This window comes from Nycticebus coucang, chromosome 21 (assembly GCF_027406575.1).
Source record: "Nycticebus coucang isolate mNycCou1 chromosome 21, mNycCou1.pri, whole genome shotgun sequence".
Classification (NCBI taxonomy): Eukaryota; Metazoa; Chordata; class Mammalia; order Primates; family Lorisidae; genus Nycticebus; species Nycticebus coucang.
This window is the reverse complement of record NC_069800.1, coordinates 22,038,411-22,182,589: the sequence shown is the minus strand read 5'-3', so window position 1 is coordinate 22,182,589 and position 144,179 is coordinate 22,038,411. Positions and strand designations below refer to the sequence as shown.

At 40.3% G+C, this 144,179-nt stretch overlaps 1 protein-coding gene, 1 long non-coding RNA gene and 1 pseudogene across 4 annotated transcripts; 2 read left to right on the top strand and 1 right to left on the bottom strand.

Moving 5' to 3' along the window:
• Positions 1–24,654: 24,654 nt before the first annotated feature.
• Positions 24,655–29,693, top strand: LOC128573842 (uncharacterized). The gene is made up of 3 exons (XR_008376560.1): positions 24,655–25,043; positions 27,434–27,583; positions 28,915–29,693. It is a non-coding gene; the product is annotated as an uncharacterized LOC128573842 (long non-coding RNA).
• Positions 29,694–32,094: 2,401 nt separating this feature from the next.
• SEL1L2 (SEL1L2 adaptor subunit of ERAD E3 ligase) lies at positions 32,095–113,875 on the bottom strand. 3 transcript variants are annotated; one of them, XM_053574295.1, is made up of 17 exons: positions 113,811–113,875; positions 109,286–109,448; positions 86,180–86,233; positions 85,703–85,762; positions 85,531–85,612; positions 83,837–83,991; positions 83,139–83,195; positions 73,981–74,049; positions 72,739–72,816; positions 67,319–67,381; positions 66,490–66,577; positions 56,971–57,119; positions 55,635–55,800; positions 55,439–55,513; positions 50,301–50,473; positions 33,097–33,225; positions 32,095–32,500 (listed from the first exon to the last, which is right to left on the bottom strand). In XM_053574295.1, the coding sequence occupies exons 1-17, from the start codon at positions 113,858–113,860 to the stop codon at positions 32,381–32,383; spliced, it is 1,731 nt and encodes a 576-aa protein (XP_053430270.1). In that variant the 5' UTR covers positions 113,861–113,875; the 3' UTR covers positions 32,095–32,380. The 3 variants fall into 3 exon arrangements, with proteins under 3 accessions (XP_053430270.1, XP_053430271.1, XP_053430269.1); XM_053574296.1 differs by lacking the exons at positions 50,301–50,473; positions 55,635–55,800; XM_053574294.1 differs by lacking the exons at positions 50,301–50,473; positions 55,635–55,800; positions 83,139–83,195 and having other exon boundaries at positions 32,095–32,503; positions 113,811–113,860.
• A 22,024-nt stretch (positions 113,876–135,899) lies between these two features.
• On the top strand, positions 135,900–136,272 carry LOC128573474 (tubulin alpha chain-like; annotated as a pseudogene).
• The last annotated feature ends 7,907 nt before the right edge of the window (positions 136,273–144,179 follow it).

The window sequence follows — 144,179 nt, the reverse complement described above, 5'->3', positions numbered from 1 at the left end:
TATGGAAAACAGCCATTTTTTAAACTTTTCTTTAAAACAACCATTATTGTCATAAACTCAAATTGTACTGTATCACTTGTTCGCAGACTGACCAGCCCCAAGAATGATGTGGTAAGTTTGGTGTCTCTTTTGCAACACTTTTCTTATTTGCTGTCAGTTGTCAGTTTTGACAGCTTGGCCCAAATGAATGTCCTCGAGTCAGTTCCTGTTTCTTCTGATCTGCTTTAAGGTTAGAATTCAGACTGGAGGGTTTCTAGAACTAGTGTATAAGGTAGGAATGAGGAACAAAGTTTTGGGAGAAAGACTTTGCTCCGAAGTCAAATACATGCACTTTATTGGTTCGTTTAACCAATCTTCATTGAATTTCATGTGCGAAGCTCCAACTCTTTTAATTGTCAGGCTGACAAGGCTTCGGTGTGTGGACACTGTATGACGCACATTGGCGGCTAGGAGACTGGATTGTCTCCTCATTCTCAGCAGTATTCCATCCAGGTTGTCGGCCTGAAGAATTATAGAAGTGGCAGTAAATATGAAAATTTACATTTTATATAACTGTTTGCTTTATAGAAAGAAGTTCCTGCATGATTTGTTGACAGGTATTATAAAAAGTTACGTTAAGTGTATAATGCATGAAGTATGTTAATCATTTGGAGAGCACAGCTAGTCAGAAAAATTTCCTGAGGGTTCTGAAGTTTTATGTTATTAAACCTATTTAGTACCATTTTTATCCACTAGGTGGAAACAGTTGCAGTATGGCCTATAGTAAATATGTGTAACTTTGTACTGATTCTATATCCCTTAAGAAGGAATGGAATGAAAGTATTTTACCATGGATCGGATTCCATCCAGGAAAGAAATGAACAGATATTTGAAAAAAAGAAAGATACTTGGCACAGTGATGATTATTTTCTTCCTTCATAAGTTACCATTAGCTTCTCTTGCTTAAGAAATATTTTGTTTTAATTTTTTTTTTTTTGTAGAGACAGAGTATCACTTTATCACCCTCAGTAGAGTGCTGTGGCATCACAGCTCACAGCAACCTCCAACTCCTGGGCTTAGGCGATTCTCTTGCCTCAGCCTCCCGAGTAGCTGGGACTACAGGAGACCGCCACAATGCCTGGCTATTTTTTTTGTTGCAGTTTGGCCAGGGCTGGGTTTGAACCCACCACCCTCAGTATATGGGGCCAGCACCCTACCCACTGAGCCACAGGCGCTGCCCTTAAGAAATATTTTGAACTTTCTTTTTTTTTGGAGGGGGCAGTTATTAATAGTGTGGAGTTAATCTTCAGAAAACTTAAAAATGGATCTACCTTTCCAGATATTGGTATATTTTAAATTCTCTGTCTGGTTATTTGACAAATAATTTATCTTACTGGTTTAAAAAAACATTAAGAATAATTAGCAGGTGCAGTGAACACTTTTAGGTTGTTAACAACCTAAGGAAATAATGTTTTGCCATCTGCAGTGGTTTTAAAATCTATCCACAAATTTTTTGGTATGTTTTTCTTAAGAGCACTTCATTTTCCTGCCTTTAAGTATGGGCTGAATTTAATGATTTCCTTTTCAACAAATTGAATGTGGAAGTGATGATGTGTCACTTCGGAGACTAGATAATAAAAGGCATTGCCTCCTTGTCCCATGGATCACTCACTCTGGGGAAAGCCAGCAGCTGCACAGTGAGGCCATTCAGCTCTGGGGAGAAGGCCTAGAAGTGAGGAACAGAAGGCCCTGGCTAAAGGCCAGAAGAGGAACCATCTTGGAAACAGATCCTCCAGGCCCAAACTTCCAGACCATTGCAGTCCTGGCCAAGATATCACCAAAAGCTCATGAGAGACCCTGAGCATGACCCCTGTAGCTAAGATAACTCTCAAATTTCTTACCTACGGAAACCGAGATAATGTTTGTTGTGTAAGCAATTGTGTTTCAAAGGAGTTTGTTACATCTCCATAGAAGTCTAATACACTGTCTTTGGTAGGTGTATTTGGGTACCAGGGTATTCTGAGTTTTTACTTTTAAGTACAAAAATAGCTTGCTTATTTAAAATTAGGTAAAGTTAATATAAGCTATCATAGTCGACTGTTCTCAGAGAACACCAGGCCTGAGATATTATCCATGGTATCTTGAAATAGAACTAACCTCCCAAAGTAAGCTTAGTAGGCCTCAAATTTGATTTCCTAGGAATATTAGGATCAATATTGTTTGGGAAGCTTCACTGGTGTTAATTCTAGAATGAAACCAGAGAATAAGGGAAGACTCTGACCTTGAGAATTCAATGAGCTACACAGCTGCATAGATTCTCTCAGCCTCACCATGAGGATGGACTGTTGACGTGCATACCCATTACTAGGCTCTCAGATGAGCACAATGCTGTGGAAATAGGACTTTTAAAAAGCCTGACTTGATCCTGTCTTGATAGTCATTGTAAAACCAAGCAAAGGTAAGCTCCCTGTACTTTCAAAGTGGCCAGTGTAAACCAGCCAGTCTCTAGGCCCCTCAGACAGGAATCTCATACTTGTGTCTAAGATGCCCATTGCTGGTTCTGTCAGAGAATCATCAGGAGCAGCTACCAGGTCTAAGTGTTAGGAGTCTTTGTGCTTAGGTTGTATGTGAGATATTGGGGAGAGGAGAGTTCCAAAGGAGGACTTGCCAGGCTTTGGCACAAAAGGCTATGGAAACAGAGGAAAAGGTCTGGGAGCCAAGTAGTCTTGGGTAGTCCTGGCTCCATTCCTGATACTGGAGCAAACTCCATCTTTCTGATCTCAGGATCTTTGTAAAATTACAGGTTTGGTCCTTGATGAGTCTCAGAAGAGGCTACAGGTCTATCTTCCAAGTTGCTGAGAGGCTTTTTGAAAGGAACCATTTCCACCCTCCTCCAATCAGAGAACTGTGGCCACAGGGAACCCCTGTCACAGAGGTGGAAAATGGGAGTCATTGGACAGTATGACCTTAGAGGAGCTTTGAGCCAGACCCCAGGACCTGTGTCCCAAGACAACGTGGACAGGATTGTCCTCCTATCTTTACAATTTCTCACACTTCCTTTTACCCTTAGGGACTTTTTTGTCCCTTCAAAGTTAACTTTGCTTTCATCTGAGGATAAGGTTTAGGAAAGATGCCCAGCGTGATTTGCCTCAGGTTCCTTAATCTGAAGAGTGGGGTCAGAAGGCATTTTTAAGTTTCTGGGCCACAAAGGAGAGCTCCAGACCCTTATGCATTCAGCATGGACGGCCACCTGCATTTTCCGTGAGACATGAAATTTTCTCATTGTTACCAAGCATTTAGCATTTTGGAAGTGTATCTGAATTTTGCAGAAAGTTCCCAGTTACTTGTCCAGGAGACAAAGTCCTGGCCACAATCACACCGGGACAGAAAATGCTTGGGCTTTGGGTGGCAGCACTCTAGAGGACCAAGCAAAGGACTAGACAAGGAAGTACTGTGATTTCTAACCAAATCAGGCTGTCTCTAATTTCTTGAGAAGCCGGCTGGACACTCATCATTCTCAGTAAAAACAGCTTCATTTAACCTGTACAAAGGCATCATGTATTGGTGAAGCCCTCTTTTTAAAGTTCTGTGTAGGGAGGGAGACAAGATGGCAGACTGAAGCCAGCTTTCAACAGAGGCTCCCGTCCAGAAGGAGAGTTAAGGGACAGGAATTTAGTAAGTATCCTGGTGGACTTGAGCCTCACCAAGAGAGAAGGTTGAAGAACGCACATCAACACCGCTGAGGCAAGCTGTGATCACAAGGACGCAAACAAAAGGTACAAAATCCACCACCAAGCGGACGGGAGTCCCCCTCCCCCATGAGACCGGCTCAAGAGCCCCACAATTGAACAAGCGGGCAGAAATTAAAGGCCCTCCCACTACACTCCAGGGAGAGACCTTCTAAAAACTGGACCTACCTCCCCTACTGGGGTGCCGTGGCGTTCTCCTGCCGGGCATAAAACTGAATAAAACTTTGGGAATCCTTTGCCGGCAACCCTGAATCCCCGGCGCTCCCCTCCCACCCACTGAGGTCTGGAGGCCTGTCCCCCAGGAGTTCGGATCCTTGGGTGATTTCTCAAGGGGAGTGGACAGTCCCTGAGTTGCGACTGGTCAGCATTGACTCTGAGGCGCGCAAGTGAGGAGAGGGCACCGGGCTGAAGGGGAGTCACGCCTTGGCGGCACTTCCCTGCGGTGCAGTGCAGCAACCCTCCCCGGGCAACATTACGGGGCACAAGACTGAATAAGACTCTAGCTTCCCCGCTGAGAGCTGAGAGCCCCTACTCTCACTCGGGGTCTGAGGGCCTATCCCCCAAGAGTTTGGATCCTTGGGTGATTTCTCAAGGGGAGTGCACAGTGCCTGAGCTGCGTCAGGTCAGCACTGACTCTGGGACACGTGAGCGAGGAGAGGGCACTCTGCTGAGGGGAAATCAAGCCTTGGCGGCACTTCCCTGTGGTGCAGTGCAGGAGCCCTCCCTGGGCCGTAGTGTTGCATAAAACTGAATGAAACTCTAGCTTCCCCCCCACCCCACTCCCAATCAGGGTCTGGGGGCCCACCCCCCAAGAGTTCTGATTCTTGGGGGATCTCTTGAGGGGTGCGGACCCAGCACAAACTGCGGCCGCTCAGTGCTGACTCTGGGGTGCGGGACAGAGGAGAAAAGGGTCGCCTGAGTGCCCACACCAGAGCAGCAGTTCCCTGGAGGTAGATCAACAGCCGTTTTTTCTTTAACGGCAGAACGCTCACTTCTGAATATTCTGAGGCCACCGGTGAGCGGGGGATTTCCTGACACGGCTCACAAACCCAGGAAGCTTCCAGGGCGGGGCCGACCCAGAGAGGTGTTCGGACGCAAATCTCCAGCAGCAAAGATGTTTGAACTCAAAACAGCCCATCTTCTGTAGGCGATTTCGACAGGAACAGAGACAGAACCCCGCAAAGATGTCTGTTCTGTTCTGTTCTGTTAGCAGCATCCATCAGGGACGGGGCTAAGCCTGAGTGAACACCTCCTTCCCATCACCTGCATCAAACACTCAAAGATGTCAGGCCCCATCTCCTCCCGCTAGATAGCGGCAGTCTGCGGGGGCCTGGCAGACTTCCTTGTGATTCAGGCAGGTATAAACCCCTGGAGTGTCTGTTCACTGCAGGCAACTGGGTTAGCCATCTGCAGAGATACCAGTGACTAGGTCCAACGGAGGGGCAAAGTGGGGAAGGAGACGTCAACCTTTCTAGACTGCTCTGTTTGCTGGGTGGCTCCTCCTGACTCCACGCTGCACTGGGGTGAGCCGTGTCAGAGGAGTCACCAGGCCCCTGTGATCCAGTTCCCAGAGACCTCTTGAACTCTCCCACCTGAGACAAGTGCTGCGATTGAGACAGTTGATTTGGACCTTTTGAACTGGGCTAATAGACTGAGGACTTTTCAGGCGGTGCCCTGGGTGTGCGATTGCAGGAAGGTTTGATTCTCCTTTTCCAACTGGGGCCAGAGGTGGGCAGGCGGGGTGACTTAATTGCTGATTTTTCCACACAGCTGAGACTTCAAGCTAAAGTAGAAGTTCCAATAGGATCGAACAGAAACCAGCTGAAAGCAAGACAGAACCACTTTGCTCCACCACACCAGACAGGGCCCCAGTTTCTCAGGCCACGACACTGTACGGGCCCTCGATAAAACCCCAGGGGAAAAACCAAAGGGAGTAAAATAACCATGGGGCGGAATCAGCGGAAAAACTCTGGTAACATGAATAACCAGAATAGATCAACCCCCCCAAGAAAAGATACGGCAGATGTGATTGAAGATCCCATTCATAAACAACTGGCTGAGATGTCAGAAATCGAATTCAGAATTTGGATTGCAGACAAGATTAATAAAATGGAATTAGGAATCCGAGGAGAAATTCAAAAATTGTCTCAAGAATTTAACGAATTTAAAGACAAAACCACCAAAGACTTAGACACACCGAAGCAAGAACTTACAGCCCTCAAAGATATGAAAAATACAGTAGACTCCCTCAGTAACAGAATGGAGCAAGCAGAAGAAAGGATTTCTGACATTGAAGATTAAGTTTTCGAACGCTCCCAATCTCTCAAAGAGGAAGAGAAATGGAGAGCAAAAACGGATCACTCACTCAGAGAACTCTCAGATAATTAGAAAAAAAGCAACATAAGGATTATAGGAATTTCTCAGAATGATGAAGTCGCCTCCGAGGGCACAGAGGCCCTTCTGCATGAAATTATGAAAGAAAATTTTCCAGACATGCCTAGAGAATCTGAAATTCAGATAGCAGACAGCTTCAGAACCCCAGCACGATTCAACCCCAATAAGTCATCCCCCAGACATATCATAATTAGCTTCACTAAAGTTAACATGAAAGAGAAGATTCTCAAAGCAGCCCGGCGAAAGAAAACTATAACGTACAAAGGTAAGAATATTAGAATAACTGCAGATCTCTCTGCTCAAACTTTTCAAGCCAGAAGAGGCTGGTCATCAACTTTTAATCTCCTAAAGCAAAAAAACTTTAAACCCAGGATCTTATATCCAGCTAAACTGAGTTTCATCTATGATGGAGAAATTAAATACTTCAATGACATTCATATGTTGAAAAAATTTGCCATAAGTAAACCAGCTCTTCAGGATGTTCTCAGACCTATCCTCCACAATGACCAACCCAATCCTATACCACAAAAGTAAACTCACTCAGAAACTTCGGATCAAACTCCAACTTCCACACTGGCGAAAGGATTAAAAATGTCCACTGGACCTTTGAAAAACTCGATACCCAAAATTCCACCAGACTTATCAATACTCTCCATCAATGTGAATGGCTTAAACTGTCCTCTAAAGAGGAATAGGTTAGCTGACTGGATACAAAAACTCAAGCCAGATATTTGTTGCATACAAGAGTCACATCTCAACTTAAAAGATAAATACAGACTCAGGGTGAAAGGATGGTCATCCATATTTCAGGCAAATGGTAATCAGAAAAAAGCAGGTGTTGCAATTTTATTTGCAGATACAGTAGGCTTTAAACCATCAAAAATAAGGAAGGACAAGAATGGTCACTTCATATTTGTTAAGGGTAATACTCAATATGATGAGATCTCAATTATTAATATCTATGCACCCAACCAGAATGCACCTCAATTTATAAGAGAAACTCTAACAGACATGAGTAACTTGATTTCCTCCAGCTCCATAATCGTCAGAGATTTCAACACTCCCTTGGCAGTGTTGGATCGATCCTCCAGAAAGAAGCTGAGCAAAGAAATCTTAGATTTAAACCTAACCATCCAATATTTAGATTTGGCAGACATCTACAGAACATTTCATCCCAACAAAACTGAATACACATACTTCTCATCAGCCCACGGAACTTACTCCAAAATTGACCACATTTTAGGTCACAAGTCTAACCTCAGTAAATTTAAAGGAATAGAAATTATTCCATGCATCTTCTCGGACCATCATGGAATAAAACTTGAATTGAGTAACAACAGGAATCTGCATACCCATACAAAAACATGGAAGTTAAATAACCTTATGCTGAATGATAGCTGGGTCAGAGATGAGATTAAGAAAGAAATCGCCAATTTTTTGGAACAAAATGACAATGAAGACACAAACTATCAGAACCTCTGGGACACTGCAAAGGCAGTTCTAAGAGGGAAATTTATAGCACTGCAAGCCTTCCTCAAGAGAACAGAAAGAGAGGAAGTTAACAACTTAATGGGACATCTCATGCAACTGGAAAAGGAAGAACATTCCAACCCCAAACCCAGTAGAAGAAAAGAAATAACCAAAATTAGAGCAGAATTAAATGAAATTGAAAACAAAAGAATAATACAACAGATCAATAAATCAAAAAGCTGTTTTTTTGAAAAGCTCAATAAAATAGATAAACCTCTGGCCAACCTAATCAGGAAAAAAAGAGTAAAATCTCTAATATCATCAATCAGAAACAACAAAGACGAAATAACCACAGACTCATCAGAAATCCAAAAAATCCTTAATGAATATTACAAGAAACTTTATTCTCAGAAATACGAAAATCTGAAGGAAATAGACCGATACTTGGAAACACGCTACCTTCCAAGACATAACCAGAATCAAGTGGAAATGTTGAACAGACCCATATCAAGTTCAGAAATAGCATCAACTATACAAAACCTCCCTAAAAAGAAAAGCCCGGGACCTGATGGTTTCACGTCAGAATTCTACCAAACCTTTAAAGAGGAATTAGTACCTATATTACTCAACCTGTTCCAAAATGTAGAAAAAGAAGGAAGACTACCCAACGCGTTCTATGAAGCAAACATCACCCTGATCCCCAAACCAGGAAAAGACCCAACAAGAAAAGAAAATTATAGACCAATATCACTAATGAATATAGATGCAAAAATATTCAACAAGATCCTAACAAACAGAATCCAGCAACACATCAAACAAATTATACATCATGACCAAGTTGGTTTTATCCCAGGGTCTCAAGGCTGGTTCAATATATGTAAATCTATAAATGTAATTCAGCACATAAACAAATTAAAAAACAAAGAACATATGATTCTCTCAATTGATGCAGAAAAAGCTTTTGATAATATCCAGCATCCCTTCATGATCAGAACACTCAAGAAAATTGGTCTAGAAGGGACTTTTCTTAAACTGATAGAGGCTATCTACAGCAAACCCACAGCCAACATCATATTGAATGGAGTTAAATTGGAATCATTTCCACTCAGATCAGGAGCCAGACAAGGCTGCCCATTGTTTCCATTGTTTTTCAACATTGTAATGGAAGTTTTAGCCACCGCAATTAGGGAAGAAAAGGCGATCAAGGGTATCCTTATAGGGTCAGAAGAAATCAAACTCTCGCTCTTCGCAGATGATATGATTGTGTATCTGGAAAACACTAGGGACTCTACTACAAAACTCCTAGAAGTGATCAAGGAATACAGCAGCATCTCAGGTTACAAAATCAACATTCATAAATCGGTAGCCTTTATATACACCAACAACAGTCAAATTGAAAAAGCAGTTAAGGACTCTACCCATTCACAGTAGTGCCAAAGAAGATGAAATATTTGGGAATTTACCTAACAAAAGACGTGAATGATCTCTATAAAGAGAACTATGAAACTCTAAGAAAAGAAATAGCTGAAAATGTTAACAAATGGAAAAACATACCATGCTCATGGCTGGGAAGAATCAACATTATCAAAATGTCCATACTACCCAAAGCAATATATAATTTCAACGCACTCCCTATTAAAGCTCCACTGTCATATTTTAAAGGTCTTGAAGAAACATTACTTCGTTTTATATGGAATCAGAAAAAAGCTCGAATAGCCAAGACATTACTCAGAAATAAAAACAAAACAGGAGGAATCACACTACCAGACCTCAGACTTTACTACAAATCGATAGTGATCAAAACAGCATGGTATTGGCACAAAAACAGAGAAGTAGATATCTGGAATAGAATAGAGAACCAAGAGATGAATCCAGCTACTTACCGCTATTTGATTTTTGACAAGCCAATTAAAAACATTCAATGGGGAAAAGATTCTCTATTTAACAAATGGTGCTGGGTGAACTGGCTGGCAACCTGCAGAAGACTGAAATTGGACCCACACCTTTCACCATTAACTAAGATAGACTCTCATTGGATTAAAGATTTAAACTTAAAACATGAAACTATAAAAATACTAGAGGAGAATGCAGGGAAAACCCTTGAAGAAATTGGTCTGGGTGAGTATTTCATGAGGAGAACCCCCCGGGCAATTGAAGCAGCTTCAAAAATACACTACTGGGACTTGATCAAACTAAAAAGCTGGGGCGGCGCCTGTGGCTCAGTGAGTAGGGCGCCGGCCCCATATACCGAGGGTGGCGGGTTCAAACCCGGCCCCGGCTAAACTGCAATCAAAAAATAGCCGGGCATTGTGGTGGGTGCCTGTAGTCCCAGCTACTCGGGAGGCTGAGGCAGGAGAATCACTTAAGCCCAGGAGTTGGAGGTTGCTGTGAGCTGTGTGAGGCCACGGCACTCTACCGAGGGCAATAAAGTGAAACTCTGTCTCTACAAAAAAAAAAAAAAAAAAAAAAAAAAAAAAAAAAAAAACTAAAAAGCTTCTGCACAGCTAAGAACACAGTAAGCAGAGCAAGCAGACAGCCCTCAGAATGGGAGAAGATATTTGCAGGGTATATCTCTGACAAAGGTTTAATAACCAGAATCCACAGAGAACTCAAACGCATCCGCAAGAAAAAAACAAGGGATCCCATCGCAGGCTGGGCAAGGGATTTGAAGAGAAACTTCTCTGAAGAAGACAGGCGCAAGGCCTTCAGACATATGAAAAAATGCTCATCATCTTTAATCATCAGTGAAATGTAAATCAAAACTACTTTGAGATATCATCTAACTCCAATGAGACTAGCCTATATCACAAAATCTCAAGACCAGAGATGTTGGTGTGGATGCGGAGAAAAGGGAACACTTTTGCAGTGCTGGTGGGAATGCAAATTAATACATTCCTTTTGGAAAGATATATGGAGAACACTCAGAGATCTAAAAATAGATCTGCCATTCAATCCTGTAATTCCTCTGCTGGGCATATACCCAGAAGACCAAAAATCACAACATAACAAAGATATTTGTACCAGTATGTTTATTGCAGCCCAATTTATAATAGCTAAGTCATGGAAAAAGCCCAAGTGCCCATCAATCCCCGAATGGATTAATAAATTGTGGTATATGTATACCATGGAATACTATGCAGCCTTAAAGAAAGATGGAGACTTTACCTCTTTCATGTTTACATGGATGGAGCTGGAACATATTCTTCTTAGTAAAGTATCCCAAGAATGGAAGAAAAAGTACCCAATGTACACAGCCCTACTATGAAACTAATTTGGGACTCTCGCATGAAAGCTATAACCCAGCTACAACTTAACAATAGGGGGAAGTGGGAAAGGGGGGTTGGGTAGAGGGAGGGGGATCGGTGGGATCACATCTGTGGTGCATCTTACAGGGGTATTTGCGAAACTTGGTAAATGTAGAATGTAAATGTTTTGGCACAGTAACTGAGATAACGCCAGAAAGGCTATGTTAACCACTGTGATAAAAATGTGTCAAATGGTTTATGAAGCGAGTGTATGATACCCCATGATCATATCAATGTATACAGTTATGATTTAATAAAAATAAATAAATAAATAAATAAAAATAAAGTTCTGTGTATTACACTCTTTGACAGGCAGTGTGCTAAGCCTTTGATTAGGTGTTCTCAGTTCTCATTTTATCCTCCCATTCCCTGTGAAATAGATGTTGGTCCTATTGTCTCTGCTTTTCAGATGCAGTAATAGGAAACAGGCTTAGAGACGTTCTGACCCCTACAATCACATAAGTGACAGCCAGTTTTAACTTTAGTCTTGCTTGTGACAAGAGTGTGCAATTAACCATTTTATTATGTTGCCACTATCTTTTTAAGAGGCAGCATCTCTCTGTCCACACTGGTCTCAAACAATCCTCCTACCTCTATCTCCCAAAATCTTAAAGCACTGAGATTAGGAGTATGTGCTACCACACCCAAATCTTAACCTTCTAAGAGCTACAAGTCTTTCTTCCTCTACATTCCCTCCTGCCTTACTCTTGAGCACCCCAACCAGCATACTGGAACCAGTGAGGTGGTTCCATCCACTATTTGCAGCACATACTTATCCCTGCCCTCGAATCTTTGTTGCTGCTGAACTGTCCTCCAAACTCTTCTGGATCCCTTCTATTCTAAACTCAGTCATCCTTCAAATTTGCCTCAACTTCATTTGGCCTTCTTTTCCCAGGCCATCTTGAACTTTTGTTAGTTCTCTGTTGCATTTTATATATTGTTTCCTGTTCATGAATTCTGCCTGTTCAGATCAATGTTAGTGCCTTGAGTGTTGGCTGTGCCATCACCAGGGTTCCAACAGCCATAGGGAAAGCTCAAATATGACCCATGTGAGCACTGTACACAACAGCAGACCAAAAAGCATCAGGTATGGTCAGCTGCAAATTCCAGGGCTCAGCTATTTAATTGGGATTCAAGGAGAAGAGTTGGACACAGATACTGGGGCAGAAATAAAATTGCTAGTATGAGAGATGGGAAAGGGCCTGGCTTTAGAGAATGAGAGTAGAACCATGATGTGAGGTCAAAGCAGGTCTGTGGCAGAGCTGGGTGTGCATTGCACTGTGAGACAGAGTGGGTCCCAGTGAGGGCTACATGTTTAGCTATTATCAGCATGAATTATGAAACCAGGCCCTTCCACTGAATCCCCCTTCCACCACGAACTATAATAGCTTACCTTTGGAAAGTTACTCTACTGCTATGAAATGAAAGCCATTCTTAGAAGCATTAGTACAATGCTTAGCAGACAATAAGCATCACACTTATTATTTCTTAGGTTTAGAAAGTCAAGCTCATTAGATGCCTTACATGTCTGGCACAATAACTCTTACAGAAGGTTAATAGGTGTTTCAGAAGAAGGTGGGAGTAGAGCAGACAGGGAGAGTTTCCAGAGGTAAATATGGTTGAAAAAGCTGAGTTAAAACTAAATGGATATATCTTTCCTGAAAGACTTCTCAGAACCTTTGATACAACTGTAAATCTCCCAAAGAAGGCTACATTGTATGGCATCTTCCGGGCTTACTGGTACAATAACTCTTTTGTCAGGGAGCATCTTTCAAGACCTTGAAACTGTTTTGGGAAAAGAGTACCCTAGCACAATGTTAAAGAGTATAGAGACTTGCTAAATCACTTGAATAGTTGTGAAAAAAATCTACATTCAGTTATCAGAATCTACTCACCTGCCGAATTGTTTAAGAACTTTCTCAAGGCAGTCAGTGCAGTGGGTAAGCCCTGGTTCTGTGGCCTTGGAAGTTACTTGCCATCAGTCTCATCTTCTAAAAAAAGAGGAGTGATAGGTAATATGGCATTCTCCCAGGAGTGGTTGTGAAGATCGAATGAGTTAATATATTTGGTTAGAACAATGGCTTCCACATGATAAGCATGACGTGTTAGGTATTATTATTCTAGAGAGAATGAATATTAGGGAAGCTTTCAAGAATAAATTATTGACTACTGTTGTAATGCTAGCTTACCATTTGTCCTACATTAAATTGTCTTTGCTCACACTAAACAATTGGTTTGATTTGTTAATAAATAGGTACAGCTTTTAGTCACTGTTCCTTTTTAAAAAGGAATAAATCGGGCGGCGCCTGTGGCTCAGTCAGTAAGGCGCCGGCCCCATATGCCGAGGGTGGTGGGTTCAAACCCAGCCCCGGCCAAACTGCAACCAAAAAATAGCCGGGCGTTGTGGCGGGCGCCTGTAGTCCCAGCTGCTCGGGAGGCTGAGGCAAGAGAATCGCTTAAGCCCAGGAGTTGGAGGTTGCTGTGAGCTGTGTGAGGCCACGGCACTCTACCGAGGGCCATAAAGTGAGACTCTGTCTCTACAAAAAAAAAAATAAAAAGGAATAAATCACATGACCTCAGATAGCTATTTTGCTTAGATGGCAAAATCCAAATGAACATTTTTTCTTTTAGAGTATCTTTACTTAGAATTATTTTCTGATTAATGAAATACAAGTTAGGATAACTCATTGCACACAAGCACACGCCTCAGAAAATAGAAAGTAAATGTTTCCATCTCAAAACGTCCAAATGCTGGATGAAATTAATTGGGTAACAAAAAAAAAAAAAAAACACTAAGAATTCAAACAAATCTCATAGCTTGCAAAATGATTCTGTTCTTGCCACACATGAGAAGATTTAAAAACATGTTTCTGTCATAGACCTTAACTTCTCAACTGAGAGGCTAGATTGAATTATAAAACTTTTGAGCTCTAAGACATTAGAGCAATCTTGTTTTGCAAATGATAAAGATTGAGACAGAGCAGAACTGATTTGCCTGAGCTCACAACCTGGTAGTGGGGAGAGAAGGCTGGAATGTAGGTAGGTGTTCCAGAGTCTTGCCCCCAAACCTATGGCAGGTTTGACATCATTCATGTAGTCCCAACAGAGCTCCAGGCCCACCTGGTACCTGCCCTCATCAGGAGGCAGAGGCAAGAAAGCTGTGACCATTATTGAGGTCCACAGGAGAACCCTCCATTCCAAAGGCCTCCAAGGTTGAGCCCTTCACAAAATCCAGAGTCACACCTCACACTGAGTTTGTTTAGAGCAAATTTCTGTGTTGCAGGTTACAGTAGACCTCAACTTGGTTGCAGGTTAAGAACGGAAAACAAAAGACTGCTGCCTGGCCCATACTCCAGAAAGTCTGGTTAAATGTGGTGCTCGGAGTATTAAGAACTGTGGATTCTGCTCCAGAGATACAGCTGAGGAGAGAAAGCAATGAAATGAAAGCCATTTCTAGAAGCATTAGTACAATGAAGTCACAGACACCATTTTGCCCTTCTTTTGTAGTCAGGAATTTTGAAGGACTGCTGTTGTGTTGGTTATGAAAACACACCTGTGTCATTGTGCACTGGGTGATGGGCTCATTTAGAGGGAGTATGTGTCAACCTAACTGGGAATGAAACAAGGTGGGTGTGGAGAAGTTTGTCATTTGGTATTTATTGAATACCTGCTATATACAAGGCACTGGACACCTTGAGAAGGATCTTAAGGCTCCACATCAAATTGCCACCCTCACAGAGCTCATAGCCTGGTTGGCTATGGACCCTGGAGAAGCTGACATTGTGAGCAAAAGTACTTTGATTGAGGCACCTACGTGGAAGGCACTGTGCAAAATATTATAGTGCATGAAAATCCTCAGATAATAAGCCGGGGTCTCTGCCTTCATTCCAGCGGTGTAAGGTACCACAGGAACTCAACTATAGTTTCAGACAGAACATGAAAAATGCCATAAAAGAAGGCTGACCAAGTGCCCAGGGAGTTCAGCTGAGAGACGTGGAGTGCAGTCTGTGTGGTGAAGGGGTGGTATCAGGGAAGACTTCATGTATTTTTTCTTCCGTTCCATCCATCCCACACCATGGCCAGGTGCTGGAGAATAATGAAGAAGGAACCCCAGCCATTAAGGGGCCTGCAGTCAAGGGCTGCAGAACGATAAGCAGTAAGGATTTCTTCAATTGTAGCTGCCTTCGATTATGTGCTGTATCCTGACTTTGGTGATGTTAGAAACAGATATATTTTAGAATTAGTGAAATAACGTGGCAATGGATAACTTAGCACAGGAGGCCCTGTTCTAAGTGCTTACATACATCAGTTTTTGTCTAATAAAGAGCAACTACATGCAGTGACATGAGGCTCACACTGAGTGGGCTCCTGGAAAACGTGTGGTTGTTAGGGTGGAAAGCTCAGTAGGTGCTCTGCACAGGTCAAGAAAAGATTTTCTCTAAACCAAGATTAAGATATAAAAGCATAAACTTTATTTTGTCTTCTTATAAGGAAAGAGGGAATGAGAGAGTAAAAGAGTGGGGAGAGAGAGAAAAAAGAGAAAAAGGAGATGGGGTGGCATCCCAAAGGAAAAAAAAAATGCCCACGGGGAGACCAAGTGGTAGCTAAATTTAGGGGGGCAGAGGAAAAAAAAAGATAATGATAGCCAAATTCACAGGGTATGGGGAATCTGTTCCATCTGCTCCTTCTGTTTTCTTAGAGGCTGGATGATAAGAGGTCTTACTGCTGGAGACAGACTTTTCACAGGTGTTTCTGCTGTGAGTCCCAAAACACACACCCTGTTGTTCATCAGGGATAACTCAGGAACCCTTGAGAGTGTAAAACAGACTCTAAAAGGGAAGGAGTCTGTGAATGTAAAGAGAAAGATTGACATTTCCTTTTTTTCTGTTGGGCTCCTTTTAGACGTGAAAACAGAGCTCTACAGGCCTGGCTAACAAGAGAGGGCAGAGATCAGAGAGAAAGCTTGATTTTTAGCCTTTACTGAGAAAACTATGAGTTAATAATTTTTCTGGTATTTCACTCTCAAGACTGACAGTCCTTTCAGTGGTGAATAAACGAAATGAATGAATATTTTTTGTCCTCCTCCCTTAGACCATCTGAGATCAGACAGCTCCTTGTGTAAGATTGTAAATCCTTACATATGGTAATTTCAAAATTTTAGTGTTGTCAAGGAAACCACTAAGCGATAGATATAGATAGCTCAGTAATGGTCCCATTTCTTTTTTCTAACAAGTCCAAAGAAGCAAGATTTAAAGGTGAGGTGTGTATATGTGGTAGGGGAGAGAGAAGATTCAAAGAACCAAAAATAAATTATTACCCTTTTAAGTTATTACCCAGAGTTCTAATTTCACTTGGAAGGGGATTGGCACTGCAAATTCTGAGTGTCTCAGGAAAAAAGGATCTATTAATTGTATGTAGAGTTTGGCAATAGGGTCTGCAGATAATTGTAATTCTTGTAGGGGGGACCTAGAAATCTATTTTAAAAAAAAACAACTCCCTGGATGATTCTTATGTGCACTAACTTTTGAGAATCACTAGTTTAGACCTGGTCTCTGCCACACACCCCAGTGAAGAGACCTAAATGGGGTTCGAGGGCCAAAAACCTACCCACATTCCTTTCTTGGTCTTCCTCCCTTCCCTCCTCACTATGCCTCCTACCTAGGATCAGCCTTCACATAAACCACCTGCACCCAAGTTCTTGTCTTGTCTTGTTTTGGAGAAACCCAAACAAATACAGAGAGAGTGAGCTTTATCCTAAAGGCAATCACAGTTACTGAAGAGTTTTAATTGAGGGAGGGACAAGTAATTTCTCTTTTAAAAAGATGAATCTGCATACAGTGTGAAGAATGGAATAGAAGAGATGGAACATTTAGAGTAGCAAAAGCCCAGGCGAGAGGTGGAGGCCCCATGGGCAGGGGTGAGGCAATGGGTGAGGATTGCAATGATGAATGATTAATAGGTCTTTGTGATTGATTGATGGATTGATTAATTGGCTTGGAGGTTGGGGAGGGGGTGGGGAGGGCTGGATGAAACTCCCCAGGGAGAACATATAGAGGGAAAAGAAACTAATACACAATAAGGACCTTACTTCCTATTTGAGCTGGGCCTTGAGAGATGGCTGAGACTTTTTAGAAAACATTCTCCCCCTCATCATTATGAAAGTTAGAAAACTTTGGGTAATAATTTTTAATACCCTATAATCCTATCAGTTGTCATTAAAAATCTCAGTATATATCTCTCCATAATTTTACTAACAGCTACCTAGACAATAAAAATCAAATCATATTGTATATTGTTTGGCATCCTGCCTTCATATAATATTATATTGTGGGCATTTTTCTTTACTTTTATTTACATTTTTTATTGAGGTAAAATATACAGATATAATTTATCATCTTTATCATTTTTAAGTATACAGATTAGTGGTAATAAATGCGTTTATATATATAAATACATATATATGTGTATATATAGATTCCTTTCCTTTCCTTTGTCCTCTCCTCCCTGGCCTCTGATTACCACTTATCTTGTTTCCATTTTCATAAGACCTACTTTCTTTTAGCTCCTGCACATTGGTGAGAAATGCTATTTTTGTCTTTCTGTGCTCAGCTTATTTCACCTAACATAATGCTTTCCCATTCTATACATGTTATTGCAAATCGCAGGATTTCATTCTTTCTTATGGCTATATATATTCAATTTGGTATAGGTACCACAATTTCTTGTATCCACTCATAGGTTTATGGGCCCGTAGATTTATTCCTTATTTTGGTTATTGAGAATATGTTCTGTGATGGTTATAATTTAGTTTCCTCCTTTCTTACTCAAATTAAATGACATTTCGATTAATGGCATCCTGTAATGGACTAAAATCAGAAACAGGCCAGTATAGGAAGAAGATTGAAACAGAACTAGAAGGTTGTCACTGCTCTTTTGAGAAATGTCTGGAACCTTATGTTGATAACTCTCCCTAGAAATAGCAGACAAAGGCTAATTATTATTATTTTTTTGAGACCGAGTCTCACTTTATTGCCCTTAGTAGAGTGCTGTAGCATCACAGCTCACAGCAATCTCAAACCCTTGGTCTTAAGCGATTCTCTTGCCTCAGCCTCCCAAGTAGCTGGGACTACAGGTACCAGCCATATGCCTGGCTATTTTTTGTTGCAGTTGTCATTGTTTTAGCTGGCTCAGGCCGGATTCAAACCCGCCAGCCTCGGTGTATGTGGCTGGCTCCATAACCACTGTGCTACAGGAGCCGAGCCCTGAGCCCCAAGGCTAATTATTATAGGCCCAAGTGCAGACTAAGTTTTCCTTTTGCTTTTTTTCATTTCTTGAGAACTCTAGCTTTCTTACAAGTACTAAAATCCTCAGCACTCTGTTTTTTCTTTTGGTCCTGATATATAGCATACCAGGAAGATGGCTTAGCCCCAGGCTGCTCATTCCTGATCTATGCCTAGAGCTCATATTTGTCCAACCATGCCAAAAAAAGGCTTGCCCATTCTAGATTGTAAAAGCAAACTAAAAGTCCCTGGGTTTCTTCTGATACTTTTATAGGTTCATTTATTACATCTGAATCTTTGGGATTTATTTTAATGTAACTTGTGAGGTAGGGATTTGAACTTAACGTTTTTCAGCAGGGTAGCTTATACACATACAACCACACAACTTGCAATGACTTACCATTTCTCCTTTGATTCGAAATGCCACTTTATGTATTTGGGTCATTTCTGGATGCTCTGTTCTCTTACATCTCATTCAAATAGCTTAATTTTTATAGCTTTTTATTTTATTTGGTAGGTTAGTTATTTCTCTCTCATTACTCTCCCTTTCCAGAATTCGTCTTGTTGTTTATCTATGTATATTTTCCCTTATGAACTTTAGAAGGAAACGTCCTCATTTAAAAAGCACTCTGTTGGTATTTTTATTAAAATATACTATATTTAAAAATTAATATAGCTCCAGAAATTAATATCTCTATATTTAGCCTCTTCCTATTTAAACACAAATATGTATTTCTATTTATTAAAATTTCATAGATGATTATTTAAATTACTACCTCAGTTCATGTGATATTGTTATGTAATAAGAAATTTTATTTGTTCTTTGTCCCTGTTTCCTGGCACAGAACTCCCCAAACCCTTGTTATTTTCCTAAGTGATAGAAGTGCTAGGGTATTTTTCATTCTAATATTAGGTCTTTGACCCCAGTTCTGGTTCCTGACATGGGGTTCCTAAATCATTTAGAATTTCCTGGTGATAGGAGTGCCTTTTGTTCTAATCAGGCAACTCTTGATGGGCTCCTTGACAGCTTCAGGGCTGGTCACCAGAAAGACAGAGCCATGATTAGGAGCTTAGAACTCTTGGCCAAGTATGATGGCTCGCATCTGTAATCCTGGCACTCTGGGAGGCTGAGGTGGGTGAATTGCTTGACCTCAGGGGTTCAAGACCAGCCTGAGCAAGAGCAAGACCCCGTTTCTAAAAATAGCCAGGTATTGTGGTGGGCACCTGTAGTACCAGCTTAGAAGGCTAAGGCAAGAGGATCACTTATGCCCAAGAGTGTGAGGTGGTTGTGAGCTATGACACCACATCACTCTACCAAGGGCAACAAAATGAAACCCTTGTTTCAAAAAAAAAAGTTTGGAACTCTTAGCCCCACACCCTCTTCCAGGAAGGGTAGAGGGGGGCTGGATATTGAGTTAATAATCCATCATGCCTATGTGACAAAGGCTCCATAAAAACACTTACAAGATGGGGTACAGAGATCTTCTGGGTTGAACACATCCACATGCTGGGAGGGTGGTGGACCCCAACTCCACAGGGACAGAGAGTGCTGCACTGAGAACCTTCTCAGACCTCACCCTATGGACCTTTCTATCTGGCTGGTCATTTGTATTTTTTGTAATATCCTTTAATAAACCAGTGGATGTAAAAAAATGTTTCCCTGAGTGTTGTGAGCCATGATAGCAAATTATCAAATATCAGGTTTCTGGTAACCCCCCCGTTTGTAGTCAGGACAGATACCTGGGAATCACCACTACTTGTGATTGCCATCTGAAATGGTAGACAGTCTTGTGAGACTGAGCCCTTTAACTTGTGTGATCTAAAGCTAATTCCAGGTAGAGTGTTAGAATTAAATTGAAATATAGGACACTCAGCTGGTGTCTGGAGAGTTGGAGAATTATTAGTTGCTGTGGGAAAACCTCCCACACATTTGATGTCAGAAGAATTCTATGAGAGTAGAGGAAAAGAGTTTGTTTTCCTTATTTCATATTTAAAAAAAATAATTTTAGTCCTTTCTTTGGCATGGATTAGTATAAAATGTCGGAAAAATCTTAGGAGAGAACTAAAATCATTATCTATTTGTTCATTCATTAATTAATTCACTCATTTAAAAAGTATTTGAAGCTAGGTGGGCATTGTGGCGGGCACCTGTAGTCCCAGCTGCTCCGGAGGCTGAGGCAAGAGAATCACCTAAGCCCAGGAGTTGGAGGTTTCTGTGAGTCCCGTGACATCATGGCACTCTACTGAGGGCAATAAAGTGAGACTCTGTCTCTAAAAAAAAAAAAAAAAAAGTATTTGAACCTTGGCATGATGGCTCATGCTTGTAATCCCAGCACTTTGGGAGGCCAAGGTGAGAGGACACTTGAGGCCAGAAGTCTGAGACCTGCCTGGGCAACTTAGCCAGACCCTGTCTCTACAAAAAAGTTAGCTGGGTGTGATGGTGTTGCCTGTGGTCTCAGCTACTGGGGAGACTGAGGTGGGAAGATTGAGCCCAGGGGTTTGAGAATACAATGAGGTGTGCTGGGTCACTGCACTCCAGCCTGGGTGACAGAGCGAAACCCTATCTCTAAAAATTAAAATTAAAATGTTTTAAAAAGTATTTGAGACAAATTATGTGGAGGTACAGTGCTAGGTACTGAAGACACAATGATGAATGTGTGCTATAGTTGGTCTATACACACATACTGATTTTATTCCCAAGACGGTTGTTATCTCTGTGTCCTCTGGTATTATATGATCGTTCTTTAGACTTTTCTTGGTTTGGGTTTCCCCAAAGCTGTAATTGCACCAGACTAATCTGGCTCAACTTTTATGTAACAAGGTCATGAATTGTTTTTTAGTTATCATAGACCCCTACGTTGAAGGTCACATAACCTGAGCATGGCCACATGAGCCAAGTGTACAACCAAATGACACACCTAAGCTGAGGAGTCTTAATTAAGAAGTGGATACTGCATGGGAGGATCCAGGATCCAATCAGATTGAGGCCTGGTGTCACCCCAGAGCAGGATCCAGTCAGATCCTGCCTCCTGGCATCACCTCATTACAAGATCCAATCAGATCACATCTCATTACCCTATGTTTGCCCCAAACAGCCCCAGCTCCAAGCTTTCTTTTCTTTTTTTTTCTTAAATGCTGATACCATAGTATTAGCTTCTATGTGCATTGGAAATGAGCCATTGATTGCTTAATAACAAAACCACACTCTGAGACAAGGAGTTGAGTGTAGTTTTTTACTTCTCAAGGATTTGAGTAGGTTTTTCAGTCTACATGGAGTGGAGTGGGAAGGTGAGGGAGTGGAAAGTGGAAGGAAGAAAGCCAATGGCAATGTGTTGGTGAGCAGTGGACAGCTGGGCCTCAGTCCTATGGGCACCTTCCTAGAAACTCTATAGTATATATGCTGTGAATAGTCCACCAAGGGGCGAGGAAACTGAAGAATTTCTGTCCCTCACTGGTGAAGGGTTGCTCATGGGAACATTAACTCCTTGTGTTACTGGACAAAGAGGGTCTGGCCACCTATCACTATCAGCCAGTATGCAGAGACAGGGACAGGTCCGCCAAACTTTGTCAGAAGGCCAGGATCCTGAAGATCAGTGAGAGTAGCCTCTCCAAGACTGTTCTATTCTTTCATTTCCAAAATCACAGTTTTATACATAAAAATTCAAAGTAAAAATCAAGTTAATCTTTATCTTAAACAATGATAATCAGCATAACCATGACCCAAAACAACAATGAAGACTTCACATTCCGTTCTGAGCTGTTAGTAAATCACATAGCAAAATTAGTGGTGCCTTTCAGGGTTGTCTATGTTGGTCAGATTTTCTCTATCATGCTTTGAATTATAATTAAGCTTTTCCAAAAGGAAATTTTATTTTGTCAACTTCGATATTTTTAATGAGAAAGTTGAAAAATAAGGGATATCACAGTGACGTCTATATTCAACAATAAGGTAATAATATAATTGGGGGGAATGGAATGGAAAAAAGAACATCTGCTTTGGGGTTGGTCCTGAGGCTGAATCCTAAGCCTCTCCATTAACTGGTGGTGTGACTGGAGGTAAGTTGCTCCTTTGCTCTCTGAGCCAGAATGTTCTTTTCTGGAAGATGTGTAAGTGTGGTCTTCATCAGGTCACTCTCGTTCTGCTTTCCCCATATACCTAGGGTGGCGGGTTCAAGCCCAGCCCCTGCCAAACTGCAACAAAAAAATAGCCGGGCGTTGTGGCGGGCACCTGTAGTTCCAGCTGCTCAGGAGGCTGAGGCAAGAGAATCATGTAAGCCCAAGAGCTGGAGTTTGCTGTGAGCCATGTGACGCCACAGCACTCTACCAAGGGCAGTAAAGTGAGACTCTGTCTCTACAAAAAAACAAAAGGAGCCAAATGGGCCCAATTCTATAAATGGAGGAGCTGAAGTCCTGACCTGGGACTTGCAAATGTGTGGGGGGTTCAGGGTTTTGTATGAGAGCAGTGTTTTTCAACCCCTTTTAAATCTCACAGCACACTTGAACCTATAAATTCAGTGGCACACTTAAATTATGTTGATCAAAAAAAGAATATACTTACTGTGCTTTGAACTTCTTTTGAAAGTAATTTAATTAATGATCTTTAAAAATTTTCATGGCACACCAGTTGAAAATTACTGTGTTAGAGGCTGAAGTAGGAGGGCCGAGGCAAAAGGTTCCTGGAGTTTTCTGATTGCTGTTGTATTTCCTGGGGGTGGGGGTGGGAGGGGGAGTCTGAGCTCTTCTCCAACTTCAGCCGAAAGGGGGCTATTAGAGAGCCACTTTGAGATCTTCTTCTGTGGTCCCTGGAGTTTGGGGCACATAGTGGACTGGGATGTAATACATGCCTCATGGGGAGGGTCTGAGGCCACCCGCCTTAGGACAGAGTGAGAATGGGAGGGGGAAAGGGAGGGGAGGGAGGGGGGAGGTGGGTAGAGGGAAGGGGATTGGTGGGATTACACCAGCGGTGCATCTTACAAGGGTATATGTGAAACTTGGTAAACAGTCTGTAAAGCTAGTGAATGATGCCCCATGATCATATCAATGTACACAGCTATGATTTAATAAAAAAAAAAAAGACAGAATGGGAGTGAGAGAGAGCAAGAGAAACTGGCCGCCCTTTCACCACCAGCAGGGGCACAAACATGTGTTTCTCAGGGACCAGATGAAGGGCTTAAGGTAAGGAGCCAGCCCAGTGCTATCTAGAATGAAGAGTGCATCCTGGCTTCCTATTGCTGAGATACAAAATTACCACAAAATTGGTGGCTTAAAACAGCAGGCGTTTAGTCCCTCATAGTTCTGGAGGCCTGAAGTGTGAAGTCAGGTGTTGGCAGGACTGCGCTCCCCACCCAGAGCACTAGAGGAGAATCCATCCCTTGCTTCTTCCACCTTCTGGTGGCCATGTTCCTCCTCTGTGGTCACACACCCTCCTCATCATCTATGTCAAACCTCCCTCTGCCTCTCTTACAAGGACACTTGTGATTGCACTTAAGGCCTGCCTAAATAATCCAGGGTAATCTGCCCATCTCTAGATCCTTAATCACTTCTGCAGGGTCCTTTTTTGATATATAATATTCACAGGTTCCATGTGGATATCTTTTGGAGGCTGTTATCCAACCAATCACAGGGAGAGTCTCCCAGCCAAGAGAGTCTGTTTGATGGACCAATGGGTGACCAGGGCCTTGGGGCTTTGTCATAAGGCAGATGATTTTCCTGCCCACTGATTTCAGCCTATGGCAGCAGAGGAACCATCTTCGTGGTGGAGGGCTAGTAGGGGGGTGGGTGGTGGTGGTGGTTAGACTTTTAATAACAAGCCTGACACTGGGGAAGGTGAGGTCTTTTCCCTGCCTCAGAAACTCCCCCATAGCCTCTGAGGACCAGCCCAGAAGGGGTGGAAGGGATAGCTACTGCATCCTAGGAGTCACGGAGAGGGAATCCAGCTTCTGTCTTTTGGGCAAACAATTCTGGGAGTTATTCTATAAACTTTCCAGATTCTGGTAGAATAGAACCCTCATTGCCTACAGAAGTGATCTCATTGACATATCCCTTTTTATGACTTTTTATCCCTCTCTCTCCCTCAATTCTGAGTCCTGAGATCACCTCCCAAATGAACTACCTAAACCCTGCCAGGGGTCCTCAAACTGCGGCCCACAGGCCACATGAGGCGATGTGATTTTATTTGTTCCTGTTTTATTTTTTTTTACTTCAAAATAAGTTATGTGCAGTGTGCCTAAGAATTTGTTCATAGTTTTTTTTTTTTTAAACTATAGTCCAGCCCTACAACGGTCTGAGGGACAGTGAATTGGCCCCCTGTTTAAAAAGTTTGAGGACACCTGTCTGCTTTGAGAGCTTCCATAACAAAGAAAGATCCCAGCTGGGAATCCCCAAGAAAGCCATAAAAGTTCTCCGTGGGAGTTGACATGGTGAACTTCCATGCTCAGTGGGCACCTTTGTTGAGTTACTTTGTGCCAGGTTAGTAAAATCTTTCCTATTCCTTAAAACTACAGAGGATCCAGAGGCAGGCAGGGTGGGGAGAGGGGAAGAAATAGAGCAGAAGCCGTACTTCCACCCCAGGCTCCTCACTCAGGGTTCCTGGCTACAGCCTACTGACTGGGACTGTGTTCAGTTCCACCAACACTCTGCTCACATTTGCCAACCCATTTCCTCTGCTAGCATCTGCATTTCTTCTAGGGGCAGAAATTGCTCATCATCCAGCATCACAATATTATGATTCTGCTTTTAGATATCTTCTGCTGAGGAAGTAATCAGATCATTGCCCAGCATGCCTATAATACTGGAAGAAGGATCTCACCTCCTGGAATGCCTGGGAGGATGAAGTGTACTAACTCTAGGAAAATGCCTGGCCGGTGGTGGGTGCCCAGCAATGGGGTTTCCTCTCTTCCGCACCACACATTCCAAGTTTCCCGAGGGCGTTTTTATTTCCCACACTCTTGGTAGAGTGCACGGGACACTGTTAGTGTGCAGTGCATTGTTTATTGAAGAAAAGAATGGGTGAGAGGATCTAACCTGTTTCCCCGAAAATAAGACAGTGTCTTATATTAAGGTGTGCTCCCAAAGATGCGCTAGGTCTTATTTTCAGGGGACGTCTTATATTTTCTGTGAGTGGGTCTTATTTTCGGAGGATGTCTTATTTTCAGGGAAACAGGGTAGGAAGCAGCTCCCCAGAAGCTGTAGAGCCCTGCCCCATATCCCCTCTGGCCTTCATGTTGGGGGCAGGCAAGCTGCTAACTGCAATCACCTGCATCTGTTTGATCACGGTTTTTCTCTGCAATCCACACCTGCCTACATGGGGGGCGGGGGAGCGTGGAAGTGCAGAAAATTAATGTTCCACTTAAAGCATCCCTCAATCAGGTCAGGCTCAGTGGGTCATGCACTCTGGAGGCCAAGACAGGTGGATTGCTTGAACTCAGGAGACCAGCCTGAGAAATTTTCTATTTCTACTAAAAATAGAAAAACTAGGTAGGCGTGGTGGCAGGCACCTGTAGTCTCAGCCACTCAGGAGGCAGAGGCGAGAGGATCGCTTGTGCCCAAGAGTTTGAGGTTGCTGTGAGCTCTGATGATGCCACAGCACTCCACCCAGGGTGACAGAGTAAGGCTCTCTCTCAAGGAAAAAAAAAGCACCCCTCAATCAGTGACTGCTGGTAGTTGTGAATAAATATCCTACTTCTTTGTCCCTTGGGTGGGATAACTTTGAGGTCCATGCTCTATTTATGTGGGCTATCAGAGTTCTCTGGTGACCAATTTGGTCACTTTCTGGATGACTACCTGGCACTCACTTCCTTCCATACCTGTATTTCCTGGGATCCCTACCAAAAAGAAAACTATTTATATCCAAATCCTAGTCTCATGCTCAGCTTCTGGGAGAAACTAAATTAAGGTTGAATTTGAACTGTATTATAAGACCTGCTTAAGGGAGGCCCTTTTCTTCCCATAGCATCGATCTCTCTTCCTGCTTCATTTCAGATTTTTGTGTAATGTGTTGAAGGAGGAAAAATACTGAGGGTACCAAAAAATGTATATGCATTTTAAGAAAGGACAAACTGTATTAAATTTGTAATGCTTAAGTCATGTTTGACTTCTGCAATTGCAAGAGGTGCTCATGAGGACCTTTTGTTATTGGTATGTATTTGTTATTGGTATTTTGTATTCACCTTTTGTTATTGGTATGTATTATTACAATTTTAATACAGGCTTTTTCCTTTCTTAAAATGTGTATCCATTTTGGGGGCACTCTCTGTATATAATCTTTTCTCAACTCTCATGAATTCATAGTTGAGCCACTTTCCTGAAACACAAGACAGATTAGCAAGAGAAAAACCAGCAAGTTTAATAAGGCATGCCATGTTTATCATGGGGGAGGAAAGTAACTCTCACAAAGCACTGGCTGGAGACTTGACGCTTGAGCCTTGCTTAAATAGTATTTTAACAAACAGCAATAAATTTTAGAGCAGTGACAAGACAACTGAAAAGAGCACTTCCAGTCTCTCAAAGGTGTGAAAAATGTGGGAAGAAACTATGAAGTAAGGTCTGCTTGCATATTTTTTTTATTTATTTTATTTTTATTTTTATTAATCTTAAATCATAGCTGTGTACATTAATGCAATCATGGGGCACCATACACTGGTTTTATAGACCGTTTGACACATTTTCATCACACTGGTTAACATAGCCTTCCTGGCATTTTCTTTGTTATTGTGTTAAGACAATTATATTCTACATTTACTAAGTTTTACATATACCTTGTAAGATGCACCGCAGGTGTAATCCTGCCAATCACCCTCCCTCTGACCATCCTCTCTGTCCTCTGCTAGTGCCGTCTCTAGGTTGATAAGTGGCTGTCTCCAGGAAGGAGGATTTATGTTCTGCCTTTAGGCAGACAGAGGAAAGGCAGAAAGTGCCCCTATGATTCAGCTGCTTTTAGTTCAACAATCCCCAATATTTCAGGGAGAAATATTTTGGTTTCCTTCTGTGTAAATTACTTCGCCTACCTCAAATTCATTCTAGGCCTATCCTCTTGCCATTTCACAGCTCCCTCTATGCTGACTGGGACAGATATCTATTTAGTGGGCCAGTTTACTGGGGGCCAGACTCCACAGTGGCCTCACAGCCATTGTAAGAGCACTTACAATCTTACTGTCTTCATAACATGAAGGCAAACTCAGAGTCATCATCCTGGTCTGATTTATCTGCTATTGTGAAGACAGCAGCTGAATAGTGTTGCCTTTCTCTTTGGTTTTAGGAGTAAATCTTTTTGGAGATTCTTAGTGCATTTGCTGTGGGTCAATGTGTTTTTGTGGCTAAATTATATGTGAGGAAAGTACAATATGGTTGGAGACCCTGGAAGAACTTCAAGAAATTTTCAGGTTGCTGAAAATTGAACAAAATCAAGGTAATATTCATGGCTAGATAATTTGTAAAGGTTTATGGGAAAATGGGAGTTCTGAGTTTCCTAATCATATATTTAAAAATGGGATAAAACCTAATGCAGACTGAAATTTAAAAAATTAAAAGCCTTTAATTTTCTAGAGCATGAGTCTCTAATCAGTAAATTTTTACAGTCTTACCTGAATAGTGGGGTGGTTTGGAAGGTTTTCCCCACACTTCAATACTGAACCTGGCAACTTTGCTATTAAAACTTAAATCTGGGAGCCAGGCATGGTGGCTTGCACCTGCAGTCCTAGCTAAAAACAGAAATAGGAAGGAGGAAAGGTCAGATGCTCTTTTTGCATGATAAGGTTCAGAAGATACGCTAGTATAAGATTGACCATCATAGTATAAGAGTAGTTTGATTTACTTCTTTTATATCTTCTAATCTGGAGGCTAGTCCACAGCGAGGGCTGCTTTGCTCACATTCCAATCCCAAGAAATGCAGTTTCCTCTCATCTGTTAGCAGAACTGTAGGGTAGAGCATGGCTGACAACCGCCCATCCCAGCAGGAGAACCTTAGCCAGGGGATGAGGCAGGGGTTGAGACTTTTGGGGACTACTGGTTTGGTAAGGGAAAATGAATGAAGACAGGAGGGAGGGGAGATGGTGTGGGGTATGTGTCCCACCCACTGAATGTCAGGTGTGTGTCCTGAGACACACAAATGAAACCTGAACCTGGGGTGCTTCTGGGCGAGTGTCCGAATCATCCCAAGACCCTGTATGTCTGGGCTCATGTCACTGGAACCAAAGCAGAGAAAGAACAGAGCATCATTCAGCTGTGTCTAGGGAGGAGTGAGTGTGGGGATATGTGTGTGTCTGGCTGGGGAAGACAGAAGGACATCTTTTCCTTTCTCTGGTTACCCTCCCATACCTGGATTTCTTCAGTCTGAAAGGTGGGCCAGGAGAGCCAGGCATGAATCTGACTAGTATCTTCAATTCTTGTCTTTCAAGATAAGCAGATCAGTGCCTGGGCTGCAATTTTCTTCTGCCAATTTTTGTACTGGAATTTATGTATCACTTGATAGCTTTTTAAGCAGTATATTGGCAGTAGCTTAAATATGGCTACAAATTCTTTGTTGCTCCTCCTGTTGAGAGGAAGAGTCTAATTCTGGACTAACAGAATGTGGGTGAAGCGATGTCCTAGAACTTCAGAGGCTTGGTCTTAGGAAATCTGTGGCTTCTGCCTGGGTCTCTTTCAACACTCTCTGTGGGAGTCCTAAGCTACTATGTAAAAGTCCAACTACTTTGCCTGCCATGTTAAGAGTCACATGTGACATGTGAGTGTTCTGGCCAGCAGTCACAGTGGACACCAGCCTTCCAGCCAACAAGGTGCCAGGGATGTGGGTAAAGCTGTCTTGGACTCCAGAACAGCCCATCCACCAAGTTGCCTCTGGGGATGCCACGTGGAATAAAAGAATAAACTGCCACAACATCATGAGAAAAAATGAAATGATTGTTATTTTAAGCCACTCACTTTTGGAGTAGTTTGTTAAGAAGCAACCAATAACTGAAATATTAGCACGGAGGAAAAACATATTTGGCCATCTGAGCAGGTGCTGGGTGCTGCTCCTTTCTCTCCGCTCAGCTCACCACACTGTCTTCTCTGTGGCTTTCTGGGGCTCCCAGACAGGGGAATGCAGCACCAGCACCTCCACCAAGCAAAACTTTGGGAAAAGCCTGGAATGCCCAAAGTCCTCAGAGAATGACTCTGGACTTCTGCTCTAGAAAAAAAAAAATTGATTACCTAACTTGACTTAAAAAAAAAAAGTATTGACTTGAATAGCTACTCCAATTGAAAGAAGAATCAGGTGAGGAAATAAAAGTATGAAGGAGAGTTACAAAAGAGAATTGGATTTTTTTTTAAAAGCTGCCTTGTAGTCCACAGGTTATCAGTTTTTATTTAAAAGCACCAGAAGCAGGAAAATGAACAAGGGCTCTCCATGCACCCAAGGGGAGTGGGTGAGATTTTGCCACGGGTCTGTGCCTTATAGTCAGAGGTTCTTTCTCCCTGGTGGTGGACTTGCTATAGTGATGGCTCCAGGAAGAGGCCCAGAAATGGACATTGTAATGATTTTAACTCCCTAAACCATTCTTGTTTACACAGGCCCCTCCATTTCTCATATTTACCTGGATAAATTAACTGAAATTGGGAAAGTTATGAACTCAGGCTGCCCTCCCACCTCTGTTTTAGGCAGTGTTCTACTCTACACAGCAAGTCACAAAACCGAGCTCTCTCTCTTTTCTGCCCACAGCGATTTTCACAAGCTTTACCTAGAAGGAGCTCATCTTTCATTCAGACTTTGAGCCAGGACTCACCAATGCTGCCTTCCATGCTCCCCTCTTTGCAATACCCTCATCAATATGGTGCTCAAATTCCAGACACCTGTGAGGTATAATTGCATGGCTGGTCTGTTCATTAAGCCCTCATCTGAGATTTGGATGCCTTCCCCTTCCGGTATGTTTGTACAAAGTATGCTGGATCCTCTGGAAATGGAACTCCCTAATAAGGCAGGGACCATATCCAGAGGAATCTAAACACTTGGACCATAGACAGGTCTGGATTAGTTCATGCAAATTAATGAGTGTGGCTAGTATGTAGATGTGCGGTGTTTATAAAGCACTTTTGATGTTAGGTTTATTTAAGCCTCACAATTGTTTAGCAAGTTAGGAGATAATCACATTTTATGGAGGAAGACCTGAGGTTTGGAAAAATTATGCCCAACGTCATAGAGCTACTTAGGGACAGAGTTGGGCTTCAAATCTAAGTTGTTTGATTCCAAACTCTGTGCACACTCACCATTTCATTCTACTTTCTAATTGTGATTGATATTAGAAATTAACTTCTTATCCCTAAGTTGGATTTTTAAGCAGGCAAGCAGGATATTTTTCTACCTATGCATTTTAGCTGGAGAACAAACTGCAGAGCATTGAAGTCACACAGATTGATATCAACTCTGCTCTCATCCCATTCCAACTGATTTGCCATGTGTTTTTATTTATTTTTTAATTTTAATTTTAATTTTTGAGACAGAGTCTCACTGGATCACCCTGGGTAGAATGTGCAGCATCAACATAGCTCATAGCAACCTCTAACTTTTGGGTTCAAGTGATCCTCTTGCCTCAGCCTCCCAAGTAGCTGAGACTACAGGCGCCTGCCACAACAGTCGGACTAGTTTTTCTATTTTTAGTAGAGAAGGGGTCTTGCTTTTGCTCAGGCTGTTCTCCAACTCCTGAGTTCAGGCGATCCACCTGCCTCAGCCTCCAAGAGTGCTAGGATTATAGGAATGAACCACTGTGCCTGGTCTGCCATGCATTTTTAAAGGATATTAAAAGGTACCATTTATGGAGCTGCATCTAAAAGCCAGGCCCTGAGCTACTCCCTTTGCATACGTTTTCCCACTTAATCTTCATATCAGCTTTCTAAGATAGGTATTATTATTTTCATTTTGCTGATCAGGGAAACTGAGGCTTGAAAGGAAAAACAGAGAGTTATGGAGCTGGGATTTAAGCTTGGTCCTGGACTTAAGTCAAAAGCTTCTTGACTCTCTCCTCGCCCACTTTGCCCCAGTACTGGGCCTCTGATTTGCCTGTCAGGGAAGCCAGAAAATCTGGACCTTACAGCCTGTGTCCTGGGAGCTGGTATTGTCTCCTTTTTATGGGGTGCCCTGAATGGGGGATTCCCCAGTGTCTTAGTCCATTTTATACTGCTATAAAGGAACGCCTGAGGCAGGCTAATTCATAAAGAGGTTTATTTGGCTCACAGTTCTGCAGGCTGTACAAGAAGCATGGTGCCACCATCTGCTTCTGGTGAACTCTTCTGGAAGCTTCCGCTTGTGGGGAAAGGTGAAGGGAAGCCAGCATATCACATGGTGAGAAGAAGGAAGGGACAGAGAGAGAAGGGGGGAGAAAGGTGCCAGGCTCGTTCTAACAATCTCACAGGGACTAATAGAGCAAGAACTCAGTAATTAGTGCAAGGATAGCACCAAGCTAATTCATGAGGGATCTGCCCCCACCAAACACCTTCCACCAGACCCCACCTCCAACACTGGTGATCGTATTGAAGGGGACAAATATCCAAACTATATCACCCAGGAAGAATAGGGTTCTGATGAGAATAGAAGAAGAGGGCTATGAGGCTGTACTGGCCCAAGATGTCTTTGCTCACTGCACTACTAAGGAAGCTTTGTTAGAAGGCCCCTCAGTGAAGACCCAGGTCAGCCCCATCTGCCCCTTCCAGGCTCAGCATACCACGGGGAGCTGTTGTTTCCTAGAGCTAGAGTCAGTCATGGGGTCGTTCCTACAAGGTCCCTTTGTATAAGGTCTATCTGTAAATGTTTGTCTTTATCATTTTCTGAGGGATCTGAATTCTTGCATTCCTCAAACTTCACATTCTGTCCTCAGTATGTCTGTAGGAGCTAAGAAACCCAGCTTGTCCTCTTGAAAGAGGAAGATTCGTTATTACAACATGAAAACGGGTGGATTTTATTCCTAAGACAGGACTAGATCACCAAAATGGCAAGTTTGCAACAGAGTCTTAGGTGACCAGTCTTTAGCATCCTCCAAATGGCCCCCTCTACTAAGCAAGAAATCTGAAGTTGTTTCTCCAGGACAGGCCCCAAGTTTTATCCATTTTCCATCACAGGCCTGAGAGGGAAATCCATAGCAGACTCTTGATTTGAATGAGGGAATTCTTTATTTCTCTTGGAGGATAACTTGGAGTGAACTGGTTCCCAAGAGCACATTTTCCTATGATTCAGATCCTACCCGCGGTGATTTCTGAGCAGGAAAATCAGCACAGCAACGATTAGGCCAATCAGACATAAACCCCAGTATGGTCCAAGGATGTTGTCCAATTTCATCCATTTCCATCTCATTGTAAACTGCTGGAAAGAGACATTCTCTTAAGAAAAATATCTAAGCCTCTCACACCACTGAGAACCATCATTTTCTCCCAAACTTACCACCAGTAACCTTCCCCCATCCATTCCCTTTGCTTCTGTCTCAAAAGATACAATCTTTGCTTGCTTACAGCTTTCACAGGAGACTTAACTAACACCTTGAGAATAACCTCAAAGATTTTAAAAAACATAATTTCTACTTTTTTCAAATTTAAGCTTTTTGTGCTACTGTTTGGCACCTGCCATTGGCCTATCAGTCTCAGATATTGATGGCAAGAACTATGTTGTGAACAAGTATATATAGCACATGTCACTTTGCTTAAGGTGTTGAACATCATAGGTGCTGAAAAGAATATCTGCCGAATGAATTCATTGGTTGTACTATGAAATACCAACACACACTCAACGTAACAAGCAGACTCGCTCTGCATGGTAAGTGTAAGACTTTGAATTCTACTTCTTAAAGGAAAGCCAGTCCACAAAGCACTCCTCTTGTAGATCTTGTCACTTTGTCCCTAAGAGTCACAGTTGCTCATTGGAGTTTTCAGTGATCCAGGATCTATTTGAGACAGACTTACATTAAAAAGCAGGATATCTTGGAGCAAATGCATAGTTTCCAGTTTCATGAGGGCAAAGAACACAGGTATGTGAGCATCTGGACTTGTTTGAGCAGCCATGTCATATAATCTCCTGGCCAAGTGAATGTCCTGGAAATAGAAGAATAGCCCATACTCATTAGGTGCAGAATCTTTAGGAACAAGTAAGTGAAGAGAAACCATTGTTCAAAATAACATAGTTTGTATTTTGTACAAATCCCCCTAAAGGTGTTCATGCCCTCTTATCCGTGGGACCTGTGATTATGTAATATGGCAAAGGGGACATTAAAAATATAACTAAGGTTGCTGACCTTAAGAAAAGGAGTTTACCCTGGATTATCCAGGTGCCCCAATATAATCATATGAACAGAGTTATCTCAGGGCTGAAGGCAGAAGAAAGCAAAAGGTGGCAGGAGAAGTCAGAGAGATTCCCAGCATGAGAAGGACTCAAATTGCTATTGTTGAAAGGGGATCACATGGAAAGAATGAAAAGGAATTTTAACAGCCAGCAAGGAAATGGGGACCTGGTTCTACGACCTCAAGAGACTGAACTCAGCCAACAACCTGAATGAGCTGGTGTGGATTATTCCCTGGAGCCTCTGGTAAAGAACATAGCCTTGATTTCAGCCTTTTGTGACCTATGCAGAGAATGTAGTCAAGCCACCTGGGCTCTTGACCTACAGAAACTGTGAGATCATAAATTTGTGTTGAATGAACCACTAAATTTCTGGTAATTTGTCACGGCAGCCATAGAAAACTAACAGTCTCCAAAAATTTTTTTGGGATACCCTTGGACCAGCTCCTAGTTGTGATTTCAAAAAAAGTGGCAGAGAATACTAGATGCTAATAGGACAGTTCCCTAAAGTAAATTTTAAAAAGTAATAGTCATTTAAAATTTCTAATTATCATCATAATACTTATCAAATCTAAAGTTATAGAATTTGCTTTGTAAAAGCCTGTTAGCTCCCAAACTCCAGCACCCCCCACCTATAGATTACAAGAAATGGCTTCAGAATGAGAAAGCACGGAGAGGCCCCAAGTTCCCAAAACCCCCCTAGTTCCCAGTGAACAAACAGTAGTGAAAACTTACTCAGTAGAAACTTACTCAAGCTGTGTTTCTCAAGCTGTAACCCTGTCCCTGAGCTAACCACAATATTCTGCTTCTGTACTAGCTTGCTTGCCACAGGGCACAAAAAAGGTATAAAAGTCAACCTGCCTTCCACTTTGGGGCTGCCTGTCTTTGAGAGCAGTGGTCCCCTGCGCAGATGTAATAAAAATCACCATCTGGCGGCGCCTGTGGCTCAGTGAGTAGGGCGCCGGCCCCATATGCCGAGGGTGGCGGGTTCAAACCCAGCCCCGGCCAAAATGCAACAAAAAAATAGCCGGGCATTGTGGCGGGCGCCTGTAGTCCCAGTTACTTGGGAGGCTGAGGCAGGAGAATCGCCTAAGCCCAGGAGTTGGAGGTTGCTGTGAGCCGTGTGACGCCACGGCACTCTACCGAGGGCAATAAAGTGAAACTCTGTCTCTACAAAAAAAAAAAAAAAATCACCATCTGATTTTACCAAAGTGGGATCAGAGTCTATCTTTACAGGCTGTGATGGATACATTTGGAGGCCCCCACCGAGATCCTTGCCCTTGGACCCCCCACCTGGCAATGGCTCCAAGGAAAGGCCTCAGAGAGACAGTCCTCCACCCTGGGGCCCTTGGATGCGTGGATTCAGGGCACAGGTCCCAAATTTTCCATTATGATGACTCAACCACGGTGCCCTGGGTAAGTCTGTCTGAATCTCTAGAGAATTTGGGGGAACTTGACTAGCTGGAAGCACCTGAGAGTCGGTTCCTGAGACAGAGGAGAGACGTCTCCCTTTCTCCTCAGGCTGTCGTTGTTCTGTGTCATTTTTTTTGTTCGTCTTTGTTTGTCTGCGTCTGCTTTATAATTTGTTTGCATTGGGACAGGGACCATCCACCCTGCTAACTCCTTTAGAGTGTCTCCTTAATAATTTTTCTGATTTCAGCTGCCGTGCCCAGGGCTATGGCGAGAAAGTGAAACCGGGCACTCTGCGCACCCTCTGTGAATTGGAGTGGCCCTCTTTTGGTTCTGGCTGCCCCTCCCTGCATCAGCTCTTTTAACCTTTCTCTTCTTTCCAATATTCGGACCATCGTTTATGGACCTGGCCACCTGGACCAGATCCCCTACATCGATGTTTGGATTGACATTGCCTCCGAAGGGCCAGCTTACACCTGAAAGTGCGGCAATCATTTAACACCTTCTTGTGTCCTTTTGCCTCCCCACCAGGTCCGTCAAAACTGTGCCGCCCCAAGACCCAGACCCCAAAAGCGGAAGGACAGGGACCTGGGGCTCCTGTATTGCCCCCTCCCCCCAAAGACCCCATCCTGGATCTTCCCCTCCAGCCCCATTCTTTGTACCCACCTCTGTACGACCCCCACCCAGAGGCATGGGCACCTTAGGCTCCCCCAGTGCCTTGGACCCAGGGAGCTGTGGGGGAGCCCCCACATGGTCCTTCACAGACCCAGGGAGGAACCACATACCAGCCCCCCATCCCAGATTCCACTTCTACCCTAAGTCCCCCAGGAGCAGAACCTCTCCTCCAGAGGCTCCCATTTTACCCTTGCACCAATTAGACCCCACCCTGGCCTCAGGAGGACAGCCATTCATGATACATGTTCCCTTTTCTACCAGTGATTTGTACAATTGGAAACCCCCAAACTCCCTTTTTTGGAAAAACTACAAGGACTAATCTCTCTTCTTGAAACTATCTTTTTTACCCACCAACCCACTTGGGATGACTGTCAGAAACTCCTCCAGGTTCTGTTCACCTCTAAGCGTATCCTGAGGGCAGCCTGAAAAGTTGTTAAAGGACCAGACAGGCAGTCCACCACCAATGCGGCTCTCCTCAAGGCTCATTTCCCAAGTGACTAACCCCCATGGGACCCTAACTCTGATGAAGGTAGGAGAGCTCTACTCGAGTACTGCCAGATTCTAATGAAAGGCCTCTGGGCCGCTGGTAGGAAGCCAACCAATTTATCTAAGGTTAGTGAAATCATTCAGGGACCCACAGAAAGCCCTGCGGCTTTCTTAGAATGGCCTATAAAACTTAGACTCCCATTGATCCGGAAGCCCCTGAAAACCGGGGGGCTATTAATGTAGCCTATATTGCAAAGTTGGCCCCTGATATCAGGAGAAAGTTGCAGAAACTCGAGGGTTTTGAAGGGAAAAATCTCAGTGAGTTGGTGGAGGTAGCTCTACGGGTCTTTAACAACTGGGGGCCGTGGATGTGGCCACCACTAAACAGACGGCCAAAGTCATTATAGCTGCCCTCCAGGAGCATTCCCGAGCCCAAGGAGCTCCACAAGGCAAGGGGTCTAGACCCCCCCCAAAGCCAAATCAATGCGCCTATGGTAAAGAAATGGGACACTGGGAAAATGAATGCCGCCGGGGGGTAGCTAAGGCACAGATACCAGCTAAAATCCTCATGAGGGAAGATGTACATTTAGGGAAATGGGGCTCCTTCCCTTTAGGCCCCCGGGAGCCCGTGATAACCTTACAAGTCAGGGGCCACCCTGTGGACTTCCTAATAGACACAGGCGCAACATTTTCAGTCTTAAAGAAATCCCAAGGACCCATCAGGAAGCAAAGGGTGACCATTGTAGGCACCACAGGGGAACCCCAGGCAGTCCCCTGGACCACAGACCACATAACTGACCTCGGTAGGGGCACTATCACCCACTCCTTTTTGGTCATGCCAGATTGCCCATACCCCTTGTTGGGGCAAGACCTGCTGCAAAAACTCTGTGCCACTGTCTCCTTTGGACCAGCTGGAGCCATCCTGATGGTGCCAGATAGCTCTGCCCATACCCTATTTTCCGCCCCTCTTGGGGAGGAATATCTGTTCTTTGATGGACTCGACAGGATTTCAACTCAGGAAGAGCACCTCTGCACTTAGAGGTCACTATTCCCACAGGTATGGGCTGAGGACAATCCCCCAGGACTGGTAAGCCACCATCCACCAGTGGTGGTGCAGGTCTCTAGCGAGCCACCCCGGTCTGAGTCCACCAATACCCCCTATCCCAGGAAGTCAGAAGGGGCATTGCAGTGCACATCACCAGACTCCGAGAAGCGGGCACTAGTCCCTTGCAAATCGGCCTGGAACACTCCCCTCTTCCCCATTAAAAAGCCTGGTACAAATGACTGCCAACCTGTTCAGGATCTAAGGGAGGTGAACGCTGGAAGGGACACAATCCATCCCACCGTCCTGGACCCCTACACCTTGCTCAGCCTAATCCCCCCTTCTAGAACTTGGTATTCAGTTCTCGACTTGAAAGATGCTTTCTTCACAATTCTACTCTCTCCTGCTAGTCAACCTATTTTTTGCTTTTGAGTAAGTGGACCTGGAGAGCAGGCAAACTGTACAGCTGACTTGGACCCACCTGCCCCAGGGCTTCAAAAACTCCCCCACCTTATTTGATGAAGCCCTGAGTAAAGACCTCTTCCTGTTTCAGGATGCTCATCAGCGTGTCTCCCTTTTGCATGTTGATGATCTGTTAGCTGCTGAGACGGAGCCAGAGGGTGAGCACGCCACTATCACTCTCCTCTGAGAGCTGGAGAGACTGCGATACTGCGTCTCCACCAAAAAAGGCACAGCTGTGTACCACGATGGCAACTTACCTGGGGTACGAACTACAAGGAGGCCAACGTGCCCTTTCCAAGAGCAGGATCGAAGCCATCCTCCGTATTCCTCCACCAGCTACCAAGACCCCTATAAGCCAGCACAGGGGGAGGTTACAAGCCCCTCAAATGGGGATAGGCTGAAAAGGATGCCTTCAATCAGCTGAAACATGCCCTCGCTTCCGCACCTGCCCTAGCCCTGCCCGACATCACCAAGCCCTTCCAACTCTTCATAGCCGAGACCAAGGGTGTGGCAAAGGGAGTCCTTACCCAGACCCTAGGCCCCTGGAAGAGACCTGTCATCTACCTCTATAAGCGTCTAGATCCAGTCACCTCTGGATGGCCGGGTTGTATGTGGGCTGTTGCTGCTACAGCTGTACTAGTCATAGAAACAAAGAAACTAACCCTGCGATAGGACCTGCAGGTCATCGGGGCCCACACCGTGGAAACTCTCCTCCGAAGTCCCCCTGATGGATAGATCTCCAACTCCCGTGTCACTCAGTACCAGGTATTGCTTCTTGACCCACGTGGAGTAACATTCCTCAAGACAGCCATATTAAACCCAGTCACCCTCCTGCTGGACTTCGACCCAGCATGGCCCATTCATGATTGCTTGAACACACTGGATACCCTTTCCTGCCTGCAACCGGACTTAAAAGACAACCCCTCCAGACTGCCGACCTTGACCTGTTCATGGACGGCAGCAGCTACATCCATGAAGGTAAATGTGTAGCCGGGGCAGCAATTACCTCTCTCACAGAGGTCCTTTGGGAACAGGGACATGGGACTTCAGCTCAAAGGGTAGAGCTTATCGTCCTCACACAAGCCTTGCGATTAGCTGAGGCCAACATATACACAGACAGCCGGTGTGCATTTTGCCACTGCCCATGTCCATGGAGCCCTGTATAAAGAAAGAGGACTCCTAACTTATAGTGGAAAAAACATCAAAAGCAAAAAAGAGATCCTGGCCCTACTGGAAGCTATCTGGCTGCCAAAACAACTCGCCATCATCCATTGCTACAGACACCAAAGAATGGACTCGCCTGTCGCAAGGGGAAATATGCTGGCTGATCAAATGGCCAAGGCAGCTGCCCTAAAACCAGTAGGGCTGCCCACATTCTTCCAGTCTTACCGGACTGCCTACTGCCACCATCACCTGTCTACTCGGAAACAGAGAAGAAAGTAAATGCCTGGATTGCCTAACAGGTCCCCAAGACTGGTTTATCTACCCAGATGGACACCCCTTCCTCCCAGAGACAATAGGATGACAACTCATTAACCAACTACACCAGGGAACCACCTTGGAGCCACAAACTCAGCCAACTCATCTCCAAATACCTGTATGTCCCTGTCTCTGCAAATGGACTAAGGACGCAGCTTCCAGATGTCTCCCATGCAACAAGGTAAATGCAACCCAGGTGCCTCACCACATGGGGTCGCACCTCCGGGGCACCAATCCAGGGGAGCACTGGGAACTCGACTTCTCTGAAATCAAGCCAGGGCAATATGGATATAAATACCTCTTAGTCTTAATTGATACCTTTTCAGGACAGAAGTGTTCCCTTATAAAAAACAAACAAACAAACAAATGAAAAACAGCCTTAACAGTGGCAAAACACCTTTTCACTGAAATTATTCTCCAATTTGGATTGCCTCTCACCCTGGGGACTGACAACAGCCCGGCCTTCATTGCCCAGGTTTCTAAAAACCTGACGGCCACATTAAACATTACTTGGAAGTTACATTGTGCTTATAGGCCCCAAAGTTTAGGACAGGTAGAAAGAATGAATAGAACATTAAAGGAAACCTTAACCAAATTACATATAGCAACTGGCAGTAACTGGGTAGACCTCCTCCATTTTGCCCTTTTACGGGCTGGATGCACCCCCTACTACCACCCCCTACCCTTTGAAATGATCCATGGAACACTGCCCCCTATAATCCCAAAACTAACTGATGAGCTGTTAGCGCCCATTCATAACTATAAACTTTTGAGCTCATTACAGGCCCTGCAAGAACTACGCATGGACCTCTGAGATGCAATTTAGCCAACCACGTCTGAGCCCACTAGTACCCCACTGCTAGAGCAACTTCACAACCTTCAACCTGGAGATTGGGGTTGGGTAAAGAAACATAACCCAGAAACTTTAGCCCCCTGATGGGAGGGTCCTTACTTAACTACCCCAGCAGCCATAAGGTTGGAGAGAAGAAGCCGTGGCTCCACTACACCCACAACAAGAAAGCCGCCAAGAACCATATCTCCCCAACATAGCACCTGGAGCCCACCGAGAACCCTCTAAAACTTTAACTGTGCAGATCTCCCTCCTTATCTTTATCAGCCTGCTCCACGTCAGCCAAGGAACCAACAGGAGGGGATACTACTACAACCAACACCAATCACCCCCCATGACTGGATCCTCTCCTGTACCAAAGATGGGCGCCAAGGTCACCTGCACTTCAGCAACAGACACCCAGCCAGCCTTCTGCTTTGACCTCTGCACCCTGTTTGGTGACAGCTGGAGAAGAACACCATCAAGGTGCAGACAACCTTGGGACTGTATAGGTCTGCGGTCAGCAAAAAGACTACAAAATACTGATTTCTATCTACATCCTGAAACTGTGTTAGGCTTTTCTTCAGACGGACAATCTTGTGGGGAGGCAGGGGACTACTATTATAGGAACTGGGGCTGTGAAACTTTAGCGTCGTGAGGAATAACCAAAGATGCACAGATAGGATTCCATAGAAATGGTCCCAGTGCTTGTACCAAAGTAGAAACTGCTATTTATAAAAGACTGGTGGAAAGAAGAATGAAGGATGGGCTTAACATGGGGGCTCAGGCTATATGTCAGTGGACAAGACCCTGGTCTTTTGTTTACCATCCAGAACCCCCCCACCTCCCACCTCCTATCAAACCAATAGGCCCAAATCCTATCCTTAATCCAGAGCCCCTGCCCCTCCCCCGGGCTCCCCCACCAGCACCAATCCCAACCATCCCAGACCAAACACCATCTCCTGTCCCTGCCACCCCGCTTCTTCATCCCCTATCTTTGCTCTTTTAGATGCCAGGTTTAAATTTGCAAATACCACAAATACCAATCTAACAAATGATTGCTGGTTCTGCTTAAACCCAGCCCCACCATACTATGTAGGAGTAGCAACCCTTGGGTCTTCCCCAACCGAGATATTAAACGCCTCATCCAATACCTTACAGCAAAACAGCAGCATATATGCATGGGGCTCCACACCCATCTTAACCTTAGGAGATCTACAAGGACAAGGACTACGTATTACATCCCCAGGAAACTCCTTAGAAAACTTCCCTTACCAAGATAACTGCTTAGAGGTCATCCAACTCTCCAACTCCACCCGCCCCTCGGCCCCTTATTATTTAGTAGCCCCCAGAGGAACTTGGTTCACAAGCTCCATTGGTTTAACTCTTTGTATTAATTCCCTAACCTTATATAAAACCCCCCAAGTCTGTGTCCTGACCCATATCATTCCTCAAGTCTACATATACTCCAGAGAAGGGGGACAAGAACATCTCTTCAACTTACAAAGACAAACTAGAGCCCCCATTTTAGTACACCTACTTGTAGGTATAGGATTAGCAGGCATCATGGCCATGAGCGCCATGGCCCTGGCAACTGGGCCCCTTAGCCCAAGTTTCAAAGCACTCACAACTCAAATTGATTCCGATCTCCAAAATCTAGAAACTTCCATCGCCCACTTAGAGAAATCTTTTAACTCACTAGCAGAAGTAGTTCTTCAGAACAAAAGGGGTTTAGATTTACTATTTCTAAAACAAGGGGGACTTTGTATGGCCCTAGGGGAAACATGTTGTTTTTATACCAACCACTCTGGAGTCATAAAAGACAGCTTAGCCCTAGTCAGAAAGAGTCTACATGAGTGGGAGGAGCTATAAAAGAAAACAATAATTAGTATGAAACATTAACTGGTCCCCATGACTAACCACCCTCTTATCAGCCGTAGCCGGACCACTCCTGCTTTTAATTGGAGTTACATGTGGCCCCATCATTTTCAACCACCTCATAGCATTCATACAACAAAGACTCCAAACCATAAAACTAATGGTAATGCATACCCACTATCAGCCCCTTCCTAGCAATTCAGATGAATCAAGGGTTTGATTCCCCAAAAAGACAAGTGGGGAATGTAAAAGCCTGTTAGCTCCCAAAACCCCAGCTCCCTCCCACGCCCAACCCCAGTAGATTCCGAGAAACGGCTTCAGAACAAGAAAGCATGAAGAGTCCCCAAGTTCCCGGAAACCCCCCTAGTTCCTGTGAACAAACAATAGTGAAAACTTACTCAAGCTGTGTTTCTCAAGCTATAGTTCCCGGTGAACAAACAATAGTAGAAACTTACTCAAGCTGTGTTTCTCAAGCTGTAACCCTGTCCTGAGCTAACTGCAATATTCTGCTTCTGTACTACCTTGCTTGACACGCGGCACAAAAAAGGTATAAAAGTCAACCTGCCTTCCACTTCAGAGGCCACCTGCTTTTGAGAGCAGTGGTCCCCTGCGCAGGTGTAATAAAAATCACCATCTGATTTTACTAAAGTGCTGTCCAAGTCTATCTTCACAGGCTGTGACAGATACAACAGCTTATGTATTTTTTCTGTCTCCAGGTCCTTGAAAACACAGACTTGGACTGTCAGGCTTAATAAAGTGCCTTTATTATTTTTTCGTTGTGTGTCCAAACAGCAATGAAAAAGCTAAGTATTCCAAGGTGTACTTTAATAGGGATTGCATTAAATCTGTAGATTGCTTTGGGTAGTATGGACATTTTAACAATGTTGATTCTTTGGAGCTGGAACATATTCTTCTTAGTAAAGTATCTCAAGAATGGCAAAAAAAGTATCCAATGTACTCAATACTACTATGAGATTAATATATAACCACTTACACACTCATATGAATGGCAAAACATAACTATAGTCCAGAAAGTAGAAGGGAAGAGGAGAGAGGGGAGGGGAGGGGAGATATTGGAGGAGGCAGGTATTTGGGGGGGACCTCACCTAATGTTCATGAGGCAATGGTACCTTTCAAAACTATTAAGAAATGAATATAATTGTGGTGGATGTGTTACTTAGTTCAATGTAAGCATTTCACATTGTATATCGAAGCAGTACCCTGAACCCCATAAATGCATCAATGTACAAAATTATGATTTAATAAAAAATAATAAAAAAAAATTTTAAAAGCTAAGTAGTGTTTTTTTTTTTTTTTTAACTGACACAAGAGTCTCACTCTGTCACCCTGGGTAGAGCTCTGTGGCATCTTACCTTACAGCAACCTCAAACTCCTGGGCTCAAGCAATTCTCCTGCCTCAGCCTCCCTCAGCCTCAGCTGGGACTACAAGTGCCCACACAACAACCATCTAGTTTTTCTATTTTTAGTAGAAAAACTTGTTCAGGCTGGTCTCGAACTCCTAAGCTCAGGCAATCCACCCACTGTGGCCTCCAGAGTACTAGGATTACAGGTGTGAGCCACCATGCCCAGCCAGTAGTATTTCTTTTAAAGGTTAATATGTCCTGACCTGATTCAAGAATTGTCTTTTGCTTGAGTGTCCATAGACTATTTTCAAAAGAAAGGGAAGAAGAGATTTTTCACAAACTATGATTATCCAAATGTCTCTTTGTCTCTCTTCCACCATCAGCCAGTCTATGATAGTTGTGAATCTTCAAGGTCTTTTCAAAACCTGTTTTTGGTTGGTGCCTTCTCTCAACTGTATTCTGCTTATCATAAACTTTTCCAAAGCTTTGTGGCCTGACAAATTGAATTGTTGGTAAAAGAGTAATGCTTCACCTTAAAATACTTAAAATTCAGGAGATGGTGTGGAACGAGTCTTCCTGGCGACAGAGAAAATAGATGTTGTAAAAACTATTTGTGTCTCTAATTCCAACCAATTCAATGGGTGTTCATTGGAAGGCACCCTGTGGATTGTAACAGCTGTGTCAGCCACACATGTGAAAGGCATATTGGCTTGAACAGGAGATTCAGGGAAAGACAGCCTGTCAGGATATCAGGCATCCACTCTTATTTGAGGCGGGCAATAGTTATCAGTTTATTTTTTGAAGTATAAGCATTACCATCCAGTCAGTTAATAATAAAAATGGGAAGAGCTCACCCCCTTGCCCAGAAGACCTCAAAATTAGCGGTGGGTGGAGTGGGATGTTGAAAGTCTTTCTTTATAATTCCTAGAGAAAGAAATTACTGAATGTGTCTGGCTACTTGGGCAACTCATATATAAAAAAGTAGTAGATTAAAAAAAAATTCCTCAGGCAGCACCTGTGGCTCAGTGAGTAGGGCGCCAGCCCCATATACCGAGGGTGGTGGGTTCAAACCTGGCCCTGGCCAAACTGCAACAAAATAATAGCCGGGTGTTGTGGTGGGCACCTGTAGTCCCAGCTACTCGGGAGGCTGAAGCAAAAGAATCGCCTGAGCCCAAGAGCTGGAGATAGCTGTGAGCTGTGATGCCACAGCACTCTACCGAGGGCAACAAAATGAGACTCTGTCTCTAAAAAAAAAAAAAAGATTCCTCATTCTTTGACTCTAATTAGTAAAAAAAATCCAAATTGTGCAAACAAAGAAATCCTCCTGATAGTATTTTGCTGATGGCCACGATTCATTAAAGGAGAAGTCCATTGCATACCTAATCCACTTAGATTTAACTTTTCTATGGTTCATTTGAGTTTATTTTGCTTTAAATTCAGTGACTTAGGAGGTTATGTAAACTGATCTGCAATCTCTTGTTAAATACTACGCTTCTAACTAAAATGTCAGGTGAGTACTGCCTAGTATTCAGAAGTTCAAAATAGCTCCTTTTAATTCAAAGATAAAAATTCTCCTGCAATAAAATATCTGGTTTGTGACAATTGCTCAATTTTGCTCTGCAGGAGTTTTCCAGCCCTACATCTTTGGGTATCATCAAGAATTTCTTTTTTTTTTTTTTGGTCAGGGCTAGGTTTGAACCTGCCACCTCCGGCATATGGGACCGGCACCCTACTCCTTGAGCCACAGGCGCCACCCAAAATAGCTTCTTTTTTTTGTTGTTGTTGTTGTTGCAGTTTGGCCGGGGCTGGGTTTGAACCCACCACCCTCGGTATATGGGGCTGGTGCCCTGCCCACTGAGCCATAGGCGCAGCCCCTCATCAAGAATTTCTTATCCTGAGACAAAGCATGTGAGTTGGAATGTCGTTTTTAAATAATTTGTTCTTGTGTTCTTATTATAAATATATATTAATTAGAGGACACTGGGAATAGAGGACTTAACAAATAAAAAAAGCCACCCACAATCTCACTGAACAGGGATGATTTTGATGATACTTTATACATATTTTCCAGCATTTTAATAAATATTCATATATAGGTACTTTTAATTTAGAGATTGTTTTACTCTGAATAGTATTTTGTCTTTTGCTTTCTTAACCTAACAACATATTTCAAACAATATGTCATGTCCTAAGGTGTTCCTCCAGTCTCTAATATTTTGTAATTGTTGCACAGTATATCATAATAACAGCTAGTACTATTAAACACTAAGTGCATGCCAGTGACTACTGTCATTTAATCCCACAATAATTCTATATCGTGAGGTGATTTTATTAATTCCATTTTGAAAAGGAAGATATTGAAGCACCGAGAGTCACTTACACATAAATTTATATGAATTTGTAAGTGATAGAACTGGGATTCAAATTTAGATAGTGTGCTTCTGGGTCGGTCACTTAACCAGTAGGCCATAAAATACACAGTGGAACAGTACACCCCACACAATAATGTACATTACATGACTTCTGTTTTGGAGCATTTTGGTTGTTTGTAGAGTTTTTTTTCGTAACAAAGCTATACAAACACATAATATCATTTTATATATTTCTGCTTATTTCACTAGGTGACAGATGTTTATGTTATGAAAGGTTATGACCATTTTTAAGAAGTATGTGTTGTGTCCTGCTCTATTTATAAAAAGGCCATTTTAAATATATGACTTTAACTTATCCATTCCAGAAAATAATTCTATTCCGGTGTTTAAAACTTCAGGTATAACCCTCCCTGGGTGGCCAGACCAGACAAACAGGAAAAGAAACGTCATTGTACCATAATTACTTTTATTTTTGACAGGTCTATTTATAATTTATTCAGTGAATGTGGTTATGTTTTCTATGTAGGATCCAAAAATATGTGTTATCTAGTAGGTCTAAATATATACCCTTGAAACTGTTCTCCAAAGATAATTTCCCCCCACTGTTTGTCTTACTTTAGAGTAGCTTTCTTTTTCAACCAATTGAAATGGCTGTTGTATATTTCTCATACTCCGTGCTACAAAAGCATTTTTGAACAGAATCTCAAAGCCCCAAGTCTCCCACCTGAACTAATTGTTCCTTCTTTGCCATGTTCATAGTACTTTGTCTTCAATTCTTTTTAGCTGTGTGTGTGTGCATGTATGTGCATGCCGTTTGGGGTTTTAACTATAGTCTCTTTAGTGGTGGACCATGAGCTCTTTGGAGGCTGTCTTGTTCTTGTCTTGTGAGAACCAAGCACAGTGCTTCAGGACACAGAAGAGGTGCCCTGAATGAAATGTTCAAGTGAATAAATGAAAAGCAGAACACAGTACCATGGTATTATTGTCAAGAGGTAGTAGGTATCTTTTAAATCTGGATGTTTTTTGAAGGATGCAGAGAGGAAAAGCCACTGGAGCTTTCCTTTGAAAAGTGGACTGGTCTTCAATGGGCAAAAATATAGGGGAAGGGCATTCCAGCAAAAAAGGTCAGGAGGGTTCAGTTAGAGGTCTTTAAGGGAAAGGAATAGGTAGCCTAGGCTATGCTGAGGGGAAAATTGGTATACCAAACCATTATTATCAAGGTAGCTTAGGTCAAGGAGAGTTTTGAATGCAAGGTAGAAGTCTGCATTTCAGTAGGCAATAAAAAGTAAGATTCTTGATATTTGTGTGTTTGCTTGTTTGCACTTTTTTGTTGTTGGTTTCACTTGGAGAGGAGGGTAGGATAGAAGGGGGTAATGACGAGAGTTGTACTTTATAAAGAATAACCTGGTAGTGACTTGTTAAATGGATTATGTATTAATTAAGATAAGGCTGACATCTATAACCCCTAAATTTCAATGGCTTAATACAATAATTTATTTCTCCCTCATTCAACATTCCAATGTGTGTGTCTGTGTGTGTTTCTGGTTGGTGGTGAGTTTTCTTCATGTGGTAACTGAGGGACCTAAACTCCTTCCATCCTGTGGTTTTGCAGTCTCCTTGGGCCTCTGCATGCTCAGTCAATGGAAGGGAAAGAAACTAGTGAGCAGCCCCACCTTCTCCTCAGCTGCCTTAGCCCAGGGATGAAGCCCTTTACTTTCACTGCCATGCCATTGACAAGAACTATCACAGGCTGCGAAGGGAGCTGGGAAACGTAATCTCTGTTAGGCAGGCACCCCTCTCCCACACCCCCCAGCTACAAGTACTCACTGTGAACTAGAGATTACAAATCTTTGGTGGACAGAGCCACTTCTGCCACAGATGTAAAGGAGAACACCAGAATAGAAGATGCCTTTATAAGCTGAGGTGAGCCAAAATTCAGACCTGAACCAGGTAGGACAGAAGGACTGGCCAGGAGGGGATGGGCAACAAGCTATGTTCAAGGTTAAATTTCTAAAGTATTTACAAATCAAGTATAATTAAAAAAAGAGTTTCATAACAACTTATGGGCTGAGTGTTTATACAGTATTTTAAACCAGTTGGGGTCCTCTCCCAATGCTTCCTGCGGTTTTACCTGGAGTTCCTGATGTGGTCAATCTTGGCACTGGTTTAATTCAAAGAGCTCATTGGCTAAGACGCTTCCCAAAGAAACTATTAGGATAATTCACTGACATCACCCTAGTCCCAACTTCCTTTCTTAAAACAGATGATAAAAACAATGACCCATATTTTTACACTGATCTACCAAGATTTGATTTGGACCTCACTTTTTTTGGTAAAGTTTTTGGTGGGGCCAGGTTTGAACCTACCACCTCCGGTATATGGGGCCCAGCGCCCTACTCCTTGAGCCACAGGCATCGCCCTGGACTTCATGTTCTTTCCCAGAGGGTCTTAAATGCAGGGTTTATACAACATGATTCTCCCCTGCCTTCTTTGATTCTCAGAGAAACCCTGATAATGATAGTATATTCCTCTGTCTCACTTGTTTCCATGAGGATTAACTATTAAAAAGGATTGCGAATTGCCTTGCTAAAGCAGTGCTTAATTACTTGATAACCTCAGCACCAGCAAGGCCTATCCTCCTAACCGCTTTGCTTTCATTGGAACAAGCTTTAAGCTTTTAATTATCAGGATATTCATTTTAAGAAATAGAAAAAGTGATATCTCCTTAATTTGTTAATTTGATTGTGAGATGGCAAGATTAGTAAACTTTGCTGGGTACTAGGTTATTATTTTTCTAATTGCTAACCAAAAGAAACTAATAAAAACAAAGAGCCAGCATCCCTCATTAGCTCAATCTAAAATTCTCATATGCACACATCTGAGATTAATGACAACCTGCTTTTTTAAATGGAGAGCATTTTTGTAGGAAAAAATATACTTGGGCTTGAGAGAGACTGATTAAATCAACTACCCATGATATATGATAGGAACTCTAGCAGAAAAGAACAGAAAAGTAAGCAGAGAGAAACTTCAAAGTCTTTCTTTGAACATATCAAGGGGGTTTTGACAATTACTATTTCACATTATAAATAAAGTGTTTGGGAGAGAGATTAGTGGTGATTCCAAAAAGGAAATCCAAACCCTCCGACATTGTCAGCCAGCTGGTCACAGGCAGGCTGTGTGTCCGGAGAGGACACTCCTTCCCGCCCTCAGGGGCTCCAGGCAAAATGGCCACTCTGTGGTGAGGAGACACTGTCAGGGGACCAAGTCCTTCTGGAATGACATGGAGTAGGGGAGCTAACTTAAATTTAACACAGGAGTGGGGGCATTTTTATCCTCTCCATAGATAATGCTCCCCTCATGTTATGTTTTGCAGGTGGAATAATGAACAAAAGCTTTAATCTTATTGAAGCCTTACTTAGCAGTGGCTCAAATTCCCTTCAGGTCTAAATAATATTCATTCCACACACTGTTTGACTTCAAAGCCCTTTCACAAAAGTGTATTCATTTTATTCTCAAAGCCTGGGGCAGGGCAGGTATCTTTAGTTCAGTTTTACTGAAGTCAGTGATGGGTGGGGTGCTGGAGGTGGCCAAATAACATCCCAGAATCATCCAATTTAGTTCCATTCTTCCTCAGATTTTACGAACAGCAGGAAGCTTGCACTTGCTAGGAATGTGGAAAATGGGGCTGGATGTGGATTTGACATTCTTTCCCCTGCTTAGGCTGCCTGGCCTAATGAAAAATGATCAGCTGAAAGGCAGGTTGCCGTGGAGGCTGGGACGGCAGGGATCTGCTGAGCAAGGAGCCCTCAGCTGCAGTGTGCACCATTAGCAGCAGTTCTCAGACAGGAAGTTCTCTACCAGTAATTCTCAATGACTTGTACAACTGGAAGAAAGAGAGACCATACAAGCTGATAATTCCCACATTATTTGGCTCTAGAAATGCAGCCAGGAATATAAACACTGAAGAGAAACACATGCTTGAGTACTAAGAACGATTCCTTGGTGGGCCTGCACTTCACCCCAAAACAGTGGGTCAGACAGGCCTGGATTCAAATTCTGACTCCACTACTGATGAGCTCTGCAAGCTTGGCCAGAAGACTTACCCTGTCTGCACTGCAGTTCCCCGTCTCATTGAGTGGTTGTGTGATTTCAATGACAGAGCATATGTAACACCCTTAGCCTGGCTGCTGTTGTTAATATCATTATTGATATTTACTACACCTTTATCACTCTGTCAGACCCTGATGCCACCTTCTGCCTTAATTACATTCACTAAGAGATTTACTCAATACCACTTTGTAGTGTTAGCTGTCTGTCCAAATGAATATGCCTCCTTCCTCAAATCCATTGTAGTCTCTGAAGAATGGAGATGCATGTTCTTGAGCCCAGCCCCATGTCATGTCCATAGTGAGTGCTTCATAAAACATTCTGGATTAATGCCACCCTGGTGTCCAGCTGCGGTCTCTCTCCACTTTCTCCTTCTTACTGAGAGCTTGAGAGCCAATGGAAATTTTGATGGAAAAAAGCCTAAGGGTAGAGGGGAAGGGAAGGAGGGCCCCTAAGGAAAAGCAGAAACTTATGAAGCAAATTGGCCTAGACTAGATCTCTTCTACTCATTAGTTATGTCCTTGGCATAAATGGAGAAAATATACTAATCTTACAGGTAGGCAGTATGTTGTATGTGTTGGCACATGAGAGTGCCTCAACAAATGTTCAGTCTTTTCTTTCCTTCCTCTACATTTGATGGCATCAATGGAATTCAAACATTTAAAAATTTTCTCTTCCCACACAGCTGTCCTTACTAGGTTTGAATTATCACCAACGCAATTACCTTTGCAATGCCCAAGCCATGCTCATACATGTAGGCCAGATTGAACATGGCTTGTGCGCTGTGGTATTTGTCAGCCGCAATGCTGTAATGTGTGGCTGCTGTTTGATAGTCTTTCTTAGTCCCATAGCCGTAGTAGTGGTAATCTCCAATTTTCACTCTAGCAAATGCATTGCCTAATAGAAATATTAGAAAAAGAAGAGTCAAAACTCAAATGATTCAAATGTAGCTCCCAGGAAGTCAACCTAATGATCTTGTTTCATCCTTTAAAAAACACCCAAGGGGTGTGTGTGTATATACACATATATATAATGTAAGGTGTGTATATATGTATACACATATATATACACAAATGGGATGTGTGTGTATATGTGTAGATATATATACATATATGTATATGAATATCTGAATATAAAAAAAGAAAAAAAAAGCCATTCAGAGTCTCAGAGTAAGGATTAAATATACTTTATGAAATACAAAATATAACACTCAATGTTAGTTGTGTTCATTAGAGAATAACACCCGGGGTATAGTACAAGTGTTCTTAACAAAAATTTACACATTTTAACCTTTAAATTCACTTTTTTGAAAGTAGGTCAACTCTTGCGAAACTAGACTCCATCCCCCCTGTTCTGAGACTTCTTTCTCTCCTGAAGCCCTACTCTCCCCACTTTTGCCCTCTTTCCCAGATGAATCCCATCAGCCATTCAAACATACTCTGGTATCATCTGTGAACAAAAATAAACCCTCTCTTTATCCTGCAGTGTCTCCTTGTAGCTCATGCCCCATTTCTCTGTTCTTCTTTACACTCGATCTTTTCAGAAGTGTGTTCCCCACTCACTGTCTCCAAAGCTTCACCTCCTGTGGACTCTTTGACTCACTCCAACTTGGCTTCTGCCCCTCTTCCATAGAACTGCTACTTTGAAGGTGGTGAGTGACCTCCATGCAACCAAACTCACTGGCCACATCTCTGTCCTCATCAGCCTCTGAGCAGCATTGGAATCCTGAGACACATCTGCCCAAGCATGTTCTTCTCTTGGCATCGATGGCACTGTGTTCCCTTGATTTCCCTCCTAACTCACAGCCTCTTTTTTCTAAACTCTTGCTTGACCCCTCATCTACCCACATTTGAAATGTTGGAATGTCAAGGGCTTGTTCCTAACACCTTTTTCCTCTTTCTTATTTCCCTTCTTTCTTTTCTCTTTCCTCCTCTCCTTGCTTCTCTCCACCCCTCTGCTCTATCTCAACTCTTTCTCTAGGCAACCTCATCTAGTTCCACGGTTATCTTTACATTAACTATTTCTGAATTTACATCTTCAGTCCTATCTCTCCCTGAGGCCCAAACTCTCATCATTGCCTTCTTGTTTTCTCTATTTGAATTTCAAACTTAAAATGCCCAGTAGAGATTTCCCAACACTCTACACCCTTTCCTCCACAGAAAATAATCAGTTTCTTCCCTATCTCCATTACTAGTGCCACCACTGCCCAGGCCATAAATCTAGGGGAGTTATTCCTAGTTCTTTTTCCCTCATCTCCATTTTCAAATTCATTAGTAAGCCCATTTGTTTCTACCTCTTAGCCAAGAATACTACAATAGCCTTCAAACTGTTCTTTTATCTTCACTTTTCAATCCATTCTCCACATAAGCGTCATGGTGGTCTTTTTAAAATGTGAAATCAAATCATGTTATTCTCCTGTGTAAAATCCTCCAATGACTTCACTTTGCATTTGGAGCAATACCTAGTTGATATTAATACCCAGTAATATCCTCACCTGACCTACAAGTCCTGCCTAACCTGCCTTCTGCCTTCTTGACTAGCCCCATCACATGTCACTTTCTCCCTCTACTCTGGATACCTGGCCTCTTAATATTTCTTCAACATATCAAGCTCATATCTGCCTTAGGATCCCCATACAAGATCCATGCATTAGGATTCCTCAACTCCCTTTGCCTGGTGGGTTCTGAATTCCTCCAGCTCTTCATGTGGCTGGTCTCTCATCATTCAGGTCTGAACATCAATGCCCCTTCCCTTCTTGAGGCCTTCTCTTGAGTCTGAAGCATCTCCTCAACCCTCACCCTAGTAGTTAATTATCTCATCTCCATGTTTTATTTCCTTACAATATATCACTATTTTCATATTTGCTTACAAGTTTAGCCCCACACTAGTTTATTTCCTCTCTTCCCCACAAGGGCAGGGACTCCATGAGGACAAGTATTATACATTGAAGCTCTTAATCACTGATGTAGTCCCAGAGCCTAGAAGGGTACTTGATAAATATTTATGACATGAATGGGTAGACATGATAGAAAACTTTTTAGAAGATATTTTCCGGCTGGGTGCCCATAACTCAGTGGTTAGGGCACCGGCCATATGCTCTGGGGCTGGTGGGTTTGAACCTGGCCCAGTCCTGCTAAACAAACAAACAGACAAACAAAAAATACCAGGGCATATGGTGGGTGCCTATAGTCCCAGCTACTAGGGAGGCTGAGGCAAGAGAATAGCTTGAGCCCAAGAGTTTGAGGTTTCTGTGAGCTATGATGCCATAGCACTCTACCAAGGGTGAGAAGGTGAGACTCTGTCTCAATAAAAAAAGAAAAAAGCTTTCCCCAAATATTAAGTAATTTAGATTATTACTTTCTGTCAAACATGAATATATCAAGTAGAAAAAGTCATGTGCCTTTTTATTTATTTATTTATTTTGAGACAGAGTCTCATTATGTCACCCTCGGTAGAGTGCTGTGGCATCACAGCTCATAGCAACCTCAAACTCTTGGGCTTAGGCAATACTCTTACCTCAGCCTCCCAAGTAGCTGGGACTACAGGCGCCTGCCACAATGCCCCGCTATTTTTTGGTTGCAGTTGTCATTGTTGTTTAGCAGGCTCTGGCTGGGTTTGAACCTGCCTTGGTGCATGTGGCCGGTGCCCTAACCACTGAGCCACGGGCACCAACCACCATCATGTAACTTTTTAAACTATGAGTCTTCTAAAGGCTTGTTAAGGATGAACCATAACAGTGTCCTTGGGCTCCATGTTTCCATTTGTTAGAAGAATGTTGATTGAAAAGAAGAAGGGACACTCATCTAGGACACCCTTTGCAGCTGTGGCCAGCCCTTCTAGCACTTGGAAAAAAAGGAAGTACCCCGTGTGGTATGATCTGAGTGCATCGTTAAGTGATGTAGAACTCCTTCTAAAAATGTCTTCCCTTTTGGCCTAGTGCAGTGCCTAAAATCCTTTGGCGTGTATTCCTTTGAGTACTGAAGTTCTTTTAGTGTTCTAGAATTTTCTATTAAAATACAGACACCTCTATGAGATATAATACCATGAGCCATCTTTAGCTCTGAGTGGAATTAACATTATACAATTCTTAAGCTGACAATGACATTAGTTACCAGGGTTTGCTTCCCTGATGCTTCAAAATGTATAGGAAACTGGAAGCGAAGCCTCATAAGAATGGTACTCAGAAGTGAACCCCAAAGAAAAACTTATTTTATCTCTAATTTTGCCCAAAACTTCCTTCCCTGGACTCCTGAGGTTCCTTCTGGGCCATAAGCCAGAGGGATAGGAAAAGTCTGTGCATTTTCAAGCTTTACAATCTTGGGCAGGATCCCTGAAGTCTCTGGGAGGGGAAGGTAGTGAACAACCTGGCTCTCAGCAGGATGCAGCTCCACTCTAATGAGGGAACAGACTGGGACATGTGGCCATCCTGATGGGCTTCAGTGGGGATTGCTTGACAGTGGAGAGTTTTCCGTGTCAATCCTTTTCACAGTCACAGGGTGGTGACTGAGTCCTGATGGTTCACCACCCTGCTCACATCCAGTGATTGCTAAAAGAAGCGTGGCCAGAGACTAATTGGAAAATTTCATTATTAGATTTCCTAACTCCAAGTGAGCCACTCAGCAGCTGTGTCTGCAGGGACACTTACTCCTGACCTCTCTTGTGACACATAATTATTTTTAGCTGCTTGATTTTTTTTTTATATACTTGAGAATTCAGTTTAATATTCATGTACCCTTTTTTCCAATGTCTCCTTTCCTTGGTGCAACTTCCACACTATTTCCAGGCTTGGAATAAACTTGTATTTGTTGCAATTAAGCTGATTTGCTATGGCTGAGAGATTGCGGGTGTTGTTCCCCTCTCTAAATATGGTCTTTATTGCTTTGTTGCATTTTAGAAAACATGGACTTCTAAAGGGAATTTCTCACTAAAACCTCACTGGCGGCTTGCTGCTGTGTTACCAGCACTGCTGGATCTGTGCAGGCACCACTGTGACTCTTTCCTTTGCCTCATGTTACTGTCAGCTCAGAATCATTTTTTATCCTGTTCGCTTCCTGTGAAAGGGATGGTTTGGCTTTAGCATAGATGATTTTCAGAAACATAATTGGAAGCAAAATTGCTCTCTTGTTGCAAGAGAGTTCCTCACACATCCAAATGCCCATTGTGACAGCTTTGCAGTATCACTTTGCTTTTAATAATATCATTTTAGCAGAAAAAATAGGAAGAGACATAGTAATGCAAATGCCACCTGCCAATGCTTTTCCCACCACTGATATCTCATATTCTTTATCCATGAGACCCTGAGAAGCAGGACATGAGAACTCCAGGAAAGTGGTGAGGATCTTGTCATTTCTTTCTGGGTTTTGTCTTGATTCTTACTTGCTAGTGGTTATTGTAAAGATCTGAAGTTTGTGGTAGTCACTAATGTCATATCTTAAAAGAGAAATCAAAGGAGTCTGAGTCACGTAAGTAATTTTGCCTATAAACTCATTGAGACGTAAGTCACATCTCTGATTAGTTCAGTCAATAACTCAGCAAATGAGTGACTAAAGTCAGACTAAGAAAACCGGCTTCTTGAGTAAAATCATCATGTTTCCAAGAACTGTTCTGGTGCCATGGGACAGAGCCATAAGAAAATTCCTATGGTTTGCTGAACCAGGGGCCTTGATAATAATGAAGAAAAGCAGTTCCTAGACATGACCTCTTACTGGATACTGACCCTAACATCAGTATAGTTTGAAATGCCACCTACTTGATATTCTGTACCTCTCTGCCTATGTGCCCCAGAACATAGCTAAAGCAAATCAGATGAATAAGAGCAGACAAGGACCAGGAATGTGCTTATTTTTAATCTAAGTTCTATACCTTGAATGGCAGCTCGATTCCACAGGAGAAGTGCCAGTGGGTACATCTTCTCTTTCTCAAGAATTTTGGCCTTTTCTAAACAAAAAACAAACAAAAAGGGAGGCATTCCATTAGGAAGGGTTAAAATGACTCTATAGTAAAGTCATATATGCATATGTATGATTGGGGAATTGCAGAGAATTTTAACTTATCTTACTAGATTCCAAAATGAATGCTGAATTGCTTTGAGCTACTTCATACCCCATTTCTGCAAGCAGTGCATACTGAACAAGAGAAGAATCTAGATCACCATCTTTATAGGCAAAGTAAGCTGTCAGGAATTTCTCAGCCCAGTGGCCTAGTTCACAGACACCTTTATAAAGCTGTATATGGAAGAGAATCAAGCAGACTAGTTAGCCAATATACTTCATCTCAAGCAAATGATGACTGAAAAATTAATCTTCAGCTCCTAGCAAGGATTTTAGGTCTAAAGAATGGCTTTTACAAATGATTTAAGGTAATAGGTTAATACCTGTTATAGTCACAAAGATTACATGTATATTATATATTTTGTCTTGAGCAAAACTTCCTTGGGCTTCTCTTAAATTCATATCATAAACTTTTGTGACTTGGAGACTATTTGGCAGAACAAGAATGTATTGACTTATGGATTTTTGTTGTTGTTGTTGTTGTTTGTTTAGTTGGTGGTTGTTGCTTTTTAAAGGAACTATACCCTTGGGCACTGTTGTTTAATAAGGTAAGTTATGAGGCCACAACTGATGTGGAAAGGAGAGAATGAAGGAAAGACAGTGCCCAAGGGTATAGGTGACATAACTGTGAGGGAAGTGTGCAGAGCTCTAGAAGGACAAATGTCAACTTAGCTGAATAGCCTTTATGTAACCAAAAGAGGTTAGCCATACATAATTCATTAGGAAGTTGGCAGAGGAGCAAATCTAAAGATAGATTATTAGCTGGAAGCTTTTGAAATGAGTTTCAGAGGGACTGGGTTGCAACACAGAGGTATTTATACTGGTGCAGCGGAAGTGTTTAATAAATCAATGAAGGCATTAAGGTCCTAAAAGCATTCTTTTGAAAAGTACATCTCTGGCTCAGGCTGAAAGAATCCACTTTCTCAATAGTCATCCCAGTCATCAAAAACTTAAGGACTCTGCTTTCTGGGAAGAAGTGGGCCATGTTTTCTAGTCTAAATCAAGCCTTTCATTCCCCAAGTAGCAATTCCCAGTCCCACTAGAGGTGCCAAATTACACTGGTGATTTGATTGAAGGCTGAAACAGAGCTCCTTAACTGGATTCATAGGTGAGCTCTGAACTTGATGAAAAGCCAAAGGTGAGACAGAGGAGGGATGATTTCTTTCTCTCTTTCCCAACCTGAGCTACATCACTGCTTTTCCTCTCTGACAAATGTCAGTGTTCACATTGTCAACTGAGAGAAAGATGTAATAGCTATAAAATCAAATGCACCAACAATTTAAAGACAGTGTCACCTCTTCTGTGTGATAAACGAAAAGTATTTTAAAAAGAGTCCATATTTACCTCCACAGCAGTTCGGCATGATCTTAAAACTCCTGTTCCTGTCGCGTACATCTCGGCCAGATAATAAATGGCAAGGGGTTGCCCGCTCTGAGATGCCAGGTAAAAATATTTGAAGGCAAGTTTATAATCCCTCCATATGCCAGAGCCAGCTGAAAATTAAAATTGTTTTGAGCCACCCCTTGTATATTTTATTTTTTACATTATAATCTATGGATATAATGGCCCACTATTTTAAATAGGATGGGAAAAGCCAACCAAACGTCAAGTTGCTATATATTTGGGGAGTGTTCAGCTTGTTTAGAAGAAAGAATATAAGGATTTATATTCTTGATCAATTCAGAAAAAAACACTTTAGTCTCATGAAAATATCTCCTTTTAATGAAAAGGAGATTAAGTGAGCATCTGAGAACCAGAAGCTCCACTATGATGCACCTCCCATCTTTGTCATCCTTAGACACCAGGAGAGAAGTCTAGTTTTCTTCCAGTTACAACTATGGAGTACGGTGCCAGCAAATCCCAGCTCCAGGACGCCCAGCTCTCATTCATCTCACACTTGCAGCAAAGAGAGGCTCTTGGCACTAGGGGGGATGGGGGCGGTGGGGGGGACCAGCGGACTCCCAAGAGCTGGGATTCTTGTCTTGGCTCTTTTACTTTTGTGAATTGGGCACATCTAGGCTCTTCATTTGCAAAAGGAGAGGGCTTTGCCTAAATGGCCCATAAATCCCCTTCTAGCTCCAACATTCCATGTAGCTATTGATTGAAAGTGAAAGCTATGGGAGCGGATCACCAAGTTTGAATTCAGGCTCCATTATGTGATCTTGGGCAAGATGTCTGACCTTGTTATGGCTCTGTTTGCTTATCTATAAACTGTGGGACACCCTTTGACAGGTTGAGAGGGCCAAATTATACATTAGCCATGACTGTAATGCTTATTCTAGAAGCTTGAGGAATCTGATAGATTCCCAAGTCTAAGGTTAGAATGAACTTGAAGAACAAGGCCATCTTAGGTAAACCTCAACTCCCAAGAGAGTGCAAAACAGGCCCTCCTGCTGGGTTATTATGGAAAATGCCAGGTGACCTCTTGACCAGATTTGACCCCTGATGTGATTTGCTGCAACCCCGGTTATACCTCTGGCATGAAGGATTGATGGGGATGCTCAGGTGTGTTCAGATTTTCTGGCATTTGTCTTGGATGCCCCCTCTTTCAGTCCCCACAGAGATTATTACAAACCTTCTTTGCTTTCTGAGACATCCTGCCCCAGCCACCGTGCCTTTGCTCTCAGAAGGCAACTTAGTACCTATTAGATCATGGAGAAAAACTTCACATTGTCTGTACTTTTTTGCCTCTCTATCCGCTCATATTTACATTTTTACCATCTTTTCTTCCCTCCCTCCAATCTTTAAGGGTGAGAAATCAAGCCTATGAAGCCTATGAAGCCTTCACCTATGGTGGGTCCAATTAGATCAGTGGTTCTCAACCTTCCTAATGCCTCAATGTATTTTCTTTTTTTTTTTTTTATTGTTGGGGATTCATTGAGGGTACAATAAGCCAGGTTACACTGATTGCAATTGTTAGGTAAAGTCCCTCTTGCAATCATGTCTTGTCCCCATAAAGTGTGACACACACCAAGGTCCCACCCCCTCCCTCCGTCCCTCTTTCTGCTTTTCCTCCCCCCCCCCATAACCTTAATTTTCATTAATTGTCCTCATATCAAAATTGAGTACATAGGATTCATGCTTCTCCATTCTTGTGATGCTTTACTAAGAACAATGTCTTCCACTTCCATCCAGGTTAATACAAAGGATGTGAAGTCTACATTGTTTTTAATGGCTGAATAGTATTCCATGGTGTACATATACTACATCTTGTTAATCCATTCCTGGGTTGGTGGGGCATTTAGGCTGTTTCCACATTTTGGTGATTGCAAATTGAGCTGCAATAAAAAGTCTAGTACAAGTGTCCTTATGATAAAACGATTTTTTTCCTCTGGGTAGATGCCCAGTAATGGGATTGCAGGATCAAATGGGAGGTCTAGCTTGAGTGCTTTGAGGTTTCTCCATACTTCCTTGCAGAAAGGTTGTACTAGTTTGCAGTCCCACCAGCAGTATAAAAGTGTTCTCTTCTCTCCACATCCATGCCAGCATCAGCAGTTTTGAGATTTTGAGATGTGGGCCATTCTCACTGGGGTTAGATGATACCTCAGGGTTGTTTTGATTTGCATTTCTCTAATGTAAAGAGATGATGAATATTTTTTCATGTGTTTGTTAGCCATTCGTCTGTCATCTTTAGAGAAGGTTCTATTCATATCTCTTGCCCATTGATATATGGGATTGTTGGCTTTTTTCATGTGGATTAATTTGAGTTCTCTATAGATCTTAGTTATCAAGCTTTTGTCTGATTGAAAATATGCAAATATCCTTTTCCATTGTGTAGGTTGTCTCTTTGCTTTGGTTATTGTCTCCTTGGCTGTACAGAAGCTTTTCAGTTTAATGAAGTCCCATTTGTTTATTTTTGTTGTTGTTGCAATTGCCATGGCAGTCTTCTTCATGAAGTCTTTCCCCAGGCCAATATCTTCCAGTGTTTTTCCTATGCTTTCTTTGAGGATTTTTATTGTTTCATGCCTTAAATTTAAGTCCTTTATCCATCTTGAATCAATTTTTGTGAGTGGGGAAAGGTGTGGGTCCAGTTTCAGTCTTTTACAGGTAGACATCCAGTTCTCCCAACACCATTTATTGAATAGGGAGTCTTTCCCCCAAGGTAAGTTCTTGTTTGGTTTATCGAAGATTAGGTGGTTGTAAGATGTTAGTTTCATTTCTTGGTTTTCAATTCGATTCCAAGTGTCTATGTCTCTGTTTTTGTGCCAGTACCATGCTGTCTTGACCACTATGGCTTTGTAGTACAGACTAAAATCTGGTATGCTGATGCCCCCAGCTTTATTTTTATTACTAAGAAATGCCTTACCTATACGTTTTTTTCCCCGGTTCCATACAAAACGCAGAATCATTTTTTCCAAATCTTGAAAGTACGATGTTGGTATTTTCATAGGAATGGCATTGAATAGGTAGATTGCTTTGGGAAGGATAGACATTTTAACAATGTTGATTCTTCCAATCCATGAGCATAGTATGTTCTTCCATTTGTTAATATCCTCTGCTATTTCCTTTCTGAGGATTTCATAATTTTCTTCATAGAGGTCCTTCACCTCCTTCATTAGGTATATTCCCAGGTATTTCATGTTCTTTGAAACTATGGTGAAGGGAGTTGTGTCCTTAATTAGCTTCTCATCTTGACTGTTATTAGCGTATACAAAGGCTACTGACTTGTGGACATTGATTTTATATCCTGAAACATTACTGTATTTTTTGATGACTCCTAGGAGTCTTGTGGTTGAGTCTTTGGGGTTCTCTAAGTATAAGATCATGTCATCAGCAAAGAGGGAGAGTTTGACCTCCTCTGCTCCTGTTTGGATTCCCTTTATTTCCTTCTCTTGCCTAATTGTATTGGCTAGAACTTCCAGCACTATGTTGAATAGTAAAGGTGACAGAGGACAACCTTGTCTGGTTCCAGTTCTAAGAGGAAAAGCTTTCAGTTTTACTCCAGTCAGTAAAATATTAGCTATGGGTTTCTCATAGACAGCTTCAATCAGTTTTAGAAATGTGCCACCTATGGCTATAGTCTTCAGTGTTCTAATTAGAAAAGGATGCTGGATTTTATCAAATGCTTTTTCTGCATCTATTGAGAGGATCATGTGATCTTTATTTTTGCCTCTGTTAATATGGTGGATAACGTTTATGGACTTGCGTATGTTAAACCAGCCTTTCATCCCTGGGATGAAGCCTACTTGATCATGATGAATGACTTTTTTGATGATAAGCTGTAATCTACTGGCTAGGATTTTGTTGAGAATTTTTGCATCTATATTCTTGAGTGAGATTGGTCTGAAATTCTCCTTTTTGTTTGCGTCTTTTCCTGGTTTTGGTATCAGGGTGATGTTTGCTTCATAAAATGTGTTGGGGAGGATTCCTCCTTCCTCAATTTTTTGGAATAATTTCTGCAGTACAGGAATAAGTTCTTCCTTGAAGGTTTGATAGAATTCTGGTGTGAAGCCATCTGGACCAGGGCATTTTTTGGTTGGAAGATTTTTTATTGTTTCTTTGATCTCAGTGCTTGAAATTGGTCTTGAAAAAGCTCTATTTCTTCCTGGGTAAGTCTAGGGAGAGGGTGTGATTCCAAATATTGATCCATTTTCTTCACATTGTCAAATTTCTGGGCATAGAGTTTCTGGTAGTATTCAGAGATGATCTCTTGTATCTCTGTGGGGTCAGTTGTTATTTCCCCTTTATCATTTCTGATTGAGGTTACTAGAGATTTTACTTTTCTATTTCTCATTAGTCTGGCCAATGGTTTATCTATTTTACTTATTTTTTCGAAAAACCAACTCCTTGTTTCATTAATTTTCTGAATGATTCTTTTGTTTTCAATTTCATTGATCTCTGATTTGATTTTGGAGATTTCTTTTCTTCTACTGACATTGGGCTTAGATTGTTCTTCTTTTTCCAGTTCCATAAGATGGCTTGTGAGATTGTTGATGCGCTCTCTTTCTGTTTTTCGAATGTAAGCATCTAAAGCAATGAATTTTCCTCTCAAAACTGCTTTTGAAGTTTCCCACAGGTTTTGGTAGTTTGTGTCTTCATTGTTCCTATGCTCAAGGAAGTTAATCATTTCCTGTTTTATTTCTGCCTGCACCCATCTGTTATTCAACAGCAGATTGTTTAATTTCCATGTCTTTGTTTGGGGTCGAACGTTTTTGTTGAGTTCCACCCTTAGTGCCTTATGGTCTGAGAAGATACAAGGTAAAATTTCAATTCTTTTGATTCTGTTGATATTTGTTTTGTGTCCCAGGATATGATCAATTCTGGAGAGCATTCCATGGGGTGATGAGAAAAATGTGTATTCTTTATCTCTGGGATGGAGTGTTCTATATGCGTCTATCAAGCACAGTTGTTCTAGGGTCTCATTTAAATCTCTTATATCTTTGTTTAATTTCTGTTTAGAGGATCTGTCCAGCTCTGTAAGGGGAGTCTTAAAATCCCCTGTTATTATGGTATTATCGGTTATCATATTGCTCAGACTGAGTAAGGTTTCTTTCAAGAATCTAGGAGCATTTAAATTGGGTACATAAATATTTAGAATTGAAACGTCTTCTTATTGTATTTTTCCCTTGACCAATATAAAGTGACCATCTTTGTCTTTTTTGACTTTAGTTGCTTTAAATCCACATGTATCTGAAAATAAGATTGCAACTCCTCTTTTCTTCTGAATTCCATTTGCCTGAAAAATTGTCTTCCAACCCTTGACTGGGAGCTTTAATTTGTCTTTTGAAGTCAGGTGTGTTTCTTGGAGATAGCAAATGGATGGCTTGTGTTTTTTAATCCAGTCAGCCAATCTATGTCTCTTCAGTGGGGAATTCAAGCCATTAACATTTATTGAGATAATTGATAAGCGTGGTAGTGTTCTATTCATCTTATTTTGTGAGAGTCTATTGCTTAGTGTTATCTTTTGTATCAGTGTGGAGGTTAGGTTCTGTCCTTTAATTTCTGAGTTTTTATTTTGCTGCTGATCCATTGTGATGGTCAGTGTGTAGAAAAGGTTGAAGTATTTCCTGTAGAGCTGGTCTTGTTGTGGCAAATTTCTTCAATGTTTGTATATCCGTAAATGATTTGATTTCTCCATCAATTTTAAAGCTTAGCTTAGCAGGGTATAGAATTCTGGGCTGGAGATTGTTCTGTTTAAGTAGATAAAAGGTAAATGACCATTGTCTCCTTGCTTGGAAAGTTTGATTAGAGAAGTCTGCAGTCACTGATGGATTTGCCCCTATAGGTCAACTGGTGCTTACTCCTGGCAGCTTGCAGAATTTTTTCTTTTGTCTTGAGTTTGGACAGGTTCATCACAATGCATCTTGGAGAAGCTCGGTTAGAGTTGAGGAGACCTGGGGTCCAATATCCCTCTGAAAGCAGTGTGTCAGAATATTTGGTGATATTTGGGAAATTTTCAATTATAATATTCTCTAGTATGGCTTCCATTCCTCTGGGGCATTTTCTTCCCCTTCTGGGATTCCTATAACTCGTATGTTGGAACGCTTCATAAAGTCCCATAATTCTGACAGTGAACATTCTGCTTTCTCTCTCTTCTTTTCTGCTTCCTTTACTATCTGAATTATCTCAAGAACTTTGTCTTCTACCTCTGAAATTCTTTCTTCTGCATGCTGTGACCTGTTGCTGATACTTTCCATTACATCTTTAAGTTCCCTAATTGACTGCTTCAGTTCCTTCAGCTCTGCTATATTCTTTCTATATTCTTCATATCATTTATCTCTTATTTGGTTCTGTTTTTGGATTTCCTTTTGGTTATTTTCCACTGTATTAGCAGTTTCCTTCATTGTTTCCATCATTTCCTTCATTGTTTTCATCATGTGTATTTTAAATTCCCTTTCTGTCATTCCTAACATTTCTTTATATGTGTAATCCTCTGCAGTAGCTACCTCATGGTCCCTTGGAGGGGTTGTTCTTGACTGGTTCTTCATCTTGCCTGGAGTTTTCTGCTAATTCTTCTTCATGAGTGATTTCTTTTATCTGTTTCCTTGCCCTAATTTTTCTTTTACTTCCTCTTGCTCTTTAAGTTCCTGTGCCTGTAGACTAAGTTTTCGATGAGTCCTTTTGGTACAGGACCAGAAGGATGAGAAGGTTGAAAAGCAAGAAGGGATGAAAGAAAGAAGGAGAGAATGAAAAGAAAATAGAGAAATGAGAGGGGGTGGGTAAAAGGAATATTGACAAAAAGAAGAGAGGCACAGAAAGAGGGAGACAGAGCAATATAGGTGTACAGTAGGGTACTTTGACACAACCTTTAAAAAAAACCACTTTCTGGGGATGTCCAGTTGGGTGGGTCCCTTGAGGTCAGCACCTCTTTGCTAACCTGATCAGACACAGTACCCCACCTCCACCAAGTAGAGAGGAAAGACAAAAATGCTATAAATCAAACCAAAACAAGCAAACAGAAAACTTTACGGGATAAAATTGGGTGAAAAACTAAATTATAGTGGTAGAAACAGTAGGAAAAATGAAGTTCTAGTTATTAAAAAAGGCAGCAATGGGAAATTATAATTAAACTAGAAAAATTGAGAAAGAAAAAAGATCTGTACGGAAGAGGTGGAAATTAAAAAACAAAACAACATCAAAATAAACAAAACAAAAACAAAAAAACAGAAAAAACAAAACACAACCAAAAACAAAGCAGTATGTATATGTTGTTGAATATTGTCTGGGCAACACGTGGTCTTCTGGGGTATGAGATGTTAATCACAGTTCTGATACAACTGGAGGCTGCTGATTTCTCAAACCCAAGCAGGTAGACACCCTACATCTCTCTTCAGCCCACTTAAAAGGCACTTTGAACTTGTAAACTTGCTGAGCACAAGCTTTCCCAGGAAAGTGCTTATGGCTGGAATCACTGCTGAAGTGGCTATCCACTTACCCAGTGTGCCAAAATCCGTCTCACTCTGCCCCTGAGGGTTAGGGCTGCAAGGCAGCTCAGACCCCACCCTTAGGCTACTCGGTCACTCGGTTTCCAGCTCCCACCCAATTCTAGCTCTGCGACCCTGAGGGCGGAGCTTGCCGGGGCAGATCGCTCACAATGGCTCCCTGTGGCCCACAGCCAAACACTATTAGCTCTATCTGGCTCAGCGACTCAGACTGGGGCCCTGGAAAACTGCCAAAGTTCTCCGCATTCCCGCTCAGGCTCTCCCCAAGGCAGTTCAACTGAGTGTCAAGTCCAAAGACACCAAAACAGTTCACAGGTAAGGCCTTTCTGGTTTGCAGTCTCGCTGCTACTGAACTTACAGTTGCGGGCGGGTTTAGACGGATTGAACACACGTGACCACTTGCCGTTTTTCCACTGTTTTAGTCCTCTTCTTGTGGTCCAGAAGTCTCTCGCTGACTCTCTGTATCCTCACAGGGGTGATGATAGGCAGATCCCACCAGCCAGAGATGCCTGGAGTCCTGTCTCCCCGGACTCACGGTGCCCAGATGCAAGGAAGCCATCGGCTGCCATCTTGCTCTCCTCCCCAGCCGCAATGTATTTTCATTGTTAAAAAGGGGCCGCAACCCACAGGTTGAAAACTGCTGAATTAGATCATAATACTACCAAAGTTTTCCAGAATTTTCTTTCATCAATTATAACTGTGCTCACATCTCTTGCCATCTTAAAAACATCTTGGTTCTTGGTCTCTCTCATACTGCAATTCCATCTCTTTCCTTCCCTTGAAGAGCACACTGCTTACTTATCTACTTCTTCACCTTCCATTCACACCTTAACCCATTGTCATCTGGCTTCCAATCCAACAGTCCAGTGAGCTCTCCAACATTCTCCATATTTCCAAGTGTCCTGGGTACTCAGTTATTTCTTACTTTTTTTTTCTTTTTTTTTTTTTTTGAGACAGAGTCTCACTCTGTGCCCTGGGTAGAGTGTCCTGGTGTCATAGCTCACAGCAACCTCAAACTCCTGGGTTTGAGTGATCCTCTTGCCTTAGCCTCAAGAATAGCTGGAACTATAGGCACCCACAACTACACCTGGTTAGTTTTTCTGTTTTCAGTAGAGACACGGTCTTACTCTTGCTTGGGCTGGTCTTGAACTCTTGAGCTCCACCTGCCTTAGCCTTCCAAAGTATTAGGATGAGCCATGGTGCCTGGCCTTTCTTACCTTTTTCTAACCAGGCTTTTCATTCATTTCACAGGGGTGCTCATTCATTTACTCTTTTTTTTTTTTTTTTCAACATTCATTTACTCTTTCTCAAACATTCTACTGCCTTGGCTCCCTTAAGATCTTTTTCTTTTCCACGTTCCTCTGAACACAGCTTTTCATTCTTCTTAGCAACTAGTATTCCTCTGCCTATTCTTCAGTATAGCATGGAGGACCACCAGATTTCTGATCATAGCCCGCTACTCCTTCCTCTCAGACACCCTCACCTCCCTAAGCAACCTCATCTATGCTGAACTGACTCCTGTATGTTGATGCCTCTCAAATCTGTCTCTCCAAGCTTGACTTTTCTTGTGAGTTTCATGCTTGATTCCAGGTATGTGCACTGAACATCACCAGCACCTCAAACTTAACCATGTCAAAGGTGAGCTTCCTGACTTAACACTTCCCTGTCCCCTTCTCTATTTGGTGTCCGTTTTAGTCTTTTTTAAAGGGGTAGGAAACCTGTGGCTTTCTGGTTCCTTGAGTGAGCCCTTTTTGACTGAACCCTAATTTTACAGAATAAATCATTTTACTAAAGGGATTTGTTCCATGAAGTTTGGATTCAGTCAAGGGGCCATACTTTGGAGCTCTGCAGGGTTCTTAAGACCACAGGTTCCCACCCATTCTAACCAAGCACACCAATCTTTTGATTTTTGTTACAAAATGAGCAGACTTAACAAGGTACATATTATTCTAAATAAAGCAGCCATATTCATAGCACTTACAGTAGTACATGAAACCTAACTGGAACTGTGCATTGGGCCACCCTTTGTCTGCAGCCTTCTGAAAGTATTTAAGTGCTTCAGCATAATTCTGCAAGATAATTACACTCTATTATTTAAATGTATACGTACATGTATAACTTTCTGGTAACAATTGACTTGTACTTTTTATAAAGAGTACAGACAGTGCCCTTTGTGATTTAAGCTAATTAAAATAGTATTAGAAGTGTTACATATTTTATTTCATTATTATACAAGATTCTATTAGGAAATAATTATCTCATTTTCACCATAGTGATGTCTTTTTCTACACTGACAGTAGGTTTTGTTAGATATTGGGGGAAGGTCACTCAAAAGACAGAGGTTAAATGAAGAAGATAAATTTCTCTGTCAATAGAATCCTCAGAGGATCCTCAGAGATATAATTAGGAACACTATTCTTTTCATGAGCTTGCTCTGTGTCTTTTGAACAAAGGTGCCACTGGGTTATGTTGGTCACTATAAAAGTTTTGAAACAGACTATGTTCATGGTTCACTATTTCACTTTTAAGAAACAGTGTCCTTTCTGATTCTCAAGTTTCAACTTGCTTGGCTTATTGGTGTTGCTGGGAAGGCTTCATTTGTTTCCATCTATGCAGATTTTGTTTCTTGATTTTTGTGTATATCAAAACTTACATAATGACCCAAGTATTGTATTCTCTATTATCTGATATAATAGTTTGGCAAACCAGGTAATTAGAGACTAATTCCTTTAAATTAATGAATAATCATGAATTTTGCCCTATAAATTGCTAGAAACATGTGAAAAAGATAATAAAATTATGTAACTTACCACAGGAACTCCTTTTCCATAAAAATAAAGAAGACCAAGCCCATGAAGACCAATTGCATTGCCCTAGAAGAGTTTTAAGAACTCAAGTAAAGTCCCAGAGGAATTCATGATAAGGAAAACTACTGCAAAATCATTCAAAATATTTGAAATGCTCTCAGTAAGAGATTAATCAAGGCAGGTTAACCAAGAAGTGGGCAGGTTAGTTTGACCATCTCTCTAGTCTTTTCTTTCATACCTTCATTATCCCCTCTGACTAGAAAAGAGAAGAGGGAAATGGAGTTAAATCTTTCCTCTATTCTTTCTTTCAACACATATTAATATTGAGGACTTGCTTTGTGGGTAATTCCATAATTGAGACAGGGAAAAGGTAGAAGGTGAGAGGGGAAAAGATGAATAAACCATGATCCCTGCCTTAAGAGAGTTCATAGGCTTGTGGTCTATAAGCCATATCAATGGATTGGGTTATCCTCTTAAAGTTATGTCAAGTGTGCCAAATCCTGAAGTGGAAATAAATTGAGAGTGTTGTGGACACCTAGAAGAGGAATACTTTGCTGTCTGGTTGAGGCTAGGAACTGAAAGTGATTGAGTTGTCAGAGTTGGTGATATTTGAGCCCGGGTTTAAAGGATATGTAGGAGTGTTCCAGAAGCAAAATGTCTATCCAGATAATTGTTACCTACTTTGGTTAAAGGAGATTGACATAAATGGCCAAATAACATTTTAGAGACTCTATGGATTTCAATCCAGACAATAAAGTATTGCTGGTTTATGTTTCTTTAGTCAAATTTGACTGCTTATAACATAATTAATGTTTTCTTTTACTTGATGCTAAATTACTACTTTTCTGATAAATATTCTGAATACTCCAAAGAAGGGGAAATTTAGCACAGTTAGTGTTCAGCACATGTTAAAATATGTTGGTATTTAGCACATCAAACCTGGATGAAGAGCGAATTTTTTTTTGTAGAGACAGAGTCTCACTTTATGGCCCTCCGTAGAGTGCCATGGCATCACACAGGTCACAGCAACCTCCAACTCCTGAGCTTAAGCAATTCTCTTGCCTCAGCCTCCCGAGTAGCTGTGACTACAGGCGCCCACCACAACACCCGGCTATTTTTTGGTTGCAGTTCAGCCGGGGCCGGGTTTGAACCTGCCACCCTCGGTATATGGGGCCGGCGCCTTACCGACTGAGCCACAGGCACCACCCTGTAGAGTGAATTTTGAAGGTGCCTCCCCCAACTAGAAAATTCCTTTTTCTTTGCATCTCCCATCATGCATTCCACCCCCTAGTGACTGAGTAAGGAGCCAGGGTTGACCACGTGGCCTGTATTCAGCAGATCTGTTGGTTTGTTTTACAAGTGTATAGTATTTCTTCAGAAATTAAGTTTTGATAGAAACTGCTCTCAGGTTTTTCTTACCACCTGAATTTAGTTGTTGGGGGTGCAGCCAGGGAGCCCCTCAGTGACACAGGAATAGTTCATAGAGAAGGCATATCTCAAAAGCTGTTTCCAGATTCAAAATTCTGAGCCTATGCCTCTCAAAGGCCCTGCTATTGTTAGAGTTTTTAATGACAGCCCATCTGTACTTAAAACTGGTGACATAACTCTGCCATCTTCTACCGTCTTTTCTCCTGACCACATTTACTTGGGGTTCTAGGACTCCTGAGAGTAGTGGGGTTGATGTGATGAATATGGCAAATTCTGGTGAGTCCGTCTTCTTTTAATGAGCCTTGTTTAGGTGGTGAAGAAAATGGAAGGGAAGAGAAGGGAAGTGAGAGGAGGGAAGGAAGAAGGGAAAGAGGAAGGAGAAAAGCTGGAAAAGTGGGAGAAATTACTTTCCTCCTCTAAAAGAGTTCCACCAAATGTTTACGGACCAGAGTGCCTGTTTAGGATTTTGAGGTCAGGAGAGGCTGACTCAGACACTTCTAGGAGCTACACAGGTGATAATAAGAAGTATAGTAAACCAGGTGATGGAGAGAGCAGCGGAAATAGAGGCAAATGGAGAGACCCTGCCCTGTGTGAAGGCTGCGGCAGTGCATGGGCAACTCTGTTCCAGCTGCCTCGTGCCCCACGGCATGGCAGCTCTGTACTGTCAACTTGTGACATTTTCCAAGCAAAACTGGATGTTAGATTTTGATGTGAAGTTTACCAGTACTTAAAACTTTTCGTGGGCACTCCAAAACCTGCGTGTAGCCAATACCCTAGAGTATTGGCAGTCCCCAGGTTCTGAAGGTTTGTTGTTAAACTGAATTTGCATGTAAGTTGGAACAGGTACATTTACCTATGAACCCTGTTCATAGGTGCAAGTTGTGTATAAGTCAGATTTTTGTAACTTGGAGCCTTCTTGTATACAACTTCCACTGTGGGGCTTAATGCTTTTGCTTAGATTAACTGATGTGAACCCAAGGAGCATATGGTCATTTATTTGACAGGTATTTCATGAACCTGGGCTATAGGTTAGGACACTTGCCCTCCCCTAGTTGAAGACACATGGACTTCAGACAGTACAGAAGAAGCTACAAGGTAGAAAGGTCTAAAATCCCAGCAGTGGAAGTGAGTGCAGGGTAAGGTCAGAAGAGGGAAGCGATTATGTTAATATAAACAAAAGGGAGTGGGGTGGTTTTGTGAAGGGAGAGAGGCTTAGGCTCTTCTCTGGGGGATGAGTGGGACTTAGAATGGAGGGCTGGGGAGACATAGGACAGAAGATGGGGAAGGGCCTGATGTCCTCAGAGGTGTCAGGGAACCAGAGGACTGTGGCCCAGTATGAGCTCAGTGTCATAAAGAATAACTGTCCTTATTCTTAAGTAAATAAGACAAAGAGATTATAAAGGCTCTGTGTCCTAGTATTGGTATAACTTAAAAACAAATTTATAAAAAGTAGTTTTTAAAAACAAGTAGTAAGAATGTGAGTGAGAAATCTGACAAATTGTTCAGGCCATGTCTACCTAATGCTAATTAGCATAATTAGCTTAATACAATTTCTGATTTCCTTTTTTTTTTCCTTTCTCTTTTTTTTTTAAGACAGAGTCTCACTTTAGTATCCTGAGTAGAGTGCCGTGGTGTCAGAGTTCATAGCAACCTCAAGCTCTTAGGCTCAAGTGATCCTGTGCCTCAGTTTTTCTATTTTTAGTAGAGATGGGTCTCACTATTGCTCAGGCTGGTCTCAGAGCTCAAGCTATCCACATGCTTCAGCATCCCAGGATGCTGGGACTATAGGCCACCATGCCCGGCCTTCAGATTTCCATTGTAAGGGAAGGATACCTCAGGTTTAGAAGACAAGGGGCCCAGGTCACTGCTGGTTCCATAGCCCCAGACAGCTTTGGAGCTGTGTTGATTTATATACTCAACTTCCTGACATTATTCCTTTGGGCTGACAAATCAGTTATTTGCCAGATTATAAGAGATCTCCCTTGTTACCTCTTTTTCTGGGGTGGGGGGTGGTGGTGTCTGCTTTTCTTGTCATCCTAACCTAATGGTACTCCAGATAACTGCCTTGCAGAGCAATAATTTCACACAAATTACAAGGAAGGGGAGCTGAATGTTAGCCTTCTCAGTAATTTACACCATAATAGCAGAAGCTCTGAGGTGCTAGTCATTTATAAATAGGCTCCTAAAGCAGCATGTGGGCTTTTAAAAACTGAGATCAGTGGAAAATACTCCCTGACTTGAGCCCACCCTCACTGCCAGTGTTGCAGTGTGTGACTGTCAGACAACAGCAGGCTTCCTGCTGTGCGGGCAGAGGGCAGAGAAGGTTTATCAAGGCTGTTTGCCAATACGGGGCCCTTGGGTATTGGGATGTGGATGTTCTTCATGCATTAAAGGAATTCAAGGAATCTACCCAGTCTTGTTGGACAGATATCAGCCTCACTGAGCCTAGGAACAAAGGCAAGACTTCCACAGGAGGAAGCAGGCTTTTTGTGTGTTTGTTTTTTATTACTCTGTGGTATTCTAGGAGCCATCAAACAGTATTTTTTGGAAATTACAAAAAAAAAAAAAAAATGACTGGTATTTTAAATTAATCCTGTGGCCTAAATTATATTTATTTGGAATATTTTCTTTCTTTTCTTTTTCTTTTTCTTTTTTTTACCTTTCATTAAGTCATATACACATAGATCATGAATACATTTACGCATTTGTGGGGTACAAAGTTGATTTTTTTATACAATTTGGAGTACTTACATCAAACTAAGATGTTGGCGTGGATGTGGAGAAAAGGGAACACTTCTGCACTGCTGGTGGGAATGCAAGTAATACGTTCTTTTTGGAAAGAAGTTTGGAGAACACTCAGGGATCTAAAAGTAGACCTGCCATTTGGTCCTGCAATTCCTCTACTAGGAGGAATCCAGAAGACCAAAAATCACTTTGTTTGTTTGTTTTTTGGGACAGAGTCTCACTCCTTGCCATGCTGTGGCTTCGTAACTCACAGCAACCTCAAACTCTTGGGCTCAAGTGATCCTCTTGCCTCAAACTGCTGAGTAGCTGGAGTTATGTGCACCACAATGCCCGACTAGTTTTTTTGGTTTTTTTTCTTTTCCTGTTTTTAGTAGGGTCTCACTTTTGCTCAGGATGATCTTGAACTCCTGAGCTCAAGCGATCCACCCACGTTGGCCTCCCAGAGTGTTGGGATTATAGGTGTGAGCCACTGTGTCTGCCCTCCATTCTGTATTGAATGTGCTTTAAAGTTCACTCTACATAACTGTCTCCAGACAGCAAAAGATAATAGTGCACGTACTATGTGCCAGACACTTGTTTAAGTACCTGACAATATGAGGCACAAATGTATTTACTCCTTTAATCTTAACAACCACAATATCAGGCAAGTAGGTATTCCTACTTCATAGATGGGGAAACTAAGGCTCAGAGAGTTTAAGTAAATTGCCCAAGGTCACACAGATAATAGGTTATAGGGATGGCGTTTAAGCCAGGGATTCTGCCTCCAGAACCACATTCTCAGTCACTTTGCCCTGGCCACCTTCCTGACAACCTCCTGCCTGGATCAGGGGTGGGGTTGGGGAGGGGATCTGGCCTTTGGGTTAGATCTGACCGGAGAAAAGTGGACATTTCTTGGATGTCTTTGTCTTGAACTTCCTAGAGTTATTGATTGAGTTTTTCCTTCCTCTGACCTTACTATTCCTAAGCTAAATAGCCTAATGCACAGGGGCAGGGAAAGACGAGCTCCGTTTGGCCTCCTGCCCGCCCCTGCGAGGGTACCCACATCACTGCCATTTTCATTTACCACGAAGACAAGTCATATTTCTGCCCACCCCCACCTCACATTTTATTTTCAATGATACTGTACTTGTCCAGGATACAAAACTCCTCACAGCCTCCTTGTTTGGGCTTGGAAGTTTGAAGACAACTCTCTAGCCCAGTCTACATGCCGATTGTTTTTATGTGTTTATGGTGATAGGTTGAGGACCTACCTTGTTGGCTGCCATGGAAAAGTATTTGAAGGCAGTCGCGTTATTTTGTGGTGCGGCGGCATTCCCCTCTAAATACATCTAGGGGGTGAAAATGAAAGAGGTTGTAATAAAACAAAAGAATTTGAGTGTGACAGAAATGTTTTAAAATGAAATAGAGTTAGTGGTCGTACAACATTGTGCGCGTAGTATATGCCACTGAACTGTACATGTTAAAATGGTTAGTTTTAAGTTATTTGAATTTTACCTGGATTCCTTTAAAAGAAAAGGAAAAACCAAGAATACCATCCACTACAAACATTCTGGAACGACCTTGCTGAGGGCAAAGAAACCAACCCTACTTGTGTTTTCTCATGTCTCTTTTGTCTAAATTTACTGCATGTAGCACTTCGGGAAGCAGAACACTCGTCCCCATGGTTACTAATGCAGATGGGCTGCAAGGAGCCTAGGGCAGCACTCAGGGGAGCCAGTGGTCTTTGAAGGAGAGAGAAGAACATGCTGCTCTGGGGGAACCCCACAAGGCTGCCTAGCAGCCTTGGGAAACCCTGGCAGAGGTGGCATAGGAGGGACCCTGGCCAGCCTGGAGCTGATTCTCCTTCAAAGCCCCTGACTGAGCCCATCAGAGTGGTCTCTGATGCCCACCCAGCCTGGCTTTGCTGTTACGTGTCAGGGAGGGGGTCCTCATAGGCTCATAGCTACGCTTAGGAAGATCTCTGAGTCAGGAGTACTGTTTTTCTTTTTGAGACCGAGTCTTACTCTGTTGTTGCAATTGGAGTGTAGTGGCCTCCTCTTAGCTTACTGCAACCTCAACTGCTGGGCTCAAGCAACTCCCTTGCTTCAGTTTCTCTCGTAGTTGGGACTACAGGCATGTGCCACCATGCCCAGATCACTTTTAATTTTTTTTGGTAAAGATAGAGTCTTGTTCTTGCTCAGGCTGGTCTCAAACTTCTGCCCTTAAGCCTCTTACCTCAGCCTTTTGGAGTGCTGGGATTACAGGTGTGAGCCACAGCACCTGGCCCCAGGTATACTTTTGAGGCTGCTTGTATGGGGCTACTGTTGTATGGGGCTTCTTCTCAAACCATCACCTTGAGAATCCTACCCTTAGGTTGTAGCCGAATGACCCCCTCAGCTGCTTCCATGAAAGAGGCCTGTAGTCCTGTTACCCTACTCCAGGTTTACTTAGCTGGTCCCACCCATTTATCAAGTTTTTAAGATAGAAAATATTGATGGAGGTGAAGCATGTACCTTTCCTATAAATGCCATGGCGTTTGCACTCCCAGCCTTTGCTGCCTTTAAGAAGTAGTATAATGCTTTCTGGAGAGAAAAGAAAACAGTATTATTGCCAGTCACTAATAAATCATACAAAGCGGCTTTTTGAACTAAACTTTATTTCATTCAATATGCTTCAAAAAATATCTACAAAGTGCCCATTTTGTTGAAGGCACTATTCCAAATGCTATTTTAAATATAAACCTGAAAAGTGGAAGAATGTCTTTCTCTCTCTCTATATATATATATGTGCATGTGTGCGTGTATATATACACGCGCATATATATATACACACGTGCATATATATATGTATGTGACATATATAATTTTAGAACGTGAGGACTTAGTTTTCATGCTTGGAAAGACATGATGGGCATGTGGCCTTGTGGGGAGAGATAAATACCAGCTAGAGAGCTAAATAATCCACTATTTTGAAAAAGTAGGCCTCCCTATTGACATTGTGTGCTTATTTTAAAAGACAGTTTGTTTTACAATTGGCAGAATTGCATACACTGCATCCCAGTGTTTACAGGCAGAGCAAGAGCAGACGCACCTGGCTGCCTGCCGAGGCCATGTCTTCATGCAGAGGGGAGCTTCAAGACTATCCCTTCTGAATCAAATCTAAGGAGGCTGGCAAAGCCTCTTCTTATCTTGTCTAGGTCATAACAGTAAGGGAAGCACTCCGTCTAAACACATAAATGTTGACCTTGTCCCTTGCTGTCACATTCCCTAGGCCGCATCCTGACCGTGTGAAAAGTCTCCTGAGAAACCATATGGAGTAATCAAAGAAACCAGCCCTGGGAATGAGACAGGAGGCCCTCCTTCAAAGTGTTTTGTTAGGATCCAACACTGATGCTCTTTAAAAAGCTTTGACTAGGTTGATGTTCAAGGATCTGCTCCTTTCCAAAGAGAAGAGAATGTTTAGGGAAGACATGTGGGTAGTTATATGGAAATTTGCTCTAGGAATATTGCCAACCTATTTGAGAACCATACCCTTGGGGCAGTGCCTGTGGCTCAACGGAGTAAGGCGCCAGCCCCATATGCCAAAGGTGGTGGGTTCAAACCCAGCCCTGGCCAAAAAAAAAAAAGAAAGAGAACCATACCCTTGCTGCTGAAGTGGATTTGTCTTGTGGACATTATATTAGTACAAATGCCACCACTTCTGGCCCTTATCGCATTAGGCATTCACTCATCCATCCATCTTCCAATCTTCATTTATCCTTTCAAAAACTTAATTGAAAGCTTTTCTCTTTCTCTGTCTCTTTCTCTCTATATATATTATTTATATATATTTATATATATGAGAGAATATGTTGGATATTACAAGTGATTCATAAATGAACAAACACAGTCCCTACATTTGCTCCCTAACAATGTTGCTGAGAAGGAATATATGTAAAGAGCAATAACATAGTGGGTGACAGGTGGGATAAAAGAAATAACAAAAAGAATTACAACGAAACAGAATAAAAGACATTATACCCAGTTCTCTAAAAAGGGTCTTGCAAACTTTTTCTTACCTAATCTTCACAACAGCACTATGAGGAAGGAATTATTACTATCTGACCCTAGTTAGTGGCCCTCAGAGTCAAGCAGCCAAGACTGGAATCCTTCTATAAGCAGCCTGAATCCAGTTCCCATGTGCTTGGCACTCTGCCTCTCTGGCGTAAAGAGGACGGTGAAAATGATAGAGGTCTCGTGAAAGATGGAGATGAGTCAGAGGCTGGGAGAATAATATGTGGAAGAGAATGGAGATGGGAACATCCAAGGTGTGTTCAGAAAATAAGAATTTAGGTCAGGTGCAGTGGCTCACGCCTGTAATCCTAGCACTCTGGGAGGCCAAGGTGGGTGAACTGCTTGAGCTCAGGAGTTTGAGACCAACTTGAATAAGAGCGAGACCCTGTCTCTAAAAATAGCCAGGCTTTGTAGTGGGCACTTGTAGTCCCAGTTACCTGGGAGGCTGAGGCAAGAGGATCAGTTGAGCCCAAGAGTTTGAGGTTGCTGTGAGCTACGATGCCACAGTACTCTATTGAGGGTGACAAAATAAGACTCTGTCTCAGGAAAAAAAAAAAAAAGAGAAAGAAAAGAAAATAGTAATTATATTAGCCAGGCATGGTGGCATGTGCCTGTAGTCCCAATTACTCAGGAGGCTGAGGCAGGAGGATGCTTGAGTCCAGGAATTTGACATTACTGTGAGCTAGGTTGAGGCCATGGCACTCTCGCCCAGGTGACAGAGTGAGACTCTGTCTCAGAAACGAGAAAATAGTAATTACTTCAGTATGGCTGAAATCAAATATCCAAAAGCTAAGACTTGCAAAACTAAGATGGGGTTATTATTATAAACAGTTTTGAATACCAGGCTGAGAACTTTTATTTTATTTGGTAGAAATAGAAGCCAGTGAAATGTGTGAGCATTAGGGAATCCTGAAGATAAAATAATCTAAAGTGTTAGTTGGATAAGAGAAAGTTATAGCAATATGTGATATACCAAATTAGAAAACATTAATACCAAAAATAATAGTCAGAATAGTATTTTTCTACTGAGAAAAAATATATCTCCACTGAGGCAAGGCCCAAATACGTCCCTAGGTAACCATGTAATTTATGCAAATCCTATCGTCTCCAGCTTTGGTTTCCTCACTCAGATTCTCCTTCTCTGTGCTCCCCGGGCACCCTGTCCTGTCTCTGTTGTGGTAGTCATTCCTTGATTTCGTTATCTGCATATTTTGTCTCTTCCAATGTTGAATGCTCTGAACTTAGCATAGTGTCTGCCACGTGGTCGGCACCCAGGGAACATTTCAGGTGTGTCTGAATGTTGGTAAACCTCTACACCAGGTAGGCTGGACTTTAACCCTTATGGATCCTTCTGGCTCTAGCATTATGATTTTAAGAAATCATTCTCAAATTCCAGTTTAATAATTTGGCTCTTAAATATCTTAAAATAGACAGTTCTGGAAAAAAAAATTTCATTGTGTTCAAAACTAGATTGAACTTTTAAAAGAAAATAATCTATTCTTCAGGAGTAAATAAAACTCCTGGAGTTTCCTCCCCTTCAATATAATGACCCCATACTAACCCCAAAGAATTAAGACTCTCTCTCACACACCCCTTCCCTGCATAGCTTACTTGGCCTTGCAATTGTCTTTCTTTTTAAATTTACCTTCCCTGAATACTATTGCTTCAATTGTATAAACAGTTATTAAGCACCATGCTATCTACTCTCATCAATATATATGAGCTAACCTGAGTTCTTGCTCTGAAATAGTTAAGATCAAGTATCTGTCCATCCATCCTTCTATCTTTCTTATAGTAAGCACCTCTCATCATATTTCACTGATTCTAAAATGTACGTCTCTCCCTACCCCATTTTAATTAATTAGGATACTTCTTACTATCAATGGCATATTATCATTTATATTCGCAGTTCTTTTCTTTCTCAGTAGAACATAAACTAATGTTGTAATCTTACAATTGATGGTGCCTTAGGATGAAGTATAGTATGTCGTAGGCATTATGTTAAGTGAAATTTGATTATTTAAGACCTTCTCTACTTTTTTTTTAATGAGCATGATTCTTCATTGGCTCTAAGAAAATTTTTAGTTTAATTAGTTTGTCCCATTTCCCCTAAAACGAAATGCCAAGAAAACGTATTGTTCTAAGAACAATTATGAACATGAACATTTCTATTATCCCAGGCTCTGTAGGTCATCCTGAACAGAGATGATCTTAGTTCTTTTCTCTCTATGGGTGGCAGGACAGACAAAGCAGTTGCCCTTACAATTTTTTTTTTTTCCCTTACAAATTTGATATTATTCCTCTGCCAGGTCTAATTTAATTTTGCAGTTTAATATGTACTCCCAAACCTCCCTTTCCTAATCCAATTCATTCTGAGCCCTTCCTGAGACATGCAAATGGCATTAAAATCTTTGTGCATAAAAATTAAGATAATGTAATCAAGAATTGCATATAAGGGCGGTGCCTGTGGCTCAGTGGGTAGGGCACTGGCCCCATATACCAAGGGTGGTGGGTTTGAGCCCAGCCCCGGCCAAACTGCAACAACAACAACAACAAAAATAGCTGGGCATTGTGGCGGGTGCCTGTAGTCCCAGCTACTCAGGAAGCTGAAGCAAGAGAATCGCCTAAGCCCAGAAGCTGGAGGTTGCCGTGAGCTGTGCGATGCCACGGCACTCTACTGAGGGCAATAAAGTGAGAGTCTGTCTCTACAAACTCCCTTTCTCCACCCCCCCCAAACAAACAAAAAGAATTGCACGTACAATATTTTTCAATAATTAAGAATTTGGTGAGGAGCAGGGTGAAGAAGTTATCTGTGAGGGCAACTCACGAGAGAGATTAGTTCAACCAAACAATGAGGAAGGGGTGAAAAAGCAAGCTACTTATTTCCAGGTATTCTGAAATGAAATTTGCTAAGCAATAAACTTCACATTTAAAGAGAGGCTCATACTAATAATTTTCTTTGGCTAACTGAAACATGAGTATATTGGCTTAGGTGGTAGTTTTCAGGGTGGGGAGCAACGTAGAATGTTTAGGATGCTAGCAGTCATTCATTCAAAAAGTATTTGATGAGTAATTCACACGTACCAGGCACTATTTTGATTATAGAATACATAGTAATAAGCAATTGTCTTTCTATTATGTGGAGACAGACAGTAAACAAGTACAGATCAATATGATTTAGGGAGTTACATGGGATATGAGAAAGATGAACACAGTGTGATAGGATAAGTGATGTAAGAGTACAGTTGATCAAGAAGATCATCTCTGAATAGAACTGCCATATGATCCAGCCATCCCACTACTGAGAATATATCCAAGGGAAATGAAATCTCTGTGTGGAAGAGATAGATGCACTCCCATGTTTATTGCAGCTCTTATTCACAACAGCCAAGATGTGAATAACTTCAGGATCCATCAGCAGACAAATGGATAAATAAAATGCTATGTATATACACAAGGGAATATTATTCAGTCATAAAAAGAATAAAATCCTGTCATTTGTGACAACATGGATAAATCTAGAAGACATTATGTTAAGTGAAATAAGCCAGACACATAAAAACAAATATTGCATGATCTCACTCATATGTGGAATCTAATAAAGTTGATCTCATAGAAGCAGACAGTAGGATAGTGGTTACCAGCGGCTGGGGAGAGGAGGTGGGAGGACATGGAGAGGTTAGTCAAAGGGTACAAAGTTACAGTTAGACAAGAAGAACCAGTTCTGGTGTTCTGGTGTTCAGTAGGGTGACTGTAGTTGACAATAATGTATATTTCAAAATAGTTAGAGGATACGATTTTGAATGTTCTCAGCACAAAGAAAGGATAAATGTTCAAGGTGATGGATTTGCTGATTACCCTGCTATGTTCATTACACAATGTCTACATGTACTGGAACGTGACATTGTACCCCACACATAGGTACAATTACTATCTGTCAATTAAAAGTAAAATAAAACTTACAAAAAAGAAATCTTCACTTGAGTAGGTGGGACCTGAAAGGATAAGAAGCCGGACACAAAAAGAGCTGCAGTAACAGCCTTTCAGGAAACCAACTTTTTTTCTTTCTCTGCCTTCTCCTCTCTGTATCTCCCCTGCCATTCTAAGTTGATTGTGCTACAAATAAGAATCAACTATTGAATCTATTAGTACATTCCAAGTCAATTCTTGAAACTAAATGGTAAGTGGCAAGAATGACCACAATACTTTATAGCTCTTCCCATCGTGAGGAGAAGCCCCGTAATCTTGCTCGGCTTGTGACTTGCTTTGGCCAAAAGAACATGGCAGAAGTGATTTTTCAGTTCTGAATCAGACCTGAAGAGACTTCTGCTCTTGTGTTCTTAGAACCTTTGACTGCCTTGTGGAAGGCTTGGACCAGTTGGCTAGAGAGTGAGACCACATGGAGAGAGGGCCCAGTCATTTCAGCTGTCACAAATGAAACCATCATAAACCAGCCAGCTGACTGCAGGAGCATGAGCACACCCAGCTAAGATTAGCTGAGCCTGGCCCAGACCAGAATTGCTCAGGTGACCCTGCCCAAAATTGCTGACCTGCCATAATCATGAATCAAATAATTGGTTCTTGTGTTAAGCTACCTAGGTTTGGGAGTGCTTTGTTATGCAGACTGAGCTAACTGACACATAAGCCAATCAATCTTAAATTTTGAAACTTTGAAATTTTGATTGGAGCCCTCCATATAAGTTCAAATTCATTAGACTGAGGGAAGCTGAAAGGACCAACCTGGGTTTGCCTTAGAGAGTACCTAAACCACTGGAATCGTTCTGGGATTAAATTTGCCTTCTTTGGATATCTGAATGGGAAGCAGGAGGCCTAACCCACTATCAGAAAGTTACAGCTGAAGGAACTTGAGAGATCATATCATTCTTTCTTCTTGCTTTATAAATGTGGAAACAGATTTTAGAAGCTGTCTCATTTATCTATTTGGCTTGGGTCAAAAGAAAAGTTTAATGAAAAGAGCACAGATTTTGAATTCTGAAGGCCCAAGTTCAAATTCTACTTCTTAAACAACCCCAGATGTGGGTCTTAAAGCAATTTACTTTCTTTCACCAGACAAAGCTTTGCCCCTGTAAGACAGGTATAATGAAACCTCTGCAAATGGCCCACCGAAGAGGTTGACTGGCCTCCTGGGTGATACTCAACTGGCTGGCTGTTGCACTACAGCTCTGGAATCCTTCAGTACCAGCCCTGGGTTTGCATTTACCTTCACCTGGAGGCAGTTGCACTTCCCATCTGGTGATCACAGTGGCTAGAGCTGACTGGACATACTTGACTGTGTAGGATTTTTCTGTACCGTGCAAAGATTGATATGCCTTTCCTACAAAACTGAGGTTTGGGTTCTGCCACACTCAATCACATTTCATGTTCATGGAAAATGAGGAACTCTTTCTAGCTAATGCATCCTTCAGTTAACATGAGAAACTCACTGTAGGCTGAAATCCGACACTGGAGTAATATTGTGAATCTAAAACTTCCCATTAAAGAATATAACATGTTGGTTATGATTAGGATTAAAAAGTCTAAAGATCTTCAATGGAGCTGTCTTGGGATGCATACGCTTATTTAAATTGCTACCTATTTATCATATTTTATGAAATTAACTTTGACATTTACCTGATATTTACTGTATCTCATATAAAATATGAATTACAGTACAAAAGACACATTCATAAAATAACAATATAAAGTGAAATGGAAAGTAATAACATCACTTTTTAATGCAACAGCCATATAAAGTAATTGTTTTTATCACTCAGGCAGATTGTGTTGAAAAAGTGTGTATGCTCCACTGACACAACGAGCATGTGGCGCCTGTGAATGACAAGAGTTGCAAGATCATCCTTTAAAAAGAATCTCAGGAACAACACAAAGTCCCAAAACTGCAGACGCTGGCACAGATGTGGAGAGAGGGGAGTGTGGGACTGAAAACTAATAGAACGTTTTTGGAAAGAAGTATGGAGAGTCTTCAAAGAACTGAAACTAGACCTCCCATTTGACCCCACAATCCTACTAATACGTGTCTACCCAGAATGAAAAAAAAATCTTTTTATAATAAGGACATTTGCACTAGACTATCACAGCTCAATTTATGAATGCTGAGATGTGGAAACAACCTAATGCCCAACAACCCAGGAATGGATTATCAAGCTGTGGTATATGTATACCATGGAATACTATTCAGCCATTAAAAAGATGGAGACTTGTGGGCGGCGCCTGTGGCTCGGTGAGTGAGGCGCCAGCCCCATATGCCGAGGGTGGCGGGTTCAAACCCAGCCCCGGCCAAACTGCAACAACAACAACAACAACAACAACAACAACAACAACAAAAAATAGCCGGGCATTGTGGCGGGCACCTGTAGTCCCAGCTGCTTGGGAGGCTGAGGCAAGAGAATCGCATAAGCCCAAGAGTTAGAGGTTGCTGTGAGCTGCATGATGCCACGGCACTCTACTGAGGGCAGTACAGTGAGACTCTGTCTCTACAAAAAAAAAAAAAAGATGGAGACTTTACATCTTTTGTATTAACCTGGATAGAGTTGGAACACATTCTCCTTAGTAAAGTATCACAAGAATGGAGAAGCAAGAACCCAATGTACTCAATTCCAATATGAAGCCAGTAGATGGTAAAATACATGCCCACAGAAGAGGAAAATTCAAATCAATTCAAGGTGGGGAACAAGGGAATGAGGGGAAGAGGGTAAGGAGGAAGGTGGAGGGGGATGGGGATGGGTGTGCTCCCACTTAATGGGCACAATGTTAGGGTGTATGGCCCATCTCTTGAGGGTGGGACACAATTATAAGAGGAGCTTTACTTAAGAAATGCAAACAATGTAACCTAATTTGTTGTACCCTCAATTAACCTGAAACAATTAAAAAAAAAAAAGAATCTCAGTTACTTCCCAGGTTTGTGGTGATCTAGGGCCTTGGAACCACTATTAGAATCTAGGCAAGAACTCATCCTGTGACCCTTGCTTCTTACTGAGGAGTTTCCCATATAGGTCAAATTCATTCGTTTTTTTTTCTCTGCTATAAATTTGAATAAGTTAATTAACCTTCTAACTTCACAGGGATAAGGTAAGGTTAAGAAAAATAATTAAAAAGAGCTTTGCAAATTTATAAATATATTTAATATATTTTAAATAATATTAAATGCAGTCTGTCCTCTGATTTAGGGGATAAAGTTGGTCGTTAGATTTCTTACTAGGAAACTCAAAGGTGGACTTTCTGCATCTTGCCTTTGGGAAAGAAGAATGTTCAAGGCTACCAGGTGGGGATATTCTCCTTGCCTAATCCCAGCCCAACAGTGTGCATGGGCAGGGAGAGGCTAGGTTTTGTTGGAACATGGATGCTTCCCTGACCCCACTCTTCTGAAAAGTTCCTACCTCTTTGTAACTAGGTTACAAAGGTTACCTGAAGGCAGATAGGAAAATGCTCCCTTTGGTGAACTTTGCTCCTCCTAAGAAGCTGGGAAGATTTGATCAAGGAAGCAGCAGTGGGGTCTCCCTGGCCACTCTCCTAACCTTCTCTCTTTCCTCCTTCAATGCCCCTCCAACTTTCCTCCTGTCCTCCACACCTCATATGACGGAACTCTCAGATTGACTTACGTAATAATCTTGATCTAGACCTTTTCTCCCAATTAGATGTAACTGTCCAAGAGATACCTAGGAGCAATGATTTTGAAATTGATTTTAGCAGCAGTATTACTTTAAAGAAAAGAAAACATTTACTTGATGATTTTACTGTAGTATGTAGATTCAGTTTGATGCGGTTGGCATGTATTGAAAGAATCAGGGAAACGTTCCAGACTCTATTTTTTATTGGGTAATTGGTTGCTGCTGGGCATATGGCTTCCTCGATCCATTAAGCTGGCCTGCTGGTGTACAGCAACAACTGTCACATAAACCTAGGGGCCTTAATTCTTGGCTATCAAAACTCATGCAAATGCTGTTCCAGTCCTCAAAACAGAACACTTCCAATCTTTGTAAGAGTTCATTCATATTAAAACTGACATCAGATGGTGCTTTTTTTCTATACTTAAAATTTAGGTTTTTTAGGAAATGAATTTTTCAGCAAGAAATGCAAAAAAAAAAATTCCTATTACTATGGCAACAAGCTCTACACTAGGTCTGGAACTACACTACACTGGAACTGTCAGCAGCAGGGGACAGAACAGGATTAGGGCTGTGTCTCTCTTCCTTCTCCCATTTAGTGTGGGGCCATGTTAATCCCTCTAAAACTCAGAGAGAAGGAAGATCTTGTTATTTTCATATTCTAAAAATTCAGTCTATTATGTATACATTACTTGTATCTGAACATCTCCTCTTTCTGCCAAAAATTTATAATACTGGTATATGTCCCAATCCAAAATCTCATTGTTAGCACTCAGATTTTCAGGTCTCTCAGTTAGTCTCACTTTTTCCACTGGAATACCTTCACTTTTTTCCAATTTGTCAGCAACTGTGAATAAAAACAAGCCAGAGAATAGCTACAAAACACAGGCTTCAAGAGATAGCAGTCAACTTAGAGAAAATATGGTTAGGCTTATTTTCTTAAATTGTGCAAAAATCTGGTACACAAACACAGAGGGAAGATCCATGGGAAATAGAAATTTATTTGCTGATTTTTGTTTACTGGGTTCTGAAAAAAACAAGAAAGTTACTCTTTGCAACCCATATAAATACTGCATCAACATATATCAGACTCTACTGAAGATCTTGTCTAAGGAGGCTCAAGGAAAGAGGAGATATTTGAGAACCCTCCTCTATTATTAACTTTTTCTGAGACTAAAACTACCATATAAAACTAATAATTACTATTGGCTTGGCACCTGTAGCTCAGTGGTTTTGGCTCCAGCCACATACACACTAGGTCTGGCAAGTTCAAACCCAGCCTGGGCCTGTTAAACAACAATGACAACTCCAAGAAAAAATAGCTGGGCATTGTTGTGGACACCTGTAGTCCTAGCTACTTGGGAAGCTGAGGTAACAGAATCGCATAAGTCCAAGAGTTAGAGGTTGCTATGAGCTGTGACACCACAGCACTCTACCCAGGGCGACATGTGAGACTCTGTCTCAAAAAAAAAATAGAAAAAGTAATAACTACTGTTTAATTATTTCATGTGGATAGTCTGAAAATAAACATAAAGATAAATATTCTTGAACACACCTAACAAAGTTTACAGTTTGAAATATGCACATAGTAATTCCAGTTTTATTAAGCATATGAAATGATCTTGTTATATATAGCATCTTTAACTTAAAAGTAGTTTGTTCTTGTTTTTTTTTTTTTTCTTAGATTCTGATAGTGTCAAAGATGTGTGTTTAGGTATTATTCTGAATACAAAAATTAATCAATTGACTTTACCTTATTCACCTTTTCAAAGACTTAATTTAAAACTCTATTATGTTCTTTGATTTGCAATTGGTTAAAAACAAAAACAAAAAGAAAACGAACTCTATTATATAGTCATATTCAGTGATGTTCCAAGACGAAATGTTACATATAACTTTGAAAATGATTCTAGGAACATATATTAGTTTCATACTCTATTTTTGTAGCAAAGGATAAGGTAATAGAATAATGACAGCTTGAATTGTCCTCAAATACAGTGATAGATATTCCCAATGTATGTGCCTCATTTTCATTTCTTTACCAAGTCATCCCATATTCTAAATGTTAGATTTAGGAAAATTGCTTAATATTTATTGGTGCTACATTCAAATTCTCAGTTAAGGAATTAACATTACAAGAACAAGTAAAACATAATTGTTTGAGGATATATATTAGCAAGAATAAAAGATAAGTACAGTCATTTAAAATTATTTGAAAATTAGCTATTAAGTAGAAATTGTACATTGCTTTAAAAGAATATTATAAAATAACAGATGTTAAAAACATAGACGTTTAGTATTTGCATATATGTATGTCAACTAGTATTTATCTTTTTAATTGCTTGGCAATTTGTTTATGTTAAAATAAATTATGAGGTTTACTCACTATAATCTGCCACTTTCTTGTAATGATTTAAGGCAACTTCACAATTCTGTAGAACATTGATTCCTGACAAATATCTGTACCCCTAAAACACAGGCATATATATTTTTAATATTCAGACAATGCCATATTTGTAGTATACCAATTTGGTTCCAAGAATATTTAATTTACAAACCAAAATCATCTGGGACATCATGCTTCCTCCAGCACTGCCAAAGGTGTAATATATCAATGCCTAAAGTAAAAAATATTGGTCATCTAAATTTGAAATTCAGACCATCAGTTACTATTTTATTCTCAGCCTAGTAATGACCCTTGAGCTACTCCAAAATAAATTTCAAATTTCACTCTCTTCGTCTATGAAGATGGCTGCCATTTATTGAGGGGTTTATCAAGCTGTGGAGTCTGTGATAAGGCCATTGGCTATTTCATTATATCCCTATGAAGCAGATGTTATTACTTTCAATAAAGAACCTGAAATATGAGACTTTAAGAGACTTACGGTAGAAGAATGCTAAATTGCTCTATTGAAGTTGTGCTTTCAACTACCACACCAGACTGGACTTCCTTTCTTTGAAGAGTCAATTCTCTATTTAATATCATTTTAAAGAAATCAGTTTTGTTCCAGAAAAAAAAAATAGAGCAACTTTACCTTGGCTTGATCATATTCCATTCCTATTCCATAAGAAGACAAAAATCCTAATGCCTAAAGCACAAAAAAAAAAAAAAAAAGAAACTCAAATCAATTTATTTCACAATTATTCTTTTTTTCCATAATTATTCTTATCTATATAGATAAGTGGTATTTTAAATGTCCAACAATAATTTGTATTATTAATTTATTTCTTATATCATGATAAAGTGTCTTTTTTGCATTTTTGAAAAGGCCTCAAGAATTTGGGAAAGATCACAATAATAGAAAGTTTATATAATATATGAGAATATGGGCTAATTTTTACTGTACTTTAGTATAAATTATAATAATAAAACCAATGAATTTTCTGTGCTTTCCTTTTTGAAAAGGAAAATCTTTCCTTTGATTTTAAAGTTTAAATTTGGATATTTTCCTTCATATTTTTAAAATAAAATATGGATATAAAATATTCAAACAATAAAGAATATATTGAATAAAAAATGAAAGTTTGCTCACAGAGCAAGTGGTAGAATAGGAAGTCTCAGACAGGGACAGAGACTTAACAACATTTCCCACAGGAACGCTGACTTAACAACATATTGTCCAGAAAGCCTTCATAAGAACTCCAGAACAGGTTAAGAATTCATATTATTGCAGGCAAGCTCAAAGTCAAGAACAGTCCATTGAAACAGGTAAGAGAAACCATTTCATTTCATGCACGATCACTCCCACTCCAAGCCAGCACAGATTAGTGCTATTAGGAGAAAAAGCCCAACTAATAGCTTCTACTTTGGGAAATAAAGAGAAGATGGAACACATGTCCAGTGTTTTGGCTTTTCAGGGGACTGCCCATGTGTTGGTTTTTGTCTCACTTAATTCAGAATGCTGATGAAACAAGCATACTTTTGATCTCTGAGGGCTCAAAGGACAAAAGAGAGCTCAGTGTTTTATTGCTGTGCCAGAGAACCTGTATCACAGACTGACAGCAGAGGGAACAGAGATTATAAACTCTTGAAAAATAAATCTGCATGTCTCATTAATTGGGAAATTATAGGCACAAACACAGAGAAGACATATCCCCAACAAAGATCTGGGAGACACCCAGAATTTCTCACTGTGCTGATTGGTGAAGTTCTTCTCTTGTGTAAAGCTAGTCTATAAAGACTTGGAGAGGTGGCTGTTTTTTTTCAAATGCAGAAATCACAGCAAATTAATTGATTAAAATAAAAATAACGAGGCACACTAAGAAAGAGGAAAACATGGCCCAACTAAAGGATCAAAATAAATCTCACAAAACCAACCTTAAAGAAGTGGCAATCTATAAATGACCTAATAGAGAATTCAGAATAATCTTGAAGAAGCTGAGTACACCACAAAAGAACACAGAAAACAAAATTAAATCAGGAAAATAATGCACAAACAAAATGAGAATATCAACAAAGAGCAGCTATTAAAAACACGGACATTTTGGAGCTAAAGAATATAATATCCAAGTTAAAAAAATTCACTAGAGGGGTCAACACTAGTCTTGATAAAACAGAAGAAAGGATCAGAAAATTCAAATGCAGATGATCTGAAATTTTTGAGTTAGAGGAACAAAATGAAAAAGGAATGAAGAAAAGTAAAGAAAGCCTGACGGACTTATGGGACACCACCAAGCAGACCAACATAGACATGAGAATCTTAAGAAGAAGAAGAGAGAGAAAGACAAAGAGAGGTTATTTAGAGAAACAATGACTTAAAATTAACAAATCTGAGACAGGAAATAGGCATCTAAGTTCAAAAGACCAATGAATCACAACTAAGATGAATGCAATGAGGTCTAAACTGAGACATGTTATAATCAAACAGTCAGAAGCTGATGACGAAGAAAGAACATTGAAAACAGCAAGAGAAAAGCCACTGGTCACATACAAGGATGCTCCCATGCATTATTCCAGGCTCTTCTAGTCCGTAACGTTCAAATATTGTGGATTAGAAGAGCAGGGAATAACACATTTTAAATCCTGAAAGAAAAAAGTTATCAACCAAGAATATTATATCCGGCAAAAATCTTCTTCAAAAATGAGAAAAAAATAAAAGATTTCCCCACAAAAACAGAAGCTGAGGAAATTTATCACCATTAGACTCGCCTTAAAAGAACTGATATACATACATAGATATATGTTTTTCAGAGTAAATAACTGGAAATGAAATTTCTGAGTTAAAATACATATGAATTGAAAATTTTGATAGGTACTGCCAAATTTCCCATCCAAAAAGTTATTCAAATTATGTTCCTACCACCCCAAAACAACTAATAGGATAGAGTTGAAATTTAGCTTCTCCTACATATGCTAACAGAAACATTCAAAAATCAATTGTGTTTCTATATATTAAAAACAAAAAATCCAAAAGAAAATTAAGGGAAAAAATCTATTTAAAATAGCATCAAAAGTAATAAAATACTTAGGAATAAACCTAACTAAGGAGGTAAAGGACTTTTACATAGGTACATAATTTTTTTTGTTTTTTGTTTTTTTTGAGACAGAGTCTCACTATGCCACCCTCGGTAGAGTACGGTGGCATCACAGCTCACAGCAACCTCAAACTCTTGGGTTTAAACATTTCTCTTGCCTCAGCCTCCCAAGTAGCTGGGACTACAGGTGCCTGCCACAATGCCTGGCTATTTTTTGTTGTTGTTGCAGTTGTCATTGTTGTTTTAGTTGGCCTGGGCAGGGTTTGAACCTGCCAGCCTGGGTGTATGTGGCCAGCACCCTAGCTACTGAGCTAATGGGCATGACAGTACATAATTTCTTATCTCTGCTTTGCAATGTTAGCCACTGATGACAATTGCTTATGTCTGTTGATTCATTAGGAGTGACAAATTGATGATGTTCTAATTCTGTGATTCCTTCTTCATTTATTAGCTGAAATAATTCTATAGAGAAAAATTTCCTTAATTAGTCAAGAAAAATACAGGACTCTTTCCCTTTATCAGTTTTCAAAATAATAGGAGTTGGCTCTCTCATATCTCCCAAGGTGATTAATGAGCATTGTTTCTAAGTATCATGAAAAATGGATTTAAATACTGTATATTTTAGGTGTTCCAGTCCACTGTGATAATTATTCATTCTGGTGCACGATTGTTCCATCTTTGGCTAGTAGGAGCCTATGGAGGTGCCTGCTCAGCCCTGTGGTCACAACCCTAGTATTTTCTGAAAGCATCCTTCCTATCTAGGTGTAATAATATGTTTTAAGATCATCATGTACATTTTATGTCCCACACCTGGAATTTGACATTTTCCAGAGATGCTGCTTCCTTTTTAGTGGAAAGGACTACTGTTTTTCACTTGAAACATAATAATTTTGAGGGGAGAGAGTTAATATCTAAATTTAACTTTTAAAATATTTTTGTCAAACTAATGAATGCACATGTTCTAAAAATTAAAATTTGAGCTGACTGTGGTGGCTTATTGTTGTAATACTAGTATCCTGGGAGGCTGATGTGGGTGGATCGTTTGAGCTCAGGAGTTTGAGACCAGCCTGAGCAAGAGTGAGACTCTGACTCTAAAAAATAGAAAAAATTAGCTGGGTGTTATGGTGGGCATCTGTAGTTCTAGCTCATAGGGAAGCTGAGGCAGGAGGATCACTTGAACCCAGGAATCTGAGGTTGCTGTGAGCTAGGCTGGTGCCATAGCACTGTAGCCCAGATGACAGAGTAAGACTTTGTTTCAAAAAACCAAATCTCAAAGCTGCAGATGCTAGTGTAGATGTGGAGAGAAGGGAACACTTTTACACTGCTGGTGGGACTGCAAACTAGTACATCCTTTTTGAAAGAAAGTATGGAGAATCTTTAAAGAACTCAAACTAGCCCTCCCATTTGATCTTGCAATCTCATTACGGGGCATCTACCCAGAAGAAAAAAAATCATTTTATCATAAGGACATTTGCACTAGACAGTTTATCGCAGCTCAATTTACAGTTGTCAAACTGTGGAAACAACCTAAATGCCCACCAATCCAGGAATGGATTAATAAGCTGTGGTATATGTATACCATGGAATACTATTTAGCCACTAAAAAAAGATGAAGACTTTACATCATTTGTATTAACCTGGATGGAGGTGGAACACATTCTTCTTAGTAAAGCATCACAAGAATGAAGAAGCAAGAATCCAGTGTACTCAATTCTGAAATAAGGACAATTGATGACCTGGTGGGAGAATGGCGGAGTGGAGAGAGGGAAGGAGGGAGGGGGTGGGGGGTTATGGTGTGTGACACACCTCTTGGACACAATTATAAGAGGGACTTTACCTAACTAATGCAATCAGTATAAGCTGGTTCTCTGTATCCTCAATTAATCCCAACAGTAATCAATCAATCAATAAATAAATAAAACCAAAACAAAAAGAAAACACAAAAATTAAAATTTGAATGGTTTATAATAGCTTAGAATTAAGCATCATTGCTCTGCTTGTCTCTGGGCCACTTCTTCATAGACAACAACTTTTAATTATCTTAGTGTTTTCTTCTGATAATCACTATCATTATGACTCTAGATAAGTTGCCACTACTTGCCGTTACTTAATTTATACATTTCACACATTATCTATGGATTTGCCATGATAGATCATGATTTCTATCTTCTACAGCACTTTATCACCTTTCCTCCTCACTCTTACTTTAATAGAGTTATAACACTATTTTTTGTCAGGACATAATTGTAAACGTGTGTTTTAGTGTTTCTAACATTTTCAAGATTATACTCATTTGGAGCCTTATCATTTTTGCCACCACTCTTAGAATTTCATTCCATAATCTTGTGTCTGTATTTGGTCATGGGCCTTTCTTTCTATCCTTCATATGAACAACAATCTGGTCTTAGCTATTCAACTCACCAGCTGATGGAGTATTTGAAGAGCACAGGGTCACATGCACTGTGGAGCACTGCCAGAGACCTGCTCTCCCCTTGACAGTTGTCCATTACTATTCTCCATCTACCACTATCAAGCTCACATTTTTGTTTTTTCATCTAGTTCATAAGAACAACACGTGAGACTCTGTGAAATGTCTCCCCAAAACTGAAATACATCAAGGGGCTGACAATTCAATCAAAATAGAAAACAAATAATTTCTTAAACTTTTCACTATAATTTCAAGTATAAAGAACTGGGTTCCTATTTAAATAAGGAAATTTACTACAGAGTTCATTTCCCCAAAGCATAATAGCTCTAACATGTAGTTTATAATTTGTGTCATTTACTTAATGTATATCCTAAAAATTACAAAAAATCCTTTATGATTCTGCCAATTCCTCTAGTCTCAAAGGTTCCCTTTTTAGGAAAGTTGATCATAAAGGCTATTACTACAAATGGAAGGTATCAGAAGTCTTGGTACTCTTCTAGCCCTTGTTATATATATTTTAAATGGCTACATTAGCTCTTTTTAAAGGTATCCATAACTAAATCAGAACAATACAGTAGAACTACCACAATAGACCACCTCCCTACATTGACTACCTTCTTAAGTTGACCTAATTTTCATAGACTGTACATGCACACACGTACATATCGCTACCGTAGGCGTAGTTCCTTGTGTTGACCACTTCCCTATGTCAACCAGTTTGTTACAGTCCTTTGCATAGTCAACTTACAGAAGTTCTATTGAATTTGATTTTTATTTTTCTTACAATTCTTGGCAAGTTTTGATTCTGCTCAATTTAGAATCTGATTTAGTTATGGAGAAACTTTGACAGTAAAAAAAATATGCTGACCTTTATATGAGAAAATAAAGATACTTTCTATTCAGTTGGTGCTGTATTTTAAGATGCTTTCAGCAACAGTATATCATTTTGTGCAGAGCCTATCATACTTTTTGTCCTGATCCTCCTGGAGAAATCTTTGAGCTCATGAAGTTGTGAGGTGTGTTGTGTGGGAGTTAATTTTTATTCTATGACTGGGGAGAGGAGTGTTCCTCTCTATAAAACTCACTCTAAAAAAGTAAAGCCTAAAACCATAATTTTACTAGCCTAAAATAACCAATACAAGGTTAGGTTAGTGAAAAAAATAACAATGGGTAATTTCAAATTACTTTTCTGGGGGGTTCAACTTTCTAAGTTCCTTTCCTCCCTTCCTCCTTCCCTCCCTCTCTTCCTTTCTTTTCCCTCTTTCTTTCCTTCCTCTTTCTTTCTCTACCCCCCTCTTCCTTTCTTCCCTTCTTTCTAAAAAATACAACTTAAAGCATCCCAGGACATTAGAAATCAAAAGATGTTGTGGGCTGTCGCTTAGTAAATATTCTGATTATAGTCAGTACTGTCCTATTCCTTTACACTTGGGAATTGTCACCTAAAAACTTTACAATGATCAGGTGTTTTTTTGGTATTTGTTCTTTTTATGAGATATGGGTGAGAAGAAATGGAATGAATTATAGAATGATTAAATCTTAATCCAGAGAAGAGGAGTGTTGTGGGTTGACAGAAGCTACATGATAGTGATGACATCAATGATAATTCCAGTGGTTTTCAAAGGTCAATCTCTGCAAATTGGATTGCTTATTCTGAATTCAACTATTGTACCATGGTTTTTAAGGATGTGTTATAGCAGCTGGAGTTTGAATGAAAAGAGTTAAGTGTAAAGGATATTTGTTATACTTCAAAGCAAATTATTTAAGTTCCATAAAAAGATTTAAAAATTAAATATCTTTTACTTTTTTTTTAATTTTGGGGGATTCATTGAGGGTACAAAGAACTGGGTTACACTGATTGCATTTGTTAGGTAAAGTCCCTCTTATAATAGTGACCCATCCCCAAGAGGTGTGTCACACCTCATGATCCTTTTGCTTTTTATATAAGAAACTGTTATTAAAGGAGAAAAATGATTAAGCGATTTTCTTTTAATTATTGTATGAGGCTTGAAAGCACCCATGATCATTACTTTTAGCTCAAATTGCATACCAACCAAAAGTGTGACTCAACCCTAATGAACAACTCAAATACTGTCTGTATTCTTAATACAAAAAGGAAATTAACACCAAGAAGAAATCCTCTACACAGGTAATTCCAGAATTGTCAAATTGGTCATTGGGTTGACACTAAAACTTATTTTTTTCAGTAATAGCTCAGAATGAATAACTATAGTCCCTGTATGAAGCACTTCTATCATTCAAATCTGCACTTGATCTTAGCCAAAAGGCCGAGAAGTGATATCATTCAAACCTGAAATAAATGAAGAAAATGTGGAATGTTTATTGTTAAGATAGAATTATTCTAGAATCATGAAGCACAGTAAAATAGGCAGTCACTCATGTCTTTCTCATTTATATTCCAGTTATAGTTATTTTTACATGATAGAATGAATTTTCTTATAATCCACAGTAAGAATATTTTAAACTATGTACCTAAGGAAGTATATGCATCTAGGTTGAATATTTTTTTTCTGATATCAAAAGTAATACATACCCGTAAATAGAAGGATTACTGAAAAAAGCCCCCAGAAAAGTATTTTTAAAAAGAAAATATTAATAGACACAGATGGTCTCACCACTTAGAGATCAACACCATTAAATTAAGTTTTTAGAGTAATACAAAGCAAATGATCCATTTCTTGATTCTTAAAGCAAATGAAGTTTAATCCTACCTTGTTGTCTGGCTAATGAATAGACAAATTTTCTATTGAGAATAGCTCATAAACATTAATAGAAGAGTGAGTCTTTATAATTCTAAATTTCTGCCTCCTAAGCTAAAGTCAGAAAAATAAAAAATACGTAACATTATCTACCTCCAGCCCGGTAAAGTTCAAAATCTTACAGTCTATCTTCTAGGGTATAATTGTTTGAAATTTCCTCAACTTCCAACATTTTCATGGAGATAATTCCATTACATAATAGTTCTCATTATTCAGAAGGCACAGATTCTTTGAAAATCAGTTCAATGGACTTGGGTCATAACCCCTAATTGCTTTTGTTGCCCTTATTGGGATTTTCTTTAGTTTATTTGGATTTTTGGCTAGGTAAGCCATTCGAGGTGCATGAAAAGAAATAATGATGCCTCCTTTCCTCCATCCAGCTTCCAAAGGGACTTCCACAGCCAAAAATTGCATTTCATTACTCTCCATGCCTCTTTATAATATGGACTCTTATCTTTTTTTGTTTTTCTTTGTTAATTCAGGTCTCCACTCCTCTGGCACTCCAGGCTCCTCCCATCCTCTATTATTTCAGTATCTCTGATTGTTTTTCTTTTACCCCTCAGATATAGTAGGTATCTTCATTTTCTTTCTCTCTCTTTCTCTATTTTTCTCTTTCTTTTTCATTATCATCATTCTGAGTCCACATTTCCAGCATATCTAGCTGGAAATTTCCATTGTTACTCTGTCCTCACAATTTCCAGCAATATTTCCAGGTTCAGGCAGGGTTCCCATGCTGGGCAGGCACAGCATGAGAAGTGGTCACCTGGCCAGTCCTATTTAGAAAGATGTGATCCTTATGGCCTATGGCCAGCTGGGTCCCAGCAACCAGCCATTAAACTAGGCATTGTTTGTAGCATAAAATCACTTTAACTAGTTGTCCTTTGTACAAGGAAATAAATCAATGGCAAGAGGACTTGCATTTGGAAACAAAATTTCCTCTAGTGATAACAGAGCTCATAGTCAAAATGTAGAATTGAATCCAGCAAAGCATTTAAATTTAATCTGGCTGCAGTGCTGGAGGAGGGTCCTTGAGGCTCCCTGTTTATCTAGAAGTCAACTCTATGGTTACTAGTTCATTGGGGGCTCAGGAGGAATGGGGTCTGAGTCAGGAATAAGAGTGCTCAAGATGTCAGGGAAGCAAAAGTGGCACTTGGGCAGAGACTTTCTGCCAGCCAATATTATAGCGTTTTGGTATTTCAATACCGAAATGGTATGGCTGAATTTTTTATACCAGGTCAATGTCAACCTTTTGGTCTGATATATAAAACCAAGACTGACTGACCCTAAAGACAAAGTGGTTAGAATATAATGGAATAGGGGGAGAGCAAGATGGCAGCTGAGCAATAGCTTCCTTGCATCTGGGCACAGTGAGTCTGGGGAGATAAGACTTCAGGCATCTCTGGCAGGTGGGATCTGCCTATAATCATCCCTTTGAGGATACAGGGAGTCAGCGAGAGACTTCTGGACCCCAAGAGGAGGACAAAAACAGTGGAAAACTGGCAAGTAATTGCGTGTGTTCGATCCATCTAATCCCGCTGACAGCTGTACATGCAGTAGCAGCAAGACTAAAAACCGGAAAGGCCTTACCTGTGAATTGTTTTGGTGTTTTTGGACTTGACACTCAGTTGAACTGCCTTGGGGAGAGCTTGAGCGAGAGTGTGGAGAACTTTAGGCATTGTCTGGGACCCCTGACTGAGCTGCTGAGCCTGACGGACGGAGCTAATAGTGTTTGGCTGTGGGCTGCAGGGAGCCATTGTGAGAGAACTGCCCCAATGAGGTCCGCCATGGGGTTGCAGAACAAAGATTGGGCAGGTAACCTAGTGACTGAGCAGTCTAAAGGCAGGGTCTGAGCCGCCTTATACCCCTAACCCTCAGGGGCAGAGTGCGACTGGTCTAGGCACACTGGGTAAGTGGATAGCCACTTCACCAGTGATTCCAGCGACAAGCACTTTCCTGAGAAAGTTTCTGCTTAGCAAGTTTAGAAGCTTAAAGTGCCTTTTAAGAGGGCTGAAGAGAGACTTAAGGTGTCTACCCTGTGGGGTTTGAGAAATCAGCGGAGGCCTCCAGTCGTATCAGCATTGTAATTAACATCTCATATCCCAGAAGACCACCTGTTGCCCAGATAATATTCAACAAGATATATATACTACTTTGTTTTTGGTTGATTTTTTGTTTTGTTTTATTTGTTTATTTATTTTTTTACCTTATTAATAATTTTTATTGATTACATATGAAATGATACTTCGAATATATTTGGTAAAACAGTTTGCATTATTAAAGTTAATTTTTCCTGTCTCTTTTTATTTTTTACTATTTTTATTATTTATTTATTTATTTATTTTATTGTTAAATCATAGCTGTGTACATTAGTGCAATCAAGAGGTACAATGCGCTGGTTTCATATACAATCTGAAATATTCTCATCAGACTGTTCAACGTAGAATTTATGGCATTTTCTTAGTTACTGTATGTAGGCATTTGTATTCTGCATTTAGTAAGTTTCACCAGTACCCATTCTAAGATACACCGTAGATAAAGCCCCACCTATTACCCTCCCTCCACCAAAACCTCCCCCCTCCCTTCCCCTTCCTTGGCCCTTTCCACATAGACTTGTGCAATAGTTGGGTTATAGCTTTCATGTGAAAGCTATAATTTAGCTTCATAGTAGAGCTGAGTACATTGGATACTTTTTCTTCCACTCCTGAGATACTTTGCTAAGAAGAATATGTTCCAGCTCCATCCATGTAAACATGAAAGAGGTAAAGTCTCCATCTTTCTTTAAGGCTGCATAATATTCCATGGTATACATGTACCACAATTTGCTAGTCCATTCGTGGGTCAATGGACACTTGGGCTTCTTCCATGACTTAGCAATTATGAATTGGGCTGCAATAAACATTCTGGTACAGATGTCTTTGTTATCTTGTGACTTTTGGTCTTCTGGGTATAAACCTAGTAAAGGAATTATAGGATCGAATGACAGGTCTATTTGTAGGTCTCTAAGTATTCTCCAACATCCTTCCAGAAGGAACGTATCAGTGTGCATTCCCACAAGCAGTGTAGAAGTGTACTTTTCTCCACATCCAAGGCCAACATCTCTGGTTTTGGGATTTTGTTATGTGGGCTATTCTTACTGGGGTTAGGTGATATCTCAAAGTAGTCCTGATTTGCATTTCTCTGATGATTAAGGATGATGAGCTTTTTTCCATGTGTTTGTAGATTGTGCATCTGTCTTCTTTAGAGAAGTTTCTCTTCAAGTCCCTTTCCCACCCTGAGATGGGATCACGTGTTCTTTTCTTGCTAATACGTTTGAGTTCTCTGTGGATTCTGATTATTAAACTTTTATCGGAGGTAAAATCTGCAAATATTTTCTCCCATTCTGAGGGCTGTCTGCTTGCTTTACTTACTACGTTCTTGGCTGTGCAGAAGCTTTTTAGTTTGATCAGGTCCCAGTAGTGTATTTTTGATACTGCTTCAATTGCCTGGGGAGTCCTCCTCATAAAATATTCACCCAGGCCTATTCTTTCAAGAGTTTTCCCTGCACTTCCTTCAAGCATTTTTATAGTTTCATGTCTTAAGTTTAAATCATTTATCCAGTGAGAGTCTATCTTAGTTAATGGTGAAAGGTGTGGGTCCAGTTTCAATCTTCTACAGGGTGCCAGCCAGTCTAACCAGCACCATTTGTTAAATAGGGAATCTTTTCCCCCACTGAATGTTTTTAATTGGCTTGTCAAAGATCAAATAACAGTAAGTAGCTGGATTCATCTCTTGGTTCTCTATTCTGTTCCAAACATCTACTTCTCTGCTTTTGTGCCAGTACCATGCTGTTTTGATCACTATCGATTTATAGTACAGTCTCAGGTCAGGTAGTGTGATTCCTCCTGCTTTGTTTTTATTGCTGAGTAATGTCTTGGCTATTTGAGGTTTTTTCTGATTCCATATAAAACGAAGTATTGTTTTTTCAAGATCTTTAAAATATGACAATGGAGCTTTAATAGGAAATGCATTAAAATTATATATTTAATAGGAAATGCATTAAAATTATATATTGCTGGGGCGGTGCCTGTGGCTCAGTGAGTAGGGCGCCAGCCCCATATGGCGAGGGTGGCGGGTTCAAACCCAGCCCCGGCCAAACTGCAACCAAAAAATAGCCGGGCGTTGTGGCGGGCGCCTGTAGTCCCAGCTGCTCGGGAGGCTAAGGCAAGAGAATCGCGTAAGCCCAAGAGTTAAGAGGTTGCTGTGAGCCGTGTGACGCCACAGCACTCTACCCGAGGGCGGTACAGTGAGACTCTGTCTCTACAAAAAAATAAAAAAAATTATATATTGCTTTGGGTAGTATGGACATTTTAACAATGTTGATTCTTCCCAGCCATGAGCATGATATGTTTTTCCATCTGTTAACATCTTCAGCTATTTCTTTTCTTAAGGTTTCATAGTTCTCTTTGTAGCGATCTTTCACATCCTTTGTCAGGTATACTCCCAAATATTTCATCTTCTTTGGCACTACTGTGAAAGGAATAGAGTCCTTGACTGTTTTTTCAGCTTGGTTATTGTTGGTATATCTAAGAGCTACAGATTTATGGGTTTTGATTTTGTAGACCGAGACATTGCTGTATTTCTTGATCACTTCTAAAAGTTTTGTAGTAGAATCCCTAGTGTTTTCCAGATATAAGATCATATCATCTGCTAAGAGCGAAAGTTTGATCTCTTCTGACCATATGTGGATACCCTTGATCGCCTTTTCTTCCCTAATTGCAATGGCTAAAACTTCTATTACAATGTTGAAGAGCAATGGTGACAATGGGCAACCTTGCCTGGTTCCTGATCTAAGTGGAAATAATTTCAATTTAACTCCATTCAATATGATATTGGCTCTGGGTTTGCTGTAGATGGCCTCTTTTAGTTTAAGAAATGTCCCTTCTGGGCGGCGCCTGTGGCTCAGTCGGTGGGGTGCCAGCCCCATATACCAAGGGTGGCGGGTTCAAACCCGGCCCCGGCCAAACTGCAACCAAAAAATAGCCGGGCGTTGTGGCGGGCGCCTGTAGTCCCAGCTACTTGGGAGGCTGAGGCAAGAGAATCGCTTAAGCCCAGGAGTTGGAGGTTGCTGTGAGCTGTGTGAGGCCACGGCACTGTACCAAGGGCCATAAAGTGAGACTCTGTCTCTACAAAAAAAAAAAAAGAAATGTCCCTTCTATACCAATTTTCTTAAGTGTTCTGATCATGAAGGGATGCTGGATATTATCAAAAGCTTTTTCTGCATCAATTGAAAGAATCATATCATCCTTATTTTTTATTTTGTTTATGTGTTGAATTTCATTTATAGATTTACGTATATTGAACAAGCCTTGAGACCCTGGGATAAATCCCACTTGGTCATGGTGTACAATTTTTTTGATGTGTTGTTGGATTCTGTTTGTTAGGATCTTATTGAGTATTTTAGCACCAATACTCATTAGTGATACTGAATATCACTATAATTTATAATTTTCTTTTCTTGTTAGGTCTTTCCCTGGTTTGGGGACCAAGGTGATGTTTCCTTCATAGAATGTGTTGGGTAATATTCCTTCTTGTTCTATATTTTGGAAGAGGTTTAGTAGTATAGGTAGTAGTTCTTCTTTAAAGGTTTGGTAGAATTCTGACGTAAAGCCATCTGGTCCAGGGCTTTTCTTTTTAGGGAGATTTTGTATAGTTGATGCTATTTCAGAACTTGATATAGGCCTATTCAACATTTCCACTTCATTCTGGCTAAGTCTTGGTAGGTGGCGTGCTTCCAGGTATTGGTCGATTTCTTTCAGATTTTCATATTTCTGCGAGTAGAGTTTCTTGTAGTATTCGTTAAGGATTTTTTGAATTTCTGAAGGGTCTTTTGTTATTTCATCTTTACCATTTCTGATACATGAAATTAGAGATTTTACTCTTTTTTTCCTGGTTAGGTTGGCCAAAGGTTTATCTATTTTATTGATCCTTTCAAAAAACCAACTTTTGGATTTATTGATCTGTTGTATAATTCTTTTGTTTTCAATTTCATTTAGTTCTGCTCTGATTTTGGTTATTTCTTTTCTTCCTCTGGGTTTGGGGTTGGAGCGTTCTTCCTTCTCCAGTTGCTTGAGATGTCCCATTAAGTTATTAACTTCCTCTCTTTCCGTTTTCATGACGAAGGCTTGCTGTGCTTCCCTCTTAGGACTGCCTTTGCAGTATCCCAGAGGTTCTGGTAATTCATGTCTTGATAGTTGTTTGTTCCAAAAATTTGGTGATTTCCTTCTTAATCTTGTCTATAACCCATCTATCCTTGAACATAAGGTTGTTTAGCTTTCATGTTCTTGTATGGGTATGCAGGTTCCTATTGTTATTGAGTTCAACTTTTATTCCATGATGGTCTGAGAAGATGCAAGGAATAATTTCTATTTGTTTAAATTTTCTGATGTTAGATTTGTGGCCTAGGATGTGGTCGATTTTGGAGTATGTTCCATGGGCTGATGAGAAGAATGTCTATTCAGTTTTGTTGGGATGAATTGTTCTGTAGATGTCTATTAAGTCCAGATGTTGAATGGTTGAATTTAAATCTAAAATTTCTTTGCTTAGCTTCTTTTATGAGGATCTATCCAGCACTGCTAAAGGGGTGTTAAAATCTCCAACTACTATGGAAGTGGAGGAAATTGAGTTGCTCATGTCTGTTAGAGTTTCTCTTATATATTGAGGTGCATTGTGGTTGGGTGCATAAATATTAATAATAGAAATCTCATCATATTGAGAATTACCTTTAACAAATATGAAGTGTCCATTCTTATCCTTAATTATTTTGGTTGGTTTAAAGCCTACTGCGTCTGCAAACAAGATTCCAACGCCTGCTTTTTTCTGTTTTCCATTTGCCTGGAATATAGATGACCATCCCTTCACCTTGAGTCTATATTTGTCTTTTAATGTAAGATGCGATTCTTGTATGCAGAAGATATCTGGCTTGAGTTTTTGTATCCAGTCAGCCAACCTGTGCCTCTTTAGAGTGCAATTTAAAACATTCACATTAATTGAGAATATTGATAAGCTTTTTGACAGTCCGGTGGACCTTTTCAATCCTTTTGGGACTGTGGAAGTTGGAATTTGATCAAAATTTTCTGGGTGGGTTTACTTTTGTAGTGGAGGATTATGCTGGTCTTTATGGAGGATAGGTCTGAGAATATCCTGGAGAGCTGGTTTAGTTATGGCAAATTTCTTCAACATGTGAATGTCATTGAAGTATTTAATTTCTCCGTCATAAATGAAACTCAGTTTAGCTGGGTATAGGATCCTGGGTTGGAAGTTATTTTGTTTTAGGAGATTAAAAGTCGATGACCATCCTCTTCTAGCTTGAAAGGTTTCAGCAGAGAGATCTGCAGTTATCCTGATATTCTTCCCCTTGTAGGTAATGTTTTTCTTTTGTCTGGTGGTTTTCAGAATTTCCTCCTTCATATTAACTTTAGTGAAATTGATTATGATGTGTCTGGGGGATGTCTTATTCAGGTTGAGTCGTGCTGGAGTTCTGAAACTGTCTGCTATCTGAATTTCAGAATCTCTTGGCATGTCTGGAAAGTTCTCCTTCACAATCTCATGGAGAGGAGGCTCTGTGCCTTGTGAAGCCATTTTGTCGCTTTTGGGGATCCCTATAAGATGAATATTGGTTTTCTTTGAATTATCCCAGAGCTCTCTGAGAGAGTGATCTGCTTTTGCCCTCCATTTCTCATCCTTTTTGAGAGTTTTGGAGTGTTCAAAAACTTTGTCTTCAATGTCAGAAATCCTTTCTTCTGCTTGCTCCATTCTGTTGCTGAGGGATTCTATTGTGTTTCTCATATCTTTGAGGGATGCAACTTCTTGTCTCAATGTGTCAAAATTTTGGTAATTTGGTCTTTGAATTTGTTGAATTCTTGAGATATCTTTTGGTTATTGCTTGGAGTTCTAATTCAATCTTATTTTCTATCCAGATTCTGAATTCGATTTCTGACATCTCAGCTATTTGTTTGTGCATGGGATCTTGTGCTGTGTCTGCCCCATTGATCCTTGGGGGAGTTGATCTGCTCTGATTATTCATATTGCCAGAGATTTTCTGTTGATTTTGCCTCATGATTGTTTTTCACTGTTGCCTCTGGCTGTTCTCAGAGTTGGGGAGGTGTCTCTCCAAGATTAGATCCCTGAGGGATCACTCTGTTGTTGCTTGATCTTTGTAGGGAGTGACCCTGTGTTGTTCCTCTGGGGCTACTCCAGCTAGGGAGTTCTGGTTGTGGAAGCAGCTCTGGCATGTGACACACCTGGATCCAGCAACAGGGCGGGAGGTGGTGCGCATAGTTCTGGGAGTGCCGGCTCCCAGTGACTTTTGCACCAAGAGCCCAAGGCTCCAGCATTCTCTGGCCAGGAGAAGGGCTCTGTGTAGAGGCAGGGAGGGCTCCAAAGGGCACGCGGCTATCAGTATCCCTGGCCAGATGAGCAGGCCAGTGTGGAGGCTGGGAGGACACAGGAGGGAGGATGCAGGGTTGCACAGCTCCCGCAGTTCCTGGTCAGGGCATGCGGAGGCCCAGTTGGTGCGGGGTCGGCACAGATCTTATGGATCTGTGGGCTTATGGGCAGTGCCAAGCCCAGAAATTTGAGGTTGCTATGAGCTGTGACACCACGGCATTCTACCCAGGGCAACAGTTCGAGCCTCCAGTGTGCCAAAACCGTCTCACTCTGCCCCTAAGGGTTAAGGCTGTAAGGCAGCTCAGTCCCTGCATTTAGTATGCTCAGTTGCTAGGTTACTAGGTCCCACCCAATTTTTGCTCTGGGACCCTGAGGGCGGAGCTTGCTAGGGCAGTTCTCTCACAGAATGGCTCCCTGCAGCCCAGCTCAGTGGGATCTGGGGCACCAGACATTGTCCAAAGTTCTCTGCACTCCTGCTCAAGCTCTCCCCAAGGCAGTTCAACTGAGGGCCAAGTCCAAAAACACCAAAACAGTTCATAGGTAAGGCCTTTCCGGTTTGCAGTCTCACTGCTGCTTGTACTTACAGTTGCCGGCGTGAATAGGTTGATCGAACACAACAACCACTTGCCAGTTTCCCACTTTTTTCCCCTCCTCTTGGGGTCCAGAAGTCCCTTGCTGACTCCCTGTATCCTCAAAGGTATGATTATAGGCAGATCCCACCAGGTAGAGATGTCTGGAGTCTTAGCTCCCCAGACTCACCATGTCCAGTTGCCACTGTTTTTTGTTTATTTTGATGTTGTTGTTGTTGTTTGGTTTTTTAATTTCAATCTTTTCTGTACAGATTTTTTTCTTTTCTTTCTCCAGTTTTCTAGTATAAATGCAATTTCCCATTGCTGCCTTTTTCAATAACTAGAACTTTATTTTTGCTAGTGTTTCTACCCCTATTATTTGGGTTTTTACCCAATTTTATCCCATAAAGTTTTCTGTTTGCTTGTTTTGGTTTGATTTATAGCATTTTTGTCTTTCCTCTCTACTTGGTGGAGGTGGGGTACTGTGTCTGATCAGGTTAACAAAGAGTTGCTGACCTCAGGAGAACCATCCAACTGGCCACCCCCAGAGGTTGAGGTTTTTTAAGGTTGTGTCAAAGTACCCTACTATACACCTATATTGCTCTGTCTCCCTCTTTCTGTGCCTTCTTCTTTTTGTCAATATTCCTTTTACCCACCCCCTCTCCTTTCTCTATTTTCTTTTCGTTCTCTCCTTCTTTCTTTCATCCCTTCTTGCTTTTCAACCTTCTCATCCTTCTGGTCCTGTACCAAAAGGACTCATCGAAAACTTAGTCTACAGGCACAGGAACTTAAAGAGCAAGAGGAAGTGAAAGAAAAATTAGGGTAAGGAAACAGATAAAAGAAATCACTCATGAAGAAGAATTAGCAGAAAACTCCAGGCAAGATGAAGAACCAGTCCAGAACAACCCCTCCAAGGGACCACGAGGTAGCTACTGCAGAGGATTACACCTATAAAGAAATGTTAGGAATGACAGAAAGGGAATTTAAAATACACATGATGAAAACAATGAAGGAAATGATGGAAACAATGAAGGAAACTGCTAATACACTGGAAAATAACCAAAAGGAAATCCAAAAACAGAACCAAATAAGAGATAAATGAGATGAAGAATATAGAAAGGATATAGCAGAGCTGAAGGAACCGAAGCAGTCAATTAGGGAACTTAAAGATGTAATGGAAAGTATCAGCAACACGTCACAGCATGCAGAAGAAAGAATTTCAGAGGTAGAAGACAAAGTTCTTGAGATAATTCAGATAGTAAAGGAAGCAGAAAAGAAGAGAGAGAAAGCAGAATGTTCACTGTCAGAATTATGGGACTTTACGAAGCGTTCCAACATACGAGTTATAGGAATCCCAGAAGGGGAAGAAGAATGCCCCAGAGGAATGGAAGCCATACTAGAGAATATTATAATTGAAAATTTCCCAAATATCACCAAATATTCTGACACACTGCTTTCAGAGGGATATCGGACCCCAGGTCGCGTCAACTCTAACCGAGCTTCTCCAAGACGCATTGTGATGAACCTGTCCAAACTCAAGACAAAAGAAAAAATTCTGCAAGCTGCCAGGAGTAAGTGCCAGTTGACCTATAGGGGCAAATCCATCAGTGACTGCAGACTTCTCTAATCAAACTTTCCAAGCAAGGAGACAATGGTCATTTACCTTTTATCTACTTAAACAGAACAATTTCCAGCCCAGAATTCTATACCCTGCTAAGCTAAGCTTTAAAATTGATGGAGAAATCAAATCATTTACGGATATACAAACATTGAAGAAATTTGCCACAACAAGACCAGCTCTACAGGAAATACTTCAACCTTTTCTACACACTGACCATCACAATGGATCAGCAGCAAAATAAAAACTCAGAAATTAAAGGACAGAACCTAACCTCCACACTGATACAAAAGATAACACTAAGCAATAGACTCTCACAAAATAAGATGAATAGAACACTACCATGCTTATGAATTATCTCAATAAATGTTAATGGCTTGAATTCCCCACTGAAGAGACATAGATTGGCTGACTGGATTAAAAAACACAAGCCATCCATTTGCTGTCTCCAAGAAACACACTTGGCTTCAAAAGACAAATTAAAGCTCCGAGTCAAGGGTTGGAAGACAATTTTTCAGGCAAATGGAATTCAGAAGAAAAGAGGAGTTGCAATCTTATTTTCAGATACATGTGGATTTAAAGCAACTAAAGTCAAAAAAGACAAAGATGGTCACTTTATATTGGTCAAGGGAAAAATACAATAAGAAGACGTTTCAATTCTAAATATTTATGTACCCAATTTAAATGCTCCTAGATTCTTGAAAGAAACCTTACTCAGTCTGAGCAATATGATAACCGATAATACCATAATAACAGGGGATTTTAACACTCCCCTTACAGAGCTGGACAGATCCTCTAAACAGAAATTAAACAAAGATATAAGAGATTTAAATGAGACCCTAGAACAACTGTGCTTGATAGACGCATATAGAACACTCCATCCCAGAGATAAAGAATACACATTCTTCTCATCACCCCATGGAACACTCTCCAGAATTGATCAGATCCTGGGACACAAAACAAATATCAACAGAATCAAAAGAATTGAAATTTTACCTTGTATCTTCTCAGACCATAAGGCACTAAGGGTGGAACTCAACTCTAACAAAAATGTTCGACCCTAAACAAATAAATGGAAATTAAACAATCTGCTGTTGAATAACAGATGGGTGCAGGCAGAAATAAAACAGGAAATGATTAACTTCCTGGAGCATAGCAACAATGAAGACACAAGCTACCAAAACCTGTGGGATACTGCAAAAGCAGTTTTGAGAGGAAAATTCATTGCTTTAGATGCCTACATTCGAAAAACAGAAAGAGAGCGCATCAACAATCTCACAAGCCATCTTATGGAATTGGAAAAAGAAGAACAATCTAAGCCTAATGTCAGTAGAAGAAAAGAAATCTCCAAAATCAAATCAGAGATCAATGAAATTGAAAACAAAAGAATCATTCAGAAAATTAATGAAACAAGGAGTTGGTTTTTTTAAAAAATAAATAAAATAGATAAAGCATTGGCCAGACCAATGAGAAATAGAAAAGTAAAATCTCTAGGATCCTCAATCAGCAATGATAAAGGGGAAATAACAACTGATCCCACAGAGATATAAGAGATCATCTCTGAATACTACCAGAAACTCTATGCCCAGAAATTTGACAATGTGAAGGAAATGGATCAATATTTGGAATCACACCCTCTCCCTAGACTGAGCCAGGCAGAAATAGAGCTCCTGAACAGACCAATTTCAAGCACTGAGATCAAAGAAACAATAAAAAATCTTCCAACCAAAAAATGCCCTGGTCCAGATGGCTTCACTCCAGAATTCTATCAAACCTTCAAGGAAGAGCTTATTCCTGTACTGCAGAAATTAATCCAAAAAATCGAGGATGAAGGAATCTTCCGCAGCACATTCTATGAAGCAAACATAACCCTGATACCAAAACCAGGAAAAGACACAACCAAAAAGGAGAATTTCAAACCAATCTCACTCATGAATATAGATGCAAAGATTCTCAAGAAAATCCTAGCCAATAGATTACAGCTTATCATCAAAAAAGTCATACCTCATGATCAAGTAGGTTTCATCCCAGGGATGCAAGTGTCGTTTAACATACGCAAGTCCATTGACGTTATCTACCATTTTAACAGAGGCAAAAATAAAGATCATATGATCCTCTCAATAGATGCAGAAAAAGCATTTGATAAAATCCAGCATCCTTTTCTAATTAGAACACTGAAGAGTATAGGCATAGGTGGCACATTTCTAAAACTGATTGAAGCTATCTATGACAAACCCACAGCTAATATTTTACTGAATGGAGTAAAAGTGAAAGCTTTTTCTCTTAGAACTGGAACCAGACAAGGTTGTCCTCTATCACTATTCAACATAGTGGTGGAAGTTGTAGCCAATACAATTAGGCAACAGAAGGAAATAAAGGGAATCCAAATGGCAGCAGAGGAGGTCAAACTCTTCCTCTTTGCTGATGACATGATCTTATACTTCGAGAATCTCAAAGACTCAACCACAAGACTCCAAGAAGTCATCAAAAAATACAATAATGTTTCAGGATATAAAATCAATGTCCACAAGTCAAGAGCCTTTGTATACACCAATAAGTGTCAAGATGAGAAGCTAATTAAGGACACAACTCCCTTCACCATAGTTTCAAAGAAAATGAAATACCTAGGAATATACCTAACAAAGGAGGTGAAGGACCTCTATAAAGAAAATTATGAAATTTTTAGAGGATATTAACAAATGGAAGAACATACCATGCTCATGAGTGGGAAGAATCAACATTGTTAAAATGTCTATCCTTCCCAAAGCAATCTACCTATTCAATGCCATTCCTATTAAAATACCAACATCATACTTTCAAGATTTGGAGAAAATGATTGTGCATTTTGTATCGAACCAGAAAAAACCCCGTATAGCTAAGGCAGTTCTTAGTAATAAAAATAATGCTGGGGGCATCACCATACCGGATTTTAGTCTGTACTACAAAGCCATAGTGGTCAAGACAGCATGGTACTGGCTGAGAAATAGAGACATAGACACTTGGAATCGAATAGAAAACCGGGAAATGAAGCTAACATCTTACAACCACCTAATCTTTGATAAACCAAAGAAGAACATACCTTGGGGGAAAGACTCCCTATTTGATAAATGGTGTTGGGAGAACTGGATATCCACATGTAAAACACTAAAACTGGACCTACAGCTTTCCCCACTCACAAAAATTGATTCAAGATGGATAAAGGACTTAAATTTAAGGCATGAAACAATTAAAATCCTCAAAGACAGCATAGGAAAAACACTGGAAGATATTGGCCTGGAGTAAGACTTCACAAAGAAGACTGCCATGGCAATTGCAACAACAACAAAAATAAACAAATGGGACTTCATTAAACTGAAAAGCCTCTGTACAGCTAAGAAGACAACCACCAAAGCAAATAGACAACCTACACAATGGGAAAGGATATTTCATATTTTCAATCAGACAAAAGCTTGATAACTAGGATCTATAAAGAACTCAAATTAATCCACATGAAAAAAGCCAACAATCCCATATATCAATGGGCAAGAGACATGAATAGAACCTTCTCTAAAGAAGACAGATGAATGGCTAACATATGAAAAAATGTTCATCATCCCTATCTATTAGAGAAATGCAAATCAAAACTACCCTGAAATACCATCTAACCCCATTGAGAATGGCCCACATCACAAAATCTCAAAACTGCAAATGCTGGCGTGGATGTGGAGAGAAGGGAACACTTTTACACTGCTGGTGGGACTGCAAACTAGTACAACGTTTCTGGAAGGAAGTATGGAGAAACCTCAAAGCACTCAAGCCAGACCTCCCATTTGATCCTGCAATCCCATTACTGGGCATCTACCCAGAAGGAAAAAAATCCTTTTGTCATAAGGACACTTGTACTAGACTGTTTATTGCAGCTCAATTTACAATCGCCAAAATGTGAAAACAGCCTAAATGCCCACCAACCCAGGAATGGATTAACAAGCTGTGGTATATGTATACCATGGAATACTATTCAGCTATTAAAAAAAATGGAGACTTTACATCCTTCGTATTAACCTGGATGGAAGTGGAAGACATTATTCTTAGTAAAGCATCACAAGAATGGAGAAGCATGAATCCTATGTATTCAATTTTGATATGAGGACAATTAATGACAATTAAGGTCATGGTGGGGGTTAGCAAAAGCAGAGTGAGGGAAGGAGGAGAGTGGTGGGGCCTTGGTGTGTGCCACACCTTCTGGGGGCAAGACATGATCACAAGAGGGACTTTACATAACAAATGCAATCAGTGTAACCTGGCTTATTGTACCCTCAATGAATCCCCAACAATAAAAAAAAAGAAAGAATATAATGGAATATATTTATTAAATAAAAAAGGAATTACATTTAGCTTATAAAATATTTGGAATGTAAATATCAGGCAAACATATCACCCAAAGATAATAGATTTATTCCACATTTTTTCATACATATGGATACATTTTATATAAAATGTAACTATGTTTAGGGTTCAGGGGTCCTAAATTGTCTCCACATGCACATGGACATGGAAGATAGGAAGGTGGATTAGACAGAAGTTCTGTTCTCTTTCTAAACGGTAACCCATAGGGCTAGAACAGTTTGCTCCTGTTGCAATGACCCCACTATTTCTGTGTGTTAAGGCACCCCACCCCACCCCCAGGCCTGGGTTCATGTGGTAGAGTGTAGAACTGTGTGTTAAGGCAACCCACCCCCGCCCCCAGGCCTGGGTTCACGCGATAGAGTGTAGAATTGGAATACTATTATTCACCTCTTTTCACATGGTATGTGTCTATGGTTATTTTGAGATGTAGCTATTTAAGGTTTCATTTTTATTTTTAAACTCACATTTTGGGCTTTATATGATCCTTCTTTAGCCAAGGACTTGTATAATTGGATAGCTGCTGTTATGTTTTGCATGCCAAAATTTCCAAATAGCAAAGCGTCTGCCATTTTCTCCATAGCTTTCAAGTTTCCCATGTCAGCTGCTTTGGCAAAGAATACGTAGGCTCTGTTTCAAGAATATGAAGCCAAAAGTTTGATTTTCAAAACTGTAATTTTCTGTTCTCTCTTTTTAGTATTCTTACTACCACTTCTCTCTTAACAAGTAAGATCCAGTTGTTGTTGCTAGTCATAATACAGTTTAGCTGAAATCTGTTGAATTTTTTTTTTTTTTTGTTTTGGGACAGCGTCTTACTCTGTGGGCCTGGGTAGAGTGTCATGACATTAGAGCTCACAGCAACCTCAAACCCTTGGGCTTGAGCAATCTTCTTGCCTCAGCCTCCTGAGTAGCTGGGACTACAGGTGTGTGCCACCATGCCTAGCCTATATTTTTATACCAATAGATTTTTGATACAATTTTTAGATTTTTATATACATTTTATATTTTTTATGCATTTTTTTAGATTTATACTTTTTTTTAGATTTATACATTTGTATACCAATAGATTTTTTCAAATATATCTGAAAAATAATGAAGCTATTCAAAAGGAGAAATATATAGGATACACCACGCTTCAAAGCTTATACAGCAAGTGAAGTAAAAAATGGAGGCATTTGTGCTAAAATAGTAAGTGCTTCCTTGGCCACCACCATTATTTATGAATATTTGTTATATAAAATGAATTTGAAAAACATAAGAATAAATCCAAATTAGAATGTCACATCTAGGAAGTTGCTATGAGGAGAATGATGATCCTACCATATCCCAAAATAATTGCTAAAACAGAACATATTCTTCAACACAGAAAAGCCAGACTCTTCAGAAAAATGACAACCAAACCAAAACTAAATGGTTCTAGAGTCTGACTGCTTGGTTCAAACTCTGGCTCCAGCACTTACTAGCCATAAAACTTCAGCCAAGTTACATAACTTCTCTGTATGTCTCTCATCTATGAAATGGGGATAATAATAGCACCGACTTCATAGGGTTGCTGTGAAGATTAAATGTGCTAATCCATGTGAACTGCTTGGCCAAGTGTCTGGTACAGAGTAAGCATTCAGTAAATTTAGCTATTTTTGTTGGGACTGTTGCATTGATGCTGAAGCTTTACAGTATGGTAATTGTTCTCCTATAATCAGGGGGTAAATGGTGTGAAAGTTTAGGATTAAAATTACAGGTGCCCCAGGATTACCTTAAACTGCACTTTCTGAGTCTCAGTCAGAACTTGGACCTGATCTGAATAACAAGTAGTGATGGAGAGTCTTGCAAGGTCAAATCAGGTGTCAGAGACAGAGTCCTTTGGGGATTTATTTTTACTTTTATAACTTTTTGGAAGTAGCAAGACCAGAAGGCATTAACCTCTATCCCTGACCTTCACTCAAATACGGGGGGGTGGGGTGGGGGACACACAAAATCTACCATTGCTTCTAACTCAGGCGACTCAACTATATGTACAGCCTTTCCATAGTGATGCTAAAATAAGCTATTATTAGGAAAGACTGGAGAGGAATAGTGTGAGCAAGAAGGGCCTCAGACAGAGAAATATACAGGGAGGCCTTAGAGTCCTGAACTTCAAAATAGAGGGTGAGCATACCAATGGAACAAAAAGAAATGGAAAACTGGAAGCCCAGAGGTCAAGAAAGAAATTAGCCACGGTCAAAACAAGCTGACATTCTGGAGGCTAGATAGCAAATGTAGCAGAAGCTCTCAAAGGTCAATAGAGGCAAATATCTGGTATCCAGGCACAGGCATTGGGATACAGACTCCCTTGAGCCCCTCTATCACATGGCTTGCTGCTGCAGCTACATAGCCTGCTGGGATGAGCAGGGCACCAGCATGGACCAGGACACAGAAAATGAGATGGGCTGCAGGGGCATTCCATAGTATATCTTGTGTACCCAGCAGCATTATATACTATGTATCCAGCCTCTGGTCCTTGTGGGCAGCAACAGGCCAGAAAACAAATCTTCCTAAGTGTCTTGATTCCAAGGTGCAGGTAGGCATGTAGGTTCCCTGTCAGGAAAATCCAAGATGATACAAGGAATACTAGAAGCAGAATCCAGGGCTGGAGAATGGTGTTTGAAGGTTAGGTAAAATTAAGATCTGGGCTACAATCTTCAATAGAAAAAAAGGTGGGAGAAGATGGGCAGCAGGGACAGATTCCAAAAGACAATTCAGTTAGGTATTTGGATCATGTCTACAGGACCTGGCATTGGGTGCTAAGGAGGGTCCTGGGGAAGGCGGGTGGTGTGGCTTATCTGCAAAACTTCTCTGCTAATGGGGAGTGATTCTTAATGAAGAACCAAGCCTGGCTGTCACTGAAGCTTCCTAAAAGAAAAGTTTGTTCTCTCTGACATGTGCTTGTATAACATCTGTACTTTTAACAGTACTGACTTATAACAGCAATGATTTTTCCCACATATGCATAAGAAATAAATAAAAGAATGATTGGTCTTGGACGTGGCTGTGTACGACCCCAAATAACTAGTGTCATTTCTATCCTCTGCTCTGGCCACCCTCTGGAAGTGGCACTTCTGTCGCTCTTGGGAAGGGACCTGGGTAGGTCAGTCTGCTCAAGAACAGCCTGGGATTGAATTGACAACCACATAGGTATAACCGTTCCCATGCTGCTGTTAGAACTAGGTTTTTACCCTATTCTTTAGACCAAAGAGGAAACTTCTCTCTCTTCAAGTTTAAGTGGATAGTTACTTGGACCTTCTAAGAGTGATTTTGTCCCTTCAGGCTGAATTCAGAGTTTCCCTGGACTTGATAGAATGCATCTAGCAAGCTTCTTCTTATCTCCTTGGGCTCTCTTGCTATAGGCAGAGCCCATCTGAAATCTAAAGCCTGCCCCTCAGAACTCCATTGTTCTATCGTCTAGATTGGGTTGAGAATTCTCTTTTCTTACTTGCCCACTGAGTGGGCATCTCAGTGAGATGACTTCCCTATTAGGCTGGATTATATTTGGGGGGTTCAATTTTACCCCATCGTCATCTTGACAGTCCACAGGGACATTTAGTGTGACTAGGTTTTGCTGGGGATGGTTTTCTTTGCTCCTACAAAGAGCTTCTAATTTAACTTCCCCTAGAGAGAAGAACAACTCCAACTCCCTCATTTCCTTCTTTGTGTCTCTTGGGAAGAATTACAGAATCTTTTTGACTCTTCATTTTCTCCTCTATATTTTGAGGATACAGACGGTCCCTGAGTTACAAACATCCAGCTTATGCACAACTTGCACTTACAAATGGAGGCCATTACAGGTAATTGATAAATGTACCCATTCTAATTTACATACAAATGCAACTTAAGAACAAACCTACAGAGCCTATCTCGTCCATAACCCAGGGACTGCCTGTAATAATCTATGTCTCATATCATTATTGTGAACAATGAATAATAGATGTGAAAATAGAAAAATAACTAGCACAAAGTAGGTGCTTGATCACAGCCAACTGCTTCTTATCTTCTAAATTTTTATACTCTTCTCAGAGGTCAGGTTTGAAGACGCTGCTGCTGCTTTGTCTGGGACTGCCTGGCCAGGGCTGGTGTGCCTAGCCTACCTGAAAACAAAGGATGTATCTTTGGGAGTTTAGGGCCCATTCTCCTATAATTGATTCAAAAAAACCTTTGCTTTCTTCAGCCCCTTATTTTCCACTTAACCAATTCTGAAGCTAGAGATAAAAATAGCAAACACTGGTCTCCTGGTTACCAGATCTCAGGCACTGTTCTTTTTTTTAAAGGCAAGAGTGAAACAAAGTTTACTGAGGAAGAAAAAAGCTTGCAGAGTAAGAAAGCTCACAAAGCAGGATACATTCACTATAGACAGTGGATGGGCCTCCACTGCCAGGGCAAGTAAGCAAAGAGGAAGTATTCTAAGAACTTGACTGTATTATCCAGGCCACAAAGAGGATTAGTCACTTACTCAAGACAACACAGACATAAATGATAGAGCTACGGATTTGATTCCAAGGTTTCAGCTAGAGCCTTGAGGGGCAACCTCAAGTCGTGTCCCTCCACTGGGGGAGCACAGACAGAAGGTATTTCTGCTTTTCGGTCAGACAAGGTAGTTGAGTGAAGAGAGAACAGGCACAGAGTAAAACCATGTGGCCCAGCCTGATTGCTTCCCAGTTTTATATCTGTGGTCAACTGACATTAACATATTTGAATTTCTGTTCCCTATGTCCTAAAGGTGTGTGTGTGTGGGGGGGAACTCCTTTAAGAGTGTTGTCACATTTGCAATTCTCGTCTGTTCAGGGTGATGATTTATGGGATTCTTTAAATATGATTTGATCCTTTTAAAAACAAAAGCTTATGGACAAAAAGAAGCTAATTTGTTATCCCAATTAGCCTTTAATGATAAAGTAGATCGTGGGTTGCTTTTTTCTCTTAACCTGGGCTTTAATTTAGCCAAGGTAATGGGTAAAGACTTACTCCGCCTTTTGTTGTTGGCTTTTAGACTGCTGGAGAATCTTGGTGCCCATCTTAAAAAGCTGCTCTCCTTCATCTGTGAAATTTTTCTTTGCTTGCATTTTTATTATATATGGATAAACAAGAAAAATAAAAACAATTTTACTTCTATGTTACATATTTTAAAAATAATGGGCTGACATAACATGCTGGTTTGTGTTTGGTTCTACTTTTTTTTTTTTTTAAGCTTTTCATTTCAGGGAGTTCCCTTGGTGTTGTTCCTTAGCTCAAGAATAGGTTAGAAAGGAGGAGGTGCATGTAAAGGTACCCTTCCTGTCTTCTGTGAAAGGATTTGGTGGTGGGGGGGCGAGAGGAGAGATAGCTCTAATGGTAGCAGAAAGACAGATGTTTCCAGACTAGGACAGGGATGCAAGATTTTGCCAGCAGAAGGTCTGAGGCACCAGGCTCTCTGCCTGGCTGGCAATGATTTCCTTGTGTGAGCACTGAGCCTAAGCATAAGAACCGTAAGATTGCAGGAGAATGTGAGGACATGGGCAATAGGCATCTCTAATCGTCTTAATAATTTTTCTCTGCTTGATGCTTCCCCCTCTCCCTAGAACCTTTCTAAAACTCTGGAGAAGGCACAGGGAGAGAGAATACCAACACTGCTTTTGTAGTATGAGAACTCAGAATCATTTTTCAGGATTTAAGATAAATAAAAAATAAAATTTTACCTGCTACAATGATATTTTCTAAACATTTATGTAATACTTCACAATTTTCAAAACATTTTCATCAGTCTATAGATGGGGAAAGCTATATGGAGGAAGACTCAGACTTATAGCTTCATCCCCTACCCCAATACACACACACACACACACACACACACACACACACACACGAGTCTTCCACATTATCATCGCACCCCTGGATGTCCATTACGACAGTTAGTGAAATCTCACATTAGGTAAACCACACTTGAAGCCATTTCAAAGGAAAGGCACTGTTGGTTTAATACCTTTTTAACGAGACCGCAAAGAATGAGTGGCTCTTGTTTTTCTTTTTCTTGACAAGCTATCAGAGTTGCCCACTTTTCTTTTTAAATTAAAAAAAGATATATTTAAACATTAAATATTAAAAACTTAGACAATTAAAATTACAATCAAAACAAAAATATTTAACTTAAAAGCCAATTTAAAGTTATTTTGAGTGCTTCAAGTTATCCAATCAAAATAGTAACACTGGACACTTTTAGCATATATAATCATTTCTGCTTTGAGTTACATGTTATCTACAATCATGGTTGAAGGGGGAAAATAATGGGAAAAGCCTACTAATTTGTGTATGGAATAGTAATTTCTTGTATTCACATGCTTTCAATGAGTGAGAATGAATTTTGAAAGGTTGACTTTGCATGTATATGCATATGAGAAGGGATTTACCACTGCAAATTTCTACCTACGACTTTTACTTTTATTTGTAATTATTTTTGTCTTTCTCAATATATTGAAATATACATTTTCTTTGCTATTAGATGACTGATCAGATAAAGTTATCTTGATGATGTTTAATTTCTTTTTTAAATTTTAGAATATTGGGGTATGCATGTTTTGTTTACATACTTTATTTTTTGCACAAATTGAGTCAAGGTTATAAGAATGCCCCCCACCCAGTATGTACCATACCTAATAGTTATGAATTGATCCACTCCCTTCTCCCCGATTTCTTTCTTTTCTAAAAAACAATTTCTGAATTTGGGGAAAGCACAGTTAGGACATGGTTCGAGGTGACCATCTAGATTCGATGTAAAGGGCCTTCCTGAGACTGGAGTCCTCTGAATGGCCAGCTCGTCCAGACTTGTTCTGCTCTGACAGGAGGTCTGGACTCATTTGATAAGAGTGTTGCAGACAAGCCTCAGGAATACAAGAGGGTGGAGTAGACGCACCAGAGTACCACTTAAGGTGCCAGCAATTCATGAAAATGCTCCAGCATTATTCCATATCTAACTTGAATGCTGTTAGGGGATGAATTGTGATCCCTCAAAATTCACTTGTGGTGGTCCCAACCCCGAATATCTCAGAATGTAACCTTATCAGAATGTAACCTTATTTGGAGATAAGGTCTTTACAGAGGTAAGTAAGTTAAAATGAGGCCATTAGGGTAGGGCCCTAATCCAAGATGTCTGGTGTCCTTTAAGAAGGGGAAGAGACAACAGGGATCACATGCACAGAGAAAAGAGCAGGTGAGGACAAAGGACAAGTGTCTGAGGCTTCTCCATGCACACGCCAAGGAGAATGGAACCAACCCTGCCAACACCTTGAACTTAAGATTTCTGGGTTCCAGAACTGTGAGAAAATCAATAATTTCTGTTGTTTAAATCCCTCAGTCTATGATATTATATTATGGCAGCTTCGGGAAACTGGTCTCTGGAGTGCATGGAAAGCAAATTGCTGCTTCTCCCCTTGGGAAAGATGCACCCAAACTCCACTTCCCATCAGATCAAGGGCTACCACCTAAATGCAAGAGGGATTGTAATCTCCCATGAGCCCCTGAGTTTTCTAGGTGCTGGACATCTGACTTTCTCAGACAATTGGATGCATAAGTAGCCCACCTTTGACAAGACCTCTTTCTCATGATTATACTACAAATAGTCAGTGCAGCGGGTAGACTTTCCAGGTGTCCAGCATTTCCTGGACCCCGCTCAGCTCTCTGTGGGATGACAGGAGAACTAAGGATTGATGCTTTTTTCTTGCTGACTCTTCAGTTATAAATTTTCCCGATCAAGTCTAGTCTTTAATCCATACCACTTGTAATTATGGGTTCATCAAAAATTTGACTAGAAGCAAGTCTTTGGAACACAAAAGGACCTACTTGCTTTTTTCAGATCTTAAAGAAAAAGAAACTTGTTCTTTGTCATTCATTCTTTCATGTGTTCACTCAATCAGTAGTTATTGAGTACCTACCATATGGTAAACAACAACACTAGATATTGTGATTAATAAGATGACCAAGATACCGTCTGAGCCTGGCAGTGGAGGCAGACTTGTTTACAGAAAATCGCAATGCCACTTGGTAGGTACTATACCATAAGGGACTGTGGGAGCACAGAAGGAATCTCTGCTTTCAAACAACAGAAACCTGATCTAATTGATTTAAGCAAAAGGAACTTATTGGGAGACTGTCAAATGCTTATGAAATAAGTGGGGACAACAAGAACCAAGGCTTTCCAAGTGGTGGAGAGGCAGATGCTGCTCCTGGGACAGACTGGAACTCAATCCTTTTAGACTTTTCTCTCTCCACTCCAGGCTCCATGGAGAATGAGTCTGATAGTCCTAGTTGGGGATGACAGGGCTTTTCATTATATTCCTATAACAGTCTATAGATTGGGGAACGTCTAATTCCTCAAAAGGAAATTTGGGTGGTGAGAAAGGTAAGGGATGATGAGAAGACCCCCAAACAAATGCCCACTGCAACCACCCTTCCATGGCTAAGAGAAATGAAGACATTCTAGATGAAGTGACATTTTACATTGTTCTTCAAAGGTGGGTGGGAGTTTGTCAGGCCAAGAACGTAAAACTGGCATTCCATTTGGGGGAAACAGTCTATGCAAACAAACCACAGATCTGAAATGTGGGTGACAGTGCAGTGTGGCTTGAATGTAGAGTGAGAGCCTGAGCGACATGTCGGGCATGCAGTTCAGGCCTGCTGTGGCAGCGATAGTGAAAGGAGGGACGAGAGGTCTTTGTGAAGGTGAAGAAAGGTTCAGTAGAAAAAATAAGGAGAGCAGAGTGGCAGGAAGGTAGCTGTGGGCAGGGACAATTATTTTAGAGTTTAAAATCATATTGGTGAGCTAGCTCTGTATGTCTGCTAAGTGGAGAGCCGGGGAAATGAAGACAAAGAAGATTGGAACCGAGCAGGTCTAGGAAATAAGACAAGGTCTTCAACGTGGTTAACTCATCTCTGGCATGGCTGATGGAGGTAGGTAGCTACTGACTAACAGCGCAGCCCCCTTCTCTACGGGAAGGGAGAACTTCGCTAGTGCAGCCCGCTTCAAAGCTCCGAACTCCTCCTGAAACCCTGTCTGGGCTTAATTCTTTCCCTTGTCTTATACTGATTCCTTACTCCCTTGAATGTCTCACCAAAAAAATCTAAAATCTTAATCCGTAGATTTAAAAGTAAATAAATGTCATCTAAATCATCTACAAAAATAAAAGGGGAAATAATTTTTTCATTATTTTGAATCTTAAGTTGATATTTATATGAGGAACCACATAAAAGATCATTGAGAGTAAAAGGAATTAACAAGTGAGTTAGACGAATATCTTTTAATCTGACTAAAAATCAGGTGCTCTTATTATTGAAATGATACGAAGAGATTAAAAATAAGAAATTCTTTCCCTCTGCAGAAAACCTTGCCTACACAGACATTGTATCCTTTTAGTCTAATTTCAATTGTACTTAATATAAACCAATTCCAGGTTCAGATTTTCTAAATAATGCATCAAAAGAGTTCTTCACATTTGCCCTTATTTGTGCCAGGAAGATAGAATCCTAGGGAAGGAAGGAGAATAACGATCCATTACTAAATATAACATTCCATCTAAGAAAGAGTGACTCAGCAAAGAGTTTAGTCAGATACAGATGCTGTCAATTCAAATACACTTGAATAAGAGCACAGCCGTTTACAATAATCAAGTTTATTCACACTGTCCCCAAATCATTGTTGTCAAACATAAATTCCTCCAGTGGTAAAATTGCTAGGAAATTATAGACAAATTGTATTTAAGTAGGAAAAAAATTTCTCTTCAAATATATACTACGTAAACGTTGAAATAATTTGGATTCCATTATTATTATTTATATATTTAAAAAGTTCATTATAGAGATTTAATTCATTGTCTAAACGTTTTAATTGACCAGAAAAAAATACAGTTTATGAAACAATTGAAGAATGAAAAGCAACACTTATCATGTTATAATAATGGATAGTTTCTAGTGCTTGCACTTAATTTTCTCACTGACTGTAGGAGGAAGGGGCTATCATAATTCTCATTTTATAGATGAGGTGATACAAACAGAGAGGTCAGGTAAGAAGGGCATATTGTTGGTACCTGTATGACAATTGAAATCTAGGTATTCTGACTTGAGTCTGTGCTTATACTGCTTTTCAGAGCAACAAGCTTGCAAAATCACATGGCGGGCACCTGTAGTCCTAGCTATTTGGGAGGCTGATGCAAGAAGATCACTCACACCCAGGAGTTTGAGTTTGCTGTGAGCTGTGATGCCACAGGATTCTACCCAGGACAACAGAGTGAGACTCTGTCTCAACAACAAAAAACCCAAAATTACGTGAAAGATAAACACAAAGTTAATATCAACTGAAGGGAATTTGAAAAATAGGCCCATAAATACATTTTTTTTTGTTTTTAAATACATTTATTGTAATTCTTCATAAGTATTTAAAGCCAGGTATTGTTTACAGTAATACTTCATTTATCTGACATTACTGAGAAATTTACATAAATCATTTTTCCCATTAGGTGAATCATATCCCTTTGTATTCTGAACATTTCAAATGGAACTCTGTCTAAAAAGTGTACTATATATTCCTCCAACTTCCTCAGCAGTAGCTAATGAGCATTACTCAACCTGGTCTTGATGATTCAGAGCCTCGTGTGCACACCTGGCAACACCCAGTCCAATCAGTTTGGATGTGATTATGTAAGATGATGTCTATGGGAGGACTTGACAATGAGAAGCTCCTCAGTAATCAGGAGAGTAGGAGCGGCGAGGGAAAGACAGTGGCATGCTTAGGCCCGTGGTAGGCAAGAGTGCCTAATGAAAGTGGCTGGATTAACACCTAGCTACCTGCCCTTTCTAATAGGTACCACTTTAGGTTCCTCTTTCTCAAAGAGTTTGGAAGATACTTTTAAGTGGTATACAGATAGATCTTAAAATGTGATAGTATGTTTATTTTGATGTATATTCATATGTAGATTCTACTTGTAGCATGTGATACTAATTTCTATTTTTTTCTATAAAAAATTAACCAATCTAATTGCAAGTAGTTCTTACAACTTTTGGCAATTAATCAAATACCTTATGAGATTTATTCTTTAGTAACATATGGTTTTCCTTGCTATTTTAAATGTTTTTAATAATTTCATTTTCATTTTTATCTAATGCACAGTAATGCTGTTGATTTTTATATACTTTTTAAATTTTTTTGAGACAGAGTCTTACTTTGTTACTGTCAGTAGAGTGCTGTGGCATCATAGCTCACAGCAACTTCAAACTCTTGGGTTCAAGTGTTCTCTTATCTCAGCCCCCCAGTAGCTGGGACTACAGGCACCCGCCACAAGGCCCGGCTAGTTTTAGACACGGGGTCTCGCTCTGACTCAAGCTAGTCTTGAAATCCTGACCTCAGGCAATCTACCTGCCGTGGCTTCCCAGAGTGTTAGGATTACAGGCATGAGCCACCATGCCCAGCCTTATATACTAATTTTTATATCCAGCAATTTTATCAAAGCTTTTATTAATTATTATGGTTTAATAGATTTTCCTGACATTTTTTATGTAGACATCATGTCATCTGGGAATAAAGACAGTTTTTGTTTCTTTTGCTCTGATGCTTACTTTCTTAATTTATTTCCATGCTGACACCTCCAGAATAATGTTAGATTAATTTACTCCGTGAGAGCATCTTCATGTTTTCATTCACTTTAAAGATAACTCTCTTTACTTTTTTTTTTTTAAGATTGCCCAGATAGACCTTGAACTCCTAGCTAAAGTGATCCTCCCCCTCAGCCTCCTGAGTAGCTGGGACTATAGGCACATACCACCGCACAAGCTCTCTTTGTACTATTTTTTTTTTCCCCATCATTCTTTAGTGAAAAAAAACTATTTTTTATTAGGTTAAGAAAGTTACCTTTAAAGTCCTGGTTTACTAAGAATTTTTATCTGGAGTGGATGATAAATTTCCTCAAATGCTTTCTTTGCCTCTATTGAGATAATCATATGGTATTTCTCTTTTATCTGTTAAAATGATGAACTATATTATCATATTTAAAAATTTCAGTCTAAATTTGTATCCATGACATAAACCTTAGTTGGTGATGACATATTAATTTCATATTCATATTCATTGCTAAATTCTGATATTGTAATGTTTTATTTGTATATTTTTGAATTTACATTTGTAAATGAAATTTACCTACAATTTTCCTGTCTAGTACTAGTAATATCCACTTAGCATATCATGATTATACATTCAAAGTAATTAGGGAAGTTTCCAATTTTTTTCTATTCTTTGAAACAATTTGCAAATACCAGAGGTTTTATGTTATGGCTTGATTATAAAGGAAAAAACTTCAGGAATTTGTATTTTGCTTGTTTCTTTTCTTAAAAATAATCTTTCTAACTATGACTCCTTTTCTTTGCTATGCATCTATGTTGAAATTCTATTTTTTCTTTAATAAATTTTGACAAATTACATTTTTCCACATTTTCCATTTTCATCTGTTTTCAGATTTATTGAAATAAACTTGTTTATAAGGTGCTCTCATGATCTGTAAAACTAATAATTTTTAGAATTTCTAAAAATTAAAAAAAAATTCTACTGTATTTGCACTTATATTTTCTTTTTCATTCATTCTCCATTTCCTTTGTTTTTGTCCTTTGTTTTCTTTCTCTCTTGTGATAGTAAAAGTTGGGCATGAATTAATTGATTTTTAATATTTCTTACTTACTCTTGTATAATACTACATTTATCAATTCTATAATGTGACATCTATGCAGTAGAAATGCATCTAATGTCAACAGAATATCGTATTTAACTAGCAGCACTTTTATTTCTTAAAGATACAAAAACCAATGTTGTATCTTATAAATTTTTGCATTTTAGATTTGCTAGAAATACGGCATATGAAATTGAAACTGTAATTTCTCTGTAGTTACTGTTTTAGTGGCATTCCATCATTTTTATATGTGATATTTTCACCGTCAAACAATGATAAATACTTTCAAATTTCCCTTTTAACTTACTCCAGCCATGTTTAGAAGTGTTTTTACATTTCAAGAGAAAGGTCTTTTTTTGATTGTTTACTTACAATTTGTAATTGTATTGCATTTGTGTAGAATTATATAGATTCCTTGGTGTATCTTGAAACTTTTTGGCCTAGTCTGTGGCCAATTTTTATGCAGGTTGCCTTTTTTTTTTTTTGCTTAAAAAGATTATATATTGTCTGATTGTTGAACTGCATTCCCTGCTAGATAAGTTCAAATCTTTTAAATGTTTAATATTTTTTTGGTTTGTCAAATCTATCAATTTCTGAGAGATATGTTAAAAATGTTCAACAATTGTGGATTTGTCCATTTCCTATTGCAAGACTTTTTAATTTTTATATTGTGAAGTTTTGTTGAGGAATACAAGCTTAGAATTATCGGCTCTTCCTTGAGATTGTTCTTTTGAACATTGCGTGGTGACTCTTTTTGTTCTTAAGATTGACTTTACCTTAAAGCCTATTGTCTGAAATTAATATCAGCTTTCTCATGATTAATGTTGCCTGGGATATTATTTCCATCCATTTAATTTCAGATTTTGGCATTTGTCTTGTTTTAAGTATGTTTTCTGAAAACAGGATATAGTTGAGTCTGATAATTTTCTTTCAATTTAAGAGTCTCTGTATTTCAACTTGTATTTTTTTTTTTCTGGACTGCATTCAGGGCAATTTTTCTGATCTTACTGTTAATTTGTTAATGTGTTCAGTCTTCTTAACCCACTTATTGCCTTTTAATTTGAATGAATATACTTTCCATTTTTCTTGGTTCCGGTTGGTTCTTTTACACAGCTGCCCAGGCCTTTTTCATGATAACTTGTTTTTTCTTATAATTTCTTAACCATTTAAAAATGTATTTATTCCATAGGCTTTTTCAGATCATTGTCCTAATATGTCTGTGTGTGTGTGTACATGCAGAAAGCTGTCTGCAGACTGCACTCCCAACAACTGACTCTACTGAGTAGACTTTTTTTTTTACTTGTGCATTTGCTATTTTCTAAAATTATCTCGAAAACTCATCCCTATCAAAACTTCTTATATGGTAATTGTGGGATTGTTTCTCCAGAATAGGTTTGTGTTGCTTTTGTCAGGGTTTTGAGTTCTCATCTTTCTAAGAAATTTTTATATATATTGGCCTGGAAGTAGATCACCAAAATGACATAAATCCAACTCCAAATCTGAATGAGGCTGAGGGCTGTGGTGCAAGTTTTTCTAAGGAGTTTTACCCTACCAAAGTTTCAGTAGAGAATAAGTATCCTTGGTATTTGGATACAACGGTGGGCAGTTTTGTTTTTCTTAATCTCCCTGTTCAATGCCAGTGCATGTCTACGTACGGCTTTAATTAGAGCTCCTTTTTAACAACTCCCTTCTCAAAATTCCTAAAGTCTTTTTTCCTTTCCCAATCTGGCACTTTAAAATTCAAGTCTGAGCCAATACTAGCTCTGATCACAACTTGCCAAACCGTCAACCACATTCTTATCTTTCATTAATTCTAACACTTGAGGATTTCAGTTTCTTGTGAGTTTAGCCCTATATTAGAAGAAAGTAACGTTTTGGTATACTTCAGACATCATTTAGGGTATTTGTAGAAGAGGATTTTTTTTATTGAATTAGCCCATCATTTTGTTAGAATGAGAGCGTTTCAGTCATTTTTTTAAAAATCATTTAATTTATATAAAACTGTATGTTGATTTATAGAAAAACATTCAGTAGACTTGGCGCCTGTAGTACAGTGTTACGGTGTCAGCCACATGCACCAAGGGTGGTGGGTTGGAACCCGGCCTGGGCCAGCTAAACAACAATAACAACTGCAACAAAAAAATGGCCAGGTGTTGTGATGGGCGCCTATAGTCCCAGCTACTTGGGAGGCTGAGGCAAGAGAATCACTTAAGCCCAAGAATTTGAGGTTGCTGTGAGCTGTGACCCTATGACACTCTACCGAGGGTGACACTCTGTCTCAAAAAAAAAAAGAAAGAAAGAAAGAAAAACATTCAGTAAATAGGAAAGGTATATAATGGTGAGCAGGTTAAGTCCCATGACAAGCAGACCTTAGGAATCAGGGTGTTTATTAAGATAAGGCCTTAGGAGCACATTTGGGGAAAAAGTTGGACTGAGCAGAGGGAGAAATTGTGATGCAGGCTCAGTGAGACGCTCTCTGACACTACAGGGTACCTGGAGGTAAAATGCCTCTTCAAAGTTGTCCCAAGTTAGGGTGAGATGATCAGGCCTTCATACTCTGCATTGATCAACTATTGGAAATGGGCTGCCCCAGGGAGGAGGCATGACCTTTTGGTACACAGCTGTGTGCATCGGATGGTAGTCCCTTCAGAGACTGACTCGTGAGGGCTGTCTACAGACTGCGCTCCCAGCAACTGGGCAACAAGTCCCTCATTGAAGGGGGGTCTGAACAGCACGTCACAGTGTCCACTGCAAATATACACCAAAACAATCAATAAAGTGGAACGCAAGTATTAAATTTAGCCCAGCTGGTCAGAGACACCAGCAGGAGGAAGAAGGCATGCCAAGACTAGCTTAAGAAAAGGTTTTTAAGACCAACCCAAAACACAGTGACTGGGTGTGAATACCAAAATTAATGATGGTTTAATTCTAAGGGTTTCTAGGAAGGACCTAAATCAGGAAAGACATAGAAGGTAGCATCCCAGTCCTGGCAGCAACAGGCTCCACTGTTCCTACTATTGATTTGTCTTGCTAACAATTTAATAAGGATATATATATATTTTAGACTTACTTCTGACTTGGAAGGAAGCATTAGTTGTTGACATTGCCAGCAAAAAAATACTCTGAGGAAAATGAACATGCCATTTTTTTAAAGGTAATGGATGTAAAAACATTGTATTCAACTATAAAAGACTATCCAAATGTACTCTAACATAAAGTAAGTCTTTGGGTTTCTTTTTATGTAGCTCCTGTATTGTAATACATGTGCATTGTAGAAAGAACGGTGAATTTGGAGTTAGAAGATCTGGGTCTAGCTCTCTTATAGAAAGAATGAACTCAGTTTAATTCAGCAAATATCTATTCATTCTAACCATGCAACAGATACAATGCCAGGCACAGATCCTGCCTTTAAATAATCGGGGTACAAATGCTATTGGTTGTATTTGAGAAATTCTCCATAAAGGGACAAGTGGCAAAGTTTTTTTTTTTTTTGAGACAGAGTCTCACTTTCTTGCCCTCTGTAGAGTGCTATTGCATCATAGCTCATAGCAACCTCAAACTCTTGGGCTCAAGCAATTCTCTTGCCTTAGCCTCTTAAGTAGCTGGGACTATAGGTGACCAACAGAACACCTGGCTATATATTTTTTAGAGACAGGGTCTTGTTCTTGCTCAGGGTGGTCTCCCAACTCCTGAGCTTAGGCCATCTACCTGCCTCAGCCTCCCAAAGTGCTAGGATTACAGGTGTGAGCCACTGTGCCCAGCCTAAGTGGCAAAGTTCTGAAAATGGATAACTAGTACTTGTGTTTTTAAAATGTAGAGGAATATATTAATATTCTAGAAAATGTATCTATTTGTTAGTCTCTTTACTTTCTAATATAGATTATTATATGTGGTTTGTGAGCCTTTGGTTGAGGAGATGAAATCACTGAGAATTAGGAGGAGTTTTTAAGAATGTTAGGTTAAATCTCATTTGTGTTTTATGAAGGACTGGTAAGTCTGAAGAATAGCATTTATAGAACACCCTTGAGCCCAAGACTCCCTCATATCCTGTGCACAAAATGTTGAAAGGGAAACTGAATGGAAATAGAGTTCAATAAGGTTCTAAGTCACCTTGACAATCATGTTTAACCATATTCTTGTTTCTTGCACAGCTTATAAAGTTCAAACTCTCCTCCAGGGAAGGTGACTTCTTCATAGCTTTCTTTCCTTTCTTGACTCCTAATTCCACAGGTACTGTTTCTGGGCTCTGTCTCATTGACCCATGGTGAAATTCAATATTCTCTTTGAGCTGTCCCCAAAGAATATTTACACTTAACAAAGCCTTTGTGAGGAATGCAGACTTTGCTTAAGATTTCAAAGAGCAGAAAGAGAAGATGATTTATCCTGGGAACAAAAACAATATATATATTTTTAAACAGAGTCTCACTCTGTTGCCCTGGGTAGAGTACTATGGTATAATAACTCAGCAACCTCAAAGTCTTGGGCTCAAGCAATCCTCTTGCCTCCCGAGTAGCTGGGACTATAGGTGCCTGCCACAAACCTGGCTGTTTTTTAGAGATGGGGTCTTGCTCTTGCTCAGCTGGTCTCCAACTCCTGGGCTCAGGCAATCCACTTCCCTCAGCCTCCCAGAGTGTTAGGATTACTGGCATGAACCACCGTGCCCAGCCCCACAACAACTTTAATAGTTGTCTTAGGCATTGTTGATTTAAAAAGATCCCCCAACTTCAGAGGTTTCCTGACTTCTCAGTTTAGCACAGTCAGTCACCATCTTTTGGTTCTTCATATCTGCTTTCTCTGTTTCTCATCCTATTCTTTTCTTCCCACCCTTTCAAAAGCAAAATTACAAAATTCCTCTCCCTGGCTCTGCAGGGCAGTTTCCTTCTACTCTTGAAGACTTGGCATCAGCTGACATCAGGCTTCTGTGTAGGGTGGGAGGGAGGAGATCAGGAGGGCCTTTGCCAAACTTCTACCCACAAATGTCTACCAGACCATGAGCCCAGACCTTTTTCACTCAGCCAAACAAAAGCTGTGTGCACCATATGAGGCATTCTGGTAAATACAATTTTCTTAACCTCATCACATACAAATTTTTATCAGTTAAGTAGTGGGTAAATATCATTCTAGATTTTGTTTTTTTTTTGTATATTATTGTGGACCCTAGGCTCCAAATTTGGCTTGTTTTACTAACTTCTCTAAGAAGAACATGGGTAAAAGATCAGAAGGTATATGCTTGTCACAATCTTGAATGACAGTAAACTAGGAAAGAATAACTATGAATTGATTGATATAATCGATATGCGGGAATAATCAACCCAAATGAGCACAGTGAAATTTAATAGTTATAAATAGAAAATCTTATACTCAGATTCAAAAATTTAGATGAACAAATAAGGATTTGGGGCTATCTGGCTGTGATGCTCAATTTTATGTATCAACATGGTTTATTGAAGTCCCCAGTTATTCAATCAAATATTAATTTAGTTGTTGCTATGATGGCATTTTATAGATGTGATTAAAAACCCATAATGAAAGGAAGATTATCCTCCATCAGTAGATTGAGAATTGAGATTCTCACAGGTTGAGAACCACTGTCCTAGATAATCTGAGTTGGCCTGATTCAATCAGTTGCAAGGCCTTCAAAATGGAACTAAGAAGCCAGGCGCAATGGTTCACACCTGTAATCCTAACACTTTGGGAGGCTCAGCTAGGTAGATTGCTTGAGCTCAGGAGTTGGGAGAATAGCCTGAGCAAGAGCAAGACCCCATCTCTACTAAAAAACAGAAAAATAGCTGGGTGTCAAAGTGGGCAGCTGGAGTCTCAGTTACTTGGGAGGCTGAGGCAGGATGGCTTGAACCCAGGAATTTGAGGCTACTGTGAGCTATGATGCCACAGCATCCTACCCAGGGTAACAAATTGAGACTCTGTCTCAAAAAAAAATAAAAGAAAAAATGAAACCAAGGTTTCTATGAGGAAGAAAAAATTCTACCCGTGTATAGCAGCTTTAACTCATACCCAAGAGTTCCAGCCTACTCTTCCCAAGGGCCTGCCCTATGGATGTTAGATTTGCCCAGCCAGCCCAGCCTACTCATCACATAAGCCAATCCCTGTGATAGATCCCATAATATCTCCTACTGGTTCTTTCATTTCTGGGTGAAACCCCAATATACTGGCTTAGTAGTTTTAAGTGAGAAAAGATTTCTTTTTGCTCTAAAACACTGAGTTTGTGTCAAAAAAATTGGCAGGATCTTAGAAACAGTATGCATAACCCGCTGTGTTCAGTGAGGCAGGCAACAGCTGCACTGCACTCTTCACAGGGCAGCTCACGTCAGGATTGTTGCATCCAGCTCCAACTGCTATAATTTAACACAGGCAAATGCTGAAATTACTGCTGGGAAGTGATTTTGGTCTAAAGTAAATTAAAAGCTTTGCAAGAAAGAGATGTATTAAATAATTTCACAAGCTGCCTTGTATGAGACAGTGAGGCTTGCTCACTGGTGTCATCTGCCAGGAATACCTGATAAAAGATATCAGACTAGATGACTTCTAAAGTTCCCTCTTTACTCTAAGATTCTGGAATTTTACTTTTATTAATTAATTATGCTTTTATTTGCATGCACCCTTTTACTCTCTGGAAAGCCAGATGTGTTCTGAGCCTTTCTACACCCACCCCAGGCTGTTCTGTGCTGTGGGGCTCTAACTCATGTGGGTTGCAAAATGGATTGATTCCCTTTCCCTCCTGCTGTCTGGACAGGCCTGGTGAAAAGACACTAATAGGAGGTGTGTCTTTCCTGGAGGGTAGGCAGAAAGTGAAGTAGTTATTCCCTGGCTCCTCAGGCTGGGTTTCTGCAGGGTGGCTTTGTCCTTGCCCTAAGATCATAGTTCTGTCAGAGAGCCTTCTCCACATGCCTCCTGCTTTCTTCCTCAATGTTCCAGTAGCCACTACTGCTCTGTGGCACTTCAAGGCCACACAGTGGTAATGACATTGCTGTATTAGCCCAGAGGGAACTCTGTTTTCCCTACAGCCTGTCTACACCTTTACAAATAGTCTCTTTATTAAATTTTTCTCAAATGTGTCAGTTTAAATGTGTTATGTTTCCTGTCCAATCCCAAACTGATACTTCAAGTAGCTAAGAATGTCAACATATCTATGCCATACCTAGAGCTCACTCTTCAAAACTGAGCAGTCAACCAGTCTTTTAGGATACATGTTGGGGAGAATACCCTTAAAATATTAAGACTGTAAAATCTTTATCAAAGCAAAACTCTCAGAAAATCAGAGATTGGGATCAAGAAGAGACTTTCCAGCCCCAAAACTAATCTCTCCCTTCCCTAAATACCCGTAGTTCTCAATTTTTATCCATTACTGTTATTAGCAATAATCACTTTTCTGTTTTACTTTTCTTTTTTTTTTTACCATTTTTTCCCTTTTAATAAGTCATATACATATAGATCATGAATACATTTTTGCATCTGTGGAGTACAATGTGTTTTTTTTATACAATTTGGACTAGTTATACATGAAGCTAATTAATATAGCTTTCGTCTCATTTACTTGATTATTGTGTTAAGACTTTTATATTCTATACTTGATAGATTTGTCTTATACCCTTGCAATATGCTCCATGGGTGTGGTCCCACCTTCAAACCTCCCCCATCGCGCCCTTCCCCCTCCATTTCTCTCCTTCATCCTGGGCTATAGTTGTGATCTTTATTTCATAAGAAAGTATGAGTAAATATAAATTGGTTTCATAAAAGTACTGAGTACATTGGATATTTTTCTTCTATTCTTGAGATACTTTACTAAGGAGAATATGTTCTAGCTCTATCCATGTAAACATAAAAGAGGTAAAGTCTCCATTGTTTATTAAGGCTACATAGTATTCCATGGTAACACTTTCTCTAATTTATATAAATCTTGGTGAGTGGCTATTACGACCATTATAAGAAATGGCTGCTCAAATGTCCTTGGAAGTGCTTTAAATAGGAGGCAGCAATGAAATATACACTCCCTGGAGGCCTGGAGGGCAGCAAGACATTTCTCCAAAAGCTTATGTTTAATAATTCAAACCATGAATTTTGAAATCTGTTACATACACTATAGCTGATATTTCTAAAATAAAAATGTTTTCAATGATTTGCCATTATTTATATCCCCTTAAAAGTCTTCACATGAATTTTTAAATACTCAGAAAAGTTGTAATATATTAATCATATAGTTCAATATACATAGCTTTATCCATCTAGCCATTGGGACAGTTCCTATCATCTAACTGTTGGTATGAATTAAATCTCCAAACTGTTTTGAGTAAGATAGGATTAAAATTTCTTGATATTGTCAGGCTACTTTTGTAAGAGGCATATAGCATAGTGGCTAAGAGCTAGAGGATTTTGGCAATAACCATACAAGTTCAAATTCATTTCCCTACCAAGTATCAGTTTTGTGATGCTAAGTATATTACCTTATTTCTCTGTGCTTCCAGTGTCACATTTATACAGTGGAGACAACAGTAACCTATTTTAAGTTGGATCTTAAAACAATGTGAAAAATGCTTGGTAAGAGTTAGCTTATTAGGCATAATATAACCACTTCCATGTAAGAGAAAAAGATCTTACTTGAAGGATATCAGAACTCTCTTAAACAAACTCTACCTGTCTTATTTGGCAAATTCATCAATGCTTTTTGCCTTTTCTATCCAACCTGCTTACTGATGTCCACAGCAAACCAAATGCTTGCAGCCAGCACGATACTCTTAAGTACACATATACACTCTGTTCCCACCCCTTGGAGATTTAGCAAGTCAGAGATGCTAACTGCTAAACCTACTTGTAACAGTTGTTCTGTTATAATTATACAGTTCAATTGAACAGTATGTAACCTGATTGAATATAAGTACAAAAAGAAAATACGAATTTTTTATGAAGAGCACTTGAAATATTATGGAAAATTTTGATAACATTTAATTGTAGATGAGACATCTATAAACAACTGGGGGGGGTGGAAGTCTGTAAGCATTTGAAAGAATTCTCTCTAAGATTTCTCTAGATGTCTTCAGTTCATCATTCCACTGGAAACCTGAGAAAGGAATCACGCACTTTGGATGTGGTTTATACTAGAAAGGCCAATCAGTAGACTTATGCTAAATAAAAGGCAGGCCATGTTTCCATGTCAAGAAAAAATCAAATGTTTCAATGTATATTATTTATATTTGAAATAGATTTAGATATGTACATAATTTTATAGTGTCCTTAAAAAGCTGAGATTCTTACTCTTTCTTTGCTGAAGAAGTTTCCCCCTCTTAAATGACACACTACTAAAATAGAAAAAGTTTCCAAGCATAAGATAAGTTAGATGTTGAAATGATTCTTAAATTTTATAAATGAATATGGCCAAGTAAACCCAGGTGTGCGTGCCTCCTCCATGGAGAGGAATCAGCCTAGTAAGCAGATTCTCACATTTTGAATAGATCATCTAGGACCAAGGAGGTGACAGGAAATACTAAAAGTGGGTAAGAGAGGGTTCAGGACAACTTGTCCAGCCAGGAACTGGCTAGCAGCCAGAAGAAGCTCCTAGGTATGGGGAAACAAGTAAAGAGAGAAGCACCCAGGGTTCCTCACTCCAAGTTCAGCTTTATGATCTTAGCTATGAGAACCTTCAAACCCACACAGGTCTCAGGCCTAACATAGGGAGCTGCTTGGAGACTGCGTAGAGACATTTCTCCACAAAAAGAACCCACATGGAATACACAGGCATCTAAGCCTCCAGCAGTTTGAGTCAGGTGCCATTTTGAGAGCCTCAATACCAGGGAACTGCAGGTACACATGCAGCCCCTGCTCAGATCTGAGGAGGGAGAGGAGCCCAGTGCTCCCGCACACCCCTAGGAAGATCTTCACCACCCATCTGTGGACTGGTGTTGAGACGGAGACAGGGTGGACAGCATTTCTCAGTTTCTCATCCACAATACTTTCCTGGGTGGAACCCCAGCCTTCCTGATCACAGGTTCAAGGCATCATTTTAAGGGTTTAACACTGGGCAGTACCCCACTCTATGACTGAGTTTGGGCCGATGCAGGTATAACCCCTGCCTGTCTGGGGAGGGGAAGGGAAACCAGGCTTTCCAGCAGACATGGGGGGACAGTGTCTACCTTCCTGTACCCAGCTGCTGTGATACCAAGTCTCGAGTGAACTGTACTGCCCACCATTCCCCACGAGTGTAGTGTGCATTCTCCCTAGGAACTGGAACAAGAAAAGGATGCTCACTCTCACCACTTCTGTTCCACAGAGTATTGGAAGTCCTAGCCGGAGCTGTCAGGCAAGAGAAAGAAATAAAGGGCATCCAAATTGGGAAACAGGAAGTCAAATTATCTCCATTTGCTAAGGATATGATCTTATACCTAGAAAACACTAAAGACTTCTCTGAAATACTCCTAGATTTGATAAATGAATTCAGCAAAGTCTTAGGTTATAAAATCAATGGCATTTCTATATACCAAAAACTACTCAAGTTAAGGACTAAATCAAAACCTCAATCCCACTTACGGCTGCAAAAATAAAATAAAATAAGATAAAACAAAATAAAATAAAATAGCTAGGAATAAATTTAATCATTGGTCTGAAAGATCTCTATAAGAAGGACTACAAATCACTGTGAAGGAAATTGCCCATGACACAAACAAATGGAAACACATCCCAGGCTCATGAGTTGAATGAATCAGTATTATTTAAATGACCCTACTCTCAAAACAAGCTACAAATTCAATAAAATTACCATCAAAATACCAATGTCATTTTTCATAGAATGAGAAAAAAAAATCCTAAAATTCATATGGAACCAAAAAAAAGCTCAAATAGCCCAAGCAATTCTAAGTAAATGCAATAAAACTAGAGGCATCATTATCTGACTTCAAATTATACCACAAGGGTATAGTAACTAAAATAGCATGATACTGGCATAAAAGACACTTAATTAATAGAATATAATAGAAAATTCAGAAATAAAATCATACACCTACAATCACCTGATCTTCAACAATGTTGACAAAACATACACTGGGGAAAAGACACACTATTTAATAAATAGTGCTGGGAAAACTGAAGACCCATATATAGGAAAACAAAACTGGATCCTTCTCTCTCACCACATAACTGAAGATGGCTTAAAGATTTAAATATAAGACTTGAAACAATAAAAATCCTAGAAGAAACCCTAGGGAAAAAACTCTTTTGGACATTGGCCTAGGCAAAGAATTTATAACTAAGATCTCAAAAGCATATGCAATAAAAATAAAAATAGATAACTGGGACTTAATTAAAATAAAAAGTTTTTATACACCAAAATAAATAATCAAAAGACTAAATAGACAACCTACAGAATGGAAGAAAATATCACAAACAATGTGTCCAACAAATGACTAATATCTGGAATCTACCATAATTCAAACCACTTATCAAGAAACAAACAAACAGCCAAATTAAAAAGTGGGCCAATAACATGAACTGGTATTTTTAAAAAGAAGATATACATATGGCCAATAAACAATTGAAAGAATTTCAACATCATTAATCATTAGGAAAATGTGAATTAAAACCACAATGAGATACCATCTTACTCCAATTAGAATGGTCATTATTAAATAGAAAAAAATGGATATTGGCATGGATGTGGTGAAAATGGAATACTTACACACTGTTAGTAGAAATATAAATTAGTACAACTTCTATGGAGATCAGAATGAAGATTTCTCAAAGAACTCGAAGTAGAACAACAGGAAAAGAAACTAACCATTATATCAAAAAAATACCTTAACTTATGTGTTTCTCGTATTACAATTCACAATTGCAAAGATATGGAATCAACTTAAATGTTCATCAGCTGATGAGTTGATTGAGAAAATGTGCTATATATATTTTATATACACACACCACGGAGTGCTACTCAGCAATAAAAAAAAGAATGAAAAATGTCTTTTGCAGCAACTCGAGTGGAACTGACTGGAGGCCATTATATTAAGTGAAGTAACTCAGGAACAGAAAAAAAAATGCCACTCATTCTCACTTATAAGTGGGTGCTAAAATATGGTTATATAAAGGCACATAGAGTGTCATAATGGACATTAGAAACTCATGGGAGCAGGAGTAAAGGGAGTAAGGGATGAAACATTACCTATGGGGTACAATGTATACCACTAGGGTGATGGGTACACTAAAAGCCCAGACTTTATCACTAAGCAATATATATGTAGTACATGTAGCAGAGTTTAACTTGAATCCCTTAAATCTACTACAATTAAAAAAATGAAACCAAAAATTGTATCATTGAGCACTGTTGACTTCTGTACATAGACTCGATGGAGACGTTATTTTTATTTTTTAGAATTTCTCGCATCCAGAGGAATTTATCTATTAATCATTTGTGTTTTTATTAGGAGAGTTTCAGATTTCTAAAGTAAAAAAAAAAAAAAGGCACTGTTTTAATTTTGTTTTCCTTTAAACATTGAGGGTTTCTATTTGGAGATTTTTAAAATGAGACCTGATTATCAACCTTGCTTATTATCATCAATACAAATTCTGAATCTAAGACATGAGGAGGAAGCTGACAAAATTTGAAGATTTTGTGTATATAAATATTTATAACTGTATCTTAAGACTTCTTAGAAAGAGTCAGATTTAGATTTAGAAATCAAATCTAAAATTTGATTTTAGATTGCATAAATTTTAGATTTATGCCCAAGAAGATATTCTACTTACAATGATTTTTACTTCTCTTCAAGAGATCTTTATTTTGAATGCCTTTTGTTCTTATTTTGTGATTTTTCTTCTTTTTCTCTAAGAGATTTTCTCTTTTACTGATTACTCTATTCAGTTTTCTTCGTTCCAATGTATGTGATACAAATTGTTGGGTTCCGTTCACTAATACCTACAAAGAAAAAAATTTTTGCTTATTTTGTTCATATGTAACTTTTTAGATGAAATAATAGGAAAGAAAAAATTAATTTATTCCTGACAAAAGTACCACCTGAAGGCAATTACTCTAATTCTTGCTTTTTTCAAATCAAAATGACAGATGGCTTACTTGACTTTAGAAATCCATATGTTTCACAAATGAAAACCTTTTAAATCTATTACATTGTCATATTAACTGCAGAGCTGAGCTTCCATAGCTAAATGTTATAAATAAAATAGCAGGAGAATTTAACCACTTTACTCTTCCTCTAGTAAGTTGTCATAGTAATACCAATTGTGTGAGCTAAAAAAAATCGATGATGTTGATACTGCCTTACGCTTCACAACAAACTTACAAGTATAGCAAATCTTTTGACTGGCTATAAAGAAAAGTATAAAGCAATTATTTCCCAAAGTATTTTTCAGAAGCTATATAATTAATCTATTTTAATTAGGGCAATGAGTTTGATTTTTTTTTGAGTAATATAAAATAATGAAAATTAAAAAGTTTTAGGAAAAATTAAAAAGTGGTTAAATTCTCCTACTATTTTATTTATAACATTTAGCTATGGAAGCTCAGCTCTGCAGTTAATATGACAATGTAATAGATTTAAAAGGTTTTCATTTATGAAGGGTAAATATGCATGATTTACATGTATACTCAGGGTAAATTATAGTGAAAAAGTTTAAATGTTCCTTTATTTGTCAATTATTACTTCTAAGAAGAGTCAAGGGTTTTTGTGGGCTTTTTTCTTTTGTTCAATATCACAATTTAAACTCTCTCTTCCCCAGATCACTTTCTGAAATGCTTAAATCCTTTCTATGAGGTAGCAAAGACATCACAGTAGATGCAGGGGTCAGAGTGTGCAGTGTCATGGAGCCACATAAAGACTTAAAAAAAATATTTATTGAGAAATATTTTACAGTAAATTAACCCACTGAAAGTGTACAATTAAATGGTTTTTAACATAGTAACAGATACGTGCAACCATCACTACAGCAATTTAGAATATTTTTATCCCTTCAAGAATAAATCACAAATCCTTTAGCTATCATCCTTCATTTATCCCTCTCATCCTTACCCCAGCCCTAAGAAAACACTAATCTATGTTTTTCCTCTATAGATTTCCCCATTCCGGACTTTCATAAAATGAAATTATATAGTATGTTGGGTTTTTTAAATGGCTTCTTTCACTTAGCATGTTTTCAGGGCTGATGTCCATTTTAGCACTTTATCCCTTCTCATGGCCAAATAATATTCCCTACATGGACATGCCACCCTTTATTTATCCATTCATCTGTTGATAGACATTGGGGTTGTTTCTACCATTAGACTATTATGAATATATAATATATTCATATATTCATTCAATATATAATATATGACCCATATGTATATATGCATTATTATATATATGACCCTCTGTGTGACAGGTACATGGCCTGCTGCCTGCTCCAGAGAGGGGATGTGGTCCCCAAGGATGTGAACGCAGCCATTGCAGCCGTGAAGTCAAGGAACTCTGTCCGGTTTGTAGATTGGTGTCCTACTGGTGATGCCTGGAGGGGACCTGGCTGTTGTCCAGCTGGCCGTCTGCAAGCTGAGCAACAGCACGGCCGTCATGGAGGCCTGGGCCCGCCTGGACTTCAAGTTTGACCTCATGTACGCCAAGAGGGCGTTTCTGCACTGGTACCTCAGGGAAGGCATGGAGGGCGAGTGCCTGGAGGCCAGGGAGGACCTGGCAGCCCTGGAGAGGGACCACGAGGAGGTGGGGCAGAGTGTCTCTGCAAGGACAGCTGGCGGAAAGGAGTAGGTCAAAAAGCCTGCTTCCTCTCTGAGCCAGGGTGCGCTGGTGGGCAGAGTTCCCCTGCCTGGAAGAACAAACTCCAAACGAAGCGAGACCCCAAGTCCCCGCTAAGTTAAACGGGTCGTACTAACAAGGGGCGTGTATCCCGGATGCCAGCCAGAGTCGCCTCTGCTTCCTGGAGCCTGCAGAGGCTCAGGATCATCTGGGCGAGATTTTTGTCTTTGTCTTTTTGTCAGAATGGAAACTAGATTTATCTTTTGCTTTTTTTTTTTTTTTTTTTTAATTATGAGACTATGAAACCCTAAAGTCTATGTTGATTCCTCCCTGTACCTGGCGTGGAGAATAGCGTGTAGTTTAATCAATGAATTGATTAAATCGATGAATATTTAATATATATAATATATTATATACATATATATTTGTATACATACATTAATATATAACATATATATTTATATACATATATAAATTTATATATATTTATGTAGAAATATATATACAAATATATAAATATATACATAAACGCTGCTACATATTTATAGCACCATATATATACACATATATATGTGTGTGTGTACATTTCTGTGTTGACATGAGAGGATTTTGAATGTGCTTTTTCAAACCACAGATTACAAGATGGATAGATTTAGCAAATAAAGATATGATGCCCCGTGAAATTTGAATTTCAGATAAACAATGAATTTTTTTAGTATAAGTATGTCCCAAATATTATACGTTAACAAATAAAACCACAATATATAATGGTTGAAATCAATAGGCCGATGTTCAAGTCAGTGACAGCTCTGCTCCATGCTGTCATTCAGGGACTCAGGCAGGTGGATGATGTGCTGGCTTCAACATGTAGATTCCAAGGTCTCCCTGTTCAGCAGACAGAATCAATGTTTAGCAGACAGAAAGGGAAAGAGCATGGAGGATCATGTACAGAGAGGGGTTTTATTTTGTTTTACTTTGTTTTGTTTCATTTAGTTTGCTTGCTTTTTTCTTTCCTTTAATAAGCCAGACCTGGCTATGGCACATTGCACATTCAGCCACTGTCCAGTGGATGAAACTCAGTCAAATGCCCCCACCTGACTGCAAGGAGGCTGGGAAACATAATTTATGTAGGTACCTGGAAAAAGAGAACATGGACTTTGATGAGCCTTTTGCATTCTCTGGTACAGTGGGATTATCAGATGTTATTGCCATTAAAATAATTTCATTTAATCTTTTAAATTCAAAAATAACTGGCATCTAAATGAGGTCAAAGTACAAGCTTGGCAAATGCCTGTGATTGTTTGGTTTTTGTATCTCCTGACTTTGGGTTCTTTTTCTCACCTAGTGGGAGTGGGCAGAGTAAGAGCCAGGTGGCACAAGTATTAGGGAGCCTCAGAAAACAGAGAGGATTTCTCTGAAGCTCAAAGGTACCCAGAGATTATGTAGTTTAATAACAAATATTTACTAAACATCTATCTCTGGCCCCATTCTAAGAACTGGGGATACAGCTGCAAATAAAAACAACAAAAGTCTCTGCTCTCATGCAGCTAATTTTATGGCAGAGAAGATAGTAGATAAAGTTAACTGATAAAAATGAGGTTTTGTTTTTTTTTCTGAAGGGAAAGGGGATTGAAATGATAAAAGTTGGTATTATTTTATATGGGATGTTTAAGGAAAAATTCTCTGAAAACATTTGAGTAAACCCCTGTGGGAGGGGAGGGAGGAGATACTCTCTTGCAAGTATCTCAGGAGAGAGAGTTTCTGTAGAGGGAACAGCCAATGCAGTCCCTAAGGCAGGAACACTCAGGTGTGCAAGGAAGTTTGTGTAGCTATAGTGAGTTGGGCATGGAGGGTAGTGAATAATGAGCCAGAGAGGTCCGGCTCAGGATCATGAATCATGTTCTGTGTGAATGGAAGACCCTGGGATGGTTCTGAGCAGTGGAGTGATATGGACAGAGTCAAACTGCAAAGGATCATCTGACTGTCGTGTGGAGAATAATGTATGTGGGGAAAAGATCGGGGAAAGGAGGAGGTCAATAGAAATAAACTGGGTGAGGGTTGATTGAAGGATGGTGACAGTGATATAGAGATGGGGGTGGGGGAGTGGCAATAATAGTAGTTGGTTTGTGGATTTATTTCAGAAGGATGGCTGGCAGGATTTTCTGTTGAAGAACTTACATGTAGTTTAAGTTTTTGACCAGCAAACCCAGTGGAAGTACGTTTTTGTAAGTATGCTTTTTTAAACTCTCAAGGCCATGTGTAGAGTAGCTATAGCTCTTACACGGGGACAGCAGCTGTGTTTCCATAGTCTCTAACCTCTTCACCTGCCCTCTTGTCTCTTCCCTGCATCTTGAAGATTCATGTGGGATGAGTTTTTCTCAAGCATCCCTTTGAAGATACCACTGCAAAATTCAGAAGTCCTCAGTCCTCGGTGACAACAAAATAAAATCAAACCCCTTTACACAAAGTCTAAGACTCTTCACAGTCTGCCCTAAAAATATCACAGTGACCTTAATTTCTCAGTGCTCTCACACCTTCTAGAACATCTGAGATAGCCAAAATCTTTTATTCACTGTTTCCCGAATAGAATAGATTCTTTCCTATTTCCTTGCCCTTATTTAAACAGTTTTCCCTGTCCCTTTTTTCCTATTATCTATAATATTGCTCCTGTTTGATGGCCTAACTCAAGTTCCTTCTCCTGAGGCCCCCAGCCTGTCTCTGTGACCCACAGAGATGGCCCTTCCTCTGCACTTGTGGTTTCCCTTCTTGGCTAGCGGTAGCTCACTGCTCAGTCTCTAAAGCTGGTATCATGTTACATCATTTATTTCATGCTTGATGTACTCAATTAATTATAGTCAGTCTGCAAACTTTTTAGTATAGTTCTTATTTAAAGTAGAGCGCCTTGGGCAGTGCCTGTGGCTCAAGGAGTAGGGCGCCGACCCCATATACCAGAGGTGGCGGGTTCAAACCTGGCCTGGCCAAAATCTGCAAAAATAAAGAAATAAAGAAATAATAAAGTAGAGGGCCTTGAGTAGAGGGAGCCTAATGAATGTGTGGATCTGTTTATTTCTGGGAATTCCCCTGTTCCTTAAAGCACAGGACAGGCAGGAACTTCCCTTTATGAGAAAAACTAAAGATCAATGGGCTTTGAGGAAAGAGGCTTGGATTTATTTCACTGTATGTTTAATTACAATTTGTTTGTGGCTAAAGCATGCTTTTTGTATCCAGAGACACTTCCAAATTAGGACTTAGTCCTATGGTAACTGTGCCTGAAGGAAAAAACAAACACATGAAGAGAAGCAGTAGAGGGTGGCAGAGAACATTTCTAATAGCTTCTAGTGTAAGAGAGTCAGTCAGTCTCCCGAGGGTAGACATTTGACTTGAGAGTTTTTACATTTGTTTTGTTTGCATAATAATTAACTAGTTTTATTCTGAAAACACCGTATGATTTAAACGCAAGAAACATTGAGCAATTAACATATGAGCAGATATCTTATTCATAATCATCCATCCCAATTGCTTATTTCCTAAAATAAATGTTAAAGATTTTTAAAATTTCATTTACATTCCCTTCATAGTATTTGCTGTTTGCCACTTATTAGCTTTGTCTAACTGTGGGCATGTTAACTAACCTCTCTGTGACTCAGTGTACCCAATTATAAAGTGGGGTAATAATATTGCTTATCACATTGTCTTAGTGAGGATCAAATAAGTTAATACATGTGAAGAGTCTTGTACACCGTAAATAATATTAGTTGCTATCACTATTATATTGACTATATGTATTTTCTGTATAAATAAGTGTTTCTGTTTTTCTGTTTCAGATTCTAGACTGCTAGAACATAGGTCCTCTGGATGTTTAATGTACTCTGTTCATTAGTGAACTAAGATGTCTCTCTTTCTTTGTTTCTTTTTTTGAGACAGAGTCTCACTCTGTCACCCTGGGGTTGAGTGCTATGACATCATCATTGCTTACAGCAACCTCAAACTCATGGGCTTGAGCGATCCTTTTACCTCAGCTTCCTGAGTAGCTGGGACTACAGGTACTTGCCACAATGCTCTTCTAGTTTTTTTATTGTTAGTAGAGACGGTGTCTCCCTCTTGCTCAGGTTGGTCTCAAACTTCTGAGCTCAAGCAATCCACATGCCTCGACCTTCCAAAGTGCTAGGATTATAGTTGTGAGCCACTGTGCCCTGCTGAAGTAAGATTTCTCAAGACCAGAAATCAGGGATTATTTTGTTTTTTGAAATGCAGTATTTTAAGAAATCTCTTAAGCAGAATATAAAACTTTTAACCTAGTAGAAAATACTTACATGTTATGCATTTTCTGGACTAAGTTCATTCAAAGGTACTTAACAGCAATTGTAGCATATCCTAGGCCTCTGTTTCTCTCTAGGATGTAGTTAATGCTAAATATATGATTGCCTCAAATTCCATGCTTATTCTTTAATAGAATTTCAATAGCAACAACATGACTAATGTTAATGGGACTTTAATAACCTCCTCAAATACTTTTTTTGGGAAGCAACATATTTAAAACAATCAAGTAATGATGTGCCCTTGTTCTTTAAGAGATATACAAAAACAATGATTCATTCACTCAACATGTTCATGCTAGGAATTCATCAGGAATTGAAGATGCAGTAGCAAATGAGACAGACACATTTCTTGGTCTTATGGAACTTCAGTAAGATGACAGAGAATAACCAGTAAACAAATCAATGAGCAAGTTAGTATCAGATATTATGTAACAATATATGCCACAAAGGAGTAAAACGTGGATATGTAAAGAGTGAAATGCAGGTGAAGAGAAGTTTACTGCACAGGTAATTTAGATTGGATGTCCAAGAAGGTCCTCACAGAAGAGTGACTTTGGAGCCAAGAATTTAATGACAGGAAAGTAGTCTTGCATGGATATGGAAGCAAAGCATTCCGGGCAGGAGAAATCAGCAAGTACCAATGCTCTAAAGTGGGGACAAACTTGTATGTTCCAGGAGTGGGAAATAAGGCCCCTGGGGTTGACTAAGTATGAGTCAAGGGCAGAAATGTAAAGGAAAAAGACACAGAGAGAAGTAGAAAGTGCTACCTATCATCTAGGGGCATGGTCAGGAGTTGGCATTTTATTTACAGGACAAAAGGAAGACATTGGGGTCTGATTTAAATTTTGGAAAAAAAGGCAATTCTGGCTAACGTGTGGGGAGCAGATTGCTTGTATTAAGAATGGAAGCAGAAACAACAGTTTGGAAACTATCATAGAGTACTAGGTGAGGAATGATATGACTCACATAAGTACAGAAGAAATGGAGATAAACTAGGCTGGGCACAGTGGCTCATGCCTGCAATCCTAGGACTCTGGGAGGCTGATGTGGGTGGTTTTCTTGGGCTCATGAGTTTGAGACCAGCCCGAGCAAGAACAAGAACCTGTCTCTAAAAATTAGCTGGGTGTTATGGTAAGTACTGGTAGTCCCAGCTATGTGGGAGGCTGAGGCAAGAGGATCGCTTGAGCCCGAGAGTTTGAGGTTGCTGTGAGCCATGATGCCATGGCACTCTACTTGTGTGATAAAGTGAGACTCTGTCTTAAGAAAAAAAAAAAAAGAAATGGAGATAAACTATATGGCAGGTTTAAGGTATCTTTTTAAAGTAGCACAGGTAGGAATTGGAAATGGACTGGATATAGGGGTAAGAGAAAGAAAACTGTATGATCATTTCAATTGATGCTGCAAAATCATTCAAAAAAATTCGGCAGGAGGAGGGGAGGTGGAACAAGATTGTGGCCAAGTAACAGCTTCCCTGCAACTGGGCATGGTGAGTCTGGGGAGATAAGACTCCAGGCATCTCTGGCTGGTGGGATCTGCCTATAATCATCCCTTTGAGGATACAGGGAGTCAGCAAGGGACTTCTGGACCCCAAGAGGAGGACAAAAACAGTGGAAAACTGGCAAGTGGTTGTGTGTGTTCGATCAACTTAATCCTGCCTGCAGCTGTAACTATAAGCAACAGTGAGACTACAACCAGAAAGGCCTTACCTATGAACTGTTTTGGTGTTTTTGGACTTGGCACTCAGTTGAACTGCCTTGGGGAGAGCTTGAGCAGGAGTGTGGAGAACTTTGGGCATTGTCTAGGGCCCCAGACTGAGCAGCTGAGCCAGATGAAGCTAATAGTGTTTGGCTGTGGGCTGCAAGGAGCCATTATGAGAGAACTGCCCTGTCAAGCTCTTCCCTCAGGGTCGCAGAGCAAGGATCAGGGGGGAGCTAGTAACTTAGTGACTGAGCTGCCTTAAAGCCTTAACCCTCAAGGGCAGGGTGAGACCGGTTTTGGAACACTGGAGCCTCGGGCTGTTTCCCTGGGTAGAGTGCCGTGGTGTCGCAGCCCATAGGAACCTCAAACTCCTGGGCTTGGCATAGCCCGGACCTCAATAAGAGCTGCTGCAACCCCTGACCTACAACACACACCCACCAGGCCACTGCATGCCCTGACCAGGAACTGCAGGAGCCATGCAACCCTGCATTCTCCCTCCTGTGCCCTCCCTACCTCCACACCGGCCCACTTGTCTGGCCAGGGACTCTGGTAGCTGTGTGCCCTCTGGAGCCCTCCCTGCCCCTGAACAGAGCCCTTCTCCTGGCCAGAGACTGCTGGAGCCTTGGGATCCCTGTGCCAGAGTCACTAGTTGCCAGGCACTCCCAGAACCGTGTGCACCACCTCCTGCCCTGTTGCTGGATCCGGGTGTGTCGCACTCCAGAGCTGCTTCTAAAACCAGAACTCCTTAGCTGGGGCAGCCCCAGAGGAACTACACAGGGTCACTCCCTACAAAGATCCAGCAGCAATAGAGTGATCCCGCTGGGGTATAATCTTGGAGAGACACCTCCCCAACTCTGAGGACAGCCAGAGGCAACTCTAAGGATGGCCAGAGGCAATCATGAGGTGAAATCAACAGAAAAACTCTGGCAATATGAATAATCAGAGTAGATCAACTCCCCCAAGGATCAATGGGGCAGACACAGCATAAGATCCCATGCACAAACAAATAGCCGAGATGTCAGAAATTGAATTCAGAATCTGGATAGCAAATAAAATTGAATGAGAATTCCAAGCAGTAACCCAAAAGATATCTCAAGAATTCAACAAATTCAAAGACCAAATGACCAAAGATTTTGACACATTGAAACAAGAAGTTGCAGCCCTCAAAGATCTGAGAAACACGGTAGAATCCCTCAGTAACAGAATGGAGCAAGCAGAAGAAAGGATTTCTGACATTGAAGACAAAGCATTCGAATGCTCCTAAACTATCAAAGAAGAAGAGAAATGGAGGGCAAAAACAGACCTCTCTCTCTCAGAGAGCTCTGGGATAATTCGAAGAAAACCAATATTCATCTTACAGGGATCCCCGAAAGCGACGAAGTGGCTTCACAAGGCACAGAGTTTCTTCTCCATGAGATTATGAAGGAGAACTTTACAGACATGCCAAGAGATTCTGAAACTCAGATAGCAGACAGTTTCAGAACTCCAGCACGACTCAACCCAAATAAGACGTCCCCCAAACATCATAATATTTCACAAAAGTTAATATGAAGGAGAAAATTCTGAAAGCTGCCAGATGAAAGAAAACCATTACCTACAATGAGAAGAATGTTAGAATAACTGCAGATCTCTCTGCTGAAACCTTTCAAGATAGAAGAAGATAGTCATCAACTTTTAATCTCCTAAAACAAAATAACTTTCAACCCAGGATCCTGTACCCAGCTAAACAGAGTTTCATTTATGACAGAGAAATTAAATACTTCAATGACATTCACATGTTGAAGAAATTTGCCATAACTAAACCAGCTCTCCAGGATATTCTCAGACCTATCCTCCATAAAGATCAGCATAATCCTCCACCACAAAAGTAAACCCACCCAGAAAATTTTGATCAAATTCCAA

Excerpts from the sequence above, each read along its gene's own strand:
- SEL1L2 (XM_053574295.1), bottom strand. The coding sequence starts at position 113,860 with ATGGGCACCAAGATTCTCCAGCAGTCTAAAAGCCAACAACAAAAGGCG. Across the intron at positions 85,763-86,179 it reads TGGAATATGATCAAGCCAAG|GCATTGATATATTACACCTT; the intron begins GTAAAGTTGCTC and ends TTTTTACTTTAG. Across the intron at positions 74,050-83,138 it reads GTCTAGATCAAGATTATTAC|AAAGCATTATACTACTTCTT; the intron begins GTAAGTCAATCT and ends TTTTCTCTCCAG.